This window comes from Bos indicus, chromosome 6 (genome assembly GCF_029378745.1).
Source record: "Bos indicus isolate NIAB-ARS_2022 breed Sahiwal x Tharparkar chromosome 6, NIAB-ARS_B.indTharparkar_mat_pri_1.0, whole genome shotgun sequence".
Classification (NCBI taxonomy): domain Eukaryota; kingdom Metazoa; phylum Chordata; class Mammalia; order Artiodactyla; family Bovidae; genus Bos; species Bos indicus.
Genome location: NC_091765.1, coordinates 67,408,164 through 67,518,824, shown reverse-complemented (window position 1 = coordinate 67,518,824; position 110,661 = coordinate 67,408,164). Strand labels below are relative to the sequence as shown.

General features: G+C 39.7%; 2 protein-coding genes across 4 annotated transcripts; one reads left to right on the top strand and one right to left on the bottom strand.

Annotated features, from left to right (window-relative positions):
* Positions 1 to 1,218: 1,218 nt before the first annotated feature.
* Positions 1,219 to 61,454, top strand: TXK (TXK tyrosine kinase). 3 transcript variants are annotated; one of them, XM_019962709.2, is made up of 16 exons: positions 1,219 to 1,373; positions 3,242 to 3,309; positions 19,543 to 19,597; positions 20,603 to 20,705; positions 21,407 to 21,612; positions 25,430 to 25,495; positions 32,060 to 32,114; positions 40,743 to 40,822; positions 41,744 to 41,871; positions 45,418 to 45,492; positions 48,666 to 48,837; positions 52,139 to 52,355; positions 55,072 to 55,136; positions 56,140 to 56,258; positions 57,746 to 57,903; positions 60,800 to 61,454. In XM_019962709.2, the coding sequence occupies exons 2-16, from the start codon at positions 3,294 to 3,296 to the stop codon at positions 60,866 to 60,868; spliced, it is 1,584 nt and encodes a 527-aa protein (XP_019818268.2). In that variant the 5' UTR covers positions 1,219 to 1,373; positions 3,242 to 3,293; the 3' UTR covers positions 60,869 to 61,454. The 3 variants fall into 3 exon arrangements, with proteins under 3 accessions (XP_019818268.2, XP_070647512.1, XP_019818269.2); XM_070791411.1 differs by lacking the exon at positions 1,219 to 1,373 and having other exon boundaries at positions 2,833 to 3,309; XM_019962710.2 differs by lacking the exons at positions 1,219 to 1,373; positions 3,242 to 3,309 and having other exon boundaries at positions 19,274 to 19,597.
* A 9,650-nt stretch (positions 61,455 to 71,104) lies between these two features.
* On the bottom strand, positions 71,105 to 101,782 carry NIPAL1 (NIPA like domain containing 1). The gene is made up of 6 exons (XM_019962708.2): positions 101,577 to 101,782; positions 88,066 to 88,332; positions 80,787 to 80,843; positions 77,510 to 77,600; positions 75,666 to 75,826; positions 71,105 to 75,144 (listed from the first exon to the last, which is right to left on the bottom strand). Exons 1-6 carry the CDS (start codon positions 101,620 to 101,622, stop codon positions 74,528 to 74,530), a joined length of 1,239 nt encoding a protein of 412 aa, XP_019818267.2. The 5' UTR covers positions 101,623 to 101,782; the 3' UTR covers positions 71,105 to 74,527.
* Positions 101,783 to 110,661: the final 8,879 nt, after the last annotated feature.

Genomic DNA, 110,661 nt, shown 5'->3' with positions numbered 1-110,661 from the left:
TGGGTTTCCCTGATGGCTCAGATGGTAAAGAATCTGCCTGCAATGCAAGAGTCCTGGGTTTGATCCCTGGGTTGGGAAGATCCCCTGGAGAAGGCGATGGCAACCCACTCCAGTATTCTTGCCTGGAAAATTCCATGGACAGAGGGCCTTGGCGGGCTGTTGTCCTTGGGATCACAAAGAGTTGAAAGGTCCTGTCTATGATATCCACAGCTAATTGGAGTTGTATGGAGAATTGAACTCGGCCATTCAGTTAGTCTCTGTGTCCTAAGACTCTGTCCCTGGACATAAATGCTGGAGCAGAAGGATCAGTGATGTTCAACACAATGGCTGTCCCCACTGCCTGCAAGATGCAGGAGCAAGCCAAGTTCTGGCAAAATCCAGGAAACAGCCAGGAATAATGGAGAGCATGGTATACTAAGCTGTCTCCCAGCTGGTTTTCAGGAGGCCTGCTTGGACTTGAGTTCCTGTGTCAGAGAAATTGTCTATTATTGCTTTATAGTAGACCCTGTGAATGAGGTTACAATCTGAATTAGAACCTCATTTCCTCATAAGCCCAGGGAAAAGAAACACAGTCTCTGTCATAAAAGCAAAGGCCATGTATTGCTGCACACAGGATTGTTCGTTTTGAAAGCCCAGGAGGACACAGGGGCTTGCTTCAGGAATTCATCTGCTCCAGGGGCCCTGGTCTTGACCCTGTTCTGTGCAGCATTGTGTGAACACTCCTTATGTAGCATTCACACAGCAGTTCTTATGTGAAGAAGCTACTTAATGCCCAGCAATGAGTTGTCTTGGCCAGCAACATCCTATAGAACCCTCCCCAGGAATAGCTGCAGAGGCTAAACCACAGTGTTGCCAAGGAAACAGCTCACAGGAGGGCAATGCTGTGTTCAGGAGTATACCCCACTGGTTCCCTAAGCAAGTAACAGGCCAGAAGATGAGCCCATGGCCTCAGAATAGTGCAAATACTGTTCCCTAGCTACCTGTTTCCTCTAGGACTCCCTGTTGACCTAGGGACATTAAAAAGGCACCTCTGTGGTTCATATGTTTGAAGCACTAAAATGTCTTATTTATGCGGGGCCCAAAGAAACCTGTGTACTGCAAGACTTGGGTTTCAAAGGATTTATTATGGCTCTTGCTTCTAAGAATGAGCTGAGGCCTCCATATTTAATTTTTTTTTTTAAACTACACACTCAAGACCCACTTCCTTTACCATCTTGCAAGTCTCATGAACAAGGGTGGGGCTGCTTCTATCACATGCCAGCTTGTAGGGCACATGCCAGCTTGCTGGGACCCACACAGCATGTCCTCTACATGTGACTTCTCATTTCCCTGTTTACTCTGAGGATCTAGAGGCAAGAGCAGGCAAAGTCAAGGTGAGTGACCCATCTACCCTCTTTTGTTGACTGCACCGACTTGAATACTGCAGCAGTGGTACTGTGTGCTGTGTGTGCTAAGTCACTCAGTCGTGTCTGACTCTGTGACCCCATGGACTGTAGCCCACCAGGCTCCTCTGTTCATAGGGATTCTCCAGGCAAGAATACCAGAGTGGGTTGCCATGCCCTCCTCCAGGGGATCTTCCCAACCCAGGGATCAAACCCAGGTCTTGCAGTGGTGCTGCTGCTGCTGCTAAGTCGCTTCAGTCGTGTCCGACTCTGTGTGACCCCAGAGACGGCAGCCCACCAGGCTCCTCCGTCCCTGAGATTCTCCAGGCAAGAACACTGGAGTGGGTTGCCATTTCCTTCTCCAATGCATGAAAGTGAAAAGTGAAAGTGAAGTCGCTCAGTCGTGACGGACTCTTAGCGACCCCATGGACTGTAGCCTACCAGGCTCCTCCACCCATGAGATTTTCCAGGCAAGAGTACTGGAGTGGGGTGCCATTGCCTTCTCCACACAGTGGTGCTAGAACCATTTAATTGAAAAAGTGCTTAAATGGTTAAAAAAGATTATTATACATGCTGTACATATGGAAAAACAAGACCTTTTAAGGAACACAAGCTGTGGCTGGCTTCTCTGAGCAGCACCTTAATATGACCCTGGAGAATCATCTTTCCAGTCTGTTCAGTTCAGCTGTCTTCTATCCTTCCCTGTTCCCTGTCTAATGGGAAAAAATAAAACATTTGTCCTGAGTCTTGTCACAGTCTGTTTCTTGCCTTCCTCCTCATCTTCCTGTCTAACTGTACCCTCATCGCAACAACATATGCATCTGTTAACTGTAGCTCCTTCAGGGAGTTGGCTGTGCACAAGGTGTAGCCTACCTTACGGTCATCTTCACGCTTTCCTCCTTCCTTCCTTCCTCGCCTTGACTCCTCCTGCGCCTCCCAGCCACATCCCGTGTTTCCCTTTTGACCTTGAGGAGCTGCACTGAAAGTGCTAGGGGGCTTTGATGAAAAAGGAGAAGCTATAGCCCTTGCCCTAACAGTTGATGAATACTTTTGATGGGAAAGCAAGCTTTGGCTACATTTGGGAACATCTTAAAAAATCTTTAAATCATTCACTGGAACGTTTTTTTAAAGCTATATATATATAGCTTTATATATATATAGCTGCAGCAAAAGAATTAAAAATAGAAGAATCCACCCAGAGTGTGTAAAGAGATCTTAATCTATAAAGCAGGAAATAGGAAGGGCCATGTGAATTTGCTGTGTCTTCAGTGCACTTGTTCCCTTTAGTTTACTTACTTTTTGTTTATTTTTCAATGGGATAAAGTGAAACTCCCAAGTGCATTTTTATCATTGATAATGTTACCACACCCCAGTTACCTGGGGATGGGTTGGTTTTCCCTTCTCCCCACGGAATAAATTTTCTTCTGATGGTGCCAAAAAGTGTTAGTACTGAGCCGGAGGACAGAACATTCTAGACACGGTACTTTAAAACTGACAATCTAGTTCTGTTTCTACCATGAACTGTGCCCCTTATCCCATCTGTGCCTCCGTTTCCTCCTCAGTTCAGAGATAGCAGTTTGCATTCATGCTCTTTTTAAGGTCCCTTTTGCCCAAACCTTGTGACTTCTTGAAATGGTGTTTGGTGGGGTCACCCACACAGTCGGGAAGGAGGAGCGAACAGCAGCTACCCTCAGATCCGGATGGAGATTATTCAGCTTTCTCTTATATAGGCCATCAGGTTGTCATTCACACACTTCGCTGAGGTTTTTAGAACAGGAAAATAGGTGGGGTTAACTTTGTCCGTGAGAAACGTCTTCAGTGAGCTATGATTTCAGTTAAAAGATGTGTTTTTGTGACAGGAGCATCTCTGGAGACCAGAAGGCTGTTTGTATGCTCCCCACATAAGGCAGCATGATTCTTTCCACCTGTAAGTAAGATGGCTCGGGCCTTTATCTTCAGGGCTTGTTCTGGGCTTGATTCTCACTCTTGAAAGCCAGAAATTATGATGTTTGGAAGATAGTTTCCCCAGGTGTTGTGACAGGGTTTTGTTTGTTATTTGAATAAGCATGGTGATGATGTCATTTTAGAAAATGTTCAGCCTTAAGAACACACAAAAAACCCCAAAATTGCTGTGTGTAGAAATGTGATCAGTTTGAAAAGTATTTGTGTTAGAATATTTAGTGTAGAGAACTGAAGGCAGAAGTCTAGGATCCCAATTCTAGTTCAGGATTTGCTGCAACCTTAGGGGGTCACCTTTGGCAACTTCCTCATGTGAGGTCCCCATCTGTACAACAGGGACCCTCTTTTTGCCTACCACCCAACACAGTATATTAGAGAAACAAGAAATTAAAACGACAGGTTCTTCATGAACTTAATTTTGGAATTGCTTTGGAGGACTATTCAGTCCCATGTACAAGTTTTGGAAATGCATATTAATTTACCTTGAAGACTCAGAGAGTCTTGTTATGCAAGAAATTAAAAATTGGGAAGAAAAACACTGATTTGAATACTGGATGACTATGAAAACTACACTCAGTCACATGAGAATAAAGCCATCAAGGCCAGCTGACAACAGTTTTTGCATTTCTGATTTTTTAAGTTGCATTAGGAAAAGTTGTTTGCAGTTTTTAAAATGTCATGGGTTTAAACTAAATCACCTCATAGGACTCGTTGATAAGATTTGTAAAAAAAAATAATAATCCAGGCTATCCCACTTGTACTTACCTGAACTATAACTTACTGTCTGGATCCACACATAAAGATGGATGCCTGTTATCAGACTTACAGGCAAAGCAGAGTGAAGCATTAAGAGCTAAGAAGCAACAGCCCGTGTCCCCACCTCCCCCGGCGATAGGACAAAGATGAGCAGTGACTTAATAAAAATCTTTTATTAAAAGCCATGTGGGCATCTGTTCTTCATGTCTCCTGAGATCAGAACTAGAGAAAAGGTTGTAAATAACAGGAAGGATTCAGTTATATATAAAATAAACAGTGAGGGTTGAGACAACGATTAGATTGCCCAAAGGATTGAATAAGAGGTTGCCTATTTGTGGGGATATTTTGAGGATCATTCTGTCTGGTCTGGAAGGGCATGGGTTTGATGAACTATCACTGTCCTTTCCAGCTTCTGATTATTTGATTGCATGGTGAGAATCACTGATTTATTTATTCCAACAAATTGCACTTAGATGTGGCTCTGTTTTCTCCTGGGTGAAACAAATGAGTGTTTACTGCCGATGAGCGAAAACTGAGGGGTGCCCCAAGATGTGTTAGTACCAGCTGAAACCATATTTCTAAGTATTTACTGGACCAGAGTCATTTGCGAAACACACTGGTTGTTTTAAGGGTTGTCATAGAAGTCTGGCCTCCTAGGCTGCTGTGGGACAGGAGAAGGTGGGAGGTGAGTGTTGATCATACAGACTGGTGGGCAGAGCCTGAGGGAGGTGCCAGGGCCCTGCTCCAGTGAGGGTTGGTTTGTGAAACGACAACTAACGGCTGGTCTGAGGACAGACCCAGCCCAGGGGAATTATTTAGGGCACAGGGACCAGGGAGAAATGCTGGGGGCTCATGTAGCTGACCACCGCCCTCCCTTCCACTTCATCATCACCTTATTTCTCGTTTCTTTCCAGTTTATAGAGTAGAAGGAAAGTAATCTTTGAGTGCTTCTTAAGTCTTAGTGTGTCCAAAATGTGCCTGGGATACTGTTAAAAGGCAGTTTTCTGGACTCATAATTTGATCTGGGGCGGGGGTGGGGTGCGAGGTAAGGACCCCGCGGTCACTCTACCTTTCCTGGGCCTCTGATTTCAAAGCCCCTCTTATTCCTTCTTGTTCCTCCTTGGGCCACCTGATGGAAAGAGCTGACTCACTGGAAAAGACCCTGATGCTGGGAAAGATTGAAGGCAGGAGGAGAAGGGGGCGACGGGAGAATGAGTTGGTTAGATAGCAGCATCGAGTCAATGGACGTGAGTTTGAGCAAATTCCAGGAGATGGTGAAGGACAGAGAAGCCTGGCGTGCTGCAGTCCATGGGGTCACAAAGAGTCAGACATGACTGAGCTGAAAAGCAACAACTGAACAAACAAAACCTGAAAAACAACATTTCCTCGTTGTATTTGAGTCCCACACAAACCCCTTTAAATTAATATTCTCTGTTATTTCTTTTCCAATTAATATGAAGATAAGGAGGGTGGCTGCATAGGCATCTCTAAGGTGGCCCAGTGATGCCTCCTCTTGCTGTCCACACCCTTGCATGATCCCTCTTCTCTAGTATGAATGGAGTATGGTAGCTGGGCTGGATAGAGTGTTCCTGGGAGATGAGCTCGCAGCAGACTGCAGCTTCTGTCTTAGTGCTCTCAGACTCCCTGTCTTTTGGAAAACCCACTGCCATGCTCTGAGCACTCTTGGACACCCTATGAGAATCCCCATCCCCATGAGCCATGCCACCAAAGCCAGCAACAGCCGTGTGAGTGAACTTGAAAGAAGATTCTCCAACTTAACCCAACTCCCCTTTACCACAATGTCACGAGCTTCGTGAACTTTTCAACTTGATTCAGAAGCACCCAGCAAAGCTGTGCCTGGACTCCCGACCCACAGAAACTGTGAGATGGTTTCTGCCTCGAGGTTTGGCATCCAACAATGACTAGCTAAACCAGTGGCAAAACCTAGGACAGCCATGGACCCAAAGAAGACTCGGCCAGTTGCCTCAGGCTAGAGTTGGTCCTCTTTCTGAAAAATAGGCTCGGTGTTAATATGGACACTAGAATGCATGTCTTTCCTTTTGTTTCTAAATCATTTCATTTTTATCCCCTCACAGCTGCATAAAAGCAATAATGCCCACAGCAGCCACTGACTGGCATTGGGTTTGTGAGGTTTCCACACTTTTTTGTGTGTGACCAACAGATGCCCTGCTGCACAGTGAAGCCCACTGACCAGCATCTGTCTCCTCCCTGCCCTTGGAGAGCGTGGCCCAGTGCTGGCTGCCAGCAGGTCTGGTGGCCACCAAGCTGGCCAGATGTCTGCATGTGATGTCTGTGAGCTGTTCGTGCACTTGGAGCTCATAGACCATAACCTCCTAGGAAACACCACTCTGAGACCTGGGGATGGAGGAGTTGTGTGCAGGATGCTTGCAAAGCCCTCCTCATGCTAGCTCAGAACTGAGAAGAAATAAAGTTCTTTCCTGGAGCAAACAAGGGCTTCTGGAGCTGGAATGTTCGGTATCCGGGGCTTTGCTGGCTGAAGCTGTGAACGGATGGGCTGTCAGTCTTCAGGGAGACTCCGTCTTTTCCTTCAGCATCTTTGCTCCCAGGACACCATTTCCCCTCGTGCCCAGTGCCCCAGTGCAGCTCCCCGAGCTTCCAGAGTCCCCTTGCCCTTTTCCTGACACAGCAGCCTCTCAGGCCCAGCCAGGCCAGCACTGTGCTTATCCTTCACCCAGAGTATCACATACCGTCCCACGAGCTAGCTGCCTGTTTTCTATTAGGAACCAGCGAATCCCTTAGTGGAATAGCTTGAAGCTTTAACAGACAGGATAATGTCCAAAAACCAGTTTGGGATCTAATACAGAGTCGCTGACTTATTTTGTCAATACATTTAAAAGACACTAACATCTCTGATGACTGCTATTTTTAGAAGAATGGAAACACACTGTTTCTTAATTCTGTGAAAGGAGTGTCCTTTTAACATCAGAGGAGGCGCACACACGTAACAAGGGAAATGTAAGGTTTCAAATACATAGAGCATAAACTCAGAATTGAGGATATCTTTGAAATGTTTTTAAATTTAATTTTTATTTTATACTGGAGTATAGTTGATTTACAATGTTGTGTTAGTTTCAGGTATACAGCAAAATGATTCAGTTATACATATAGATCAACTTTTTTTTCAGATTCTCTTCCCATATAGATTATTACAGAATATTGAGTAAAAGTTCTCTGTGCTATATATATACAGTAGGTTCCTGTTGATTATCTATTTTATATATAGTAGTATGTATATGTGTATCCAAACTCCTAATTTATCACGCCCTCACCTTTCCCCTTTGGTGACCATAAGTTTGTCTCAAGCATAATGTTTTACATTGAGTAAATATTTCTGTGAAAAACTCAATGTGTTTCTCTCCCTCTTGTTTCCTCCCTCTCTTCCCCTTTCCCTCTCTTTCTATTTTCTTTTCTGTCTTTCCCTCATTGGTGTGGATTCTTAGTTTGGTGAACACAAAGCCTTTTTTCGGTGCCTGTTCAGAGGTAGAAATCCAAGCTAGAAAAAAGCTAGCTATGTGTCATACCTCCCAGATGGCGTGGGGTTAAGTTCACTAAAATGTACCTGTCTTTAAAAGTCCCTTAATAGATCTGGAGTGGAGTGTTAGTCGCTCAGTTGTGTCTGACTCTTTGCAAACCCACAGACTGTAGCCCGCCAGACTCCTCTGTCCAAGGAATTCTCCAGCCAAGAATACTGGAGTGGGTTGCCATTTCCTTCTCCAGAGGATCTTCCCGACCCAGGGATCAAACCCAGGTCTCCTGCATTGTAGGCAGATTCTTACTGTCTGACCTACTGGAAAGTCCCAGAAATAGATCTAGTGGTGGAAGTTTACTGCAGTCATGAAGAGGTGTGCCCTTTCTGTGAATTTCTGGGGGGAAAAAAAAGGTGGTTCTTATAGTGGACTTAGGAGGATCAGCTCCAATAGCCCAGAGCCATTTTTCCAAAGCCAAAGTTTTCCAGACTTTGCCATTCCTGGAATTCTTCAGCTGTGAGTGCAGCTGCCCTAGAATTCCTGGTCCTAAAACCACAACCTGGATCGTGTGGGCTGGGCCACTAGCCTAGTCTTTGGCTCGAGGCAGCTCTTGAAACGAGCCAGTTATTTACGTTTTCAAATAAAAGTCACCAGCCATCTATTACTAGCAAAGTTGTTATAAGCAACCAGCCAGTTGTTATAAGCAAACTCAGGAGGAGTGAATTTCACTTGGCGCACTGATTCAAAACGAAACTCTGCCATCGGAAACGCCCGGAGATGAACGTGAAGTTATACACATACAAACCTGAAAACATTAGAAACGCGCCAGCTTTGTTCCCAGACAGCAATGGCCCAACAGCTCCTGTACTTGGGCTTATCTGTGGGATTGAGAGCCTTCGGGAGATGTGAACAGTGGTGCTTCTCCCATTTGCTCCCTTCTAGCGCCCCCTGGTGGAAACCCGTCCCAAACCGAGCCCTGCCTCAGCCATGTGCGCAAGGCCAGAGGTGGAAAGGAGACCTGCGCGGATGGGAGAAGGGGGAGCAAGCCTTCACAGGAAAGAACGAGAATATCAAATAAAATGAGAAGCCCAACTCCCTTATCCGTGAGAGACGTGCCAGTTCCTAAAGGTCACAGAGATTACGCCGGGATGTGATGCCCTTTTCCTGATTTGCTGGTACACGATAGATAATTAAAGACATTTGCTGGGGAATAAGCAGCAGATGAAAAGAACAGCGCAGATGTAAGCCTGGGAGAGGAAGCTCTGATTACTTTCAGTGATAATCCTCAACCCTGAGTATAACCTTCCAGCAGGCAAATAGTCATTGTCTGTCTCTGGGGCGTTTTAGACAGTCTCTGGCAAAGGCCAGGTATGCATGAATTTCTGCCTAAATCGGAAATTTTACAAAGGCGCAAAAAGGCTTTCTCTTTGCAGGTTAATGAGAAAAAATTCAAAGAATAGCTTCTGTAATCACTGTGGGCATTTGGCAGTGACTTCGTTTATTCATTCACCTGGACGACCTGTGATGCTGTAAATAGAAAATGACCATGAATCCAATAATCATTGTCATTTACTTTGGCATGAATCAACACTTCAGTCTGTAAGCAGACATGCCAAGTGTCTTGAGAGTCATGCCAAACAAGGATCATCAGGAAGCTGTTTGGCTTTTACAGTTTGTTTTTCACTCACTCATTGATAATTCCCTGGGCAGCAACTAGTTGCTAGTAACTGTTTTGTGCAGAACTGGAACCATAAACAAGGCAGAAGTGGGCCTCCCTGCTCTCAGCTGTCCTTGGCCTTCAGCAGTGATAGAACAAAACCTTATTGTGACTAAAGTCATGGCAGAGTCGGACCTTTATTTCAAGGCAGTTGTCTTTGCTATTGAATGAGGACAAATAATTTTTTTTATTGGAGTATAGTTGTCTTACAAAGTTGTGTTAGTTTCTGCTGTACAGAAAAGTGAATCAGTTATATATATACACATATATCCCATATATGGATATTGGATTTCCTTCCTACTTATGTCACCACAGAGTATTTAGGAGAGTTCCCTATACAGTAGGTTCTCGTTAGTTATCTATTCTGTACGCAGCAGTGTATGTAGCAATCCCAATATCCCAGTCCATCCCACCTCCCTCCCCACTCCTTGTTATCCATGTTTGTTCTCTATGTCTCTACTTCTGCTTTGCAAATCAAATGAGTATTTCTGAATAATCTTCCTCCTAAATTTTAGGCTGCAGAAGAGAGTAAAGATAACTGAGAGATTGTTGCTGGATTTATTATCCACTCTGCTAGTGTGTAGTCATGTATTATAAATTCAGTGAAGAGGGCAAGGCCTTTTCCTAGTCCCCAGATATTATGTCTGCTGACAAATACCAGCAATTTCCCTTTGAAAGGTCTATATATTTAATTTAAGGAAAAGACCCCGATGCTGGGAAAGATTGAAAGCAAAAGAAGAAGGGTGTGGCAGAGGATGAGATAGTTAGATAGCATCACCTTACACAATGTGGGTGAGCCTCATCTAATCGGTTGAAGGCCTTAATAGAGCAAAGACTGATCTCCACTAAGCAAGGAAAAAGTGGGCCATCAGCCTGCCTCTGGACTCAAACTGCAGTTCTTCCCTGAGTCTCCAGTCTGCCTCATCAGATTTTGGACTCACCAGCCCTCATAACTGTGTGAGCCAATTCCTTAAATCAATCTCTCTCTCTCTGTCTCTGATCACTTTGATAAATATGAGTGTCATGCCTACAAACGTGAAAATGCCTTTAAAAGAAGCCCTGCAGTGAATGTTTACTGTTACATCAATTTACTCTCATATCATTTACACCTTCTGGAGAGCTGTTGATAGTTGGAGGAGGGCCCATTAGAGTCCTGAGTGGGGCAAATAGGGTAGAGAATACTGAAGGTCAGCTCTAACCTACTTGGCCTTCTTCCCATTCTGTCTTCAGAGGGAGAACCGCAGTCCGCTTCTATCTGTTTACCTTCAATCCACCCTGTGAATACACAGTACATGAATGAGTTCTAGGAAGCTGAGTGATGGGAAAGGTGCGAAATTAAATGGCTAACTGCTCTGTTCTAGGCATTCCCCTTTGCTAACTTACCCAATCTTCTCATCCACAAGAGGAGGCTCATCATTATGCTCATGGACTCAACCAAGCTCTGTGGCCTTAAATTTGTGCTTGGTTGCTTTTTAGGTATGTGGCTTTGGACAAATTACTGAACCTCTCTGTTATTCAGTTTCTTCTGTTCAATGGGGATAATAACATTCAGTTCAGTTCAGTCACTCAGTCGTGTCCGACTCTTTGCAACCCCATGAGCTGCAGCATGCCAGGCCTCCCTGTCCAACACCAACTCCCAGAGTTCACACAAACTCATGTCCATTGAGTCGGTGATGCCATCCAACTATCTCATCCTCTGTCGTCCCCTTCTCCTCCTGCCCTCAATCTTTCCTAGCATCAGGGTCTTTTCCAATGAGTCAGTTCTTTGCATCAGGTGGCCAAAGTATTGGAGTTTCAGCTTCAACATCAGATCTTCCAATGAACACCCAGGACTGATCTCCTTTAGGATGGACTGGTTGAATCTCCTTGCAGTCCAAGGGACTCTCAAGAGTCTTCTCCAACCCACAGTTCAAAAGCATCAATTCTTCAGCGCTTAGCTTTCTTTATAGTCCAACTCTCACATCATACATGACTACTGGAAAAACCATAGCCTTGACTAGACAGACCTTTGTTGGCCAAGTAATGTCTCTGCTTTTTAATATGCTGTCTAGGTTGGTCATAACTTTCCTTCCAAGGAGCAAGCATCTTAATTTCATGGCTGAAGTCACCATCTGCAGTGATTTTGGAGCCCCCCAAAATAAAGTCTCTCACTGTTTCCACTGTTTCCCCATCTATTTGCCATGAAGTGATGGGACTGGATGCCATGATCTTCATTTTCTGAATATTGAGGTTTAAGCCAACTTTTTCACTCTCCTCTTTCACTTTCATCAAGAGACTCTTTAGTTCCTCTTCACTTTCTGCAATAAGGGTGGTGTCATCTGCGTATCTGAGGTTATTGATATTTCTCCTGGAAATCTTGATTCCAGCTTGTGCTTCTTCCAGCCCAGTGTTTCTCATGATGTACTCTGCATATAAGTTAAATAAGCAGGGTGACAATATACAGCCTTGACGTACTCCTTTTCCTATTTGGAACCAGTCTGTTGTTCCATGTCCAGTTCTAACTGTTGCTTTCTGACCTGCATACAGGTTTTTCAAGAGGCAGGTCAGGTGGTCTGGTATTCCCATCTCTTTCAGAACTTTCCACAGTTTATTGTGATCCACATAGTCAAAGGCTTTTGCGTAGTCAATAAAGCAAAGTTTTTCTGGAACTCTCTTGCTTTTTCCATGATCCAGTGGATGTTGGCAATTTGCTCTCTGGTTCCTCTGCCTTTTCTAAAACCAATCTGAATATCTGGAAGTTTATGGTTCATGTATTGCTGAAGCCTGGCTTGGAGAATTTTGAGCATTACTTTACTAGCGTGTGAGATGAGTGCAATTGTGTGGCAATTTGAGCATTCTTTGGCATTGCCTTTCTTTGAGATTGGAATGAAACCTGACCTTTTCCAGTCCTGTGGCCACTGTTGAGTTTTCCAAATTTGCTGGCATATTGAGTGTAGCACTTCACACCATCATCTTTTAGGATTTGAAATAGCTCAACTGGAATTCCATCACCTCCACTAGCTTTGTTTGTAGTGATGCTTCCTAAGGCCCACTTGGCTTCACATTCCAGGATATCTGGCTCTAGGTAATAATAACATTAATAATAACAGTATTACGTTATTATTACAGTAAGATCTTACTATTACACATTGAAATAGTGTAGGGAGTGAGCTGTGTGTATATGTGTGTGTGCTCAGTCATTCAGTCATGTCTGACTTTCTGTGATGCTATGGACTGTCCATGAGATTTCGCTCCTCTGTCCATGAGATTTCGCAGGCAAGAATACTGGAGTGGGGTGCCATTTCCTACTTCAGGAGATCTTTCTGATCCAGGGATCAAACCCGAGCTCCTTGCATCTCCTGCATTGGCAGGGGGATTCTTTACCAGTAGCGTCACTCCCATAGGGTGTGAATTAGTATATGATAATAAGATCTTACTGTAGTGTCTGCATATGGTAAAGGCTTTGTTGGTAGGAGTGGGGAACTGCCTCTCTTAGAAGGTAGGTTTCCAGGTGAGTTTCCTGAGTAGTTGCCCCACATCATATTATTGCTACAAGAAAATTGAGACATGATGTGACTTCAGGTTACTCTGACCCTAATGATCGCTCAACTCCATATCTGTCCTAACAGAGAAAAAAAAATTTGAACACCAGTTTCACCATTTCGTTTAGCATCTCATGGATTGATGTTTGATTTCGGATAAACTGCTGTTTCTTTTTCTCCCCCCACCTCTCCTTCTTCTTCTTTTATTATATCTGGAACAAAATGTTAGTTAGACTCATGACCTACTATAAGCTCCGGAAGCTGTCTTCTTCAGCCTTGCTGTCCCACTTAGTGAAAAGGACGTGGTCAACCTAGCTTTCTCTGCGGCCAGCATCAAGCTGTGAGATACCATGTGGTAGAGTGAGTTACTGAGAAATAGAGCCTAAATGTAGTATGATGGTGTAGAGATCAGGAAGGTGTTATTTAACAGTTATCTATCAGGTTCTTGTTCTAAACAAGCCTCTGATGTTATGGACAAGACAAAAAAGCATGCAACACAGACCATGAATCTAGCTCAATGGTTACAATCTAGCTCAATCAGTGGTTCTTAACAAAGGGTGATTTTGCCCTCAGGGGACATCTGACAATGCCGCTAAACATTGCGGTGTTCACACCAGTGAGGGGGAGGTGGGTATTAGAGGGGTAATGGGGCTGTTGCCGCTGGCACCTGGTGCATAGTGGCCAGAGATGCTGCTAAACATCCTGCAATATACGGGACAGCTCCCCACAACAAAGAATTCATCCATCTAAAGCGTCTAAAGTATCAACAGTGGTGAGATTGAGAAGCCCAGTGAGCGATGAAGGCTACACAAAGAAATATAAATGACCATGGAAGATGGTACCTAATTAAGAGCCACAGGGCAAGACAGGTCACAGCGCTTTGGGAGCCTGAAGGAAGATTAAATGGGAGTAAAGTACAAAGGAAGCCTTTTTCAGGCTGGAGGCAGAAATAGGCAAGATGTCTGTGAGAACAGCAAATAGAAGAAGTTGGTGTGATAGGAATTGGTGAACAGTAAGAGTCAGGATGGGTGATCAGATTTTGAAAGGCCCTGAAAATAAGGAAAGATACAATCTTGTTGCCATATGTTGTTGAGAATCCATTTTATCAATTTAATTTTTTCTTGAGGATTAACTGACCTACAGTATATCAGGTGTAGCTGTACAGCATAGTGCTTTGGTGCTGCACTGTGCAGGGCTAAGCTGCTGCTGCAGTCGTGGCTGACTCTCTGTGGACTGTAGCCTGCCAGGCTCCTCTGTCCTTGGGATTCTCCAGGCAAGAATACTGAAGCGGGTTATCATGCCCTCCTCCGGGGATCTTCCCGAGCCAGTGATTGAACCCGCATTTCTTATGCTTCCTGCATTGGCAGGTGGTTCTTTGCCACTAGCGCCACCTTGGAAGCCCAGTGATTTGGTACATGTATACGCTGCAAAGTGAGCGCCGCAATAAGTCTAGTTAACGTCGGTCAGCATACCTGGTTACAGTGGAATTATGAGAAATTTTAAGATCTCATCTCTTCGCAACTTTCAGAAACGCAATACAGTATTATTAACTATAGTCACCGGAGAGTCATTTTAGATGCTGAGGATGTAGAGCAGCTGGCTAAGATAGACTTTAGGGAAATGAGTATATAGGATGTACTGAGGGGAGGAATTTGACCAGTGGGGAATTTGACCAGTTTATTCAGTCACTGAAACAGGTTCAGAGCAGACTCTGGAGTGAGCCTGCCTGGGTTCTAGTCCTGGCTTTCCGCTTATAAGCCCTTGACTCTCAACATCTCTGTGACTCAGAGTCTTCATCTGATAAATGGGACTTCCTTCATGGGGTCATTGTGAGAATTAAGTGAATTAATGCAGAATTATAGGTGTGGGCTTATGAGGGCTTGGACTAGGCTGGTAGCAGGGCAGAGAAGAAGTAAAAAGCCGAATAATTTGAACTGAATCATGGAAGTTGGATATAAAGATGGGGCTTGGACAGAATCCATGATTTTGATGGACTCATACACAGACATAGGAAAACTGGAAAGGGGAAATGATTGGCTAGTTTTCTTATTAGGGCTTGGAAGGAAGATGATAATTCTGATTGGGTAAAAGGTGAGACAGTTGGCTGAATTAGAGAAATAAAAAATCTTTGTATCTATCACTAAAAATCATATACATTCAAAAAGTTTCCAATCCTAGAATAGGTATCTAACTAGTCACAGACCTACCTGATTTTCTGGGTCTTTGCTTTTTTTTTTAATTCACAAATTTTAGTTTTATATATTCTGTATTGAAGCATACAGAAAACTATAGAGAATAAATATAGCATGCCAGCAGTTATTCAAGGAGTAACGTAACCATTATAAATACTTAACTTCAATGATATTCAATGTTCTAGCTTATATTAGAACCTGTGACCATGAAGATCATCGCTTACCTTGCCAGATCATCTTACAAAGGTTTCTAGGCTGCGTACAGAGTTTATTCTGCTTTATTGTGACTGAATTGTTCTCTGTCTTCAGTAGTTAGTGACTCCGTTCTACAAATACAGTCAAGGTCCTATCTTCTCTTATTTCAAGGACTTTCATAATCTTACATCCCCACTCTTACAGTTCACTACTTGTTCTGCTGCTTATTTAGTTGCACCTGCTTATTCTGTCCCCCACACATTCAGTTTTCATTTTCCTGTTGGGATTGAAGCAAAGCAGGTGGGTGCTTTGAAAAAGTTATCATTTGATGCTCCTTCAAACTCTTTCATTCATATATTGATTTTGCTCAACAAATAATTGTTGAGTAATGATTAGGTGTCAAAAACTGTTCCAGCCTCTTGGGATCTAACTGTGAACAAAGTAGACAATGATCCCTGTTTGCATTCTAGTTGAGGAGACAGAAAGGGGAAAAATGATAAATTGCTTATCATGTTAGAATGTGAGAAATGCTATTTAAAAAAAGAATAGAGCAAAGTCAGGAATCCTGAAGTTAGCAGGTCAATAGTCATGGGTCAGGGTACTCTTCACTGAGATGGTGAGATTGGAGCAGACTTGAGGAGTGGAGAGAGGGAAGACTGACACCTGAGGGAAGAATGGTCCAGGCAGAACAGAGGTGAAGAGCCTTTTCTGAGAGCAGGCCTGGCCCGGAAGCACTGTGGGGCCAGTGTGGCCAGTGTGGGGGGTAAATGAGCATGAGTGCACTGGGGAGAGGGATGAGAAGGCACCAGGAGGCCAGACCACAGAAGGTTTCGAGACTATTGTGAGAAAATTGGCTAAAACACTCTGTGAAATGGAGAGCCATTGTGGGTTTTGAGACAAGGAGTAGCATGATCTGACCTAGGTTTTAAATTAATTACTCCGACTGCGGAAAAGAAACCATAGGGGGAGTTAAGGGTAGAGCAGTAGGAAGTTAGGAGGCTCTTGGTATAATTCAGATAATGGACCTTTTTAGTAACAGAAGTCTTGCCTGGAGAATCCCAGGGACGGGGGAGCCTGGCGGGCTGCCATCTATGGGGTTGCACAGAGTCAGACACGACTGAAGTGACTTAGCAGCAGCAGTAACAGAAGGGTGGGGAAAAACAGTAAGATTTTAAAAACTGACAGAAGCAGTTGAGACCCAAAAGCCTAATAATACACAGTGTAGTGCAAATATGTTGGGGGGGGGGACTCTATTTGAGTCTCCAGAAATCAACTTTGGGATGGAGAACAGATGGTTTCTTGGCTAAGGAAGAAAGCTATTAAATCAGAGGGGTAAAGGTGAATCTTTGCCTGATAGAAATGAGATGTTTGCCACTGGACTCCCAAGGTGTCTATAGCCCAAAGACAGAATAATGGCAGTGTCCAAATCGGAGAAAGGTGTGTTAGTAATACCTGAATCTGGTTTTGAAGGTCAATTTCAGTGAAAGGAAAAGGAAACAATATATAATTGATTACTGTCCTGGGTGTCTTTATTCTTATTCACCCTGTTCTATCCTGGAAGGATGACCAGTAGGAGTTAAATGTAGAACCAGCCTCCATGGTGGCTTAGTGAGCTTGGCTTCTTAGTATTCCTTCTCCTTGAAAAGTTATCTGTAGGGCTTAGTTCAACATGCTTCCAAGCTCTCTGGCTTCTGGTTGCTAAATGGCCTGCTAAAGCATCAATTCCTATGACATCTGGGAGACAACATCTTGCAAAGTTGGAAAGATGTTCTATAGGATACAGTAAATGTCTTAAACCAGCAGCAAATGTGGTGATGTCTTCATAAAGCTAGGATGCATGAGTCTGGCAACTGAGGAGGAAGAGATTGGAGTGGCCCCTCTTACCAACTAATAGCCCACTGGAATATTGTTATTTTCTTTCCCTGTGACTTTTGTGTTTGGTGAGCTTGGAGATACCAGTGCCCCAGAGAAGAATCCTTTTCTTAGGGAATATTGGGAGCTAAGATTGCCCTCTGACCATTGTGGGATTCTTGGTATCAGTGAGTTGATGGGCACAGAAAGGATTCAATGTATCAGAGATGAGTATCCCAATTTCCAGGAAGAAACTGGGTTCATTCTTTACAATGAGGACAAAGAGGACTTGGAAACTGAGGGGACATACTAGCTTCATTTCTTTCCTTTTGGGGATGAAGTAGAAAAGAATAGCTTTATTGCTTTTCAGGCAAGGAGGGGGATGGGTGGGTAGGTCACAGTGTTTCTCCCCTGGAGGCGGTAATGAGGAATTTTATAGGAATAGTTCAAGGAGCAGGGCATGATCAGCTCATGGGCATTCTTCTGATTGGCTAGTGGTGAGTCAGCATCATCAACTTCTGGTCCAACAGGTCTGGGGACTCCGTGCTTGTGGGCAGCATGAAGTTAACTTCTTCCATCTGGTGGGGGTTTCAGGACCTAATGAAGCTCAGTCTTGTTGTCTCATCACAGAAAGAATTCAGTGAGAGACAAAGTGATAGGTAAGAGGTGGATTTATTTAGAGAGAAACACACTCCACAGAGTGTGGGCCACCTCAGGAGGCAACAGTAGCCACTAGCTTCGTTTCTTCGTATTCAAAATAGTCCTGGGCAGTAGAAAATTGTAACAACCCCATTAAGAACACCTAAGGACCAGATCCTACAGGAATGAACATTTGGGCAATTCCAGCAGAGGAAAGCTCCTTCCACCAAAGTGTTCGCAAAGGCAAGAGGGCACAAGGAATGGAAGGTGACAGAGGGCACCTGTGATCAACTTACGACGCAGGATAGCTGTAAAGGTGGGAATGGTAGCAACCATGTCCTCTGTTACTCTTGTTTTCACCTCATTTCTTTATCTGATGTAAGAATCCTAATGATGGTTAATGTACCAAGTTTCAGGTGGGAGTGTAATCAAATTGACATCAGCTGGTGATAATATGTTAGCTGATGGGGCTTTGTTGCATCCTGTGTTCTGAGGGCATAGAGTGGATGCTGAGGGGTAGATTGTACTGGGTGGCTTCTGCTTGGATCCGTCTCTCTCATGTGTTCCAGGAGAGAAACTTTAGAGAAAACATCTAGTTTAACCTTTTCAACAAAACTGTAATGATAATAGATCTTGATTGCCCTCTTAAACATACCTGGCATTGTTCTAGGTGTTGTATAGGAACTCATTCAATTAATCCTCACAGTAGCCTTACATGCTAAGTATCCTATTATTCCCATTTTACAGATGAGGAAACCTAAGCACGAAACACTTAACTAGCTTGCCCAAACCCACAAAAGCAGAGATTAATCTCTGCCCCTGAAGGCTTCTCAAAGGGGATAGGTTTGATTTTCTTGTTTTTACAGATAGGAAAACAATGACTTAGAGAAGTAAAGGGACTTATTCCCGATATAGTCAGCACCCCACCCACCTCCAGCTAGAATTCATATGCAGCCCTTCCTAACCTCAAAGCTAATGCTCATGTCTAATGTACTCTGCTTTCTTAATAATATTTCATTTTCAGGGGCCAGTATGAGAAAGAGTTGCTGTGAAATGTAGGTTCTGTGCACATAAAACAGCTTTTGATATATTCAAAATTTATTTATGGTTTGAAAATAGGCAAATAATCTAACAAATAAAGATTAAGCTTGACAAAAGAAGTGTAAGAATGACCCAGATTTAATAAAGCACTAAGTAGTTAGTGCTTTCTTTAAATATTCATTTGTTTGAACCTAATCCATAGAAAGTTTGAGATCCAAAAAGGTAAGTGTATTTTTATACACAAAATATAAAAATAGAATAAACATGCTAAGTTATATTATTACATAATATATTACATAATATTATAAATATATTTAGTATATTTATATTACTTTATATAAATATATTTTAAAATATATTTGAAGAAATGTAATGGACCTAATTTAAAATCCCTGCTAGCAGATTCCCTAGGGAACATTGTTTTCAGAATCATATTCTTTGGTACATTTGTCAGCCGACATCAGCCCTTATCAATGTAAAGTGAATACACTGGTCATTTTTCATCCACTGACTGAGGAAATGCATGAAACCAGACCCAGAGATAAGAGCCTGAGAAGGGAAACCACAGTGGCCAGGGTACCAGTAACTTATTTTCGTGTTAGTGACAATCTTTCATCTTCTACTAGTGAAGAAGGGCAGGGTAAAGGTTTGCATGTGTAGGAAACTTTCTATTACCCATGCCCTCAGAGATTTCCTCCTTTGGAATAGTGCCAGCAGCCTCCTCTTTCCAATATCATGGATTCATGGCTTTCTAACAGTTGAAAATGATCTGCTTTTCAGATAACACCATCCAGTCGATTTTCTGCTGCTGCTGTTGCTGTTCCGTGCAGAAGCGGTAAGTCCGAGGGCAACTTCTTGGGTGGAATCTCCATGTTTCTTTGAATCTGCTGTTCATCTGCCTGGGAAACTCCTCCCATTTTTTCCCTACTGAATGGCCATTCATTTAAAGCTAGCGATAGGTCACGTGTCAGGTCCACGGTCCTTTCTCGATCCTCTTGGACTTAATTGCTCCTTCCATTGTGTTCCCAGAGCATGCGGCCTGGTTCTCTATTTAATTTTTGTTTCATGCGTGCTATTTATGTGTCTGTGTCTCATTCTGTAATTTTTACCTTTTAAGGGCAAGAATCCTGTCTTATTTGAGGTTCTCCCTGAAACTACCAATGTGTTTTATACTTTGGTGCCCAGTAAATGATGGATAAAGATAAAAATCCAGGGTGCCATGATAATAGTAACAGCCAGCATTTAATGGGAGTCCTGTATGTCAGACTGTATTAAACAGTTTACTTTTTTTAGCTCTTAGTAACTCTCAAAACCACCCTTTTTATTTGTTTGTTTTTACAATCCCCATTATACAGATGAAGAAACGCAGGCCTAGGGAGGTTACGTTGCCCAAGGCCACACTATAAAAATGGTAGATCTGGGATCCAAACTCATGTTCTTAATCGCTACACCATGTCTACTTTTTAACAATAGATGCTTTCAAATGAGGCAATGCATGTGAAATGTGAAACACTGCCTGACACAGAAAGGTCTTCATTATCGTGATTTAACTGTATGCCCTTAATAGTCACCAGACTCTGTATTGCCCGTGTGACATGTATTTTCTCAATTTTATTATTCATAGCAACTCTATATGCTCTTAGTGTCTCTAGTCCTAGATTAAAAAAAGTAAAATAAAGTTCTGAGAGGTCCCAGAGTACCTTGCCCAAGGAAATGGAGTTAGGAAGTCTTCTAAATAAAAAATAGGAAGAAGACTTCACTACTAGCTTGTTTATAGTCTAGTGGATTTATAGCTAAGAGTAAAATAATCCTTTGTAACGTAATTATTTTTCAATGACAGGCAAGTGAGGACACAAATAAGCCTTAGCAAAGATGAAGAACTTTCAGAAAAATACACACAGCGTCGCAGACCGTGGTTCAGTGACTTGCCAAGTAAGAAGCAAGTGAGTATCATTTTGAAGGGGGAGAAGGGGTAGAGGAAGGTGGCATTTTTAGGGTCTGTGCTTCGTGAGGTACCGTTTGCTACCCTGCCCAGAACCTAATGTCATGCTTGGCACATAATAAGTTTTCAATAAACTTTTAGTGAATCAACAGCCTAGAAGAAAGGGAAAGAAAATAAGACCAGTTAAAATGGCCTATTCTGCAATATTTTGGCAGAATTTGAAATTGGGGAAAAAATGCCTTCTGGCTATCACCATTTTGAGGCCAGGATTAATTTTCAGTTCAGTGTTAGAAAATAAATTTTCTTGGGAAGTTGATAAGCCCAAACACAAGCTTACAGCATATTAAAGGGAAAAGCTTTTTTTTTTCCCTCTCTCTCTCTCCTTTTTCTAAAGGAGAAAAATCCTTAAAGTGAAATTATTAAGGAGAAAATAACATTTTAAGAATTATGACATGAAAATATTCAGTGCCATGCTGGCAAGAGAATTTGTGATCTTGAGAATTTACAAAATGATGAGTGTGTTGCTGGATCTGAAAATTGTTTTGTAGTTAGTCATTTCCTATGTTTATACCACCAGGCTTCTGCTTTACTGCAGCTAGCTGGGAGAAACAAGGCGGCAGGCAGATGCTCTCTACCCTTATTCTTTTTTAGCTCAGATCACTTAAACAATAGTACCACGACTCATTCCTTAATTTTTTACAGTCCAACAGGGGCCATGGGCAACCATCAAAACGCAAGCCACTGCCTCCCCTCCCACCCTCTGAGGTTTCTGAAGAGAAGATCCATGTTAAGGCACTGTACGATTTCCTGCCCAGAGAGCCCTATGATCTAGCTTTAAAGAGAGCAGAGGAATACCTTATCTTGGAGAAGTATGATCCTCACTGGTGGAAGGCAAGAGACCGCTTGGGGTAAGACTGGTGGTTTGTCTTTACCAAATCTTTCCTCTTTTAGTCCCTACAGACTTCCAAAGTGTGAAATAGACTCCATTTAGTTTATTAGAGAAATAGACTCTGTTTATTTTCTCAAGGTTTATAACTCTCCCTTGTAAATGAAACAGAAGCTGTTCCCACACCTCTCCGTCTGTATGAATGGGCATTATAATGCTGTGATTTCAGGCAGACTCTCCAAACTAGGTACATGTGGCTTTATAGCCTGATGTAGCCACACACTGCTGTGTGTTTTGGGGCAAATTACTTACCCTCTCTGTTTCCTTTCCCTCCTTCCTTTCTCCCTCCCTCCTTCCCTTCCTTCCTCCCTTTTCCCTTTCTTTCTTTCTTCTCAGGTATAGCCACCAGGGAAGTCTCTATAATTGACATAGAACATTATATTAGCTGCAGGTGTACAACATAATGATTTGCTCTTCGTATTTATTGTGAAATAATCACTACAAGTCTAGTTAACATTCGGCAGCATACATAGTTACAATTTTTTTTCCCTTGTGATGGGAACTTTTATGATTTACTGTCTTAGCAATCAGACATGCAATATGGTACTATTTTTCACTTTTAATGCTTTTTAACTTTTTTAAATTATGAAACTAAGGTAACACATTTACAGGAGACTTGGAAAATATAGAACAAAGTTACATATAGTTCTATTATATATATTATAATTTTTTAAAAGTAGGTAAATTAAGATGTTTAGTTAGAGTTTCAATATCAAACTCTTAAAAAGTAATAGAATGAATATACAGAGAAGTAGAAGGATATAGTAGACCTGAAAAGCACTATGAATCAATTCAACATAATATAAATTTATACAACTTTCACACAACAGTAGGATACAAACTCTATTCAAGTTCCTATGGACAATAAAAAGAACTAAAAAGCCTCTTGATGAAAATGAAAGAGGAGAGTGAAAAAGTTGGCTTAAAACTCAACATTCAGAAAACTAAGATCATGGCATCCAGTCCCATCACTTCATGGCCAGTAGATGGGGAAACAATGGAAACAGTGAGAGACTTTATATTTTTGGGCTCTAAAATCACTGCAGATGGTGACTTCTGCCATGAAATTAAAAGACACTTGCTCCTTGGAAGAAAAGCTATGACCAACCTAGACAGCATATTAAAAAGCAGAGACATTACTTTCCCAACAAAGATCCGCCTAGTCAAAGCTATGGTTTTTTCAGTAGTCCTGTATGGATATGTGAGAGTTGGACTCTAAAGAAAGCTGAGTGCTGAAGAATTGATGCTTTTGAACTGTGGTGTTGGAGAAGACTCTTGAGAGTCCCTTGGACTGCAAGGAGATCCAACCAGTCAATCCTAAAGGAAATCAGTCCTGAATATTCATTGGAAGGACTAATGCTGAAGCTGAAACTCCAATACTTTAGCCACCTGATTCGAAGAACTGACTCATTGGAAAAGACCCTGATGCTGGAAGAGATTGAAGGTGGGAGGAGAAGGGGACGACAGAGGATGAGATGGTTGGATGGCATCCCTGACTTGATGGACATGAGTTTGAGCAAGCTCCGGGAGTTGGTGATGGAAAGGGAAGCCTGGCGTGCTGCAGTCCATGGGGTTGCAAAGAGTCCGACATGACTGAGCTACTGAACTGAACTGAATTGATAAGACAATAAACTAGGAGACACTGGAACATATTCAGGGACATAAGACCGGGTGCAAAAATTTCATGGTCTAAATGTATTGAAATCTTACAGAAGTCTGTTCTGTTATCACTGTAGAATTGAAACATGCAATACAGTACTATTAACTCGACACCATTCTATACATCATATCCCCAAGCCTCATTTATTGTGTCACTGGAAGTTTATACCTTTTGATCCCCTTCACCCATTTTATCGCCCTGCAACCACCCTTGCCTCTGGCAGCCACCAGTGTATTCTTTGTCCTTTGAGCTTGTTTTGTTTCAATTTTTCATTTTTTTTTAAAGATTTCACATGTAAGTGAGACCACATGGTTTTTCTTTATTTCACTTAGTATAATGCTGTCAAGGTCCGTCTATGTTGTTGCAAATGACAAAATTTTTTTCTTTTTATGGGTGAATAATATTTCATATCTTGGCTGTTATAAATAGTGTTACAGTGAACATGGGGGTGCAGGTATCTTTTTAAGTTAGTGTTTTCATTTTCTTCAGATAAATACCCAGAGGTGGAATTGCTGGATCATATGATAGTTCTGTTTTTAATGAATTTTATTTGTAAATAAGCATAATACTAGTTTCTACCTACAAGTTCTTCTTCTAATTTATGCTTTTTTTTTTTTTCGCAATTTGAATTTTTTTTTCCTATTAAGCTCTAAGATAGAAACAGAAACAGTGTCTTACTCATTTTCATATTTCTACAATGACTAGTTTTGGAAGTAAACATTGCAGTAGTTTCTGAATGAAATTAGAAAAAATGGCCCTGGGATACAAAGGGCCTTTGTATCGGTTCTTTGTACTGGTTGCGATAGATTGTTAATTCTAGACTGGAGTCCTGGGTAGAAAAGAATTCTGAGGAGTATGTCTACTTTCAGGGAGAGAATTCTGGCCTTGATTTCTGATCCTTGTCAAGATTTTGAGGTTATAAGTATCTAAGCGTTATAGGTATCTAAGGTATAAGTATCTAAGGTATAAGGTTATAAGTATCTAAGTACATACAAATCTCTTTCTTTATGTTTTCTTAATGATTTGGCTCTTTTACCAGTTCTTCATTAAGACTCAACATATGCTGGAGGCTTTTCAGCGGGTAGAGAGGAATGATGTCCCAGTGATCATATGAGTTAGTAGGTTCAGGGCTGTATAATTAACTACCCTTGCAGGTGGTGTGTTGTCAGGACTCAGACTTAAATAGCACCAATTTTTAACTTCAAAGTTAATAAGTGAATATAGGTTTTAAAAAAATAATATTCAAACATGATAAATAGTGCCCAAATTCTGCTTTGCCACACCTCCAAACCCAGACTCTTTCCCAAAAGTAAGCACCATTATCCATTTAGTGATTCATTTCAATGATCTTCCTGTCCAGATCGCTTTCAATGCACTTTCTTGGATGTATTAAAAATATGGTATTGTCTGAAGATTTAATTTACTTAAATCTGACTAGACTTTATGCATTGCTCTGCAACTTGCTTGTATTCCTCAATAATATGTCTTGGAGATCTTTCATGATTTTAAATTTCAGATTTTGTTAGTAAAGTTATAGGAAAAGAAAAACTCCTCCCCTGCTGATAAGTGTGAAAATTGTTGCCCTTCGACAGCAATTTGCTGTATCTACTGAAAAGAACCGCTTAATCAGCAACCCGGCAATTCCCCCACTTTGTATCTGTCTTAGAGAAATACTCTTACTTGTGCACAAGAAGGCATATTCAAGTATTTCTGTACAGCTTTGTTGGAATGGAGGCATGGCTAAACTAGGATATCCATTCTGTGGGATGCTCTGCAGCAATGAAAAAGAATTACGTCAATATCTTTGTAGTTGGTATGTTTTTAATCTAGTCACTATGATGTCCCAGTGATCATGTTAAGTGGCCCTTTTCCTATTTGCAAAGATATCTGTGTCAGAAAACATCTTAAACTACTAATGTTAAACATCAGAAACTTAGTATTTGTTGTGCAAAGATTTTAGTTGAATGTTCAAATGAAAAAAAGTTTTTTCTTCTCTCGACAATTTAATTAGTCAAATGAATTTGATTTTCCTCTGCATCCTTGAGGTTTTTTAAAGGGATCTTCGCCACAATAATACCACAGGTGTGTCAAAATTTTGATTTTTGCTTTGTGTTTGTAGGAATGAAGGCTTAATTCCAAGCAACTATGTGACCGAAAACAAACCAACTAATTTAGAAATATATGAGTAAGTGTCCTCCAAAATATGTCCCATGGTTAATCTATAAAAATCAGGTACATTTGGGTAACTTATTAGTATACATACTGTTTTGGGTCTGAAAAGGGAAAAGAAAGTAACACATTTGGAAGCTTTAGCTTAGATTTTTGATCTTAATAATGGCTGATTCAGAAACTTCTTTTTCTTAAAATTACTTTTTTTTTGTTTTGTGTGGCCAATTAAAGAAAATTTTAACAGTGAGTACAAGAAACCAAACACTCATCTTGCACTTGTTTTACTGCATGTCCTAAGTGGAAAAGTTATTATTTTAAAAATGGGGACTTCCCTGGTGGTCCAGTGGTTAAGACTCTACACTTCTACTGCGGGAGGCATGGGTTCCATCCTTGGTTGGGGAACTAAGATGTTCTATGCTGTGCAGCTTGACCAAAAATAAAAAATAAAAATAAAAAGTGACATCAGTTGTTCATTAATTAAGTTAGACTTAATATACAGACATATTACTATAGTTTGACTCATGTTTTGAAGTGTTTAGAAATCACTGAAGATGAGAAATAGGCTAATGCTATAGTTCAGAAGAACTTTTGATATGTTCACTAGAGTTTTGCTTAGAAATGCATTCTTTTTATAATATATTAATGGATTTAGAAGATAAAACATAAGCAAGCACTATTTAACCCCTCAATCTGCAGATCAGAAAATAAGGTTGAGATATTAATGTATAGATAGAGAGTGACAGGGCTAGGAGTGGTCCTTGTTGTACAGTTACCAAGTCATGTCTGACTCTTTGGGAGCCCTGGGATTGCAGCTTGGCAGGCTTCCCTGTCCCTCACCATCTTCTGGACTTTGCCCAAGTTCATGTCCATGAATTGGTGATGCCATCCTCTGTTGCCTCTGTTGCCTCCTTCTCCTCCTGCCTTCGATCTTTCCCAGCATCACGGTCTTTTCCAATGAATCAGCTGTTTGCATCAGGTGGCCAAAGTATTGGAGTTTCAGCTTCGGCATCACTCCTTCCAAAGAGTATTCTGGGTTGGTTTCCTAGTCTTTTATAAATTTAGGTTTGCAGTTTGAGCACTTGAGTGCCCTCCCCTGGCTTAGATACTGGTTTTGCAATTAGCATATGTTCTAGTAGGTTGTATTAGGTGATGTGAGTTGAGGCATTAGAACAGGTACCTGCCTGAGAACCAGGCAAATTAAAAGAGAACTCAGCCTTGGACTGCCTTGCTGCTTATTGAAGCCCATTTGTAGGCCAGACTCAGCATGCCTGCCTGCCTGCCAAGTCGCTTCAGTCATGTCTGAGTCTGTGTGACCCCATGAACTTTAGCCCACCAAGCTCCTCTGTCCATGGGATTCTCTAGGCAAGAATACTGTAGTGCGTTGCCATGCCCTCCTCCAGGGGATCTTCCCAACCCAGGGATAGAACCTGCGTCTATTATATCTCTTGCGTTGGCAGGCAGGTTCTTTACCACTAGTGCCACCTGGGAAACTCCAGACTCAGCACATCCGTCACTGAAAACACCCATAACCTTACCAGACCTTTCTGCTGTCTGTTTCCATTCTCCTCAAGTCTCTGTCCTCAGCTCCATCACAGTGTCTCTTCTCTCTTCCTCTCCTTTGCTTAGCTTGTCATAACCCCTCTCTTGATCTGTCATTTAGCTCTACCCTGAAATTCCTTCTCCACTCAAAGCCCCCAGGTGGCTGACCCCGCCTTCCTTAGCAAATAGCCCCACAACTCTCTACAGTTGCTCAGGCATGCCCCATGCTTGGAGTTGGGGGTGGGAGTAGGCAGGGGGGTGTGGTGGGGGAGAGGAACTCACCACTAGCCCCAGCTGAAGCTGCTCAGCACAAACAGGTCTCTTTGAACTCTTTGAAGGCCAGGTCAGGGAAAATTTTGTTTGAAAATATCCTGCTAAGAAAAACCAGAAAAATAAGATGGTTTTATCACCATATTCTAACTTCAGTTTGGATTTTCCTGGAAATTAAAGGAGACCTGTGTGAAGGTACCTAACACAGTGCCTGGTGGTTAGCAAGTGGATGCTCAGTAATCAGCAGGGCTACTTTTCTTCCTTCTGTTATGAATTGATGTGCTTGTTGCTTCCCCTGTTTAGACCAGGCTTAGCGTCTGGCTTTAACAACTTGTTTATACTGCAGATACTGGATCACAAATTAAACCACTCTGATCATCTCATTTCCTTAGCCTGGATTTATGTTTCTGTAAGCCTTCTTTTATAATGACTTTAATTATGAAAAGACCAATTTTAAATTTTATTATGGTTTCAAGAAGGTTATTAAAATATAGATCATCAATATAAATCACTAAAATTGATCAACCACTTACTATGCACCAAGCACCATTCTACTGACTGTACAGAAACTACTGTCCCACATTGAAGTGCAGTAGTACGGGCTTAGAAATCAGAGAAATCTGGGTTCAAATCCTGGCATCCCTCTTGACTAATGGTTCAGCTCTGAGCAAAGTTACCTAATGCCGTTAAATCTCTGAATGATCTGAACCCTGGGGACAATAATGCCTGTCTCATTCGGTACATAGTAGCTCTTCAATACATTCTAGAAGTTATGACTATTTCCTTGAACTGTGAAACAAGAAAGACATTGACAGCTTTGTCCACCTTGCCTAGTATAACTGGTACACTACATTCAGAGTTACTTCAGTCCTCCACTTAATTTGTTTGATCTTTATCATTATGTACTTAGGATAATGTTAGATGTTAGCTGTTGTAAGCAGTGGAAACACAATATGGAATACACAGAAGGAGTCCTGGTTTTCATGGAACTTACAGCTTCACAAGGAAATAGACATTAAGCAACCCTGAATTCACAAATACATCATTTTAAATTGTGGTGTTATGAAGGAATAGTATGGGGCATGGGAAGGAAACAAGAGGGGAGGGAATATAATTTAAATGAGCATGTTGAGTGGGGAAGACCTTTCTGAGGATGTGACTTGAGGCCTAAAGGAGAAAGGAAGGAGATAGGGGGCTGATGGAAGAAGGAATGCTGTCCACGTGGGCTTCTGACATCTCTGGGGAACCTTTATACAGAGAAATGTTTATGGCTACTTTGGTTTGAAATTAATATCCAAATTATCAACATTACAATGAAAAAACTTTGTTTTCAGTAAGCCTTCAAATTGAACTTTAAAATCTTGATATACTATTTATAAATCTAAAAAAGAACAATTACCTAAATGCATACTCGACATAAAAATATCCTTAAACAATCCATCCTACTTACAAACTCAGTTAATTAAGTTTCCTGAAACATTTAACTTGCATTAATAAATTGAATAAATTCAGTTTTCTTTATAAAGGACATGCCGTCAAATTTGCAATTGTAATAGTCCCTTGTACGTCCTTACATGATCCTGGAAATGTAATAAATTAAACATAAATGTTTAATTAAACATAATGTGAATTGAGTTATTTTAACCATGTGAATATCATTTTAAAAATTAGTTATTCTCAAACTTCAAATATCAAGTTGAAGTGTGAAGTGAAAGTCACTCAGTTGTGTCCAACTCTTTACAGTCCACGGAATTCTCTAGGCCAGAATACTGGAGTGGGTAGCCTTTCCCTTACTCTGGAGGATCTTCCCATCCCAGGGATCAAACCCAGGTCTCAGGGAAGCCCAAGAATACTGGAGTGGGTAGCCTATCCCTTTTCCAGCAGATCTTTCCCACCCAGGAATTGAACTGGTGTCTCCTGCATTGCAGACGGATTCTTTATCAACTGAGCTATCAGAGGCTTCCCTTGTGGCTCAGCTGGTAAACAAGTTGAAGATTAGTTATAAATCTTCAAGCAAAGACAAAAAATCTGATATGCCAGATTCTCTTAAAATTTTTGATACTTTAAGTAGCAGACATTGATTATCCTGAGCTATGAATGTGACTTACCTCATTTTCTCTACACTAAATGCTTAAATCTTCTCAGGGTCAGAAAGTCACCAAGTGAAGCAAATTAACCTTCTCAGATCTAATAGGGTTTCCAGGTCTAAAACTCAAAGCCACAATACTGTTCTTTATTGATTAGACATCTAAGACTGGCGCATGGGAGGCTTACATGTAAGTTCCATATGTGATGGTTGTAGTCAACCACAGTTAGATGTAGTAGATTTTAAAAAATGTATTAATAGAATCCCCACCCCAATCCTGTGTATTGGGGGTTCTACTGACATCATTCAATGTTAGTTTTATAATCAGTATTGTCTCAGTAAAGAAGTTGCAGCCTTACCTATTTGAAATAAAACAAAACAAAAAACTCTTCTACCTTTTATCATCTGACTTAAATAGTTGAAATTCTGAAATACCATGCCTCAACCTCCTCTAAATTACATTTATCCTTTTTCTGCCTTTTACTTATCATTATCATAATGCAGATGGAATTCTGCCTTATTTTAATTGATCTTAAATTCATCATATACTTCTATCTGGTTCTTTTGTTACTTTTTTGAAGTCATTCTGAGAATGACTTCCACACGGATGGATTTTTAATTTATATTTAATCACAATATATTTTATTTATCACTATAATAAATAAATACAAAGCAACAAAATTAATACCAACATGACTGCAGGTAAAGAAACATTATTTAGAAAAAAATCAGTTTATGTTAATTCCTCCCTTTTTGAGTGTCATTATGCAGTCTTCTCTTTTCTCAACTTCAGTCTATTTCAGTGAGCTATAATCATTAGTCTCTTTTTAGACCCATATTTCATAACTTAGCCAGTATGGGGGCCTCTTTAAATTGGTCCCCTTGAATTTAACTCTGCCTCATTTATTTTGAAAGAATTTCTTCTTTCTACAACAAGAGGTCTCAGACTCATCTTGAAATTCCCTCCCACAATAAGAATATTCATTAACAAGTATTGAATGATAGGCACAGTTTAAATTCACAGTTACTCTTGTTCCCATTAGCAATAGGTAGTTATATGACTTTGACTAGAATCATCTGTAATCATCTCCTGTTCTCTGTGGTTCATCTTTTTAAAAGACCATTTTCAATTGAAGTGCATTAATATTTTAAAAACCTGGCCATGTTAGTTAGTGGCAGCTTTCTACTATAGAAGGTTAGGGGAAGTCCACATGAGGAGATAGGTTCCATTGTCTCAGGCAGGTATGAGTCTCATTCAGCCACCACTGGGCTCCCTCACTTGACTTAATGCCTGGTTATACACACACCCTTTCTTCCGCTGTCCACAAAAATAGTATTTCTGGTAATATTAGATTAACCTCTTTTTAAAATCTTGTTTTGAAATGAAAGTGTTTCCATTTTTCTTTTCCTCTCCATTGTTCTATTGTCACTTCCTCTCTCTTTCCTGTACAACATTTGCTTACTGCTTAGGTGCTGTCACATCAAACCATTTATTTTTTTTTTTTAATAAAATTTTTATTAAAGATTTTTTATGTGGACCATTTAAAAAGAAATCTTTACTGAATTTGTTACAATATTGCTTCTGTTTTGTTTTTGGTCTTTTGTCCCTGAGGTATGTGAGATCTTAGCTCCCAGATCAAGGATCAAACCCACACACCCCTTGTATTGGAAGATGAAGTTTTAACCACTGAACTTCCAGGGAGGTCCCAAAACCATATGTTTAAATTACAGTGTTCATTAATTATGATTACTGTGTGAACGTCTGATATTTTAAGGTCATTTAATGACGTGTTTCATGCAGAGACAACAGGAAGGCTGGAGGCAGAAAAGGGCTTGGTGAATTTCAGCCAGGAAAGAAATCCAATGTGATGGAAGTTTAGTGAGTGAGGGCAGAATGAGGAGAATATGAGGCCCAGGAGGGTGTGGGTGGGGTGATTAGTATACTGGTTGTTCCATTTACTCTAGTAAATTACTGACTTTACTACAAGGTGACATACTTTGGAGCTTCCCAGGTGGCTCTGTGGTAAAGAATTCACCTGCCAATGCAGGAGACGTGAGTCAACCCCTGACTGGGGAAGATCCCTGGGAGAAGGAAATGACAACCCACTGCAGTATTCTTGCCTGGGAAATCCCAAGGACGGAGTAGTCTGGTGAGCTATGGGGTTGCAAAAGAGTTGGACATGACTTAGCAACTAAACAGCAACAACAACATATTTAGGAGAATCAGATGAGTCAGTATGAGTTTTAAGTTTGGAAAGGTAACGGCACATGTAAAAGCATGCAAATAAGATATTCCTGAGGGGAAAGAAATGTGTATGTTTTAGTTGGGTTTAACCAAAGCTCAGGAAAGTGTTTATCGAAGATGATGGCTTTTTAACCACACACATTTCATGGAAATTTTCAGGAAGTTAAACCATTCAAAATTAAGTGTGTTAAACCAAGTGTGTTTCAGAAAGTTGAATTGAAATATGGTAGAAAAATGAGATACTGGCTTGCAATTAATATAACTGTGTTAAAAAATCAATTGATATATTATTATAGTACATTATTGTTTATGTGAATTAATCAGTCCATTTATAAAATTAGTTCTGGAGTGTGTTTTTTAAAATAAAGGAAATGGAACAGGTATTTTTCTGGAAATAAATGATATATAACACTTAAAAATTATTTTTATTGCTTTTACAGGTGGTACCATAGGAATATTACTAGAAATCAGGCAGAACGTCTTTTGAGACAAGAGGTAATTTATTCATGAGTCATTTTGTGGATAGTTTCAAAATTTCTGAGAGAGGTGAATTATAAATACTCAGCTAAAAATGTTTTATTACTTCCTGGTTTTTTTTTTAGTTCTAAAATATTATTACAACTTCACTGCTACTACATTTTGTATTAAAATAGATTAATTTATATCAAATCATGTTTTCCATTGATTTTCACCACAATTTCACATATCTTTCTCCTGAAATGATTTCATCTCTAACATACCAAAACTGCTTCATTCACTCCAAAGTGCATTCTGCCAGAAGGGTCTCTATTTGAATTGCCTGTTTACATTTGCATCAATGTCAGTCCAATAGATTCTCTGTCCTCCTGAGCTTAGCTTAGACTCGTAAAAAGCACAGATACAGAAAAATACATGCAGCTGCACTTTCATTCTTTGGGAACAAAAGGAAGAGTGGAGCAGCCAAAATATCAAACTTAGATCAAAACTGCTCATTTAGGTCAAAACAAAACAAAACTGAGTGTAGTTTAAATTTCCAACTGACGGTAAGTATCAGCTGTGGGTAAATGCATAGTCAAAACTAGAAAGTAGCTGAGAAGTATGCATGTCATTATGACCTGATGTTGAATGTTGAGGAAATCTAGTAATATGAGTGAGAAAAAAATCAGTTCTGTAACTCAAAACTCAGTGCCAGTAAAGACCTATGACACAGGGAAGATGCAGTTAGTAGTTGGGGGATAGGCTGAGTATGAGGAACACAGACCTCTCAGGGGCTGGTGGGGATGGAGGTTGGAGGTCTGGCCCGGTCTCATTGGCTACAAGGAAAGGGAACATGACAGCAAATGTGATATCTGCCTGGCATGGTGACATTATATATTGGTTCAGAACGGACAAGGAAGATGTAGTGATAAGCAGACAGAACTGGAGAAAGGAATGGACAATTCGGTCCACAGAAAGCAAGCTTGTTACAGGCAATATGGCCCGAATCACTGGGCTGGCCGGGTTCTACATGAGGTTCTGCATCTGAGAGGAAGCCAGAACAGGGTGAGAATCTGACCTCCCTACCAAGAGTAGAATGGGGCATTTTGTAGCAAAACCTCCATACCCACAACCCAGATATCACAAATAGTAGCACTGATCATAACATTCTTTAATAAAATAAGACATTACAGAAACTGTTGAGGCCCACCCTCTCCCTTATCTTTTTGGTCCTCACTTCTCAGAGGCAACCACAATAGAGGAGCATGTTCCCATTTTGTCCATGGGTTTATACTTTTATCACATGTATGTGTATAAACAACCTATAGTGCTATTTTATGTGTTTTAATATTTGATGTCAAGGAGAGCACATATATGTTGATTTTTTAACCAAACATTGTATTTTCCTTTTAATTCATAGGCATATAGGATCAACACATACCTTCAAGTATTGTGTACTATTTCATTATGATTATATAAAAATGTATCAATTTTACTGTAGATAAACATTCTAATCATTTCTAATTTTTTTGCTCTTACAAACAGTGCTGCAAAGAACATCCTTGTGCATGTCATCTTTTATACAAGGGCAAGGGGTTCTTTGAATTACACTCCAAAATGGAATCATCTGGTCAGAGGATATGTGCAGATTTAACATGACTAGATACTGTGTATTCAAATCAGGATTCAGTACTTAGACCAATTTATACTCTTACAGGGAGTGAAAAAGCTGATTTCCTACATGGGCTTTTCTCATGGCTCAGATGGTAAGGGATCTGAGATTCAATCCCTGGGTTGGGAAGATCCCCTGGAGGAAGGCATGGCAACTTATTCCAGTATTCTTGCCTGGAAAATCTCATGGGCAGAGGAGCCTGGCAGGCTACAATCCATGGGGTTGCAAAGAGTCAGATACGACTGAGTGATTAACACTCACTCATATTCTTACTAACAGTGGGTAGTTTCACATTTTTCCCCCAATTCATTGAGTGAAAAATTCTGTATTTTAAAATGTACATTTCTTTGGTAAACAGTTCAATTGAAGTAACTTTCCATTTGTCTTTGACCAGTTGTCCTACTTCTGCTGTTACATGCCTGTTAATATCCTTTGCTCATTTTTCTATAATGTGTTTGGTTTTTTTTATACTGATCAATATGTATTGTACTTAAGAAATATATTCCGAATACCAATCTTTCGGCATTATGTGTTACAATGATATTTTTTGGATTTCTGGCTTTCTGTAAACTTTAGACTATTGTCGTATACAAAAATTTTTAAATGTTAATGTCAAATCCCTCAATATTTTCCTTTATGATATCTGCTTTTTGTTTTTATTTAAGAGATTCCTCTCTTTTCCGAGGTAATAAAGGAATTTTATATTTTTCATTAAATGTTTTAAAGATGTGCTTTCACATTTAGGTCTTTAATCTGTCTGAAGAATGTATGTATGATGTTTTAAATACACACATATTTTTCCTATATATCTTAAAATATTTGTGTAATTTACATATTTTCCAATTTTTATTTTTAAAATTATGCCTGGCTTAAATTTCATTTGGTTATGAGTCATTTAAAATATATATTGCTAGTTTGGCTATCCTCAATTTAGCATTTTTCCTGTCAAGTTCAAAGTGAGCCCGGCTTCTAATTTTCTGTTCTCTTTGTCTGGTTTTGGTATAAATGTTATCCTAGCATCATAAAATGAGTTGGAATGTGGGGTTTTTAATCTCTTTTTCTAGTCTCTGAAATTGTTTATATCAGATAGATGTTATTTGAAGGTTAAAGTTTCATAAAATAGTCTGGCAAAGACCACATCTACCCTTTTAAGAAAGAGAAAAAAATACATAACTCCCTTCTCCACTTTGACCACTTTGAGTAAGTAAATGGAAGTTTTGAAGAAACCATTTGCTGTACACTCATCATGGATTATAATTAAGCCCTCGTTTTGACTAGCCTGTTGACCATACGGTGAGTTTTTGTACATTCCAGTTACATAGATGTTCCCTTGAGATTTTGGTGAAATTTAAGGGAGGCAGAAATCTGCATTTGCAGTAAAAAAATGATTGGTCTGTTTTTCATATTTAAGGGGCATGTGGCTATTTTCATACTAATTTTGATATCATATGCATTCTTTTCATGATTTTATTCTGCCACTATAAACATATCAACAAAAAAGTTGTTTCCAAACTGCAGTTTTTAAAACCTGGGCTTTATTAATAGTAGCAATTTTGAATATGTAAGGTTAGAAGCTGCAATAATCAAGCACTAGGTGGCACCCAGTTATCTTAACATTGGAGATATTGATACAGTTGTCAATTTTTTAAACTTACTTATTTTTAAAAGTTTTATTAGAGGATAGTTGCTTTACAATGTTGTGTTAGTTTCTGCTGTACAGCAAAGTACATTTTACTGTTTTAAACAATGAAGGTTTCTCTGGCTAGTCTCCCTTTTTAAGAAACTTTCTGAAAATATATGTTTTGTCTGTATGAACTTCAGAATTACTTTGCCTTGTTTAAGAAACCTTCCTGTTGTTTGCATTAAATTTAAAGATTAATTTAGGGAAAATTATTTGTGCATTACAAATCAGTGTGGTTTGGGGACCAGTTTGTTCCAGGACGTATATATTAGTTATTCACATAGAAAAAAATCAAAATTAGACCTAAGCCTCAAGCAAAAATTGATATTAGATTGATGAAAAACCTAATTAGAAAAAGCAAATGCTTTTGTATTTTTCAGGAGAATTTAAAGGTTTTCTTCATTTAACTTTTGCACATGTATTTTTAAATTTATATTAAAATAATTTATCTTTTTGTTTCTATTATAAATGGGCATATCTTTTTATTTTTACTTTTGAAATCTCTTGATTTCTATGAATTAATTTTGTAACTGATGACTTTGATGAATTCAAAATTTTTTTTTTTTTTATAGATAAGAAGTGGATTTATTTAGAGAGAGACACACTCCACAGAGAGAGTATGGGCCATCACAGAAGGCGAGTGTGGCTCAAATATTTTTTTGTAGTAGTTTTTCAGTTGATGCTCTTAGGTTTAGGTATGTAATCTTAGCAGTAGCAAACAGATTATTTCAACCCTCTTTTACAATTTTAATTCAGGGTTCTAATTTCTGCCTCATTTAATGGCACTGGCTAGTTTCTCAGAACAGTTTTAAATACCACTGCTGACAGTGGCCATTTCTTTTTTCCTAATTTTAGTTAGAATGATTTCCACATAAAGCACGATGCTTGACTTGGGACCAAAGTAAATAAGGGCTATTGTGTTAATATACATATATTCCCATTTTATAAAGAATAAAAAAAACCCTTGATAATAGGAATTGAAATTAAGTGCTTCTTCAACATCTATGGAAATTTTCGTGAGATTTTTCTTCTCAGATCTATTACATGTTGAATCATATTAATACAATTCTTAATGTTACATTACTTTTACATTCTTATATGTAATCCCTCTTGGTTATGGTGTATTATTCTTTTGTTGTGCTGCTGGATTCGGTTTGTTAGTGTTTAGTTAGGGTTTTTCGGAGAAGGCGATGGCACCCCACTCCAGTACTCTTGCCTGGAAAATCCCATGGATGGAGGAGCCTGGTAGGCTGTAGTCCATGGAGTCGCTAAGACTCGGACACGACTGAGCGACTTCACTTTCACTTTTCACTTTTCTGAATTGGAGAAGGAAATGGCAACCCACTCCAGTGTTCTTGCCTGGAGAATCCCAGGGACAGGGGAGCTTGGTGGGCTTCTGAAGTCTATGGGGTTGCACAGAGTCGGGCACGACTGAAGCGACGCAGCGGCAGCAGCAGCAGCAGTTAGGGTTTTTGCTTTGATACGAGTGAAGACTGGTTGGTAGTTTTCCCTTTTGTGCACAATCTTTGCTATGTTATGGTATGGATATTGAGCCTACTTTGTATGATCTGGAAGATTTTTTCTTTTCATAAGCTCTGGAATTATTTAATTGATCTATCTACCTTTTTTTAAAGATTTAGTAACATCACAGTGCAATGTAGTGCTTTTTAATGTTGAAGCCCTTATAAAACCTTATCTGCTTTTCAATTTATTAGGTCCATTAGATTTCTAGCTTTTCTGGAATCAATTTTAACAAATTTTATGTTTTTCTAGCTAATTATCCATTTTATTCAAGTTTTCAAATATATTACATAGAGCCAAGAAGATCCTTTAATTTTTTTCTGAATCCTTGTGACATTTTTAATAGATTTCCTCCACTATTTATTAATTAGGTTAACTAGTAGGTTAACTAGTAGGTTACCTATTTTATGGTTTTCCCCTAGACAGCCAGACTTTGAATGTAATTACTATCTATATTATACTTTTGTTTTTGTAATTTGTTATTTTCTGATTTTGCCTTTATTCTTTTCTTCTGCTTTACCTGAGTTTATTTTATAATTCTTAACCTACTTGAGTTGGATATGTTTATTTTGTATTCTTCTCATTTATTGATATAATAAGACTGTGAATTTATTTCTGAGTATTGCGTGAACTATATAGCAGAGGTCCTAATAAGTAGTGTGTCCGTATTCTAGATTTTTTCATTTGTACTTGAATCTCCTTTTTTATTGAAACACGGTTGACTTACAATATTGTATTAGTTTCAGGTGTACTACATAGTGATTTGATATTTGCATACATTATGAAATGATCACTGTAAATCTAGTCACCACTTGTCCCCATACCGGAGAAGGCAATATCAACCCACTCCAGTACTCTTGCCTGGAAAATCCCATGGACGGAGGAGCCTGGTAGGCTGCAGTCCATGGGGACGTGAAGAGTCGGACCCGACTGAATGACTTCCCTTTCACTTTTCACCTCATGCGTTGGAGAAGGAAATGGCAACCGACTCCAGTGTTCTTGCCTGGAGAATCCCAGGGATGGCGTAGCCTCGTGGGCTGCCGTCTCTGGGGTTGCACAGAGTTGGACAAGACTGAAGCGACTTAGCAGCAGCAGCAGCAGTCCCCATACAAAATTACTACAATATTATTGACCACATTCTTATGTTGTATATTACATCCCTGTGGCTTATTTATTTTCTAACAGGAGGTTTGTAATTCAATCCCCTTCACCTAGTTCATGCTCCCTACCACCGCCTCCCATTGGGCAACCACCCATTTGTTCTCTGTATCTATGAGTCTGTTTTTGTTTTGTTTGCTTTGCTTTTTAGATTACACATATAGGTGAGATCATATGGTATATGTCCTTCTTGTTGTCTGGTTTATTTCACTTAGCATAATACCCTCTAGGTCTGTCCATATTGTCACAAATGGCAAGATTTCATTATTTTTTATGGCTAAGTAATATTCCATTGTATATATATATACCACATCTTCTTTAGCCATTCATCTATCCATGAATACTTAGGTTGCTTCCATATCTTGACTATTGTAAATAATGCTGCTATGAACATGTATCTTTTCAAATTAATGTTTTTGTTTTCTTTGGGTGAATACCCAGAAGTAGAATTGCTGGACCATGTGGTAGTTCTATTTGAGGAATCTTCATGCTATTTTCCATAGTGGCTGTACCAATTTGTAATCCCACAGAGTACACAAGGGTTCTCTTTTCTCCACATCCTTGGCAACACTTGTCTCTTTGATAACAGCCTTTCTAACAGGTGTGAGGTGATATCTCAAGGTGGTTTTGATTTGCATTTCCCTGATAATTAGTGGTGTTGAGCATCTTTTCACAGGTCTGTTTGCCATCTATATGTCTTCTTTGGAAAAATGTCTTTTCAGGTCCTCAGCCCATTTTTAAACAGAATTGTTTGTTTTTTAATGTTGAGTTGTATGAGTTCTTTGTATATTTTAGGTACTAACGCCTGATCAGATGTATCTTTTGTAAATATCTATTCCCATTCAGTAAGCTGCCTTTTCATTTTGTTGATCATTTCTTTCACTATGTAGAAGCTTTTTAGTTTAATGTTGTCTTGTTCATTTTTGCTTGTTTCCTTTGCTTTGTTTCCATTTTTCCTTGTCTTCCTTTTGAGAAGACAAATCCAAAAAACATGTAGCTAAGACCAACGTCAGAGAGCATACTGCCCATGTTCTTTCCTAGGACTTTGATGATTTCAGGTCTTACATTTAAGTCTTTAATCCACTTTGAGTTTATTTTGGTACATTGTGGGAGAAAGTAGGCCAGTTTGATTCCTTTGCACATGGCTGTCCAGTTTTCCCATTGCAGTTTATTGAAAAGGCTGTCTTTCTCCCATTGTGTATTCTTGCCCTTTTTTTGTCACAGATTATTTGACCATATAAGCATGGGTTTATTTCTGGGCTCTCTACTGTACCACTGGTTAAAAACTCTGACCAGAAAAGCCTTGTCTCTTGGTAAGCATCTGGAAGGAGGAGACAATGTATTATGTTTCTCTTGAGGGGTCACATCATGCTGTTAGGGTTGTGCAGTTCTCTCCAGTACTTCATAAATGTAAATGTTCATGAGTTTGACAAGATCTGAGATATTTTCCTCTGCATGAATGTAAGCAAACTTAATAGAGGTAAAGATTTATTTAGAAAATAATATCAAGCAAACCAAACCAAGCAGTCCAACCTTCAAGTTTATTTAAAAGCAGTTTCAAAGAATGTCAAAAGTGTTAGTTGCTAAGTCCTGCCTGACTCTTTGCGACCCCATGAACCATAGCCTGCCAGACTCCTCTGTATTTGGGATTTTCCAGGCAAGAATACTGGAATGGGTTGCCATTCCCTTCTCCAGGGAATCTTCCTGACCCAGGGATCAAACCCAGGTCTCTCACATTGCAGGCAGATTCTTTACCATCTGAGCCACCAGGGAAGCCCAAAGAATGTCATTGGGGATCCAATTGATAATGAAAACATCAAACTTACTACAATATTCTTCCCTCTTGCCATGTCTCCCTCTGTGTCTCCTATGTCCCTGCATGCATGCATGCTAAGTCATTTCACTTGTATATAACTCTGCAACCCCATGGACTGTAGCCCACCAGGCTCCTTTGTCCATAGGGTTCTCCAGGCAAGAATATTGGCGTGGGTTGCCACGCCCTTCTCCAGAGGATCTTCCCAACCCAGGGATCGAATCTGCATCTCTTGTGTCTCCTGCATCGGCAGGCGGGTTCTTTACCAGTAGTGCCACCTGGGAAGCCTGTATCCTTAGAGCAAACAAAATGGTTCTCCTTGCTCTTCCCTCAAGACTTCTCCAAGTCTATTCTCTTTCCATCTGCATCATGAACTGGTCTTTTTTCCCCATTCCTCAGCTTCCCAGATGTATTTCTCCCTGCCTCCCTCACCCCCACTTGCCATATTGTTTCTTTTCCTGTAAAGAAAAATCCTGTCCATCTGTCTCAGAGTTCTTCTTATTCATCAGCTCTTTTATCTATTACTTAATCAGTATATAAAAATAACTAAATAGTGGGGTACAAGGTTGTCAAATGAAGTATTAGAAAAAATCATGAGCGAAGTTTTAAAATGCTCGCACATTGCAGATTCTTATCCCAATTTTATTTTATTTTATAGGTATGACATCTAAATCTGTAAGAATTTAAAAGATAAGATTGTGTGTACTTATAAAAACAGTATCATCCTTCTATAGTCAGTATAGCTTTAGTTTTCATTATGGAGATATTTGTCTTTCTTCCAGATAAGGAATAAACATGTACAATGAATGAATTGTTTTGCAGTCTAAAGAAGGTGCATTTATTGTCAGAGATTCAAGACATTTGGGATCCTACACCATTTCTGTGTTTATAAGAGATAAGAGGTAAGCAATTGTGATTTTGGTCACTTTAGAAATAACAGTCACTGGGATAGTCATTGTTAAGGAGACACCATCGCATAGAGAATGGAAGTGAGAGCCTAACATAGAAAATTGCTGGCCTGGATGTTGGGACAACTAATTGGTTCCAATTTTATCCCCTAAGAAGCTCTGTGTGTGATATTAAATATAAGTTACTTACACTCTCTCGTCTCCTTTTCTCAAGTATCAGGTAAGGAGATTTGATTAGTTGTAGCACACACTGCTGATGCTTTCCTCATATCCCTTGTTTAACCCCAGGGTTTACCTACAGAGAGCTCTCTTGTATGCAGAAAGCTTCCTGTTTCTTTCTTCCTGAGAATGTTCTTTGCCTACGGGTTCTCGTGGTGGGCTAGAAGTGACTAAGAACATTGTAGGGGTGACCCTCCATCCATGTGAAATAAGGGATAAATTCCTCAGCTTCTTCGCACTTTAGTGGGACAACTCCGAGGTGTGTTCCACGTTTCTCTCATGGCTTCCTAAAGGGTTTAAGTCCCACTTGCCCATAACAAACCTGCTCATCAAGACACCCTATGCTGGTTTTCCTCTTTTCTTTGTCTCACATCTCTCACAGGGCATTTGTTTACTCATTGGACTGATACCTGATTCAGTAGATACTTATAAGTGTCCATTACGAGCTGTACGTTTTTGGACACTAGACGTTACCTAGACATCTTTGGCTGAAGTTATATTTGAATCTAAGACCCTAATACTATAGCTGTGGAACTTTCCCAGCAATGGTGAGCCACCTGTTTATTGTAATCCTATCTACTTTTCAGTGTGTAGTGAGGATACAAGGTTTTAAAGTCGAGTCCTGTTGCTTAATGATTGACTTGGTTCCAAAGTGATCTTTTGCTTGTTTACGAACTCACATTTTATTGGTTGTAGAGATATGGAGGCTACCATCAAGCATTATCAAATTAAAAGGAATGACTCAGGAAAGTGGTATGTGGCTGAAAGACACCTGTTTCAATCAATCCCCGAGTTGATCTGGTATCACCAGCACAATGCAGCCGGTAAGTTGGAAAATTCAGGCTGGGAAAGTTGGGGAGCCAGGCCCCAGGCAGGTTATGTGTCTTTGGTCAGACATTTAACAGGAGCAAATGTCCCTGTAGAAATGTTTAAGAGCTTGAAATACAACCTGTCTTCTGAGAAGTTCTCCTCCTCAGGAGAGGTGGAAATGTTTTTTTGTTTTTCTAGTCAGAGGGGCAAGAGGTAGGTTGATTTTCCACATTTCTGCCAGTTTAGAAGAAAGATACATGACAAAGATTCAAAAGGCCATTTAGTCACTATACGTTTGTTCTTGAAATTTACATGGCGCTAAATGTAATAAAATTTCAAATGTCTTAAAGAATCATGCTTTTTTTCCTTTGCCCCTATAAATTTGCTCTCTAGATAGTTACAGTAGAAAATTACCCTTAAATGTCTCATTCTCTGTATTTCCTGTTTGGAGAGCAGGCATAGTCTTTCACAGTTATAATCTGACTTAAGTATACCATACCAGAGTCATATTTAACCCCCTCCTCTTGCTGTTATTTGCAATAATGGCTACTTTTGCAAACCTATCATCTGTGGAAAGATGTAAGATTCCAGAAAGTTCCATCACAATTACAATCGCAGCTCTGACCTTCAGCCCTCATTCAGTCTATCCTGGACTACTCTGAGTCCAAGGGGAATCTCTTTACCTCAACATTATAGAATTGGGAACCCAGTGCAACTTTCATACTGTTTTGATTTCTTGATGCTCAGTACTTTTTAAGATTTTTCTCATGAAAAGTTGTGTTGACAAAAAGATTCCCTTTTGGAAAGCAGTCACTTTTCCATTATACTGGTTTTTTATATCAGGAATAAATCCATGGAAATTTTATGCACTCATGGGCTGAGTCCACCTGGATATTCCTGGTGGTCACTGGGCATTTGGTTAGAGAGGAAGTGGCAATGTGTTTGAGTAAGGCCAGTGAGGACGTATCTGTGGCCAGAGATGGAAACCCTTAGAATCAGATCAGGTCTGAGTTTTCTTCTTCACACTCTTCTTTCCTCTTCCTTCAAAGAAGAAATTTAAGAAACTGAGTGTTTGTGGTGGTGAGGTTAAAAAAAGTACTGAGGCAGATCAGGATGTGCTAACCTAAAAAGATGTTAGTGAAAAATTGTTTCATAAAGGAAAAAAAAAAGTGCAAAACAGTATATTTATAGCCTCACTTTTGTAGAGTAATACACATTCACACAGACATGTGTGCCTAGGAAAATTCTGTTAAAGTTTAGATAATAATTTTTAAACTAATAAGATGATAACAGACTATAAACTGTTAATGTTTACCTCTGCGGAAGGAGACTGAGGGTAAGGAAAACTTTTATTTTCTGCTTTGTAGATTGCCCTAGGGATTTTTAAATTACAATATACATATATAAATTATTCTTACAGTGTGTGAAATACCATACAGATAACTTTTAAAATTAAAGTTAGATCAAACAATAATAAGATGAAAGATAGGAGTTGAAAACTAATAACTATGGCTGTTGTTAGAGAGAAAAGAAAGTAGAAAAGAGATAAGACAAAGAGGAAGAAAAATGATAAGAGGAAAGGCACAGGATCCAGAAACAACTAGTATTTATTGAAGACTTACTTTGGGGCAGACCCTATTTATGTCTACTTATTTATTTAATCCTCAGAGAAATCCGATGAGGTTGATACTGTTGACATCTCCATCTCACAGGTGAGGAAACTCAGGCATAAGTTGTGCTCAAGGTCACACCATTAATAGGTATTTGAGCCAAGATTTGAAACCACAGAAATCTATGAAACCACTGGAGTCATTCAACCCACTGGCTCCACAGTCTGTGTTTAATGCCTGATGTCTTTTCCAGAAAGAAGTAAATTAGATTTTTGGAGAGACCATTTTAGAAGAGGCTTGAAACCCATGACTAGCCCATCTACTTTTTGACTTCTGGTCAATTTAGCTCATAACAATCCATTTCCTTACCAGAAGTAAGGACAGTGCAAAGAGAGTGACAGACTTTTTTTGTTTCTATCAGAGAGATACATTGTCACTAAACTATTGGTTCAGTTCAGTTCAGTTCAGTCGCTCAGTTGTGTCTGACTCTTTGTGACCCTGTGAATCGCAGCACGCCAGGCCTCCCTGTCCATCACCAACTCCCGGAGTTCACTCAGACTCACGTCCATCGAGTCAGTGATGCCATCCAGCCATCTCATCCTCTGTCGTCCCCTTCTCCTCCTACCCTCAATCCCTCCCAGCATCAGAGTCTTTTCCAATGAGTCAAATGTTTGCATGAGGTGGCCAAAGTACTGGAGTTTCAGCTTTACCATCAGTCCTTCCAAAGAAATCCCAGGGCTGATCTCCTTCAGAATGGACTGGTTGGATCTCTTTGCAGTCCAAGGGACTCTCAAGAGCCTTCTCCAAAACCACAGTTCAAAAGCCATCAATTCTTCGGCGCTCAGCTTTCTTCACAGTCCAACTCTCACATCCATACATGACCACAGGAAAAACCATAGCCTTGACTAGACGGACCTTTGTTGAAACTGTTGGTAGTAATTCACAAAATAAAAATATTTGCAAACAAAAACTTTGAATTCAGAGGGAAGTGTTAGGGTGTTAAAGCAATTCCTCTTGTGTTTTCTATTTGGATTATGTGTTATGGAGTCCCAACTCAATGAGGGCTCTAACTCCAACTAGGTCTTCAGAGTCACTAGTAGGCATGCTTTCTTCTGTTCAAATTTCTACCATTCTCCTCAAAACCCTCTTTCCAGTATTACCCACTGCCCATCAGCAAATTGCCTCTCTACTTCACTAAGAAAATTGAAGTCTAAGAGGTATAAGCTATGTATAAAATAAGCTACAAGGATATATTGTACAACATAGAGAGTTACAGCCAATATTTTATGACTATAAATGCAGTATAACCTTGGAAAATTGTGAAATACCTTATTGTACAGCTGTGACATATAATATTGTGCAGCTGTGACTTATATAATATTGTGCATCAACTATATTCTGTTTTAAAAAATTAAAAGAACATCAAAGTCACCAAACATGAGCTATCTCAATCTCATCCTTTTGCTTGCCACGCTCTTACCCTCATCTCACTCCCTCCAGCATACAGCATATTTTTCTATAGTGAAATCTTGGAAATAATTTTAAGGTCGATTTATAGTCATTGATGTACATCGATTATATGTTGAGTGTAAGAAGCTTATAGCAAAACATTTCCATTTCCATGAAACATACAGATGTGTATATATGTTCAAATATAGAGATTTTTGCAAAGATGGTCACAAAAATGATAACAAAGTATCTCTGGATACTAAGATTTTGTAAGGGACCTTTTCATTTTTGTATTTTCTTGGCTTCTTTAACTTGTGTTCAATGAGCATATACTATATTATGAAAAGTCTTTTTCAAATAGGAAAAATAACCAAACAGACTAGCTGTAGAATACTTTCTCTGGCTGATCTGTTTAGGGAATGGTTCCATCTTCTGGTATATTTGGCTTTTTCTCTTGTACCAGGAACTAGAATTGAAATGCTCGTTTCTCTTTCTCCCCAGGACTCATGTCCCGTCTCCGTTACCCAGTTGGTCTGATGGGCAGTTGTTTGCCGGCCACAGCTGGTTTTAGTTATGGTAAAGTATGCATGTGTGCTTAAGTAAAAATCAAACCAGTAAAGAGTCTACCCCAAGTTTTCTCTATGTTCTTTAAATTCTCAGCTCTTTTGAGATGTCTGTCTTGAAAAATGTTTTCTCCTCAACGTTTAAATCTCCTTTCTGAGATTTAAATGCATCTCATGAGGGCATTTAAACTTTGGGGGGAAATATTTCACTTTTCTTCAAATTTCATTATACATTATTTGGAACCTGTTTGATAAATTCAAATTCTTTTTATCTGAATGATTGGGTTGTTGCTCTCTGGTTATGTGGGTGACTGGGAAATGACTTCTTCCCAATGGGACCTACTAAAATAAACTGCTTAATCTGTCCTTTTCACCTTTTCAAATAGAACTTGGGTGAAGTTTGAACTATTTTCTAGTGAATGTGGTAGTTATGAATCTATAAGAATAAATAAGAGCCAAAGAATCTTTCTTTCTAATTTGGTGATATTTTATTTCCTTAAATTTATCTCACTATGGGGACTAAGAATATGCTTTAAAAAAAAAACCACAATTATTGTGTAGCAGGTACCCAGGACTCAGTCTCTGAATTGGGATGGAAAAGTGATTCCAGAGTGTTATGTGTGCTTAGATCATTTCTCTGCTGCTAAGTCACTTCAGTCGTTGTCGACTCTGTGCGACCCCATAGACGGCAGCCCACCAAGCTCCCTCGTCCCCGGGATTCTCCAGACAAGAACATTGGAGTGGGTTGCCATTTCCTTCCGCAATGCATGCAAGTGAAAAGTGAAAGTGAAGTCGCTCAGTCGTGTCCAACTCTCAGCAGCCCCATGGACTGTAGCCTAGCAGGCTCCTCCGTCCATGGGATTTTCCAGGCAAGAGTACTGGAGTGGGGTGCCATTGCTACCCCATAAATACTACATGTTTAAAAATTCTATCATTAGCAATTTATCCAAGTTAAATATGGTCCTCATTCATTAAAAAAATAAACTTTTCAATATTTAAATATTCTTAACAGTATATAGTTCATAGATCTAGAGTCTGATTAATTTTGTCTAATTTTGATTACTTTATATAAACAAAATTCAACACCGTGCATACATGTCTGGCTTCTTTCTCCCACGGGTCCATGAGTGGATTCACTCGTGGTGTCGACTGTGGTTGGTCCATCTGTGTGGCGCTGCACTGCTCTTTTGTGACTATACTGCAATGGGCTTGCCCATTTTTCTTTATATAGCCATTTGGGTTGAACCAATTTTTGGCTTTTCTAAATAATATTATTATGAACATTCTTGTATGTCTTTTGATAAAGTTTAATCACATTTATGGCCAGACAATGTTGGATGTATACTTAGAAGTAGATTTGCTGGGTCATAGAGTATGCACACACTCAGATTTAGTCAGTTTTCCAAAGAGCTTATCCCAAATTATATTTCAATCAATGACATATGTGAGTTTCAGCTGTTCCACATCTTTGTCCTTGCCAGTGTTTCGTATTCTTGTGGTTTTGTTTGTTCTGGCTTGGTTTTTGTTCATACCCCACTCCAGTACTCTTGCCTGGAAAATCCCATGGATGGAGGAGCCTGGTAGGCTGCAGTCCATGGGGTCGCTAAGAGTCAGACAAGACTCAGCGACTTCACTTTCACTTTTCACTTTCCTGAATTGGAGAAGGAAATGGCAACCCACTCCAGTGTTCTTGCCTGGAGAATCCCAGGGACGGGGGAGCCTGGTGGGTTGCCGTCTATGGGGTCACACAGAGTCAGACACGACTGACGCGACTTAGCAGTGTATGTGTGCATATCTCATTTTGGTTTAAATATGCAATTTCCCTGATCAACTTTTCATAGGTTCAGTTGCCACTTTGGGTATTCTCTTTTGTGAGAGAAAACTCTATTCAAGTTTTTATTTAACACTTAACAATAGGATTATATGCCTTTTCCTAGTTGATTTATTCTTATTTTGAAAAGGAAGTCTTAGGTTGGTTATGTATTTTAAGAAATATCTTTCCCCAGTCTGTGGCTTACTTTTTCATTTTCTTAATGGGCTATATTTGATAAATAAGATTTTATGAAGTATAATTTATTAATATTTTCTTCTATGGTTATATTCTGTTGAATAAATCTATGCCAATCCCAAGGTCATGACTATATTCTCCTATGTTACTTTAAAAACACACCTACTATTGGAAAGGAGAGTACCTTGCAAAGCCCGATACAAGGGTCCATTAGTCCTTATAATTCTTTTTTGGGGGGAGTAGAGGAGAATGTGCTTCACAGCTTGTGAGATCTTAGTTCCCTGACCAGAAATTGAACCTGGGCACTGGACAGTGAAAGCATGAAGTCCTAACCACTGGAGAGCCAGGGAATTCCCTTCAATTCTTTTAAATGCATTATCTTCAAGTTCCAGCAGATGGTGGCATTGCTATATAAAAGGGGATACTAAAAAGTTAAGATTTGATTCTGAGTTTTCCAAAGCATTATTTTAAAAATAGTCCCCCCCCCCAACCACTGATTTGCTTCTATAGGATGAGACATATTCAGTAATGTAATTCTCATTTCAAACGTACACTTAGATATAGGTTAGAATCTTAATATTGAAAATATTTATTAGATGAATTGATTAGGCTTTTTGCAAAAGAGAAAGGGCAAAAAAGCCCTTTGGAGTGGGAGTGGCAGAGGAACAGTAAAAGAAACTGGGATGGGGGTGGGGGGAGCCCAGGTTTTATCTACCTCACAAGTTTACTTATCAGAACAAAACCAGTGTGGGGATGTACGTATTTAGGACCACATCTGGTTTTGGCAGGTTTAGTTTAGAAAGACACAGAACTGTGTTTCCTTCTGGGTCTCTCGGGAAAGAAAAAGCCTGTTTTGATAAGCCATAATTTCTCTCCAAGTAAGTGAGATTTGTATCTTTGTTTGCTTTTATTTATTTAAAATAATGTGTTTATATGGCACGACTCAACATATAAAATTCCTTTAGAACTTATTGCATTTAAACTTGAATTCTGGAATTACACTTTTAAGCCACAATGATAGTATTAAAAATGGTAACAGGTCCTTACTACTCATTTATAAATGTTTTCGACCTCTCTGAAAAATAAAAGAAAATAGGTCGAGATAATTCCTAGATCTTTTCTAGCTCTAAAATTTAACATTTTTCCTTACTTGTAACATGGATATTTTACTTTTCCAGAAAAGTGGGAGATAGATCCATCTGAATTGGCTTTTGTGAAGCAGATTGGAAGTGGTCAGTTTGGGGTGGTCTATTTAGGCCAATGGCGAGCACATGTCCAGGTAGCTATCAAGGCCATCAACGAAGGCTTCATGTCTGAAGAGGATTTCATTGAAGAGGCTAAAGTGATGATGTAAGTATACACAAAACCCAGACAAGTAGACACAACATCCAGGTGTCATGGAAAGAACATGGATTTTGGAGTCAGTCACTAGTGGATTTGTGTCACAACTCTGCCCAAGCTAGTTGTGGGACCTGGGCAAATTATTTGACTTCTGTGTGGCTTGAGTTAGTTCATTTTTCTAAGCTTCAATTTCCTCACCTGTAAAATCTCACCTAGAATCTCTATCAGAAAGAAGGAATTAGAATTTAAATCCTTCTTCTGAGATGTTTAAATATAATTTGAGCAATTTAAACTTTGGGAAAGATATTTCACTTCTATTTCAAATCTCATTATACATTTTTAGGAGCCCTTTCGATAAAGCAGGTGGAAGATGATGGTGAAAGGGGTGATAGCAGAGATGGAGAGACGAGAATAGTTTCAGGATACATTTTTGAGATAAAATTATCAGGACTTGCTGATAAATTAGATGTAACAAATCACTTAAGGAGACTGCGGGACCAAAAAGTGAAAACCAAGGTCTTGGGTGCACTGTTAGGCAGAGAATGGCACCATTTACTGAAATGGGAGAGACTGGCTGAGGAATAGTTTTAGAGGAAAAATGAGTAATTCTGCTTTGGACGTGTTGAATTTGAGAGACCTATTGGGTAGCCAAGTATGACCAAGGGTCAAGTGCATAACGAGTCTAGAGTTCAGGAGAGAGGTCAGCCTGGTCACCACAGATGACATTAAAAACTCTGAAACTTGATCTGATCACATGGGAAAAAAGAACAATTAGAAGAAAAGAAGACTACAGAGTTTGAAAATATTTAAGTAACAAATTTACATAAATATGACATGTTTGTTCTACAATGAATCATATGCATTTTTCTAAGATGAGAAAGGAATGTGTATTAATGCGTCCTAAAGTTACAGCAAACAACGTTCTTTTTCTGTTTGCATCTTTCTGTGCCCTTGAAAAATATTTGTTCTATTTGTTAGACCGAACCATACAAGTGAAGGTTTATTTATTTGTTCTTGCCTTATTTCTGATAAAGGTTATTTCTTTTTTTCTGATAAACTTTTGCTAGTGATCTTACTGAGCAAATACAGTGTAATGTTCTAATTCTCAAATGCTTACATGTGAGTATCAATTTGGCAGCTTTCTCGTGGAAAATTAGTTTTACATTTCAAGAATTACCTCCCTGCCATTATTTTGCACGCATGTAAGCTGCATCCCCTAAGTGAAAATACACTTCATGAATTAGAAAGGTAAATCAGAGAAAATCTACACATATAATATGTACATGTGTGTGCTCAGTTGCTCAGTTGTGTCTGACTCCTGTGATCCCATAGAATGTAGTCTGCCAGGCTCCTCTATCCATGGAATTTCCCAGGCAAGAATAACTGCAGTGTGTTGCCATTTCCTACTCCAGGGAATCTTCCCAGAGATGGAACCCGTCTCTTGTGTCTCCTGCACTGGCAGGCAGATTCTTTACCACTAGTGCCACCATATAATACATATATCTACAAATTAAAATCATGTAGAGCTGCTTGAATAGCTTTCTCCCCTACTAACTGGAGTGTTTCTGTTTGCTCATTATATGGGAATGTATCAATCACTCATACATGTTGTTTTAATATAATTAATCTCCCTGATGCATTGATCTTGTGTTATCTTTATGAATGGAAAGAAGTAACATTTCAAGGTACTTTTGACTAGCAAAATGTTAGTTTATTATACACCTCCTAAAATTACAAACATTAATTTGAATATTCTATTCCATATTCAAGTTGGCATAAAAGGGCTTTAGGGACTAAATATTACAGTACAAAAGAAACAATAAACTTTTGAGAAATAGATGACTAAAAAGTTTTTTTCTTTTTTTAAACTTTTTATTTTATATTAGACCATAGCCGATTAATAATGTTGTAGTAGTTTCAGGTGACCAGCAAAGGGACTTAGTCATATATTTACATGTATCCATTCTCCCTCAAACTCCCCTCCAATCCAGGTTGCCACATAACATTGAGGAGAGTTATCTGTGCTATACAGTAGGTCCTTGTTGTTTATCCATTTTAGATATAGCAGTGTGTACGTGTGGATCCGAACTCCCTAACTATCCCTTCTCCTCATCTTTCCCAGCTGGTAACCAAAAGTTCATTCTCTAAGTCTGTGAATCTGTTTCTGTTTTGTAAATAAGTTCATTTGTATCATTTCATTTCTTTAAACAAGATTTTTTAAAATGTATTTTATTTTTGGCTATGCGGGTCATTGTCGCTGCACGGGCTTTTCTCTAGTAACGGTGAGCCTGGGCTGCTCTCTAGCTGCGGTGTGCATGCTTTTCATTGCAGTGGCATCTCCTGTGCGGAGCACAGGCTCTAGGGCATGTAGGCTTCAGTAGTTGTGGCTCCCAGACAAAGGCGCAATAGCTGTGGCGCACAGGCTTAGTTGCTCCATGGCACGTGGGATCTTCCCAGATCAGGGATCAAACCTGTGTCTCTTGCATTTGCAGGTGGATTCTTTACCACTGAGCCACCAGGGAAGCCCCTCATATGTATCATTTCTTAAAAACTTTATTTTAGTGTATTTTAGTAGGTAATATTCAAGAACACAGTATGTGTGTGTGAAAAGAGAAAAAGAGAGGAGAGAAAAGTTCAAGCAGCTGAGCACGAATGTTTTAATTCTCTAAAGTGAAATTTTCTTTAAGTTATCCAACAGTTCAAAGCTCATTTCTATGAGGTGTCACAGCCATCACCCTTTTAAGAGACATAAAAGTATGATATGGGTGTGTCTGTGTGTATGTGTGTGATTACTAAATACATAGAAGAGTTTCATGTCAGTAAATGTTTTTCAGTCTTCAACTTAATCTAAAAATTTCCTTTAAATGCATTTATTAGTTATAATTCAATTTTCTAAAATTTCTCAATTTATAAAAATTCACATCAATTGCTCTTTCTTCCCTCTGTCTGTCCTGAATTTTTTGTCTAGACAGCTGTGATTGGGGAGGTTGAAACTCAAGGACCAGGAACTGGGCAAGGGGTAGCAGTAAAGAGGAAACAAAAGGCTTACAAAATGGAAAAAAGAAAAACAGAATATGGGGCATGGACTATCCTGTATGTATCACAACTTAGGAAGTAGTACCGCATGACCTCTTGACCCCACTCTCTTAGCACATAAAGTGGAAAAGAAACTGTCCTACTTGCTCTGTGGTTGGGTTAGTTTCAATCATAGCTTGATGATGAACATCTTGTGGAAATGGTAAATATCACCAGTTGAGTTCAAACACTTGAAAACACAAATTTGCTCATGGGTCTATGTTTTCTTCCACAGGAAGTTATCTCATTCGAAGCTGGTTCAGCTTTATGGAGTGTGTATACAGCAGAAGCCCCTTTACATTGTGACAGAGTTTATGGAACATGGCTGCCTGCTTAACTATCTGAGAGAGAGAAAAGGAAAGCTCAGCAAGGAGATACTACTGAGTGTGTGCCAAGATATCTGTGAAGGAATGGAGTATCTGGAGAGAAACTGCTTTATCCATAGAGATTTAGTAAGTACAGTGCAAATTTGCTGACTATTTTGTGTATTAAACATATATTCAGAAGGACATGATAAGTTAGGACTTTCAACACTTTGAATAATGCATCCTTTGGCTTAATTTTAAAACATTTTTCTATTCGTGTAATTTGTTGGGAAATGTAGCTTAATTTTCTATTGCCTACTGATGCTGTAACCAAGTAAGATGTTACTCTACATATGTCTTGAACTAATTATTCACCAACAAATCAACTACTTTCCTTTCCTCTCTCCCCCTTTCTTTGTCCTTCTCTTACTGCTATCTTTATTTCAACTAATAATCTAATACATATTAAGTGCCTGTATATGACAAGCTCTCTGCCAGGTGCTGGAGGACCATGCTGAAGCCCCAGCCCCAGTGGGTCTCACCCAGGGGGCGAAACTGCCTCCAGGTGGAGGTGGTTTGGTTCTTACAGCATCATAAAAGCACTACTGGCATTATTGAGAGGGACTCGAAATGTTAAACCATTCTGTTCTGTATAGCTCAGAACAACCCTCCAACAAACAAGATCAAAGCTTGTTTTACCTCAGAAGCAAATAGCTCTGCTTCCCTGCCTTGCTACCTCCCCTTGAAAAACATTTTCTGTCTGCTCCGTATTTATTCATGATATTCGTACTATTCCTTCTGTGTCCTTTCATGTCTCGTTTCTAAGTTCCTAAATTAAATCCAATGAAAATTTGAGAATTTATGAGAAGTCCCTGTTACTGACACTTACAGGTAATCCTGAACTTTCATCAGCCATGACTGCTGCTGCTGCTGCTAAGTTGCTTCAGTTGTGTCCGACTCTGTGCGACCCCACAGACGGCAGCCCACCAGGCTCCTCCGTCCCTGGGATTCTCCAGGCAAGAACACTGGAGTGGGTTGCCATTTCCTTCTCCAATGCATGAAAGTGAAAAGTGAAAGTGAAGTCGCTCAGTCATGTCCAACCCTTAGCGACCCCAATGGACTGTCATTCAGGCTGGACTATTTTGGGGAAAGAAAGGGGTCATAATTTCATTAGCCCCAGCACACCATTGCTTGTCCTACACATGATTTAGAGCTCTCATTGGCATTTATTATTTACTACCTCCTTTAATAATTGTTTACATTGTTTATGCAAATATTAGACTCCAGACTCCTTGACATCAAGGCGTAGACTTCTGAGCTGCAGTTCAGTGTCATTAGAGTGCAAGTTGCTGAGCAATGGCTCTCAAACTTAGCTGGGCATTAGAATCATCTGGGAGCTTTAAAACATCACAGTACCGAGCCCATACCACCAACCAATGAAATTAGAATCTTTGGGGCTAAAATCTAGTGATCAACTGTTTTGGAAAATTTCCCTGATAAGTTTGTTATGTAGTCAAGATGGCATACCCTGCCTCAGCTAGTTGAAATCTCACCTTTGTTTCTTACTAGACATGTGACCTTAAGTTAGTTAACTAGTCAAGTGGTGTTAATTATAGCACCTCCTTCCTCTGGGCTTACTGGGAGGATTGCGTGGATTAATATGTGTAAGCACTTCAAGCAAAAGCCCCACCATCGTTTTACACGCTTCATGACACATTCCCCAGTGTCTGGCCTGAGTTGCCGTTGAGCGCACATTTTGTTGGATGGATATGGTATCAGTTCCACCTAACTCACCTTCCTAGTCTCTGTGGTTTGTCCTCCCCATAAAGATTAGAATTCAAAATTCAGTCAGGTGATGGTTGAGGTAATTCCATTTGCTCCAGCTGTCTTCTTGCAGACCTGCCTGGTCTTGGTTCCTTCCTCGATCACTTTCTTTTGTGTCCTGTCTTCTCCACCTACATGCCACTCAAGATATATTAGCTAACAATGCGTGTGTTCTCTGTCGAGGGCTTGCCTTGTGGTTTGACTTTGAGATCATTGCTGGCACTTGACAACATCTTCCAGACTGGCTCCTGCTGGCTCTCCATTTCAAGTTTTTTCTTTTGTTTTTGAACTAACTGAACCACAAATTAGCTCAAAAGAGAAAAATTCTGTCAAACCTTTCACCTACATGAGGCTAAAAAATCAAGTCAATGGTTTTTCTGACTAAGCTGACTGAAAATAGATTGTCTTGGCATCAAATAGTTTCTGCATTATATACTACTATATTTAGTTCACTGTGGTTTAATAAATAAGAAAATATCAATTGTAAACAGTTCAGTTCAGTTCAGTTGCTCAGTTGTGTCCGACTCTTTGTGACCCCATGATGTTACATTCAATGAAATGTAAATTTTAAATACAATTTGTTAATTTCTATAAATAATTTTATATAATGAATATCCCAAAGATATATAATGATCTTTTATTTTTCATGCATATTGGACTTTCCTCTTTTTACTTATAAAGGTAAAGTTTTAAATACACACTGTTTTTTATATCAAGATTCATAGTTTTTTACCTCTTAGGTTGAGTTTCTCCTGATACTTGTCAAGGATACTTCTTGAGAAAGATTACACATTTTAAAAAGGAAAAAAGTTAGTTAAAAATTTTCTTTTTTATCATTTCTTAAAAAAAAATCACTAAAATCCATCTCGCAAGGGCAGATACATTAAATCCTATGTAGCATTGACAGTTATCACCATGAAGTAACATGGGTGTTCACTCAGATGTAGTGCTGAGCCACAAACGAAATAAGGAAAAGAGTACAAACTCTGTAAAGAAAAAACTTTGTATTCAAACCTGAATTCTTTTCTTCTTTTTATAGGCAGCAAGGAATTGTTTGGTCAGTTCTACATGTATAGTAAAAATTTCGGACTTTGGAATGACAAGGTACATGATATACTTTCTTTCTTTCTTTGCTCATAGTAGGGACTCTTATGTTCGTCTACAGACAAGCTGAAGGTGTTATTGGCATTGCTCTTTCTTCCCTGAGGGAAGTGTTGATGTGGTTGGATATCCTGCTGACCCACTTTGAGTTTTAGCACATGCACCAATTGAGCTATAAGGGAAACTGAGACTGTGGGTTAGTCTTCTGATCTGTCAGGTCATTATTAAAAGAAGTATGTCATCCCTTAAGAATAAAAAGAATTTCTTAGTCTACTTATCATATGTAGAAGGTTAAGAGAAAAGTTTTCCTTATATATTTCTGAAATAGAAAAAAAACAAAAAGAATTTGTTTACTCAGCTCTGATTTTGCTATCCTTTTCCTGCATTTCTCTTATCAACTGTAGTAGCTTACAGACAGCAAGGGTGTGAAAATAAGGTTGGAAAACCTTATTTTCAACAACTCAGGGCAATTTATATTTTGAGTCTGCTTCCCTTCAGGTTGCTAGAAATTTAATCCTAGTGATTTCAGGGTTTCTCCCTGGCTCTCTTCAGGGTCAAAATCCAAACTCCTTCTGTCTCATGGGGCCACATACTAGAGATGGCCTGACTGGTCCCTGTTGCTATCCACGGACACTGGCTTCCCTGCAGCCACCATCTTCCTGTTTTGTCCTGGTCTGACTCTTGACACAGGTGGTTGCTGACTCATCCTGAATTTCTGTCTGCAAGATTCCTTCATGCCTGGCATTATTAAACCGCAGGCCTGTTTTAGACTGAAGAATTGCTATGGTTTTCTGGGATTCAAATATAAACACAATGGAGGTTTGGTTTAAGGAGGAAACTGTATAAAGGTTACTTTCCCACCTTGATAGCAAGGAGAGAAGGTATCCTTAGCCTTTCTGTGGCAAAATACTTTGTATTTTAGAAATCAGAGTTAACTAAAAGGATTAGAAGTACACAGAACTTAGGGGTGATTAACACAATGTGCTCTGAACTCTGATGGCCCCAGGTACGTTTTGGATGATGAATATGTCAGTTCTTCTGGAGCCAAGTTCCCAGTCAAGTGGTCCCCTCCTGAAGTTTTTCATTTCAACAGATACAGCAGCAAATCTGACGTCTGGTCATTCGGTGAGTGAATTTGATGTTCATTTGTTGGAGCTTTATTGAATAAAATAGAGATTGCTCTTTTAACGTTGATTTCTTGATATTATCTAGCTAAAAGTCTTCTTATAACTGTGTTTCTGTCTCAGGTGTTCTAACACATCAGATTGTCTTTGGCAACTGGTAACCTTCTTACGTAAATTTGCCTTTGGGATCTTTCCCTTTCCCACTGAGCACTTGCTGTAAAACCATTACCGAGTCTACTGATTTAGAAAACAAATTCAGCCAAACTTCCCACACCACAGAGACTTGCAAGGAAAACTGATCTTACAGTGTCATTTATTCTTGAGTGTAATTAAGAACCTTCATTGCTTGACTATCAGTGATGCCATCTCATTTACATTATTATTCCCATATTTGGTGAAATTAGACATAGGCTTCCTTGGGGTCTATCAATTGCTATTTATATTGGGTAATGTTCTTCATTGAAAAAGAGATACTGTGGACCCATGTCTGATAGAATTTGTTCTTTGAGTTGACTTCCAGAAAATGGCAATAAATATATAAATAATCTATCTATTCTCTTTTACCTGGGCCTTCCTGGGTGCCTTCTTAGGTTTTGAGAGACATCTGTACCATCAAGGGGTGTGAATGTTATTGCCCACAATAAGGTTTAGCTTGTATTGATCTCATTAGCTCTCCACTGACATGTGATAGTCTTGGCTGGTGACATTTTAAGCTCTGCTGGAGAGCAGTTGAGTTGTGAGACCAATGATAGCAACATAAGGATCTCATCAATGGTGGTTGTAGAACAATTAGAAACCCTTGAGTTTTACCTGACCACCTGTCTTTCTTCATCACTGAACAGTGAGCTTTTTAAATTCTTAAGAACTTGGACAGGTTTCAATCTTAATTCTGTGGCTCTAACATAAGGGTGGAATCTGATCAATACATAATACATATTTGTAGAATAAGTGAATAATTAAATGAACTCAAAGTGAGAGACTTGAAGGAGCTTCATCAATCATCAATGAGTTTTGAACACCTGCTTATATAAACAGAACCCCTGCCAGCTTTTCTGGGACTCTACTCAGCAGTCTTTCAGTGGAAAGAGGGAAATGCACTCCTCCTGGACAGGAGTTTTCCTAGCCTTAGCAGGCAGTAGGGGATTACACAATATTGTCATTTTCTATGGAATGGTAGAAGGTTTCATTGATGTCAGGGTGTGGAGACATGAATAGTACTTTGAATTAAAGATGCTGCCAGCATTTTCTTCCAATAAGGAGGCAGTCAGGACCAACAGAAAAGGGAATAAATTGTTTTCCTTTGGAATATATTCAGTTCAAAACCTACAATGCACAGTATCTGCTTCCTGGACAGAACTGCAGTCATTCTGGATGATCGTAACTCCATGGCTGCAGGAGGGAAATAATGCCTTGTGATTGGAAACAGCTCTTCCAGTTCCAAGTAACCACCTCTCTCTAACCTCTTATTTTAATGTGTTTTATTTTCAGGAGTTTTGATGTGGGAAGTTTTCTCAGAAGGAAAAATGCCTTTTGAAAATAGGTCAAATTTGCAAGTCGTGGAAGCTATTTCTAAAGGCTTCAGGCTGTACCGACCTTACCTGGCACCAATGTGCATATATGAAGTCATGTATAGCTGCTGGCATGAGGTGAGTGCCCTTACTTTCCTACAAAGGTTGGCAGTTCCTGCATCTAAGAGCAGATTATCACCCATGTTACCCCAGGACTCTGTCATGGCAGGAAACGGTTTCTGTTTCTTAGTAATGATCCCTGAGAGCTGGAAGTAATTCCACAACAAAAATCATCAACCCATTTTAATAGTGGCCTTTCAACTGAGGAATTCAGTAGCTTTTCTAATTCTTATCTTTCCAGAATTGGTTCCTACAGAAACTCTTGATGTTATTAAAGCCTCGGTGATGAGAGGTTTTACTCCTTTTAAGAACTTCTGGGTGGAAACTTGTTCAATTTTCACGTTGAAAGAGAAGGATGGTGTTCTTATTTACTTCACTCTACTATAATTCATCTTGCTTTTCCAAGGCTAAGAGTAATGGGTTTCATCTCTCCTGTGGCATTTGAGACTGAGAGAGAGATTAAACAAGAATAGGAATGAAGGCAGGAAGTGAGCCAGGAACTTGTACTCAGAAAACTCTCTCTCAGGAGGCCAGTTTCTCTTTTACTTGAAATGCCAACCTTAAAAACAAAGCCAGAAGAGTTTACATCCCACCTCTGTCTTTTCTGGGCACAACTCAACACACCCCTCCCCATCATCAGACTCCTCTGTGACTTTGACAGTTCTTCTCTCTTTCCAGTTGACAGTTTCAGCCCAGAATAACTACAGCTGGATGAGGATTTCCTCCTGGCCAAAAAAGAAGTCACTCGACTTTCAATTCACAAACACTAAAAAAATTCAGTATTTCAAAAGTAACGTGGTTGTTTCCATTCCAGAGAAGTATTAATTTTATAAAGATCCCCAGTGTATGAAAATACTTTACATATGATTAACTGCTATGCAAGGAATCTTGAAAGACATAAAAAAAATATTAAGTAAGCTATTAGTAACAAACAGATGTCTGAAGAGCATCTTTGCAATAATCATGTAAATAGCTCAGGAATGTACATGTTTAAAGCAATATACTTGTACATATACACATACAATATAATACTTATTGAGATTTTACATATCTTGGAGAGGAGACAGAGAAAGGAGTAAATAAGATACTGACAAGAGGACCAAGTAAACAAGGTGCTTAAGCATCTCTAGACTCAAACATGATTATATTAGCATGGTTATACTTGTTTCCGGAGAAGGCAATGGCACCCCACTCCAGTACTCTTGCCTGGAAAATCCCATGGGCGGAGGAGCCTGGTAGGCTGCAGTCCATGGGGTCGCAAAGAGTAGGACATGACTGAGCAACTTCACTTTCCCTTTTCACTTTCATGCATTGGAGAAGGAAATGGCAACCCACTCCAGTGTTCTTGCCTGGAGAATCTCAGGGACGGGGGAGCCTGGTGGGCTGCCGTCTCTGGGGTCACACAGAGTCGGACACGACTGAAGCGACTTAGCAGCAGCAGCACACTTGTTTCATTGGCTCTACTACTGGCACAACCTCAGCACCAGCAACAAGCTCCACTATTTATTCTTGAAGTCTCAAGGAAGACCCTCACATGTGCTCACATATTCTTCTATTCCGTCCTTTAATTGTTAGATTTTCTCTATTTAAAAAATTTAGTTTATTAAAGTATAGTTGACTTACAATGTTGTGCATTAATTGCTGTTGTACAGCAAAGTGATTCAGTTATACATATACATACATTCTTCTTCTTCTTCCCTGTTATGGTTTATCACAGGACATTGACTATTGTTCCCTGTGTATACAGTAGGACCTTGTTGTTTATCCATTCTGTATATAATAGTTTGCACCTTCTAATCCCAAACTCCCAATCCATCCCTCCTCCACGCCCCTTCCCCCTTGGCAACTATAAATCTGTTCTCTATGTCTGTGTGTCTGCTTCTTTTTTGTAGATAAGTTCATTTGTTTCATAGTTTATCCACATATAAGTAATATCATATGGTATTTGTCTTTCTCTTTCTGACTGACTTCACTCAGTATGATAATCTTTAGGTCCGTCCATGTTGCTGCATATGGTATTACTTTCTCTTTTTATGGCTGAGTAGTATTCCATTGTATATATGTACCTCATCTTCTTTATCCATTCCTGCATTGACGCATATTTAGGTTGTCTCCTACTCTGTACTTTTATTGATGCCATCGGTTTACAAGCCACTAGGGGTGGTGTCTCCCTACTAACCCTGTTGCCAGGGACCTCTACTACCATGAATATTTCTATTTCCCATGGATTTCAAAGATGCCATGGAGCTTCCTCATGGAGTCAAAGTCAAACCACATCCCACTGTGAAATAGAGAAAAGGCTCTAATCTTCGTGGCTGGGAGTTTATTGACTGAGCCTTAAGACAGCACAATCAGTGCTTTAAGACCTGAAAAGGCCCTCATGGAAATATGCCTTTTGCTTTCTGACTAAAATCTGTCTTTCTACAGGGGGTCAGGTATAGTGAATAACTGGGGCTGAGCTTGGGGACTTGGGACTCTAGAGGCCCCTCTCTCCCAGCTCTTCCTTTATTCCATGCATATCAAGTCATCCAAATAGATCTCTGGGGCAGATCTGTGGAACGCTCTGTGGTGATGGAAATATGCTATCTGCATTGTCCAATAGGTCAGGCCATACCTGGCTATCAAAGAATTGAAAAGTGGTTAGGGTGACTGAGAACTGAATTTTAAGATGTATCTAATTTCAGTTAATTTAAATAGCCACGTGCAGCTAGTGTTTGCAGCTCTAGCCATTTTTGCAGCGATCTCTTCCCTTATATTTTCACACCCCTGCCTCGCTCAACTGCCATTCATGCCCTGTGTATCAGCCAAGATATCTGTCTCTTCTGTTCGTGGTGAGCTAGCCTGGATCCGGGTCCAAAGCTGGTCTCCGTGTGAGTCTTAAGCTAAGTTGACTGCCTCCAATTCCCTTTTCCAGAAACCTAAAGGCCGCCCGACGTTTGCTGAGCTGCTACAGGTTCTTACAGAGATTGCAGAAACCTGGTGACCTAAAGGGACTGCCAACCCAGAGGATCATCCTGCAGGACTGTCATGAAAGGAAACCCTGGGTGAAGTCACTGATGGTGAATATCACCCTTTAGAGCCACTGACTCTAAGAAACAGTGCAAAGATTACAGGCTTTTCCAATTTGTTAAAGCTTGAGAGTATTCTGACAATAACTTTTCTACATATATGTTTGAGAGTGACTTCTAAACTTGGACTATTCTATAATATTCTTTATGTCTCATGCATGAAGAATGAAAAAATTGCTCCATAGTCGTCTTTATAGTGGCTGCTCTTCACGAGAAGCGCCCTGAGAGCCCTAAGGTTACATGAAAACCTTATCCTTAACTGAGGACACTGCTTTACTGAAGAGGAGTGACTTTTGTTTTTACTTTGGTGGCTCATGTGTAGAAGATGAAAATAAATTCTGCCAAATCCTGGAATAAAGGAGCCTCCCCTGCAGGATGTTGTGCTTTTGAGCTGTACAGATCTTTATGAAAAATGCACCTTTACAAGCCACATGAGTGGACATTCTGGAACTGTCCTTCATAATCTTCCTTATGTTATTTAATAAACTATTTTTGCACAGATTTAATTATTTCAGCAGTTTCCTGTGCTCCAGTATTGAACACTGTTACAGGAGAAAGTCCTTTGAACAGGACCTGGTGAAGTTTCTGTTTCTAGTGAGATCCATTGTCCAGGGCAATTCAGAACCTGCATCTCAGTTCTGAGATTTCACCCTTGGTACCTGTGAAATTGAATAATTGAGGAAGCCTCATTTTATCATAGAGAGTACCTCTGGCACCTTCTAGAAGATGACTTGCTTTTTCCATAAGAATAAAAGGTGGCAAAAGCAAGATATTCAAATGTTACATCAAAGTTCCATTATTTCTGAAGTCCAGGGTTTTAGATTCAAAATGAAACAACCAGTAATCACCATTAAACCTTAATTTTTCACGTACCATTTGCAGGAATGACTGGAAATTGATCTTCGTCATCCTCAGTGCTTCAGAAAGGGGAAGCTGCATAGGGGAAAGGGTGCTGCAGAAAGCGGGAGTCATTACCATGAAGTTTAACAATGGGAGGGGCTTTCTAGGTGGCACCTAGTGGTAAAGAACCCGCCTGCCAATGCAGGAAACATAAGAGACATGAGTTTGACCTCTGGGTCGGGAAGATCCCCTGGAGGCGGGGTCATGGCAACCCACTCCAGTATTCTTGCCTGGAGAATCCCCTGGACAGAGGAACTTGGCAGGCTACAACCCATAGGGTCACAAAAAGAGCTGGACACAACTGAGCACACTCGCACTTGGAAATAGAAACTGAGAGCTCTGGGGAGGGCAGCGGAGGAGTAATAGATGCAGGAAAGATAAGCAAAAAACATCCACCATTCTTCTCTTCCCAGTGACTCTCTTGCTTTCTTGGCCATTTAACACTTGGTCCAGCATCCTCACTAGTAATTACTTGGAGCTCTTCAGCTATGACCCCTATTTCCTTAAAGCATGATTGATAAATTGGGGGACTTTGTCAGTATTAAGTGCCAGTTGGCCAGGTTTGTTTTTCTCCAGCACTTTAATGTTTTGAAGTAATCTGGGGTAATTTTTCTCACAACTAACGAGAAAGCTTTCGCAGTAAATGAGGATCTTAAGAAAAAGCTGAAAGTCCTTTATAGGTGCCTTCTTTTAGTGCCGGTAGTGGTGGGTTTGGTGACTTCCTGTGTGATAAGCTGTCTGGGAAAGCTGAAAATGCAGGTGAATCGGCTTGGACTGAAGCAGAGTGGTTTCCTTCTGGCACTTGTGCGCATCCACTTATTGACTCATCTCCTGCTCCTCCCCGTTAACCCACACTGTCCCTCGAACATTCCAGGCACCTCCTCACCTTAGGGCTTTTGCATCTGCCTGCCTTTTGCCAGGAGTGCTTCTCCTTGATAGCAACATGGCTTGCCTCCTCATCTCCTCAAGACTGTTGCTAAAAAGTCACCCTCTCTGTTACGCTTTCTTGAATCATCCTATTTAAAACAATAACCCCACCATGGACATTCCCCGTCTCCTTTTTCCATATAATTTTTTATCTATAGCTCTTAACACTATACAAAAAAATCACATATTTCTACTTATTTATTTGGTCTATTGTCTGTCTCATTATCCCTGAAACTGTAACATGTGTGAGGTCAGGCATTTTTGTCTGTTTTGTTCATTGCTATATCCCCAGGTCCTTAAATAGGGCCCGACACAGAGTTAAGCTAAATACTCATGGAATAACCCAATGAAATACAAGTGCTGGAATTATCCAGAGGCTTCATCTTCCAGAGGTGGGGATCCAGTCTGGTAAACAGCTCTCCTCTTGGGATTCTTGGCCAATCCATTGCTTTGCCACACAATAGTGGGCCATTTTTCCTTCTGCTTGTAGTGTATAATCTCAGGTGTTCATCCAGTCTTCTTTTTGGTAGAATTCTTACTTTTTCCAGAACAATTTGACTTACCCAGAAATTTTCTGTATCTCCTTTTCCCTGTTTACATAGAGAAAATTATGTTTTATTAGGGATTGACTTCAGATTAACAGAAAAAAAAGATTCCTGAATAAATCTATAGAGAAATATAAATTCATATAGACACATCAATATTTAATAGAGGAAGTAGATTATCCTGTGTCTACACAAGGATAGAAGTTTCTTCACACTCCTACCAGATGTACAAGCAGCCTGCAGCTATTTTATTTTATCTGAAATTATCCTGTTTTCCTCAGGTGCCCCTACCTGCTTAGGAGTGCTGGGAAAATTTAGCTTAATCTTGTGACTTTAGTCCAGGGCAAAAATGAGAATATTCTCTGTGGGTGAAGTGGGTTGCCTCTCAGATTTTGCCTTTCCTTCTGTTTCTGACAAGGTAGCATCTGGGCAGAGAAGAGAGAGGGGTGACTTTATCCAGGGGGTGATATTCAAAATATTTACCAACTGATTTCTCACAGGCAGACACCAATCAGAATGGATGCTGACCGCCAGTAATCAGTCCAGCCCTGCTGATGGAGACCATGACTATCAGCCCTGGCGAGGTGACCGTGAGGTGCTGACGTGAATGGGAGGGCTGCTTGGATTGGAGCAGTGTCCCCTGGCACCTCTGGTCTCAGCAACACTGCTTATCAGCCTGGTTGCTGCTTGTCCTACTGGCCTTTGCAGACCATGTTGGTGGCTGCAAAGGCCAGTAGGTTGGCCTCTCTTGACTAGCTCAGGATACAGAAGCCTTTCCTGGCTGCCAAAACCTCATCCCAGCTCTTGCTGGCACTGTGGGCCCCTCTTAGGCTCTGCTCTGAGTTCCATTTGTCCCTCGGCCTGGACGTGTTGTAGCAGAGGCTGCCAGTCACCTTGGCTCTTGAACAATGGGCACCATGACAGTGCTTCTGCTGTCAGTTCATTGAGTTCCTGAGTCTCATCTTGAGTGTGTGTGGGAACTTCTGGGTCTTGTTCATATCACCCAGGGTAGAACAGCTCAGAAAGTTGAAACCCTGCAACTGTGCACTGCCACCCCTCCCCCTTACCACCCTGCCTGACCTTGTTGTGCAGCAGAGTTTATCTTACTATGACTGCTTGCCAGACTTGGGCAGGGACTGTTTGTGAGGGAACCCCCTCCAGGAGTCTGAAATATGAATCACAGCAAAAGCCCCCCACTGCCCTTGGCAGTGTCCCCTGGCCTCCCCTGCCTCGGTGGTATCATCAGCCCATCTAACATCACTCTCCCAAAGAATATGAGATTTTCACTTCCTTGCCCTGGTTCTCACACATTAGAATGATCCAAGAGCTCATCAAAAATATCTTATTTAACTGCTTTGAGGGGACCCAGGCATTGGTAGTTTTACAACAAAGTGCCCCAAGTGATTCTCATGCAGGGTTGAGAACCGCAGTTGTTAGCCCAGTGGTTCTCAGTGTTCACTGATTATTAGAACCATCTGGGGAGGTTTCATGCTCAGGCAACATCCTACAGCAATGAAATCAGAATCACTAGCACAGGACTTTTTAAGTTCTTTGGCTTATTCCAATAGGAGTCAAATGTGACAACCCTTGTTCTTCCAGGTCAGTTACTCTCAAATGCTAATGTATGCACAATCACCTACGGCCTTTGTCAAAATGCAGGTTCTGATTCAATAGGTCTGAGGTGGGGCCTCAGAGTCTTAGTTACTAAAAAGCTCCCAGCTGATGTCAATAGTGTAGGTCTTTAGACCATATCCTTCTTCCCAAAGGACATTTGCCTTCCCACCCCCACAGACTAACTGGATTCAGAGAGAGGGAAATGGCCTTGTGAGTGAGTGACGTATTTCAAAGTTATTATGCCTATTACATATTTCCTGGTAGTTTTGGGGGTTTTATCTTCCAAAAGTCAGGTAAGATCCTTTATCATTCCTGTTATGAAAGGTTGAAAAATTCAATTTTTAAGGCTGTCTTGTGGCAAGCTTGTTGGTTTAGTTGCTAAGTCACATGTGACTCTTTTATGACTCCATGGACTGTAGCCCACCAGGCTTCTCTGTCCGTGGAATTCTCCAGGCAAGAATGCTGGAGTGGGTTGACATTTCCTTCTCCAGGGGATCTTCCCAACCCAAGGATCGAAGCCACATCTTCTGCATTGGCAGATACGTTCTTAAAGCCCCATGGCAAGCTTACCCACGTGAGCAAGTTCTACATAATGAGATGCAGCCAGAAGCACCCAAGGATAGCTTCCCTTCCCAAAGGAAGAAACAAGGAGGAAAACTTATGCTTCTTCCTGCTTGGAGCATGGTCTTGAGACCTGGAGGTATAGTAGGTATAGTGACCGTGGATGGGGTTCTCAGATGAAACATAGAAGGACCAGTTAAATTTGAATTTTGGATAATTGACTTTTTTTTCTTTTTTTGGCCACGTTGTGGATGGCTTGCAGGGATCTTAGTTCCCAGACCAGGGATGGACACTGAAAGTGTGGACTCAACCACTGGACCCCCAGGGGGTTCCCAACAAACAGTTTTTCAGTGTGTTGTAGTCTCTTCTGTTGTGGTCACCCTCAGAAATGGATGAACCCCTATCCCAAACTTGGTTCAGATGTTGAGACTGCCGCTGTCATACACGCATCGAGAGAGTGTGAAAGGTTTATGACTCACAGAGTAAGGGTTTCTGCGGACATCAGTGAACACGCTCCCCAGCAGACCCAAAAGTTGACTTGAGAGAGCAGGGAGGGGCAGTTTCCTTGGGGTTTTGTGGCGAGGAGGGGTGGGGCAGAGAGGAAGGGGCTGGGCTGGTGTAGTTTGAACTTCAGCTGCTACAGAAGGAGCAGCGGTTCCTATCAGCTTGCTTGGGCGTGGGCAGAAGGGAAGAAGGCAGTGATGAGGCTTGAAAACTGTCATCAGTTAAACTCTTTATAACAGTGTGTTCCAAAGATTGTAAGGATATTCTTATACTATTTGAGGTATTGTGTGTCTGAAGTTCAAATTCAGCTGGGTGGTGTTTGTTGTGATTAAATCTGGCAGCCTTGTCTATGGAGCAGAGAGATACAAAGGGCATCAATCTCTCCATTGTGGCAGCTCTGCATTGCCTGCTTCTATGCTTCTTGTTCTATGAAACAAATGAATCCCTATTTCTTTAAGCCAATATTAGTCAGTTATTTAATTACCAGAAGCCAAACCTATTCCTAAATGATACATGTCCACTGATTCTTCTATTGGCAGCTATCTTACTATGTGTTTCTTAGGTCCCAATTATGTAGCTCACTTCAAAGATCATTGAAATCTAAGAAATTGAAAACAACCATAGCTACAGAATATACATGCTATATTTCAGCACTTTTAAAAAAACAGCTTTGCCATGGGGCTGTGACTTGGATAGGTGGGGTCTTAGATTAGATCTGTGGTTCTCAAGCCGGGCTGCATATTAAAATCACTGGGGGAACCTCTAACAAAATAGCATGACTGTACCCCGACCCTCACGTGTTCTCTTTGATTGGTTTGGGGTGGGGCCTGGTCTTGGGAAGGTAAAACAGCCTTCTCAGGCGAAAGTAATGTGCAGTCAGGGTCAAAAATCATTGCATGAGATAAAATACTTTATGTATGTTTTCTCTGGGTCAAGACTTATTGTGAAGATTTTTTAAAAGATGGAAAAAAGGGAGAAAAATATCTCAGTGATGCCTGATAACTAACAGCTGTTCAACAGGGGGGCCCCTTACTAAGACATCAGATGCTTTAGTTAGCTTTCCTTTAGCCACCAGCATGGCCAGGAAATCAAAGCCAAGGAGGGCAAAAGGAATACAATGACATTTTTTTTTTTTTTACAAAGAGCCAGAAATCCAGAGGCAGGAAGTTTACAGTTTCTCCTCTCTGGATGGCAGTGCTCCCAGGTCTCTTGGGAAGATGTTAAAGATGCTGAGAACCTAGAGAGGATGTACTCATTTTAAAATTATTTTTAAGATTTTTTTTTTTAAATGTGGACCACTTTTAAAATCTTAATTGAATTTGTTACAATATTGTTTGCGTTTTGGGATTTTTGGGCAAAAGGCATGTGGGATCTTAGCTCCCGGACCAGGGATTGAACTCACATCCCCTGCATTGGAAGGTGAAGTCTTAACCACTAGACAAGTCCTGAGGAGTTACTGTTTATATCTCATGGAGGAGGGGTGGGGGGCACTCTGCATACAGAATTCATGAAATCTCAGGAAAAGAGCCAGAAATTCATGTATTTTAGGAAGGGCTTTGTTGTTTTGTGGAATCAGCTGGTTGATTGGGGGAAGTGAAAGTCAAGTGAGTTTCTGACCCTGAAATTAAGCTTTGTTTTCTTGTCTGCTTGGGAACCCAACTGGACGTGTTTCTGTTCAGCTACAGGTTTTAGAGCTCAGCCTTTATGTCTCATTGATGATTCTGAAGTCATGGTCTTTCAGAGACACTGGACACACAGATGAGTTTGTCAGAAGGGTTTAATCTTCACTTGGCTAGACTGTAAATTATCCCAATGTTATGAAGGTAAGATCACGTGCTCAGGTCGTTGGTGGAGACCTGCTTCTTCCAGCCCCAGCTATGCCACACCATGAAGCAAAACAAATAATATAACACTTGATCTTGTTTGACCAGTTCTTCCATGCCTTTTATTTTTCCTTGAGCAGCAGGGTAATCTCCTATCAGCAGGCACCTCCCCATAAGAAGTGGAAATGCTGCCTGTAACCTGAATTGCATTGAATTCCTTAAGTCCACCTGACCTAAACCAGTTTGGTTCTCACAGTGAAACCATACTGTGGTGTCTCCAATGTTGACCCTCCTTCTTGCCCATGTGAACTCAATCCAGCAGCCTACCTTTGCAGAAAGTCTGTCTCAGTACTTGTTGAAAAGACTGAATCACTGCCTTCCTTAAGTTTACACGCTGCGATCCTGTGATCCCAGACTCTCAAAGAGCCTTGCCCTTTTTCCTGTGCATGCAAGATTACTCAGAAGGAATTAAGTTCAAGTAAGATAACAAGGGTAAATAAAACCACATTCTATCCATAATAATTAAATTTCTGTTTCCTGCAAGGCTTGTCCATTATAACCTAGACTTACCATTCCCTGGATTGGGAGAAGTGTGAACTCTTTTATTCAAATGTACTTTATTTAAACTCTTCTAGTGAAATGATGAAATGTTTATAGTGAAAACAAAGGCAAAAACTAATTGAAAAACAAGGAGACTTTCTGAGTCGGAGAACTAGTTTGTCCCTTCTTGGTCTATGAAAAAATTTATTTCATTGGGATGTGTTTGAGTTTATTTTCTGAATGTTTGTTGTGCACAATTAACTCAAGGAGGAGCCATATACTTCACCCAGATCCATTCCAGGGAAGATCTAGAGACTTGATTCATAGATGCTAAAGAGTCAGGCCCTGTATTTGGTTTCCATGGTTGGTGAGTCTATAGAAGACATTCACAATGCAATCCACAAGCTTTTTTAAGTATAATACTTTTATTGTACCTAGTTTTCTTTTTAAAAAGTATTGGAATACAGTTGATTTACAATGTTGTATTAGTTTCAGGTATACAGCAAAGTGATTCAGTTTTATATATGTATTCTTTTTTTAAAAAACTTTTTATTTTGTATTGGGGTATAGCTGATTAATAACATTGTAATATTTTCAGGTGAATAGCAAAAAAAATAAAAACCAATAACCAGCCATACATATACATGTATTCATACTCCCCCCAACTCCCCTCCCATCCAGCTGCCACATAACATTGAGCAGAGTTTGATGTGCTATACAGTAGGTCCTTGTTGGTTATTATATATTTTATATACAGTATTTTGTGTACGTTTTAATCCCAATCTCCTGATTTATCCCTCCCCTACCTTCCCCAACTTCCCTTTTGGTAACCATAAATTCGTTATCTAAGTCTGTGAGTCTGTTTCTCTTTTGTAAATAAGTTCATTTGTATCATTTTTTTTAAGATGCCACAAGTAAGATATTAGCATATGATGTCTTTCTCTCTCTGACCTATTGATATCATAATCTCTGAAAGTGTGAAAGTTGCTCAGTTGTGTCTGACTCTTTGTGACCCCACGGACTGTAGTCCGTGGAATTCTCCAGGTCAGAATACTGGAGTGGGTAGCCTTTCCCTTTCTCCAGGGGATCTTCCCAATCCAGGGATCGAACCCAGGTCTCCTGCATTGTGGGTGGATTCTTTACCAGCTGAGCCACACAAGGGAAGCCCAAGAATACTGGAGTGGGTAGTCTATCCCTTCCCCAGGGGATCTTCGAGCTATCAGGGAAATGGCATATTGCTGCAAATGGCATTATTTCACTGTTTTTTATGGCTGAGTACTATTCCATTGTGTATACATACCACATCTTCTTTATCTATTCATCTGTTGATGGATACTTAGGTTGCTTCCACATCTTGGCTGTTATAAATAGTGCCACAAGCTGTGGGAACAGATTGAGTTTCATGCTGGTGGTCAGGAATTTCTGGCTGGATCACAGAAAGCAGGGTGTGGGAGGGAATTCTGAGAATATGGTACTCATGGCTTTTACCTCCATCTGTCATCCCCTCTGCACCGCACACCTCTCTCCCCGCCCCCGCCCCTTGCCCCAGTCAAGTGGTTGCTCAGGCCTACATGGTCTTAAGAGCACCCCAGTGCAGAAAACTGGTGTGAAGACTTGCCTCCTGACCACTGGACAAGCTTGAGGTTAGTGACGCTTGGCCTACAGATTCCTGCCGGCTCCATTCCCAGTCACAGGGGGAGTTCTCCATATGAAACACAAAAGTGCTTTAGAACTCAGAGGTTTTCTCCCATATTAAAGGCGTTAATGGAGACTCAGTTTTCCTTCAAGAAGAAAGATTTTTCATGATTTGTAACTGAAGTGGGAAAAGGTGTCTCAGGTGGTCAGCTCTCTCAAAAAGCTTTTTCTGCTTGTTTTTTGGCAAACAAATTCTAGTTGGGAAACATATATTGTTCATTGTTGTAGATAAAATTTAAGACTCTTTGTAACCTAAGCTTACCTCTTAGAGGCTTCCTGTACACTGCAGCCAGGGTACTGTCATGTTTGGTCTACGCTAACACGGCTTGCTGGGGGCAGTTGTAGTTCATTCTAACTCTGGGGAGATGTGTTCCACCAAGCCCTCCTTATATGTGCCTGCATACTGTGGAGTGGGTAGTTTGGGGAGCTTGGGTTTTGGTCCTCATTCTGGCCCTAAGTAACAATGTGATTTAGGGAACTGCAAATTATTTCTGTTCATTTAAAAAAGACACAGGTAAGAAAGAGGCTTTTGTACCCTAGACAATTCATTTCCTTAGAAACAACTGAGAGAGCTGTTCTTAAACATGAATTCAAATTAAAATAAGGAAAGTTGATAAAGTCATGGTGATATGGTCAATACTGATGAAGTTGATAAAGGCATGTGGTCAAGTTCCCCTGGGGCCAGAAAGAGGGTTTGAGAATATAAATTTTAATGTAATGCAGTGCTACCAAATATTGTTATATATTTTTTTCTCTTGTTTTTCTTTTAAATTTCTGAACTGAGAGGTGATACCATTACACTGACTGTTCAACAAAATTATCAAAAGATAAGACAGTTTCTTCTACTTTTTGTTCAGGTGCCAGATCAGTTAGTTATACAGGAGATGGTTTTGCGCAGAGCCTTTCTCTAAAACATAGACTTTAATTTCAAGGAAAATGACAAAGCATTAAGCACAAAGCATTTTAAACCTCGAACTTTTCTTTTTAATTTTGCCATGGCATAAACTTAACTTCAAGAAACTCAAAATAGAACTTCAACAAGGATAAGTAAGCCACATTATTTTATTACAAATGAAAGATATAGAGAAACATCAAAAGTTGTAAACTTTCTAAAATGCACAGTATTTATAAACATTAGAAAAATAGAAAATTTCATAATCATAATTTTTTAAATATTTGAAAATATTTCATATATATTGATATAAGTTATTTTCTACAAAGCTTTATTGGGATGTGAAGTGTATTTAGTTTGGTTTTATTAAGAAAAATATTTTTGTCTGACATTTTGTATTGTTGATAATACACTAATAGAATTCATTTTCACTTGAATTATTAAAAATGAACTAAAGTGACAAACTGAGAACAAAAAAGAATTTATGAAAACTGATGACTAATGGTCCTTATCAGTCCAATATTAAGACTATGAGAATTAAAATGTTTCCAAGAGAACTGAATTGTATTGAATGCCTCAATGTCAGGGATAAATGTGAGTGCTTTCCATACACACATATTTGATTTCATACTCTTAAAAATGTTAATTGCATGCTGCCAAATCTAGAGGCTTTATGAACATTTGGAAATCTGAACTAAAAATTAATTAACCATTGATCTAGGAATAAAATTGTAAGTTAGAAAATAAAATGAAACTATTATGTTTACAGAATTACAAAAGGCTTTTCACATAATAAATCTTAAGGTATCTGAGATAAAGTGTATGTATATTAAAATATATACATTTGAAAGTACCAGTTAGACTAACACAGTTAGTCTGAATATAGGGATCCAGCATTGTATTCCTTCTTAGACAACATCTTCCTATTTGGGAAAAAGTATTCTGGGTTTTGGATTTGCAAAATTTTGGTTTTTCAATGCATATGCCCGCCAGAGATTTTTAGAGTTTTTCAAATGTTTCATTGTTTCTCAATATATTTCAACTTATTAGATTTTTCTGAGACTTTCTCCTGGGCATATGTGTCAACACCAGTTCATTATCCATCCCAGGGTACACATGGTTTCTTGTATTCCAGGAACCTTCAAGCTGGGCACAATATACCAAGGGCAAAGCTTTGTAACAGGTGCCCTTGAGGAAATACCTGAAACCAAGATTCAGTTAAAAGGAGGACTACCTTGGAGTCAGGTTGGACGCTATGAATTTGCTCACTAAGAAGGTGTCCTGGAGAAAGCAACAGTTTTCAACATAAAAAAAGAAAAACTTTAAATGAGTTTCTACAACTTTTAACACCTACCTTTTTAGAAACCATGTTTTCTATGAACACAAGCTTATATTCATAATTTATGTATCTGATATACAATTTAGATGAAACAGCAATCAACAGAGTAAACATATATTTGACCTGAGGTATCAACCCATGAATCTTCCATGGATTATCAATTTTCAAAAATTTGGAAGGCACTGAATTGCACTCAACACTGCCTGTGTGCTAAGTCACTTCAGTTGTGTCCAGCTCTTTGCAACCCCATGGACTGTAGACTGCCAGTCCCTTCTGTCCATAGGATTCTCCAGGCAAGGACACTGGAGTGGGTTGTCATGCCCTTCTCCAGGAGATCTTCCTAATCCAGGGATTGAACCCGTGTTTCTCATGTCTCCTGCATTAGCAGGCTGGTTCTTTACCACTAGCGCCATCTGGGAAAGTGAAGTGAAGTCACTCAGTCGTGTCGGACTTTTAGCGACCCCATGGACTACAGCCCACCAGGCCCTCCGTCCATGGGATTTTCCAGGCAAGAGTACTGGAGTGGGGTGCCATTGCGCCATCTGGGAAGCCCTATGCCAAAGAGACTATACCAGCACTTTAGAATTTTGCAATCATCGCAGGTCATCACTGTGGACGTCAGTCATAGTTCAACGAAACTGTGGAAATGCTCAAGTCACTTTAATGGAATTCTGAAGGAAAGAATCTACTACTATTACCCAGGATAGACTTGAGCTAGATTACAAACAAAATAACATTTGACATTAGAGAAGAAAAATCCAGTCAAACTGAAGGTTTTTTTTTTTTTCATGTCATAATTTTGGGCTTAGGATTTTTTTGAGAGAAATAACTTTGGTCTAGAAATAATATAGCTAGTTTCTTTTCCATTAAATCAATGAGTGATGAGTAATCTACCCATAAACAGTAAAGACCACCAAAACTGTTACTTCTCCCATGCACTTGGAGTGAGATAGGAAAATTTTATGCATGCTTTAACATGAAAATATATTTCCCTGTACTAAGGTCTTAGTATTTTACCCCGGGGTCTTAGTATTTTGTTTTCTAAGAAGTTAACCCACCTTCCTATTTTCCCCAGATAATTACAATAAAATGGATGGAAAGCATGGCCAGGATGAAATTCAACAGAAAAAGACAATCTACCACTTATTGTGGTAGGATATGTATATTTTTTAAAAGGTTAGTAACCAATTATAATTTCCTTAATAAAGGTGAAAGTGCCAGATTTCAAGAGGACAATTATGATAACTCATTCAGGTCTTTCATAAAGATTTTTCTATTTGTTTCTAGTTTGTGGAAAACCCACCCTTTGGGGATTAAACCTTTGAGAAAAATTGAAGTGTACAATATAATGCTAAAACAATGCAGCAATTACTCTTTGAAAGTCTACATCAAAAATAAAAATGACACTTGGGATAATAATAATAAAAGTAAAGAACAAAATGAATAGAAAGAACTCCAAAGCCAAAATCACTTGTGCTTCTTCAGAAACTCAGTTGTGTCCTGTGTTGTTCAGGTCTGAATTAACCCATGAACATAATCATGTGCATTTGTTTTTGTGAAAAGGAAAAATAGTTTCATTTACCTAAGGTATTAAGTATTTCTCTCTTCCATTCTCCCATTTTAATTGTTAATAAACCTCTATGATATACTAATAAATTACAACTTATAAGCCCTTCATGGGCACATGTGTCTTGCACAGTCTAGCATACCACCGAGCAGATTTCCAACATGTGTGTGTTCTTTAACACTCTTCCTTTTAGCTATTTAGTTTAGAAAGAAGGAAGTTGTAGAGCGAGGGGAAGCATCAGTGATCTCGCTTCTCAGTCTTAATAATTTGAAACTATGACTCATTAGAGTGAAGACTGATATTCTGCTTATCAGTACACAGTTGAGTTTACCTGTGAATTACTGAGAAACTAAGAATAGCAGCCAAAGAAATGACGAGCCACCTGGCAGGTCACACACACTGTGACCAAAAGAAAGAGATTATTCTGAGAGTTATCTAATTCTTTGACTTCTTTCATGCTTAGGGAGTGTTTCAAGTTTGCAGAAATGAAAAACAGCAAAAGTCTTCTGGACCAAAATTTTGATTTTTCAAACTTGATGGCTTATTTGGCCTCATGTGTACATTATTAGTTAGAACTTTAAAAATGCCAGCTTTCCTAATATTTCTTTCAAGAATCAGGTATTCCTTCTCCTCTCCAAGTGTCTCCTGGTGGTTAAAGTCCACGTTTCTAGGGATTTTGACCAGTCCTGCTATACAAGGTAATGTCATCATCGAATCCTGGCACTGAACAGTCTGTGTTCTCTAGTAAGACATATTTGTCTTCACTGCCATTCGCAGAGAGGACTTCTTTCTGAGTAGTGGATGTCAGGTCACTCCAGGTAATGTCAATGTTTTTAAAAGCATGTAGAAGGAAGATGCCATTGATGATGGTGAAGAATCCACTCAAAGTCCCGATGACATCTCCAGCATTCATGCCATACCATTCTTGGAATAAGATGGCGGAGCAAGTCACTACCATGGATGTGAACAACACGTAATAAATGGGAGTCACAAGAGATGTATTAAAGGTGTCCAGTGCCTTGTTGAGATAGTTGATCTGTGTTGCCACTGAAAGCACAAGTACAGCCAACAAAACAAAGACCAGGGGATGCTTATAAACGGGCTTCCATTCCAGTAGTTCCTTAATGGCAATTCCCAGGCCCTTGACAGAGGAAACTGAAAATGCTCCAATCAGTGAACAGATTGATATGTAGACCAATATATTGGTCTGTCCTTTCTTGGGCGCCACAATCAAAATTAGTACCAAGGAGATCACAGTTATGATCACAGCAAAGCAGATAAATCCTGTTAGAAGGAGAAAAGAATTAGACTTTAGAAAATGCCAATAGGGTCAGGTCTTTGTGAAATCTTGTTAGTCATGAGTTTAGGAGCATAAGTGTTTTAGAAAGAGAACCGTGATTAAATTAAAAACAGGAACAGCAACAACATGTTACTGCATGGCTTTTGATATCTCATAATGGACTTTCACAGACATATTTGAACCTCACAGACAACACTATAAGGTACAGCAGGTATTGCCCGATTGACTTTATTTTCAGAATGAGGAAGATGTCAAAGTTTGGGTTGGAATATAAGCCTTTCCCCTCACCAATTCCCATCTCTTCCCTTCATTCTGAGGAAGCGAAGCACGGACACAAAAATTAGTTGTGGCACCTTTTCAGAAGGCTTGTACTACTCAGAAGGCTTGTACTATATCTCAAGCCACAGACAGGCTTGCAGGAAGCATATTACAATATTATTACAAACTCATGTGATGACAGAAAGTGGAGCAGAATTTGAGTGTCTCTTTCAGTTGAATTACAGACCTGGGTCTCTCAATTTCATTTCCATTTCATGCAGAGTAGCAACTTTCTCTTCTTGTGGGGCATGGATAACCATCACAGTTGATCCCAATATACTTAATATGCAGCCTATTTTCCCATGAATGTTCAATTGCTCATTTAAAAAGTAGGAAGACAATATTGCACTGTGGGAAGAAGGAAAAAAATCACTCTTATTCAATTACCTTTGGATTCCACAGCAGCTCAGTTGTCACGCCATGGTGTGCACCAGTCTGTATCTCAGTCAACTGCTTGGAATATGCTACATGACACTGAAAACCCCAATTAGCTTGCTTGCTTTATGTATGTGTGTGAAGTTTGTTATATATTACTATATTTGTATTTAGAAAAATTTCTACCATTTGTCAAACTTTAAGATTAACATTTTAAAAATCATTGGTAGTTTGCTATTTTAAAAAAATTTCATGGGAGTATAGTTGATTTACAATGTTCTGTTAGTTTCAGGAATACAGCAAAGTGAATCAGCTATACATATGCATATATCCACTCTTTTTTAGATTCTTTTCCCATATAGACCATTACAGAGTATTGAGTAGAGTTACCTGTGCTATACAGTAGGTTATTAGTTGTCTATTTTATATATAGTATATATATATGTCAATTCCAGTCTTCCAATTTATCCCTTCTTCTCCCTTCACCTTCTGGTAACTTTATTTTCTACATCTGTACTCTGATTAGCTTTAAAACTCAGAAAAGATGATTAATCAAATCTGCTTAAATTGCTTTTCTATCTAAAATATTATAATAGGCATTCTGTACACCTGAAAATTTCCCATGGCCTTCTAAGAGGTCCCACTCAATTTGTTTTCAATTTCCCCATCTTTTTCTGTAAAGTCAAAGTAGAAGATATTTTTACATCTTACTGGCATGATACATTTAGAACATGCATGCTCATGAAAGCGTCAAAGAAAGATATAAGCCTAAAGAAGAATTAACTCTGCTCTTCAGGGCCAGTATTTAGCTGGTACACACAAGTACAACCAAATGGGTTGTCAAAATACTAAAATATTTCCTTACCAACTGCTATTGCCCTGATACTTTCACCTATCCAATGCTCCCACTACTTTGGTTGCTATGGCCTCAGGGAGTTCTAGATTGGCACCAGGATGGACACAGATTATGCCATCCTGCTGTTCAACCACTAGGTCGGCTGTGGTCCCTTCTCCTTATGCCCTGGCACTCCCACCAGTGGGTAGGCCTAGTCATAAACCTTCTTCTAGAGGTTGATAATGGAGATAAAAGGAAAAGGCAAAAACACAATAGTTGCTTAGTTACAAAATAAAACAGTTCATGGGTTCATGGAACACATTCATTTGGGATCATAATAATGATCAACTCAGATATATTAGATCCACTTTCTATTGACAGGAAAATGACTCCTGCTTGCAGGACTAAAAGAAACTAAGATGTCTCCAAACAGAAGTAATTCAGCATCAATGCAAGAGTTTTAGTAAGAGCTGAAATTTAAACCAAATATCATGCTTTTTAAAGTCCTCTGATAACTATGGTCATTAACCACTATGGCAACAGAAAGCATAAAGAGGGTTGTGGCAATTTGTTCAGGTGAGAGGGGAAAACTGCTTGGCTTCACTGAATCATCACAAAGAAAACACACAATTACCTTAAGTTTAGCAGGAAGACACTCTTGTTTCTTATTTCTACTGCTATTTATTGTGGAATCTTCTTAAATTATTTTTGTGATTTTCAAAATTTTCTTTGAGATACACTTAGTAATCTATTTCTTGTGGGTTATGTGAATCATGGTATTAAAATCTCTGCAGAAGCCAAGTTCCTTACTGCTCACGTACCTGACAAGAACACTCAGAGCGCCCAGTGAGGTGACCAGAGTGGCAGGAGCGAAAGCATAAGCTGCAAAATTCACAGCCTCTCCTGCTCCCACTGGAAAGCAAGCAGCAGCGTTAATATGAAGGATAGGCACATGTATTCAACAACGGACACAGGCAAAACAGTAGTCTTTTATTCTGAAGACACATCTAATGAAAAGGAATAATTTAACTTCTTTTAGGGAAGGTGGGGAAAGTTTGGTATTCAAAGGTTGCAGATGCACCATAATTACCTGATGACGCAAACTCACTAATGCAAAAAGTGGTGACAGGGAAATATCTATTTTAAAAGACCTTCAATAAAGATTTCATTTACTTTAGTACCAGAAACATAGTTGGTCACTCTGCTGAAATCTGGCAGAGGTAGGCTTTGAAGTGAGCAGAGAATTATTGTTTGCTCAAGAATACCTACTGTGGGCAAATTAATAATAAAGCAACTTGTAAAATTAGAATGCTTTCTAGAGGTCCAGCCAGGGGATAGTCCAGCCAGGGGATAGGCAGAGATACCCACAGGCCTGTGTAGTCAGGCAGCCCTGGATTGCAGGGGATCTACAAGCAAGTAACAGTATCTTAGTAGCTCAAGTCCTAACAATGTGCTCCTGGAGGCCTTTTCTTATCTGAGCAACTCCAGACTTCCATGAGATAGGGGGATGCAATTAACTTCGAGAGCAATGGAAAATCCCTCTAAGAGTTGGGTTCTTGTATTGAGGGCAGATTATTCTCCTGGGTCACAACTGAATGCTTGCCCACAGAATGTAGTATTTCACACTGCAGCTATGCCAAGCACATACTTCTTGTTGAGAGAGCTTCTGGAACAGATAAAAGACACCAGTACACTTTTTCTTTTTCCCCCTGGCTGCTATCCACTCCACTCCCAGCCCCTACCCCATCCCCAGCCAGATCTGCAAGAGTAATCAGCTTCAAAACATCTTAAAACAAATAGAAACATACAGAATGGAACATTAGGAGACTGTGCATAACAGCAACAATGGTAGTTTTCTTGGAATCATAAGCAATGAAATAAAATTCACATTTTATGGCAAGATGAGAAAAATGTACACAATTTTTTTCCCCATTTGGGCCTCCCCTCTCCCCTTTAGTGTGTCTTGTGCGTTAGCCAGACTCCTTAGCGGATATCCTTCCTCCTCAATCTTGAAGGGACCACGACCTTCTTTGTACGTGCACCTCTGGATTGTGTAAAGTGTTCGTTATACAGCATTTAGTGTACAGCCTCCTGTCTCAAAAAACTTATACAACTGTGATTTGATCTCTAACGTACAGAATAGTTTGCTGAGAGGCTGTTCTCAGGTTATAATTCTCAATTTGACTTGAATAAAAATGTTCCATTTCTTTTTTAGATTGACTAGTTAATTTTTCATCAACATAAGCTTTCTTGAATACCTCATTATTTATATTTTTATCACGATAGGTTTCCAGGAAAATACTGACTTCATGAAGTAATGTGTGTTTGTCTCTAGGTAAAAATCTCTAATGTTGAAGACAATGCTTTTCTGTCTTTAATACTTGTTGAAACCATGTGCATGGTGAGAATACAATTACAAATGTAGCCATATAATATTCTTCTTCTACTTTCTATCGCATAGGCAGAGGGTGGGAAGATACGAGAAAGAGAGAGAGTAAAGGGAGAGAATCATCCAAGTATTTATTTGGAATCTTCCCAGTATGGTCCCTGACAACAGTTACTCAAATGAAGTATGAAAACAAATGTGAAAACACCTTAAAAATGGAAAAAACGCTATATAAATTGAAATTATTTTTATTCAGCATCTTGTAAGCAGATAGGGTATGGGTTTCCCAAAGGAAAAGAACGAGATACAGCTTTTTGATGTAAGAGAAGCCATTTTAGGCCTAAGCTATTGTGTGCTCTAAGCCTGGCCACAGTGCTTGCCGTTGAACAGGGCTCAATAATTAATAATCTTAAAGGAACAAAAGGACAAACTGTTATCAGGCAAGAAAAGTCACAACAGCAAAGATGATAAATTGGTTGTAAAGACTCCCAATTCTGGTTCAGTGGAAAGGCTAGCCTAAAGTACTTTCTTGAGCTATTTTGCAGAATTTAAATCCCCTCCACCACTAAGTCCATTTGAACCTAAGGAATGATGTTGAACTTGCCCAACCCTCATGACCTCTATAAACTAGACAGAAGCCTTAGCCTGGATTTTATCAACCTTCATCCCATTTCTATGTTCGATTCTTCTCTGCTCAAGCCCTCTATGAATATGCACATACTTTGAGCTTGAAACTTTCCCAATTTGCTGTTTGGGGAGACAGCACTTTGGGAAAGATCCCCAGAATTCTCCTTACCTGCTCCAAGTAACAAATCCTTTCTTCTTCTTATCTTTGGTTTGGTTGTGTCTTTTGACACCCACCAAGAGGCGAAACCAAGTTTTGATGTAACAAGCCTTTTAGATACCACCATTTGTTTAAAGAAAAAGTTATCCAATTCTTTAAGAGAATCTCAAAAATACTGAAATGTTTTACGTGGTACAGGAAAACCGATGGAAGTTTTAAGGCTTCTGGCTGCAGAGGGAGATGGCTGGCAAGTATGTGAAACTATGAGGTCCTTTCTCTGGAAGTTTAAGGCTTGGAATTTGAGAAAGTTCAGAGGAATTAGCAGGGAGATATAAATCTACAAAAGTGCTTGAGAGATAACACCGCCTTCTCTCTGGACATCACATTAACGAAAGTGGTTTCACTTCATACAGAGTCTCATTTAATCCTCCGGGCAAGTCTAGGAGGAGGGAGATGCTGACAATCTTCATCTCCTCTCTGTTTGTTCAGAACCAAGCAACCTGAGGGGACTTTCATTTATCCACGTTTTGGTCCTTGCTAGGAAATTTACCCACTCTATGCAGCTAGAATAGTCACATATAGAATTAGGAGCCAGGGAAATATAGGAGGGAAGCATTTTCATCAATTATTATGGGGAATAAAATACAAAAGAAGGAGAAGTTAGTGATAAAACTTAAGATTTCAGATGGTAAGTTTTTTCTTGGCTATCCAAGACAGTATTGAGAACATGAGGGTGGGAGGAAGACAGAATAAAAATTAATTCTAAATTCATAGGACTTACTTTATATATGAGACATTATGCCCACACAAAAACTTCCAGACTGATATGCCAGCCTTACCAGTTGGATAAACTGATCAGTTTGAACAACTGCATGTAATTTATTCATCATTTTGCAAGCAAACACCATTCTTGGCATTATGGACTCACTTGAGAGTAATCCTGCCCACCAGAGCCATTCCTTGAGGTAAGAATGTCCACCTTGTCCTAGGAAAATGATGAAAATAGAAATTAAGTTCTAAAGTGGAAGAAGAGGGTTTGGGGAATTAACTTCTATAAAAGGTACCGGAATATGGTTGGAAAAAGCAAGACTTAAGGCCTACTCAGTATATCTGATCTTTTAGCTTACTTACTCAGTCATTTCTAGAGATCTCCTTTACATTGCCTTTGATTTCTACAGAAAATAAGTTTTCTTCATTTGCAGGAAAATTAGTCATGAGGTTTATTATTTTCAACTCAAAAAAAAATGCAAACCTAAAAACTGAAAATTATGTTTTATTTGGTGGATTTGCTGAGGGCTTAAGTCTGGGAGGCAGCCTCTCAGATAATTCTGAGGGCCTGCTCTGAATAGAAAAGGGAGGAGCCAGGATATATAGGAGTTTTGCAAAAAAAATAAAAAAAACAAACAGGTAGTTGGAACATCAAAAGATTACTGTTAATTTTAAACAATGAATTTAGCACTTCTATTTGTATGGGAAGATGTAGGAGTCTGGCTCACTGGAATCATTCCTTTGGTATGCACCTTAACTGTTTAGGGCCAATATCGAGTGCTCTCCATCTCAAATCCCCTCAGGCTGCACTGACTGCTGGTGGGGGCAGTCACTACTGTCTTGATGTCAGCAGTATCCTTTGTTTACTGATATGGAAGGTAAACTATTTATGCCATTCAGAGGTGTAGATAGAGTATTATAAGCCCTAAATGCTTTATTTTGGCCACAGTTAAAGACAGAACCCCGTAAATATTAAATTAGATTAGTACCTAATGAAGACATTAAAGGAAAGATGGTTGACCTAAGAGCTTTTGAAATTTTGGATAGTCAATGAGAGAATAACCAGCATTAGCCAGCTGGACTCTACTTATTCTCTACCTTTTGGCACCATGAAACTGAATTTGTGTCAGCTGTCATTCAGTCGCTCAGTTGTGTCTGACACTTTGTGACCCCATGGACTGCAGCATGCCAGGCTTCCCTGTCCATCACCAACTCTGGGAGCTTGCACAAACTCATGTCCATTGAGTCAGTGATGCCATCCAACCATGTCATCCTCTGTCATTCCCTTCTCCTACCTTCAATCTTTCCCAGCATCAGGGTCTTTTTTTCCGCAATGAGTCAGTTCTTTGCATTAGGTGGCCAAAGTATTGGGGCTTCAGCATCAGTCCTTCTAATGAATATTCAGGACTGATTTCCTTTAGGATGGACGGGTTTGATCTCCTTGCAGTCCAAGGGACTCTCAAGAGTTTTCAACAACACCAAATCTCAAAAGCATTAATTCTTCGGTGTTCAGCCTTCTTTATGGTCCAACTTTCAAATCCATACATGACTACTGGAAGAACCATAGCTTTAACTATATGGACCTTTGTCAGCAAAGTAATGTCTAGGCTTTTTAATATGCTGTCTAGGTTTGTCACAGCTTTTCTTCCAAGGAGCAAGCATCTTTTAATTTCATGGCTGCAGTCACCATCTGCAGTGATTTTGGAGAAAATCAAGAAAATAAAGTCTGTCACTGTTTCCATTGTTTCCCCATCTATTTGCCATGAAGTGATGGGACCAGATGCCATGATCTTCATTTTTTGAATGTTGAATTTCAAGCCAGCTCTTTCACTCTCCTCTTTCACTTTCATCAAGAGGCTCTTTAGTTCCTCTTCGCTTTCTGCCATAAAGGTGATGTCATCTGCATATCTGAGGTTATTGATATTTCCTGGCAATCTTGATTCCAGCTTGTGCTTCACCCAGCCTGGCATTTTGCATGATGTACTCTGCATAGAAGTTAAATTAGCAGGGTGACAATATACACACTTGAAGTACTTCTTTCCCAATTGGGAACCAGTCTGTTGTTTCATGTCCAGTTTTAACTGTTGCTTCTTGACCTGCACACAGGTTTCTCAGGAGGCAGGTAAGGTGGTCTGGTATTCCCATCTTTTTTAAGAATTTTCCGTAGTTTGTTGTGATCCACATAGTCAAAGGCTTTAGCATAGTCAATGAAGCAGAAGTAGATGTTTTTCTGGAATTCTTTTGCTTTTTCTATGATCCAACGGATGTTGGCAATTTGATCTCTGGTTCCTCTGCCTTTTCTAAATCCAGTTTGAACATCTGGAAGTTCTCTGTTCAAGTACTGTAGGCCTGGTTTGGAGAATTTTGAGCATTACTTTGCTAGCACGTGAAATTAGTGCAATTGTGCGGTAGTTTGAGCATTCTTTGGCATTGCCCTTCTTTGGAATTGGAATGAAAACTGACCTTTTCCAGTCCTGTGGCCACTGCTGAGTTTTCCATATTTGCTGGGATACTGAATACAGCACTTTCACAGCATCATCTTTTAGGATTTGAAATAGCTCAGTTGGAATTCCATCACCTCCACTAGCTTTGGTTGTAATGATGCTTCCTTAGACCCACTTGACTTCATATTCCAGGATGTGTGGCTCTAGGTGAGTGATCACATCATCCTCATTATCTGGGTCATTAAGATCTTTTTTGTATAATTCTTCTGTGTATTCTTGCCACCTCTTCTTAATATCTTCTGCTTCTGTTAGGTCCATATCGTTTCTGTCCTTTATTGTGCCCATCTTTGCATGAAATGTTTCCTTGGTATCTCTAATTTTCTTGAAGAGATCTTTAGTCTTTCCATTCTATTGTTTTCCTCTATTTCTTTGCACTGTTCACTTAGGAAGGTTTTCTTATCTCTCTTTGCTATTCTTTGGAACTGCATTCAGATGGATGTATCTTTCTTTTTCTCCTTTGCCTTTCAATTCTCTTCTTTTCTCAGCTATTTGTAAGGCCTCCTCAGACAGCCATTTTATCTTTTTCGCATTTCTTTTTCTTGGGGTTGGTTTTGATCACCACTTCCTGTACAATGTTATGAACCTCTGTCCATAGTTCTTCAAGCACTCTGTCTATCAGATCTAATCCCTTGAATCTATTTGTGTCTAGTCTACTGAAAACGACAAAACCTTTCCTAAGATACTCAGAGAATTATCTTCCCACTCTTGTAATTTTTGACCTTAACCACATGAATTAACCATTTATGATTTTCTCCTTACAAAATTTGCAAATAACTAAATTGGAATATTAAAATATGATTTCATATGCTATTTTTAAAAAACTTAGTATCAGAAATACTTTGTCAGCCCTTAATTAATAATTGAGCATTCCAAAGTCTGGTGTATTATTATTAACCTGTATGAGATCATACAGACACTCAAACATAGAGTGTGTGTGTGTGTGTGTGTGTGTGTGTGTGTGTGTGTGTGTATATATATATATATAACCATAGAGTGTATATATATATAAAACTGGAAACAATATATATATATTGTTTTTAGTTTTTTTCTTATCATTATATAAAAGCCTTAAATATTATAAACATCCAGATATGTAAATCTAGGTTGAATTCTTATTTACTCTTTTTTTTTTAAACTCTTTTACTTTATAGGCCATAATGCTTATATTGGATGTGTTTAATTCTTTTTTTAAGAAATTGAAATATACTTGATTTATAATTTTGTGTTAGTTCCAGGTATACAGCAAAGTGATTCAGTTTTTTATATATATATATATTTCAGATTAATTTCCATTATAGGTTATTATAAGATATTGAATGTAGTTCTATATGCTATACAGTAAATATTTGTTGCTCATCTATTTTAGGTACAGTAGTTTGTATCTCTTAATATCATACTTCTAATTTATTCTAATTTATCCCCTTCCCTTTGGTAACCATAAATTTGTTTTCTATGTCTATGAGTCTGGTTCTCATTTGCATTATTTTGTAGATTCCACATATAAGTAATATATATTTGTCTTTCTCTGTTTGACTTAGTATTATATTCTCTAGGTGCATCTGTGTTGGTGTAAATGGAAAGATTTAATTCATTTTTATGATTGGGTAATATTCCATTATATTTATATATCCCATCTTCTTAAGCCAATCATCTGTTGATGGGCACTTGGGTTTTTTACATGTTTTGGCTTTTGTAAATAGTGCTGCTTTGAACACTGGGGTGTATATGTCTTTTCAAATTAGAGTTTTTGTCTTTTTGAATACATGCCCAGGAATGGGACTGCTGGATCATATGGTAACTCTAATTTTAGTGTTCTAAGAAACCTCCAGTCGTTTTCCATAGTGGCTGTACCAATTTGCCTTCCCACCAGCAGTATAGGAGGGTTCCCTTTTCTCCACACCCTCTCTAGTTATTTGTCTGTGGACTTTTTAATGATGGCCATTCTGACCAGGGTGAGATAATACCTCACTATAGTTTTGATTCGCATTTCCCTGATAATTAGTGACACTGAATGTCTTTTCATGTGTCTATAGGTTATATGAATGTCTTCTTTGGAAAAATGTCTATTTAAGTGTTCTGCCATTTTTTTGATTGGGTTGTTTGTTTTGATATTGAGTTGTATGAGCTATTTGTATATTTTGGATATTAACTCCTTGTTGGTTACACTATTTTCAAATACTTTCTCCCATTACATAGGTTGTCTTTTTTGTTCGTTGATGGTTTCCCTTGCTATGCAAAAGCTTTAAGTTTGATTAGGTCCTATTTGTTAATTTTGCTTTTATTTCTTTTGCCTTGGGAGACATATAAAAATATTGCTACCATTTATGTCCAAGAATGTTTTGCCTATGTTCTCCTCTAGGAGTTTTATGGTGTCACATCTTATATTTTGGTCTTTAAACCTTTTTGAGTTTATTTTTGTATATGGTATAAGGGATGTTCTAATTTCCTTGATTTACATGTAGCTGTCCAGTTATCCCAACACCACATGTTGAAGAAACTCTTTTCTCCATTATATATTCTTGCTTGCTTTATAATAGGATAATTGACTGTAGATGTGTGGGTTATCTCTGTTCCATTGATCTATATGTCTGTTTTTGTGCCAATATGATGCTGTTTTTATTACTGTAGTTTCATTCACTTCTTAAGATAAATTCCCAGAAGTAGAATTATTCGATTTTAAGATGGTAACATTTTAAACTTTCCCAAATTTCTCTCAGGAAAGTTTGTACCTATTTATATTGCTTCCAGCAATGTTTAAGAAAGCTATTTATTTCTCAAGTTCCCTTAGCAGCATAGGGCATTATTTTTTAAAGAAAAACCAAATCTTATTAAAATAGTAGGCAACAACCCTGGAGCCAATTGTTATATAGTTGATATCTCTTTGGGTACTAGTGAATTAACATTTACTTAAGTATGTTTATTGGCCACTTACAATTATTATTCTGTGAGTTCCTTGTTTATGTGCTTTGTATTTTTCTGTTAGGTACTAATCATTTTCTTATCAAGTATTGTTGTTGTTTAGTCACACCTAAGTCATGTCAGACTTTTTTGAGACCCCATGGACTGTAGCCTGCCAGGGTCCTCTGTCCTTGGGATTCTCCAGGCAGGAATTCTGGAGTGGGTTGCCATTTCCTTTTCCTGGGATTATCAGCTGTAGTCACTCTTTACATACTGTGGATCCTAACTACCCTTTGTCATATATTTTGAAATTTCCTCCCCTACATGTCATTTCCTTTTCAGTTTCAGTTAAAGGTGTTTTCAAGTAGGATTTTTTTTTTTTTGGTCAATCCAAATAATCTCTTTCTTCATATAGAATTGTTTCCTCCTTTATCTTTATGCTTAGGAAGACTTTCTTTTAGGATTTAAAAAAATTATTTTATTTTAAATTTAAATTAAAGTATGTGAAATCTATTGTGAAAAATGGAATAAAGTAGGACTCTTACATTTTTCTCCTCTAGTTTTTGACAGTTGTCTCTATACTTTCGATTGAATAATTCATCCTTTCTCTAGTGGACTGAAATGCCACTTTAAAAATTGTGTAATAAACTGCTGCATGGACTTATTCGACTTTTCAATTATCTTTTATTTTGTCTATCTTTTTAAATGCTAAACTATTTTAATCAGTGTCCCCTCAATAGTACTCTTCTGTAAACTTGTTTGTGTAATTCATAACCATTTATTATCCTCCATGGATCTTAAAACAATATTTAGCTTTTTAAAGACATTTTTCTTGATAAGAATGAATAGAAAATTCATGGCTAATAAAGGACAGTCAAGCAGAGCTAACAGCTTCTGAAATGTCACTGCAAATAGTACCTAATTCTACTGCTATCTATTTATTGACTTGACAATACTTATTGGGTGCCAACCTCTATGCTAGGGAAGGTTCCTGCTTTTGTGAATCTACTATCAATAAACAAGACTGTTGACAACAAGTAAATAAACAATAAATGTACAATGACAAATTATTCCAGGGACACTGAAGGAAACCCTTAGTGCAATAATAGCAGGGGTGGAGGTGAGTGAGACCTTCCCAAAGAGGATGGTCAAGAAGGCCATTCTGGAGTGGTTATATTTTAGTTGAAGTCTGAAGTATGAGTCACCAAGTGACAGGCAGGAAGAAGAGAGTTGCAGGCAAAGGAAAAGAACTTGAGGTGGGAAGCTGTCCCAGCCATGCTGCGCTCAGTCATTTCTGATTCTTTGCTGTCCCCATGGACTGTAGCCCACCAGACTCCTCTGTCCATGGGATTCTCTAGGCAAGAATACTGGGGTGGGTTGCCATTTCCTACTCCAGGGGATCTTCCCGACTCAGGGATTGAACCCCTGTCTCTTGAGGTGGGAAAGAACTTGGTAAATTCTAAGAACCAGAGAAAAGCAGGTGGCAGGGAGGGTAGCAGAAGATGAAGCTGGAGAGGTAGCATGGGACACTTTAGACAGGAGGTGAGGTCAGAGATTGTGCAAGGATGTTTGGATTTTACTCTGAGTGCAAACAAAACCCCCTAATGTGTTTAGCCTGATCTGACTTTAAATCCTGAAATCTCAGACTAAGGAGGAGAAGGAGGTGACAGAGGATGAGATAGTTGAATGGCATCACTGACTCAATGGATGTGAGTTTGAGCAAACTCCTGGAGACAGTGAAGGACAGGGAAGCCTGGCATGCTGCAGTCCATAGGGTTGCAAAGAGTCAGACATGACTTAGCAACTGAACGACAACAAGGTTATGAAAGAATAACTCATTCCACATGCTAAATCTTTTGAGTTTTAGTCTCAACCTAAAGGAGACATAACTGGTTCAATCCTGGAAACTGCTGAGAACAGAGATAGGGGCTAAGACAGAGACAGGGAAATTCTCTGAAATTCTCATAGCACCACGGTTACAATACGATTATCTCTGCAATTAGAAACTTGAATTTGTTAGTTGCATTTGTCTCTTACCAGCTCTAGTGACACCCTTTTTGGCCAGTTGCAAAAGGCCCTTTTTTTTCAAGATGAAACTGGAGCCAATAAAAATACTGGAACTTATTGCCAGTACCAGGCCTATATAAAGGTTGTATTTGTTCTCTGTATTTGTAGAAACACTCAGGTTGGTTATGCTGGAATTCAGGTCCCTGTAGAGGACAGGAGAAGCCAGCAGCTGTGACACACGTGTGATCTCACACCAAGCCTGGGAGGTATTCGGACAGCTCAGGGACAGCACATAGCCTGGAAAAAGGGAAAGAGGGAGATGTCAACCGACGAAAGGGAGATGCATTAACATTTTCTTTCTTTCTCCAAGAAATAGAAACTTTCTTTCTCCACTAATATACTTTTTTACTGCCTGATGGGCAGTCTCCAGCACCTGATCCACGGGCTGGCAGACACGTTCTGCTGGGCTCACACACACAAGTTCTTCACAGTGTTTGCAAAGTGCTTTAGCTGTCATCATCTAAGCATGACAAACTTCACATCAAAGTCTGGATTCCGCTTATTGAATGGAAAGTCTACCAATACTTGGTTCTCTGCTGGAGCATCAGGGAGCTGTGTGCACTGGCTTGGGCTCAGCAGTTCATTACAGCCCCCTCCCCGGCACATCCACTTCTCTCCATCAGTGTGTTTCATCATCTGTGTTTCATCAGAAAGCATCAGTGTGTGTATAATGCCCGAAAGTAGGAAAGAGCACAGCAACCCCACCAGACTAGAAATCACCACATTACAGGAAACTGAGCTAACCCACTTGATGTGCATTTCAGAAAATGTGTGTAAAAGTGGGTCTAGTTTACTAGACCACTTTCCCAGAGATAATAATTTTTCAAGTCTAATTCACTTCCTCCTTAATAAAATAGACTCAAATAGAAAAGTGAATTAAATATCAGTTGGCCTTTTTTTTCCCCCTTGAAGAGGATTCAAATAAGCATGTAAATCCACTGAACCAGACCCATTATTATAACTGCCTTTTTTTGGGGGGGGGGAGCTAAATACTAAAACACAGAATGACAACATTTTATACTGTTTAAGAGATTTTTATAATCTATTCTCCATTTGAAAAGCTACCAACACAGTGACCCTGTGACTAGGTTTTCTATCTTCTCAATTTTTTTTTTCCATTTGAAAGGCTTATTTTCCTAGTGTTACTTACCCTGAACAAAAATGGGCAAAAACAAATTTTAGGATTCAGTGAAATAAAGTCAGCTTTACATCTCAAAAATCTTAAGAAAGCAAGAAAACAACAAAAGATAGTTTGACTAAATGTTGTCTTAGAAACAAAACTTTAATAGTGGGATCTGTGTCTCTGGGGCAAAGCAGTATGCGTGCGTGTGTGTGTGCTAAGTTGCTTCAGTCATGTCCAACTCTTTGCAACTGTAGGGACTGTAACCCACCAGGCCCCTCTGTCCATGGGATTCTCCAGGCAAGAATAATGGAATGAGTTGCCATGTCCTCCTACAGTGGCTTCCCAACCCACAGATCAAACTTGCACATCTTTTGTCTCATGCACTGGCAGGCAGGTTCATTACCACTAGCACCACCTGGGAAGCCCTAAAAGCAGTATTGAGTTATGTGAATTTTACCACACATACAGGTGAGAAACAACTATTAAGCTCAAGTCTAGCAAAAGGTAAAATAATTGAATTCAATTTTTTCATGGTTATTATTTCATTTATCTCTGTAATTTGAAAATGAACCAACTTTGATTCAGAGATACAGGATAAATTCTGAGACAAAACTTCTAAATATTCCAAGGAGAATTATATTACTTCAGGGATAGTTTACCGTAACTGAGGAATTTTTTAGGCTGGTTGTTTTAGTAAGAATTGCTGCAAATTTTCACATAAGCTAGCCATAGGCAATCTAGTCCTGGACACTGTTCATCTCATCTAACCCCCAATTACTACAAAAGTAATTTTTAGTAGTAAGAATTTTGATTATATGAATTTTTGTGAAAACATCTGATTGAACTGGACAGAAAATTCCATGGCTGCATCAGTATCATTTACTATGTAGTTAACCATTCCAAAACTTTATCTCTGGAAACAGTGTGGGTGGACCTCATTCCAGTGAAACAATACTCTCTCTGAACTGTTTACACAGCAAAATGCTTCCAACATTTTAGGGGGCGTGGGGCAGAGGATGATAAGGGAGTGCAAATAATCTTTGTTGCCTTTTGTAAGTTCTCATTGTAAATGAACATTAATGTTGCATGTTTTATGGCAGGAAAAATAATAAAATCTTGTCTAGTTACTGACCTTAGAACTTAAATTGTTTTATGTTTGGGGAGCATATGAAAGAGGGAGGGCATGTGATATGAACGAATGAGGGAGTGACTGGTGGGTAGGTGGGTATGGAGTGCTGTAGGGCAGGAGGGGAGGGATGGAGGAAGCAGAATATGTGGGCAGGGACACTGGAGGATTTCAGAGCAATTAGAGATCTCAAAATTCAGGTAGCTTCTTAAGATTATAGTAAGCAAAGTAATTCTCCAGGAGTTTAATCCAAACTTTCTCTAACACAGAAAATCTATTACATTCCTTCTTTTTCATTTTAATAGACACTGCCAATAGCCCTTTCAAGTGTCTATACCAATTTATACTCCTGTCAGCAAAGAGCATGTGTCATTTCTTTAATGTTATATTGTTTTAAATATTGAATAATTTAATTTAGGAAATATGTGTCAGTTATAAAGAAAAAAATAATATACACCAAAGTATCAACCACCTAATTTAAGAAATAAAACATTACCTCTCAGAGGTAACAATTAATGTGATTTTCTGTCTAATAGTCCTTGCTTCAAAAAAAAATGATTTCTCGGGACTTCCCTGCTAATCCACTGGTTAAGACTTGGAGCTTCCACTGCAGGGGACATGGGTTCAATCCCTGCTCAGGGAACTAAGATCCTACATGCCATGGGGAATGGCCAAAAAAAAAAAAAGAAAGAAAGAAATTTGCCCTATAAGATTATCTTTAAATAATAAATTGTTTCATTTTCTTCTTTTTGTATTCTCTAAGAATGTAATCATATAGTATGCATTCTTTGGTGATTTGCTTGCTTTTGAGATTTATCATTCTTGATGCTCTGACTGTAAGGTTTGCTTTTTTCCCTACTGTTCTATAGAATTCCCCTTTATGACTATCTCACCAGTAATTTTTATATTTTATAGTTTGTGGACATTTGGGTAATTTGCTGTGTTTTTGTTTTTACAAACAGTGCTGCTAATGTTCTCAATTATGTTAAACCAAATGAAGTTGATGATATTTGACAATTTTTTACCCCCCAAAAATAGCAGTTTCATATGATTCAACTTAAGATGTATCTTCTAGGTACAGGTGTGAATATCTTCTTACACACACTTAAAAATTTAACAACAAAGTCAAATTTTCTATAGGATTATATGCCTTTTCCCATCTTAAACTCCATTACTAATTGTCTATAATCTTGGGAAAATTGAATCATCACTCTTGACTTCAGTTTCTTCATCTCTAAAATGAGGGAGTTTGACTCAATGAGTCTAAAGATCCCTTCAATACTTTTGGGTTTGATAATAAGCTATCTTGGTTCCCAGAGTAATTTACTTATAATTCTGGTAGTTCATAAATATTGCTGATGGACCAGCTTTAAATTCATAGGCACTTGTATCTGGAAGATATCTTAAAGAAACTGATGCCAAGATATTAAGTGACTTGGCAAAGCCACGTAACAGCCAAAATCAGGGCCAAATAATCCAATTCCCAGACTACTATTCTCTTTCAGAAACATAAGAACAAAAAGTACAAATAAAGTCAGTTAAAATTTATTGTTGTTTATACAAAGATGAAATGCTTTGAACAGCTTTTTCAAGTCTTATTTGTCTATAAAGAATAATTTGGGGGTCCCTTGGTGGCTCAGGGGTAAAGAATCTGCCTGCCAATGTAGGAGACACAGGTGGATCTTCCTGTTCCTGGAAGATCCCACATACCTTGGAGCAACTAAGCCTGTGCACCACAACTATTGATCTTGTACTCTAGAGCTTGGGAGCTGCAACAACTGAAGCCTGAGCATCCTAGAATTTGGGTTGTGTGTAATACAGCGATAGCTGACTGATAGTGGTGGTTTGGTGGTTTAATCGCTAAGTTGTGCCTGACTCTTACAACCCCAGCCAGGCTCCTCTGTCCATGGGATTTCCCAGGCAAGAATACTGGAGTGGGTTACCATTTCCTTCTCCAGGGGACCTTCCCGATCCAGGGATCAAACCCACATCTCCTGCCTTGCAGCCAGATTCTTTACTGCTGAGCCACCAGGGAAGCCCCTAGCTGACTGATACACTTGCCTGTTTATATTAGCGAAGGAAAGAATGAATGAAATCTCTTCTGTCTATTACAATTTATTCTCCAAATATCAGCCAGTGTGAATCAGATTACATCACTCCCCTGCTTAATTCCCCATGATTTTTCATGGCAGTTGTAACAAAATTTGAATTTTTAATTTTTAAAGAGGTTTACATGTTCTGAAGCTTGCTCACCTCTGACATTACCTTGCATTACTCTCCCTCACTCATTCTCTGAAACAACACTTTTCATTCTCTGATTCAATATGTTTTTATTGAGTATCTACCATCTGTCAGGCATTTTCTAGAAGCTGGGGTTACAACTGTGAGTAAAGTAAAATTCCTGCTCTACTACAGTCATTCTAAATGGGGGAAAATAAACAAGTGAACTAAAAACTACAGAATATGTTGACTGCCATGGAAAGGAGTAAAAGCAGCATAAAGGAGTATTTTTTAAGAGAGAGCATTGAATAGAAAAACCTCTCTGCTAAAAGTAAATGCAAACACCCAGATGTGGGAATTTACTTGAGGAGGGTAAAAGGAACTTTACTAGCCAGGTTGGCTGATGAGAGAAGAGAGATGGTATGAGATGAGGTCAAAGAGTAGTAAGACATAAGCTCAGGTGAAATAAGCCTTTAGTTAAGTCCATCCTTTTGTGTCCTTCCAAAATTCTCCTTCCAAAATTCTACAATGGCTTCCCTTTCCAAATCCCCACCACAGTCTAAAATGGCCTATAGAATCCTGTCTCCATGTATCTCTGTAACCTCATTTCCTAATTTTCTCCCTTCTTTCTTTAATAGGCTTAATTTCTTCTCATCTTAGAAGCTTTTAATTAAGTAGCCTTCACTTGTTACTCCTAGTAGTGGCTGGTGTGGCTAGCTCCTTGTCTTCACTGAACTCTCACCTCCTTGGAAAGCCTTCTCTGCCTTTCCAACCTAATTTCTCACTTTCCACTGTATAATTAAACACTGCCAACCAAACAAATGTCCTCTTACAGCTTAATTATGGCTTTGTAACAACACTGTATATCCACAGATCTATTTCATTTACTCAACAAACTACCATGCGTGTACTAAGTCACTTCAGTTGTGTCCAACTCTTTGTGACCCTAAGGACTGTAGCCAGCCAAGCTCCTCTGTCCATGGAATTCTTCAGTCAAGAATACTAGAGTGGGTTGCCATTTCCTTCTCCAAGGGATCTCCCAGACTCAGGGATTGAACCCGCATCTCCTGTGTCTCCTGCATTGGCAGGCAGGTTCTTTACCACTAGCACCACCTGGGGAGCCCAAACTACCATACAAAGCACCATGTTGGGCAACCATTCATCAGCATTTAAATTCTTATTATACTTTCTGTGTGCCCGGCCTGCTCTAGGAATGTGGGAGACAGTGATCAACAAGGCAGGTAAACAGGTCTTGAAACTGAAACAGGTCTTGTTCTCACGGAAACTGACAATTTTATTGAGAAAACTAACAAAAAGACAAGAATAAGGAGAGTAGAATAGGAATGAGAAAAAATTTTGGGAGAAATGGAGAGAAAATTTGGAGCAGAATGAGAAATAATTTTGCTATAAACTGGAAGTTTGGAAATAAACTGTGACAGGACTGGGTAAGAAGCCCATTATTTCAATTAATCCAAATAAAACTGAGCAGATACTATTGATTTTTTTTAAGTTAAAAATTTGTATCTCTAAACAAGATCATCCCACTATCAGTATGTTTGGAAGCCAAATACTCTATGAGGACTGTTGACCATCAGATTTCCTACATAAACTGCTGCAATTCAAACATATTGTTTTCTGAACAACCTTAAGTGAAGAATTTTTACTAGCTTAGAGCACTTAAATTTCAGCACTTAGAGCACTTAAACTTGGAAAAAAAAACTTATGCTTTTAACTTTCTTGTAGAAATCTGGAGAATGTCTATTTTAGTGTAATATAAAAGAAGCTATATTTTATATAGAAAATACAGCTTGCCCTGCTAATAAAATTATATTCATTTGGTGGAATTTTGAGAAACGTTTATGATATGGTTTTTTTAAGAGTAAAATCTCACAGTATGGTACTGGCACAAAGACAGAAATATAGATCAATGGAACAAAATAGAAAGCCCAGAGATAAATCCACACATATATGGACACCTTATCTTTGACAAAGGAGGCAAGAATATACAATGGATTAAAGACAATCTCTTTAACAAGTGGTGCTGGGAAAACTGGTCAACCACTTGTAAAAGAATGAAACTAGAACACTTTCTAACACCATACACAAAAATAAACTCAAAATGGATGAAAGATCTAAACGTAAGACCAGAAACTATAAAACTCCTAGAGGAGAACATAGGCAAAACACTCTCCGACATACATCACAGCAGGATCCTCTATGACCCACCTCCCAGAATACTGGAAATAAAAACAAAAATAAACAAATGGGACCTAATTAAACTTAAAAGCTTCTGCACAACAAAGGAAACTATTAGCAAGGTGAAAAGGCAGCCTTCAGAATGGGAGAAAATAATAGCAAATGGAGCAACTGACAAACAACTAATCTCAAAAATATACAAGCAACTCCTACAGCTCAATTCCAGAAAAATAAATGACCAAATCAAAAAATGCGCCAAAGAACTAAATAGACATTTCTCCAAAGAAAACATACAGATGGCTAACAAACACATGAAAAGATGCTCAACATCACTCATTATCAGAGAAATGCAAATCAAAACCACTATGAGGTACCATTTCACGCCAGTCAGAATGGCTGTGATCCAAAAGTCTACAAGCAATAAATGCTGGAGAGGGTGTGGAAAAAAGGGAACCCTCTTAGACTGTTGGTGGGAATGCAAACTAGTACAGCCACTATGGAGAACAGTGTGGAGATTCCTTAAACTGGGAATAGAATTGCCTTATGATCCAGCAATCCCACTGCTGGGATACACACTGAGGAAACCAGAATTGAAAGAGACATGTGTACCCCAATGTTCATTGCAGCACTGTTTATAATAGCCAGGACATGGAAGCAACCTAGATGTCCATCATAAGATGAATGGATAAGAAAGCTGTGGTACATATACACAATGGAGTATTACTCAGCCATTAACAAGAATACGTTAGAATCAGTTCTAATGAGGTGGATGAAACTGGAGCCTATTATACAGAGTGAAGTAAGCCAGAAAGAAAAACACCAATACAGTATACTAAGGCATATATATGGAATTTAGAAAGATGGTAACAATAACCCTGTATCAGATCAGATCAGTTGCTCAGATCAGAGTCGTGTCTGACTCTTTGCCACCCCATGAATCGCAGCACGCCAGGCCTCCCTGTCCATCACCAACTCCCGGAGTTCACTCAAACTCACGTCCATCGAGTCAGTGATGCCATCCAGCCATCTCATCCTCTGTCATCCCCTTCTCCTCTTGCTCCCAATCCCTCCCAGCATCAGAGTCTTTTCCAATGAGTCAACTCTTCGCATGAGGTGGCCAAAGTACTGGAGTTTCAGCTTTAGCATCATTCCTTCCAAAGAAATCCCAGGGCTGATCTCCTTCAGAATGGACTGGTTGGATCTCCTTGCAGTCCAAGGGACTCTCAAGAGTCTTCTTCAAAACCACAGTTTAAAAGCATCAATTCTTTGGCGCTCAGCCTTCTTCACAGTCCAACTCTCACATCCATACATGACCACAGGAAAAACCATAGCCTTGACTAGACGAACCTTTGTTGGCAAAGTAATGTCTCTGTTTTTGAATATGCTATCTAGGTTGGTCATACCTTTCCTTCCAAGGAGTAAGTGTCTTTTAATTTCATGGCTGCAGTCACCATCTGCAGTGATTTTGGAGCCCAGAAAAATAAAGTCTGACACTGTTTCCACTGTTTCTCCATCTATTTCCCATAAAGTGATGGGACTAGATGCCATGATCTTCGTTTTCTGAATGTTGAGCTTTAAGCCAACTTTTTCACTCTCCACTTTCACTTTCATCAAGAGGCTTTTTAGTTCCTCTTCACTTTCTGCCATAAGGGTGGTGTCATCTGCATATCTGATGTTATTGAGATTTCTCCCCGCAATCTTGATTCCAGTTTGTGTTTCTTCCAGTCCAGCATTTCTCATGATGTACTCTGCATATAAGTTAAATAAGCAGGGTGACAATATACAGCCTTGACGTACTCCTTTTCCTATTTGGAACCAGTCTGTTGTTCCATGTCCAGTTCTAACTGTTGCTTCCTGACCTGCATACAGATTTCTTAAGAGGCAGATTAGGTGGTCTGGTATTCCCATCTCTTTCAGAATTTTCCACAGTTTATTGTGATCCACACAGTCAAAGGCTTTGGCATAGTCAATAAAGCAGAAATAGATGTTTTTCTGGAACTCTCTTGCTTTTTCCATGATCCAGCGGATGTTGGCAATTTGATCTCTGGTTCCTCTGCCTTTTCTAAAACCAGCTTGAACATCAGGAAGTTCATGGTTCACATATTGCTGAAGCCTGGCTTGGAGAATTTTGAGCATTACTTTACTAACGTGTGAGATGAGTGCAATTGTGCGGTAGTTTGAGCATTCTTTGGCATTGCCTTTCTTTGGGATTGGAATGAAAACTGATCTTTTCCAGTCCTGTGACCACTGCTGAGTTTTCCAAATTTGCTGGCATATTGAGTGCCCCATTTTCACAGCATCATCTTTCAGGATTTGGAATAGCTCAACTGGAATTCTATCACCTCCACTAGCTTTGTTCGTAGTGATGCTTTCTAAGGCCCACTTGACTTCACATTTGAGGATGTCTGGCTCTAGGTCAGTGATCACACCATCGTGATTATCTGGGTCATGAAGATCTTTTTTGTACAGTTCTTCTGTGTATTCTTGCAAGTAAGACAGTAGGTGTTGCAAGAGGGCATCAGAGGGCAGACACACTGAAACCATACTCACAGAAAACTAGTCAATCTAATCACACTAGGACCACAGCCTTGTCTAACTCAATGAAACTAAGCCATGCCCGTGGGGCAACCCAAGATGGGCAGGTCATGGTGGAGAGATCTGACAGAATGTGGTCCACTGGAGAAGGGAATGGCAAACCACTTCAGTATTCTTGCCTTGAGAACCCCATGAACAGTATGAAAAGTCAAAATGATAGGATACTGAAAGAGAAACTCCCCAGGTCAGTAGGTGCCCAATATGCTACTGGAGATCAGTGGAGAAATAACTCCAGAAAGAATGAAGGGATGGAGCCAAAGCAAAAAGAATACCCAGCTGTGGATGTGACTGGTGATAGAAGCAAGGTCCGATGCTATAAACAGCAATATTGCATAGGAACCTGGAATGTCAGATCCCTGAATCAAGGCAAATTGGAAGTGGTCAAACAAGAGATGGCAAGAGTGAACGTCGACATTTTAGGAATCAGCGAACTGAAATGGACAGGAATGGGTGAATTTAACTCAGATGACCATTATATCTACTACTGCGGGCAGGAATCCCTTAGAAGAAATGGAGTAGCCATCATGGTCAACAAAAGAGTCTGAAATGCAGTACTTGGATGTAATCTCAAAAACGACAGAATGATCTCTGTTCATTTCCAAAGCAAACCATTCAGTATCACAGTAATCCAAGTCTATGCCTCAACCAGTAACGCTGAAGAAGCTGAAGTTGAATGGTTCTATGAAGACCTATAAGACCTTTTAGAAATAACACCCAAAAAAGATGTCCTTTTCATTATAGGGGACTGGAATGCAAAAGTAGGAAGTCAAGAAACACCTGGAGTAACAGGCAAATTTGGCCTTGGAATACGGAATGAAGCAGGGCAAAGACTAATAGAGTTTTGCCAAGAAAATGCACTGGTCATAACAAACACCCTCTTCCAACAACACAAGAGAAGACTCTATACATGGACATCACCAGACGGTCAACACCGAAATCAGATTGATTATATTCTTTGCAGCCGAAGATGGAGAAGCTCCATACAGTCAGCAAAAACAAGACCAGGAGCTGACTGTGGCTCATATCATGAACTCCTCATTGCCAAATTCAGACTTAAATTGAAGAAAGTAGGGAAAACCACTAGACCATTCAGGTATGACCTAAATCAAATCCCTTATGATTATACAGTGGAAGTGAGAAATAGATTTAGGGCCTAGATCTGATAGAGTGCCTGATGAACTATGGACTGAGGTTCGTGACATTGTACAGGAGACAGGGATCAAGACCATCCCCATTGAAAAGAGATGCAAAAAAGCAAGATGGCTGTCTGGGGAGGCCTTACAAATAGCTGTGAAAAGAAGAGAAGCGAAAAGCAAAGGAGAAAAGGAAAGATATAAGCATCTGAATGCAGAGTTCCAAAGAATAGCAAGAAGAGATAAGAAAGAGTTCTTCAGCGATCAATGCAAAGAAATAGAGGAAAACAACAGAATGCGAAAGACTAGAGATCTCTTCAAGAAAATCAGAGATACCAAAGGAACATTTCATAACCCTGTATACGAGACAGCAAAAGAGACACTGATGTATAGAATAGTCTTTTGGACTCTGTGGGAGAGGGAGAGGGTGGGATGATTTGGGAGAATGGCATTGAAACATGTATAATATATATGAAACGAGTCGCCAGACCAGGCTTGATGCAGGATACTGGATGCTTGGGTCTGGTGCACCGGGACGACCCAGAGGGATGGTACGGGGATGGAGAAGGGAGGAGGGTTCAGGATGGGGAACACATGTCTACCTGTGGCAGATTCATTTTGATATATGGCAAAATCAATACAATATTGTAAAGTTAAAAAAAAAAAAAGTAAAATCTCAGAATCATTAACATATACCATTGCATCCAAGAGGCCAGAGAATGCGGATGGGTACCCACAAAAATACAAAGTCTCAAATAATTTTGTACTTGGTTTCATTCCTAATTATGAAGACTTATTCAATTATTTGGGCCTCTAGGCCCAGACTGTCTTGCAAATCTCTCTGTTCTATTAATAGAACCTAGGTCAATGTCATTTGAATAAGTGAACAAATGAAAAATGGATCCTTTACTCCATGTCAGGTCAGACTCTGAAGTGTTTGCTTCATATAAAATCCTACCTGCATCTACTCCTCAAACTAAACTGTAGGAATTATTCTCAATTTACAGACGAAGAAAGACTTAAGGAGGGTGTCATAGCTGAGAAGACTGCCTGTGTTCTCAGTTGCTTCAGTCATGTCGGATTCTTTGCAACTCCATGGACTGCAGCCCGCCAGGATCCTCTGTCCGTGGGATTCTCCAGGCAAAAAGACTGGAGTGGGTTGCCATTCCCTCCTCCAGGCGATCTTCCTGATCCAGGGATCGAATTGGAGTCATCTGCATTTCCTGCATTGCAGGCAGATTCTTCACCACTGAGTCACCAGGGAAGTTTCACTGATAATTCTGGTTTCTCTCAAGTCTTTTCCCCCAGTTGTTGTTCAGTCTCAGTCGTGTGCTCAGTCGTGTGTCCAACTCTTTGCAACCCCATGGACTGCAGCACGCCAAGGTTCCTTGTCCTTCACCATCTCCCCGAGGTTGCTCAAACTTATGTCCATTGAGTTCGTGATGCCACCAGAGTCCCACACAATTAATTACTACAGTTAACCCTTGGTATTAAACATGGAGGGCTTCCTTGGTGGTTCATTGGTAAAGAATCCACTTGCCAAAGCAGGAGACTTGAGTTCCATCCCTAGATTGGGAAGATCCTCTAGAGAAGGAAATGGCAATCCACTCCAGTATTCTTGCTTGGAGAATTTCACGGACAGAGGAGCCTGGTGGCTACAGTCCGTGGAGTCACAAAGAGTCTTACAGAACTTAATGACTAAAAAACAATGATTAAACATGAAGCTTGAACATTTCTTGTTGGAACTAAATATACAAGCAAAGCAGGAAAATCATCCCTAAGTTCAAACAAGCAGGTTAATTCACACATCCTCCTTGGGTGGATGTGTTAGTAACAGTGGACATGTTAGTAACAGTTTGACTTACTGGTTTAGGAATTCTTTAGACAAAGATTGACTATCTAGGAAATAATTCTAGATCCTACTGCCTTCATAACCACTTTCAAAACTACAACTTTCTAATAGTTTGTGAATTGTTCAGGCATTTTACTCTGTGTTCGTTCTTTCTCTTCCTGGCACCGTTCTGACTAGTTCACTGCGTTCTACCTTAAAAACAAAACAAACAATACCTCTCCACATCAAGGAATAAGCTGGGAGAGCCAAGGGAAGAGAAACTCGGGGGATTTGCCTGCAGTTTTGGGAAGGTAGAGTTCTTGCCACGCTTCTCATTGCCCCCTCCCTCTTTACATCCTTACTGGGTAAACCAGAAATCAGCTTTCCTCTGGACTCTGTACAAACTGAAAACTGTGATTTCACCTGATACAAACTGTCCGCCCGCGCCCCCTCCCCGCCTGCCTGGTCCCCAGGTCCTTAGTTTCATCCCGAGTTACATGAGCCTTCGGTACTGAAGTTGTAGAAAGCCCATGAGCAAAGAGCAAGGGGCGGCGCCCTAAGACTTTAGCCGAAGAGGGTGGAGGCAAAAACCTAGGCCACAGAGCAGTGAGAAACCTACAAATGATCGCGCCCAGTTCCGGTCTCGCCTTAAGCAGCCAAGTGACTGCAGCGAGTCAGACGCGAGGCTACAGAGGTTGGAGGCGTTTTCACCTCTCAAAGAAAGAGGAGGGAGGTGGGCAGCCCAGGCTTGTTCAGCGTCCTCCCCCGAGGGTGTTCAGGGCGCCTGACCCTCTACCGTTCTTGAGCTTCGCCAAGCCAGTGCGGGGCGCAAGACTGGACCCCCCCACCCCGGGTCCACGGCCGCGCCCTCTGCCCACGGGATGACGTCGACCACGGACTCTGGAAGTGAGTCCGAGTCAGTGGAAGCGTCTTTCTCGGATGAAACTTGGGAGTCTTCCCACAACACCCTGAACACCCCGTCAAGACACTCAGCTCTTCATAATTTACATGGACCTGTCTTCTAGAGTGGGAATGGGAAGCCACGTATATCTTGTTCGACTCAGGCATTCCCATAGAGTCTGGCATATTGTTGGCACCAATAAATATCTGTAGACAGCTGAGAGAATGAATAAATGCATGAATGAGTACGTTAAGAGTCGGCGTTTCCCTTTCTGGACTCCACAAGTACCCGCGACCGCCCGCCGGGTCTCATCGCCATCCGGACGCCAAGTCCTCCTGCCCGGAGCAGACACTCACCTTCTCGGCAGGGCTCTCCGGGCGGCAGCCTCACCTGTCCCCCCATGACCCGCGACGGGGCTTCCCAGGCGCAGAAGCTCGCTCCTCAAGCAACCGGTCTTCTCCGGCTCCCCATGTAACCGCGTTGGGGCGGAGCTGAAGGGTCTCGGACTGCGGCGCGCAGACCCCGGCCCCAGGCAGCCTCAGCCAATGGGGGCGGCGGGGTGGGGCCTCCGCTAGAGCCACGCCCCCGAGCCGCGGGGTTGGGTGCTGATTCCCACAGAGCGGGCGGAGGCTGCAGTCCGCCCGCGCAGGTATCGAGGGTTGGTGCGAGGGCGCCCCCTGGGGACCGCTGCTGGACCCAAGCAGAACAGAAGCACAGGCACACTTCGCGGGGTAAAGCGTCTCTCGGAGCGTGGAAGTCGCCAGCCAGGTCAACTCCCTGGAAATTTTGTGATGTAAAAGTCTGTGCTGAGGCCCACTTCAGGCTCTTCCCTGGTCGAAATGCCTTCTGCCGGGGGATTCTGAGGGCCCTGCTTTGGGTGTTCGCGGCTTTGCAGGGAAGTTGTGGCCCCTGGATTCTGCTCTGATTACCAAGTAAAGTTTATTCTGGCGGCTTGAGAAGAGAGTTTGTTGTTTTGTATTATTATCAGCTTTTCCCTAAATCCCTAGGCTCAAACTGCCACCTTCCGTCTCTCCCTTTCCTAAGTCATATAGTTATTGCCCTAAACCCTAAAAGAAAGGCAATGCTCAAACTGAAACGACTAATTCCTACTATTAAAATAGTAATAACTAACGTTTATGATTTTATTTTTTGGGGCTCCAAAATCACTGCAGATGGTGATTGCAGCCATGAAATTAAAAGACGCTTACTCCTTGGAAGGAACGTTATGACCAACCTAGATAGCATATTAAAAAGCAGAGACATTACTTTGCCAAAAAAGGTCCTTCTAGTCAAGGCTATGGTTTTTCCAGTGGTCATGTATGGATGTGAGAGCTGGACTCTAAAGAAAGCTGAGCGCCGAAGAATTGATGCTTTTGAACTGTGGTGTTGGAGAAGACTCTTGAGAGTCCCTTGGACGGCAAGGAGATCCAACCAGTCCATCCTAAAGGAGATCAGTCCTGGGTGTTCATTGGAAAGACTGAGGCTAAAGCTGAAACTCCAATACTTTGGCCACTTCATGCGAAGAGTTGACTCATTGGAAAAGACTCTGATGCTGGGAGGGATTGGGGGCAGGAGGAGAAGGGGACGACAGAGGATGAGATGGCTGGATGGCATCACTGACTCGATGGACGTGAGTCTGAGTGAACTCCGGGACTGGTGATGGACAGGGAGGCCTGGCCTGCTGCGATTCCTGGGGTCGCAAAGAGTTGGACACGACTGAGCGATTGAATTGAACTGAACTGAACGTTTATGATAGTCTTACTTCACCATGCATATGTAGGCACTTTATGTGTATTATCTCGTTATATCCCACAACATAGTCTGTTAACCCCTAGTTTACAGAGGAGAGATCAGAGGAAAAGAATGAGATTAAGTAATTTAACCAGCTATACATTGGAAGGCTTGGTAGCAGGTCATTATGCAGCATTATGCACCATTATGCAGATATGGGTATAATTCCTGGTAAAACTCTCACCACAGGAATGAGGTGCCTCTGTGCTATGGGGCTTCGGCAGGGAAGGAAATACTCTTGTCTGCCTATCTTACCTTTGCTGTAGGTAATCATGAGCAGCGCTATTTGTTACCTAGGAGTTGCATAGCAGAGGCTCGATCTTGCTTTTCTTATTCTTAGGCTGAAACAGGAGGAGGATGAGGAGTTAAGATGCTAAGATCAGGAAACAAAACAATACAAAGTACACACTTTCACATGTGATTGGCTTGGTGGAGAAGGAATAGCATGGGGAGGTGAAAGTTGGAAGGAAGGGAGATTTATGCCAAACTTGGATTACTGTAAAGCTTAGATTTCTATTTAAATGTTTTGTTTATACCTTAGAGTTGAAAATTTTACCTTATCAAAGATTGGTGATGATAGTCAACAGGGATCTAAAGTACTATTTATTTATTACTTAGTTAACTGACACATATGTAGCATTTATATGGACAAATATTCTGAGACCTTTATGAATATTTGCTTTTTAAATTATCATAATAGATAGAAACTATTCTTAATCCTCACTTTACAGATAACAAAAGGGAGGCACATAGAGATTCAAAAACTTGCCTGTGAACATATAGCTAGTAAGTGGTGGAGCTGGGATGCTAACTAAGGCCTCAGAGTCTGTGCTCTTAACCCATTTGCTAATTGGATTTTTTTTTTTTAATGAAAAATGTATCTTTGAGATGATATATAAATCTAGATCTGCAACTATTGAGTGGTTTTCCTCCTGATTATAGATCACATTTTTCTGCTTTTTTAAATAAAATTTTTTATTATTTACTTATTTATCTTTGGCTGCACTGGATCTTCATTGCTGCGGGGGTCTTTTTCTAGTTGTGGAGGGTGGGGGCTACTCATTGTGGTGGCTTCTCTTATTGCGGAGCATGGGCTCCAGGCACACAGGCTTCTGTAGCTGAGGCATTTGGGTTCAGCAGTTGTGGTGCACGGGCTTAACTGTTCCCAGGCATGTGGGATCTTAGTTCCCTGACCAAGGACTGAACCTGGTTCCCTGGACTACCAGGAAAGTCCCTGAACATGATATTTAAAATTCATGATTTATTTCTGAATCTAAGCATCATTTTATGACTTGTATTGACAAGCAAACAGTACAAAGTTTCTCCACATAGAAATTGATAATCTGTGATGACTCAAGTGTTATTTCTCTTGGCACTGCTGTCAGTAATACACAACCCTCTCTCCTCCGTGATAGGTTCCTTCCCTACTCTGAATCCTTTGGAGCCCTTCTATATTTGATTATGTTGTTTAACTAGAAATTTTGTGGGCTTCCCAGGTGGTGCTAGTGGTAAAGAATCTGCCTACCAATGCAGGAGATGCAAGAGACACAGCTTTTATCCCTGGGTGGGGAAGATCCCCTCGAGTAGGAAATGGTCCTCCATGCACACACACACCCCACACATAACCATAAATTTGATACTCTAACAGTAATTATTAATTAATAGTGAACTCCAGGACCTTTCAGTAAATAATATCTTAATAGTTGTCATAATTGAGGTTCTAATGTATGCTATACCTGTGGGAAGAGTTTTGTGTAGAATATCTCTGCTGCTGCTGCTGCTGCTAAGTTGCTTCAGTCGTGTCCGACTCTGTGCGACCCCATAGACGGCAGCCCACCAGGCTCCTCTGTCCATGGGATTCTCCAGGCAAGAACACTGGAGTGGGTTGCCATACCACTAATTGATAAAAAGGATCCCTTCAACTATCAACTATACTGATAAAAACAAACACTTGCTAATTGGCAGAGCCAGTGTGCAACTCTACATTAGTTTGACTCCAAAGTCTGTTTGGTATTCTAAGCAACTGTTAACATCAGATGCTAAAATTTTACTACTCAGCTTCTTTTAGATATATGAAAATTAATCAAAATTTGATCAGTTTTTTAAGATCAGTTAAATTCAGTAATAATAAATGTTTTCCTTTAAATTGCATGATAGTTTATGAAGAGTTGTGTAATTTCAGTTACAATAGCACAATGGTAACTTAGGTACGTATACTTCTTATGGGTAGGGCTGTGATTCTGTAGGCTCTAAAATCCTATTTTATTCATTCAGTAGGTCTGGTTTTACAGGTTGGATGCTTATGATCTGTAATTAGTGTGTGCTCTCCCTATAAACAGATCTACCTGAAAACCTAAATTATAATTAAGGAGTCAGTTTGCTCATTAGCAGGAATCTCACCACGTATTGAGGGCTTCCCAGGTGACTCAGTGGTAAAGCATTCACCTGCCAGTGTAGGAGACTCAGGAGATTCAGATTCGATCCCTAGGTTGGGAAGATTCTCTGGAGTAGGAAATGACAACCCATTCCAGTGTTCTTGTCTGGAAAATCCCATGGACAGAGGAGCCTGGCAGGCTACAGTCTGTGGGATCACAAAGAGTTGGACAGGACTGAGTGACTGAGCCTGCACACATAGCCATATATTGAACACCTCATTGTGGAAGAAAGGTTACTTACTATGTTAGATATATCTTTTAACTAAGAAATAGAGAGGACTTAAAAAATATTTTAAAAAATTGAAGTATAGTTAATTTACTGTGTGTGTCAGATGACACCACACTTAGGGCACACTCTTGATGAAAGAGGAGAGTGAAAAAGCTGGCTTAAAACTCAACATTCAAAAAACTAAGATCATGGCATCTGGTCCCATCACTTCATGGTAAATTGATGGGGAAACAGTGTCAGACTTTATTTTTGGGGGCTCCAAAATCACTGCAGATGGTGACTGCAGCCATGAAATTAAAAGACGCTTGCTCCTTGGAAGGAAAGTTATGACCAACCTAGACAGCATATTCAAAAGCAGAGACATTACTTTGCCAACAAAGGTCCGTCTCGTCAAAGCTATGGTTTTTCCAGAGTCATGTATGGATGTGAGAGTTGGACTGTGAAGAAAGCTGAGCACTGAAGAATTGATGCTTTTGAACTGTGGTGTTGGAGAAGACTCTTGAGAGTCCCTTGGACTGCAAGGAGATCCAACCAGTCCATCCTAAAGGAAATCAGTCTTGAATATTCATTGGAAGGACTGATGCTGAAGCTGAAATTCCAATATTTTGGCCACCTGATGCAAAGAATTGATTCATTTGAAAAGACCCTTATTCTGGGAAAGATTGATGGCAGGAGGAGAAGGGGATGACAGAGGATGAGATGGTTGAATGGCATCACGGACTTAATGGACATGAGTTTGAGTAGGCTCCGAGAGTTGGTGATGGACAGGGAAGCGTGGCGTGCTACATTAAATGGGGTTGCAGAGTCAGACATGACTGAGTGACTGAAGTGAACTGACTGAAGTGTATAGCAGAATGATTCAGTTATACATATATTCTTTTTCAGATTATTTTCCATTATAGGTTATTGTATTGTAGTTCTCCTGCTATACAGTAGGTCTTTACTGCTTAGCTATTATATATATAGTAGTATGTATATAAATTCATTTGTGTCACTTTTTCAGATTCCCTATTATATGATATATGAAATAGAGAAGTTTTATAACTTGCCTCGGTAACACAGTTAGCAAGTAGAAGAACTGGATTTTGAACCAAGGTGTATCTGACATCCAAAGCTGATATTCCTGACTATTAAGCCAGATTGCTTCTCATAGGGAGTGATATGCACACTCCCTATCCCAGTGCCTGGCATGTAACACTCCCCATTTTTTTCTTAACTGAATAAGGACACTAGCATTTTGTCAATCTTGCACATTTTATGTATTTTGAACTCTGAGTTTACTGAATGAAGAAGAGTGAAAAGATATTTAATAAATGTATGTTATATTAATGTGGATACATACTAGCTATTTGGGAGTGGTAAATTGATGAAAATCATGGATCATTTCAGAAAAGAACATATTTTCATGTATATACCACATCATGTTATAGTATCATGGGGTCCTGGACCCCCAAACTATGCTAATGGGATTTAAGAACTTTTGTGTTCAAAGGGCAGTGGAAGGCAGTTCTACTGTTTATCAGTATTGCTACTCTCAAAACTGTACAGCCTCTACTTTCTCTTTCTGGAATCCTGAATAATAAAGTAAATATAGGTACAGGAAAATACGTAAGTTTTTCATTCATCTATTTCAATGAATATTACTGATGCACTGATATGCACTAACTCCTTATTTTCCAAACAGAACCCCCAATCTCCCTCTATCCCCATCCTGTTCTTCATGATGCCTTCCTATCTCATTAAATTACAACCTATTATTTGGTTTCATAGATCAAAAAATCTAAAGTCCACCTTGATTTCATTCTTTCACTCACACCGCCCCCCACCCCTGCCTCCATGTAGTCAGTCAGCAAATCTTATTGTCTCTGTCTTAAAAATACATCCCCTTTTCATCATCTCCACATCTGCCATCCTGGTCTGAACCACTGCCATCTCTCACTGAATTGCTGTCATAGCCTCCTAACTGTTCTTCACATAATCTGTCCTCTAAGACCTTAACTCCTTCCCCTCCTGTCTTTGCTTCCTCTAACTTAGCCATCTGACCTCTTTGATGTTCTTTAAATACTCTAAGGCAGTCCTGTTTTTGAGCTTTGCACATGTTTTCTTGCCAGGCAGGATCTGTCCCCCCGGAACTAGGCTTGACTAGCTCTGTGCCTATATTGAGGTCTCAGCTAGGTGAGGTCTTCCTTGAATATCCCATCTGAAACTGTCCTGCCTTATCCCCAAATCATCTTCTCCCCACTGCCTTATTTTATCATATTATTAATCACTGTCTGACTTCTGTGTTTACTGCTTAGTTTATTGTCTTGTGCCATCCTATCCCATTAGAATGTACCCTCTATGAGGGTGGGAACTTAGTTTTGTTTACTATTAAACTTCTTAGTGCTTAGAAAGGAGCCTGGCACTGAATATCTGTTAAATGAATGATTATGCATGGTATTGAGCTAAACACTAAAGATACAGTCGTGAATAACACAGACACAGTCCCTTGTGGAGTTTACAGTTTTTATAGGAGAGACAGACATTAAACAATGTAGCTCAGCTGGTGAAGAATCTGCCTGCAATGCAGGAAACCTGGGTTTGATTCCTGGGTTGGGAAGATCCCCTAGAGAAGGGAAAAGCTACCCACTCCAGTATTCTTGCCAGGAGAATTCCATGGAGTGTATAGTCCATGGGGTCGCAAAGAGTCAGACACTACTTAGTGACTTTTACTTTACACCAGATTTAATTATTATGGTTATAAGTGCTGAGAAGACATCTCAGACCATTCTCACTGCAGGTCTTGGTGTGCTGGAAGACATACTATCAAATATTTAATAATTTAGGGCCAAGTGCCAGAATCCTTTACATCACACAATTTTTTTGAAATGAAAATGCAAAAGAATCAATGTCACACAAATGAGCATCTACAGTTAGAGGCAGTTTAAATAGGATTATAAAGATTTAGAGGGAGCTGACAAAGCAAGGCTGGGAACCAGACTAAAAGTAGCCTACTAAACAGATAATCCAGTCTGGCTATGTTCTTTCCATCAGTCAAGGTTACTGCAGGTCCCAGGAAAAGAAACCCATTGGTAGACTGGGTCAAGTTAATTGTACTTTGGAGGCGAAAACAAAATGAAATAAGATGAAACATGCTTTTACCCTTTTAAATTTGGGTAAATCAGAAAAGTATCCTGGTATGTGTGTTGTATATACAAAAACAACATTCCTACTTACCTTCAATTTCAGCAGAGATAATTTTCCCCCACAAGCTTTCTTGACCAACTCTTTTCCTCTCCCAATCTTAGGGCTTCTTTGGTGTGCTTCCTTAGCTCTCTATCACACTCTTTCGTAAGCACCTCTTGCTTTGCCTGTCTCCTTCTCGTGGATAATCTCTAAGGAAAGGGCTTGTGGGTGTGCTCCCAGACCTTAGAATAGCACCCAGCATAGTGTGGTGCTTGGGAATTACATGTTGAATGAATTCTATGCCTTTGTGAAGGACTATTATTTCACATTGTTAAGTACTGTACACACAGAAAACACCGATTTTCATTTTAAAAAACTAAAGAGAATTATTTTATTTGGTCACACTCTGCTAGAATTATGTAATAAATTGTTTAGAAACAAGGTATAAAAAATAGCTCTGTATCTTTACCTATTAGTTATTTAATAGCCACATGTACCTGCTATCAAAAGTCCAACTGCAACATGTTGAATACAGGTAAGGCCTAAGCAATGTGCTGCAAAGCTCCAGTTTAGAGGAAAGCGAAAGGAGAGAGAGTGCATTATTAAGTGTCCTCTTATATACACCATGAGTGTATCATATGCTGTAATCTTGCTCCATTTTTCTCACAAAAATGTACTGAGGGAGGTATTATATTTCCATTTTACAGATAAGGAAATTGAGGCTCAGAAAGATTAAGTCATTTTCTCAAGACTGCACAACTAGTAAGTGTCATCCCAAGAATCAAAAATATTCACTTCATCTTTAATTATAGTTTTGGAGTAGGAAAGGTGCACAAAGGCAGTGTAAGCTAGTAAGGGAAGATAAAATAAACGAGAGCTTCTTATGGGGTGTGTGTGTGTGTGATTCATTGGGGAATAGCTATTTTATAATGGCAAGTTCTGTGAAGTTTTGTGTCAACCAGGGGTTGAGTTGGCAGGAGGAAGAAAGGTATCAGAGTTATTGCTTCAACTTTCTTATTTAATTCATTGAATCATTCTAAGAGTATTTCAACTAACAAGCAATCCAGGGGAAAATGAATGGCACTATGAGGGAAGGAGTTCCTAATCTTGTCATCTTGTTTTATTTTTAGGTATATTTGTTTTAGTTATATCTTTGGGCTTCCCTCATAGCTCATTGGTAAAGAATTTTCCTGCAATACAGGAGACCCCAGTTTGATTCTTGGGTTGGGAAGATCCACTGGAGTAGGGATAGGTTACCCATTCCAGTGTTTTTGGGCTTCTCTTGTGGCTCAGCTGGTAAAGAATCTGCCTGCAGTGTGGAAGACCTGGGTTCGATCCTTGGGTTGGGAAGATCCTCTGGAGAAGGGAAAGACTATCCACTCCAGTATTCTGGCATGGAGAATTACATAAACTGTACAGTCCGTGGGGTCAGTCACAAAGCGCTGGGCATGACTTTCACTTGGTGTATGAGGTAAGATTAGAAAAAGATTACTCTAAATAAGATATTTACTGAGCAGCAAATGTTTTTTTTTTTTTTTTTTTACTTCTTTTTGGCCATGCCATGTGACGTATAGGATCTTAGTGCCCTGACCAGGGATAGAATCTGGGCTCCTGGCACTGGAAGTGTGGAGTCCTAACCACTGGACAGTCAGGGAATTTTCAAGAAAATATATTTTCAACTTTTAAAAGAAAGCATACACATTTCTGATAGTAGACCAATTATTGTAAAATAAAGTTTAACTCTGCTATTTATCTTTAAAAATGTTTAATAGTCACTTATCAAGTGTTTACCATGTTTTAGAAAGTGTAATAAACTCTTCA

What these genes read in the sequence shown, in the direction of transcription:
- TXK (XM_019962709.2), top strand. An exon ending in ACTAATTTAGAAATATATGA is followed by an intron (nt 25,496 to 32,059) that starts GTAAGTGTCCTC and finishes TTGCTTTTACAG; the next exon opens with GTGGTACCATAGGAATATTA. An exon ending in TCACCAGCACAATGCAGCCG is followed by an intron (nt 41,872 to 45,417) that starts GTAAGTTGGAAA and finishes CTTTCTCCCCAG; the next exon opens with GACTCATGTCCCGTCTCCGT.
- NIPAL1 (XM_019962708.2), bottom strand. Translation starts at nt 101,622, where the DNA reads ATGGGGGGACAGGTGAGGCTGCCGCCCGGAGAGCCCTGCCGAGAAG. An exon ending in GTGGGCAGGATTACTCTCAA is followed by an intron (nt 77,601 to 80,786) that starts GTGAGTCCATAA and finishes CTTGCTTTCCAG; the next exon opens with TGGGAGCAGGAGAGGCTGTG. An exon ending in AATGAAATTGAGAGACCCAG is followed by an intron (nt 75,145 to 75,665) that starts GTCTGTAATTCA and finishes TCCTTCTAACAG; the next exon opens with GATTTATCTGCTTTGCTGTG.